Source organism: Vipera berus (genome assembly GCF_964194415.1).
Source record: "Vipera berus genome assembly, chromosome: 5".
Lineage (NCBI taxonomy): Eukaryota > Metazoa > Chordata > Lepidosauria > Squamata > Viperidae > Vipera > Vipera berus.
In genome coordinates this window covers 69,016,777-69,124,705 of record NC_138207.1, presented here as the reverse complement: position 1 = coordinate 69,124,705, position 107,929 = coordinate 69,016,777, and the positions used below count along the sequence as shown (strand labels likewise).

Genomic DNA, 107,929 nt, shown 5'->3' with positions numbered 1-107,929 from the left:
AAAGTTGGAATTAAGATTGCTGGAAGAAATATCAACAACCTAAGATATGCAGATGATACCACTCTAATGGCAGAAAGTGAAGAGGAACTGAAGAGTCTCTTGTTGCGAGTGAAGAAGGAGAGTGCAAAAGTTGGGTTGAAACTAAACATTAAGAAAACCAAGATCATGGCATCCGGCCCTCTCAATTCCTGGCAAATAGATGGGGAAGAAATGGAGGTAGTGACAGATTTTATTTTCCTGGGCTCCAAGATCACTGCAGATGGGGACTGTAGTCAAGAAATTAAAAGACGCTTGCTCCTCGGGAGGAAAGCCATGGCAAATCTAGATAGCACACTAAAAAGCAGAGACATCACCCTGTCAACAAAAGTGCGTATAGTCAAGGCTATGGTCTTCCCAGTTGCAATGTATGGCAGTGAAAGTTGGATCATAAGAAAGGCTGAGCGCCAAAGAATTGAGGCCTTTGAACTCTGGTGCTGGAGAAGACTCCTGCGAGTCCCTTGGACTGCAAGGCGATCAAACCGGTCAGTCCTAGAGGAGATCAACCCTGACTGCTCTTTAGAAGGCCAGATCCTGAAGCTAAAACTCAAATACTTTGGCCACCTAATGAGGAGGAAGGACTCACTGGAGAAGAGCCTAATGCTGGGAAAGATTGAGGGCAATAGAAGAAGGGGACGACAGAGAATGAGGTGGCTGGATGGAGTCACTGAAGCAGTAGGCGTGAGCTTAAATGGACTCCAGAAGATGGTAGAGGACAGGAAAGCCTGGAGGAACATTGTCCATAGGGTCGCGATGGGTCGGACACGACTTCGCAACTAACAACAACAACAACAACAACATTATGGACTCCAAAAGATGGTAGAGGATAGGAAGGCCTGGAGGAACGTTGTCCATAGGGTTGTGATGGGTTGGACACGACTTTGCAGCTAACAACAACAAACATTATTTATCTTTGGTTTGCAAATATATTCTCCACCTTTATGGAAAAAAGGGGCTCTGGTCATTACACATATATGTCAAGAATTCAAAGTAATGAAGTAACCTAAACATATAAACATCACTGTCAAAAATTAAATCCAGTCGATTAGACATGTAGTTTAAGTTTCATTAGGACAGTGTTTTTCAACTTCATCAGTTTTAAGATGTGTAGATTTCAGCTCCCAGACACCTTTAGTCAGCATGCTGGCTGGGAAATTCTGGGCATTGAAATCCACACATCTTAATATTGCGGAGGTTGAGAAACACTAAATTAGGGGAACAAGGATTACTAAACAAATACATCATCTGGAGTAGGATGGACAACTCTGGCCACCTGACATCCCCTTCAGCCTGCTGAAGCCATTGGATGTGTATTTTTTTCAAGATCTGATGGTCAGGCAGAGAGGTGGACCTCCCATTGAAAACGGAGCAGAAAAAACGGGATGATGACAGGGAAGGGTATCTAAGGAAGATGATCGCTACAGTTATGTCAGCTAAGCCCTGCAGTTTTTTACATGGACCATGTCACAATTCATGTAAAAAGTGTGTGTTGCTTTGATGACATGCTTCCGGCTGCCCTATTGTCTTTTTTTTTTACTTTATTCAATGCAGACAAAAAGGTTTCAAGTTGTACTCCAGAAACAACAGAAGGTGACTTAATCCTGAAGGTAAGTGAAGTCTAATACAATGAATTTAGGGTTCCTCTCATTTCTGGGCTGAGTGGAACTCAGATTCAGCACAAATTCAGCCAGTTTAATATTGGGCTCAGCTGTCTTGGTCCTTTTGGAGATATAGAATTGGGCTGCCTCTTAATCAATGTGTCAAAGCAAAGCCCTGTTTGATTATCCCATGTGACTATCAGGATTTATTGCACCCTGTATTTGCCTCTTGGGAGCCCCAATGTGGAGTCACATCACTACTAGCTGAAAAATGTATGAACAGAGCACAGAAGAATGAAATGCAGCAATTTACTATTCAAAGAGCAGCTGGGTGAGAAAAATGTTTACATGAATATTACTAGTCTGCTTAATTGTAATCTGTTTTGTACTTGGCACAATAGCAAATACAAAAAAAAACATTTATGCTTTTTGATATGCCATGACAGAACTGCATCTGACAAAGCAGACCACAGGGCAAAATAAATGTGTTAATTTACCATAGGACTGTTCTTTTTACACCTGTACAGGGACATGCAGTGATAACCACAATGTGAGATGTTTTTAAAGCAGAATCGATTTGTATGTCTTAAGATAAGGGGGGCAAACTGCTGGCCTGTGGGGTGGACGCATCATGTGGAAGCTGTGCCCACCCCATTGCCGGCAATGACAAAACTGTCCCGAAATGTTGCGTCACGTGACGTCGCGAGTTTAACATGTCAGCCTTAAGAGATGCTCTAATTCTCTAAAAAGTGTCCCTAAGCCTGTTGTAAACACTCATTCACAGCACGTAGGAATAATTGGAACAATATGAAAGAATGTAAATCTCAAACGGATTTAGTTAGGAAAAAGAGTATGGAGGAATACTGCAAGGAATAAATAATGATTTTTGATGGCCCTGCAGTTCTGCTGGAATTAAGATGATAGCAGTTGATAGCATTAACAAGGAGTTCTTTATGGAACACAATTGGTTGAAATGGGTGTGAATCCCCCCAGGTTGTCAAGATGAATGAGGACATGATGGGGATGTTTCCACTTAATCAACATTGGGTTGTTGTGGTCAGTTAGAGGAAGTGGCCATTTATAACCCTCAAAGTCAGCTTTTCTTTACAATGGCATTGAAAAAAGTGACTTATGAACATTTTTCACACTTGTGACCGTGGTAGCATCCCTGAGGTCAGGTGATCAAAATCCATACACTTGGCAACCAGTTCATATTTACGACGGTTGCAGTATCCTGGGGTCATGTGGTCACCTTTTGCCATCTTTTGACAAGCAAAAGTCAATGGGGAAGCCAGATTCACTTAACAACTATGCCACTAACTTAACAACTGCAATGATTTACTTAATGACTGGGGCAGGAAGGATTGTAAAATAGGGCAAAATTAACAAAATGGAGGTAGTGACAGATTTTATTTTCATGGGCTCCAAGATCACTGCAGATGGGGACTGTAGCCAAGAAATTAAAAGACGCTTGCTCCTCGGGAGGAAAGCCATGACAAATCTAGACAGCACACTAAAAAGCAGAGACATCACCCTGTCAACAAAAGTGCGTATAGTCAAGGCTATGGTCTTCCCAGTTGCAATGTATGGCAGTGAAAGCTGGACCATAAGAAAGGCTGAGCGCCAAAGAATTGAGGCCTTTGAACTATGGTGCTGGAGAAGACTCCTGCGAGTTCCTTGGACTGCAAGGCGATCAAACCGGTCCGTCCTAGAGGAGATCAACCCTGACTACTCTTTAGAAGGCCAGATCCTGAAGCTAAAACTCAAATACTTTGGCCACCTAATGAGAAGCAAGGACTCACTGGAGAAGAGCCTAATGCTGGGAAAGGTTGAGGGCAAGAGGAGAAGGGGATGACAGAGAATGAGGTGGCTGGATGGAGTCACTGAAGCAGTAGGCGTGAGCTTAAATGGACTCCAGAAGATGGTAGAGGACAGGAAGGCCTGGAGGAACGTTGTCCATAGGGTCGCGATGGGTCGGACACGACTTCGCAGCTAACAACAACAACTTAACAAATATCTCACTTAAAAACAGAAATTTTGGGCTCAATTGTTGTAAGTCGAGGACTACCTGTATTTATGTTCTCATACAATTGCCTCTATAGATGGTTTACAATAGGGCTGAGCAAAGTGTATGAAGGATGCTTGGCAAAATACACTGGGATTAAGGAAAGATGACTCCTTGAAATGTTTAGGCAGATTTGCTGCAGCTGCTACAAAGGTTTCCGTGTCATCTCCCCATCCACAGCCAACCTGGGAAAGCTTTGAAGTGGCTGACCTGAGCTTTTGGAGAAACAGTTAACGCATTGGTTTTGAGGAGGGTTCTTGGTTCACACTAGAGCTGAATGCTTTGTGACAGTTCTAGTTTAATTATTTAAGGAATGTTAATACATTTTAAAATATAATTATAAAATACATTAAAGAAGAGAAAGAAAACACATTAATCCAGCATTCATGGAGAGAAGGGAGATAGTTGCTTTAATGTTATAACAGTAGATACCTCATTATTTTTCAGGAAGGGAGAGGGAGAATATTCTCAATATGTAGGCACCATCACACCTAGGAACAGGTAATTGCACAAGATACTTTGAGTGTTGGGGGATTCATCAGTTATATTTTTTGTTTATTGTATTATCCATCATGGGTGGGGTGGGGTGGGGTGGAGAGGAATCCACAATTTGGCTTTCATCTAATCACACCTGGCAGATAGTATGTGGCAGTATATTCTGGTCAACCTCCTAATTATAGTGAAATTGGAAGATTTCTTGCTTAGCCCTTCCCTTATTGCTGAATGTAGAAGATAGAGCTCAACCTTTGAGCCTTGGAAACCAATGCAGTGAAGGATCGGGGCCCTCTTGGAAGGAAGATGATGACATGCACACTTTGAATTGGGATAGTGTTATTTTCCAGTGTGAATCTGTTGGAACAAGGAACCTCCCACTTAGGCCATTTAATAGTTCTTAATCCATTCATTAGCAAGATGGAGATAACAGCACCCACATAACATAGGACCAGGTTGTTTGAGGACTACCTCTTCCCAATCACATCTACCTATTCCTTCAGGTTAAGCAGGAGAGGTATGCTCCAGGTCCCATCTGTCAAGGAGCTACTTCTGGTGGGACCCAGATACTGTGCCTTTGCCGGGTTCCCTGCCCTCTGGAATACCATTCCAGCTGAGGTGAGGTTGGCCCCATCCCTGCTTACCATCCAGAAAATCCTTAAAATATGGTTTCTCTGTCAGCCTTGGGGATCCAATGGTGAGTCTGCCAGATGGCTGTGTGAAGTCAAGTGATACTGTGTTTCTCCAAAAAATAAGACCCACCCAGAAAATAAGTCCTAGCCTGATTTTTTAGGGTGTGCCTAATATAAGCCCGACCCCCAAAATAAGCCTAGGGAGTAGGCATGGCCAGCACAGGAGGAGGTGACGAGTGCATGGGGGCTGACGTGTCCAGTAGCAGCCACAGCCTGCACAGCACAGGTAAGTCCGAGAGCAGAGGCGGGGGGAAGGCAGGTGATCCGGATGCACTGCGCAGAGCATCTGGATCACCTGCTGGACCATACTATGTGGAAGACCCCCTTGTGTTATGCATACACACGTTTATGGCAGCCAGAATAATGTTTCTGAATCACCCTCACTCACCAGAACTTCCTCAGTCAACAGAGGCAGGTTCTGAAAGAGAAGCAGCCCAGGGAGAAGAGAAATCAGGATGCAACCACTGACTTTCACACACATATTCTCCACTCCACCTCAATCTCTCACCGCTCCGCACTGAGTGTTGAGGAAAGGTGAAAGCAGAGCTCAAAGACTGTGACCCCCGTTGACGAGTTGCTGGTAGAGGCCTCTCTGAGGCAGGGAAAATGGCGGCGCCATAGGCTGTGTGGTCTCACCGCCCTCCCCACCGTATTTAGTAAAAGAGTGTTCAAGTCTTACTGCCTCTCCCTCTTTTCACGGTGTGATTCTATGGGCGTCAATCCCTATTTCCATTTACTTACTTAAGGCTTATTTCTCAGTAGATTCGTACACATACACATACTCACACACACTCAAAAGTCAGCTCTGAATGTAAGGGACTTATTCCTGAGTTAGGGTGTACCAGAGCTTGCAGGAGGCTCACACAGCAGCACTAACAGCACACGGGGGGGAGGGAGGCAAGCAATCCCGACACGCCACCCACCCTGTCCCACTGTCTCTTGGCTTGCACGTCAGGATTGCTTGTTTTAGTGCAGCCACAGGCAAGCCAAGAGACCATGGGATGGAGTGGGTGGTGCATGGGATCACCCTGTGCCTCTGCTTCTGCCTGCTGCCTCCGTGCTTTGGCTTACCTGCGCTGCTCCAAGAATCCTGTGGGATGAGGCTGCTGCAGGACACCGTTGGCCCCCGTGCGCTTGCCTGCTCTTGTGTTCATTCCAGGGGGTGGGGCACCCGGCCAAGGTGATCATCCTGATACCATGTTTCCCTGAAAATAAGCCCTAATGCATCTTTTGGTGCAAAAATAATAATAATAAAATAAGTAAGACCAGGTCTTATTTTGGGGAAACACAGTAGTTGTTCCACTGAAATTTTTGGATTTTCTGATCTTCTCTTTCATTTCTTCTCATGTTTTATGTGCCATCCAGAGCCACCTTTGGTGAGATGGGTGGCTATGTTAATATGCTAAATAAAATAAATGGCCCATGAGCTAATCATGGGTCATACGCCATAATCCAATGTTGTATTAAACACAATATGTGTGAAAATTCTAAGGTTTACAGAAATACTTCTACAAATAAGCTACTGTAGCATTAGCATCCAGAAAGCAAGACTGATGAAGATTCACCAGGCCTCAGAATGTTAAAGTTTAAGTTGGGAAAAAAGAAAAGGGAAAAATGAAAAGAAAAACTGGAATCTTGAGGGAGAACAGAATAAAAAACCATAGAAGAAAGGATGACCCAGTTAGTATTTTGAGCAGCTGCTGCTTCCAGCAATCTTCCTAAATTGTAGAAAATGGAGATGATAATGCAGATATGAACAATGATAGTTCCTCTTCATTTTTGATTGGAGCTCCCCCAAGTGGATGTTAAAATTATGAACAAACCAATGAAATTAAATTCATAATATGTTTGACTAACTTGGAAATAAAACTATTGTCAGTAGAATTTTCTTCCATGTCAATGTATTTAGGATTATAGATTAAATGAAGAATTTAGGCGCCTATTAATATTCAAATTCTCTCAAGAAATTTCTATGGGTTCTGAGGCTGTGAATAATGCAAACCATAGTCTGAATCAACATATTATTTCTTGACCTTTTTCAACCCAATAGAAGTGTAGTGGTATTTTTATACAAACAATACTACATTACTCTGTCCCTACAGTTCTTTAGTTAAGATCTTCTAGAGGGAGTATGTTCTATGAAATCAGCCGAACATTTATAAATAGAGGGAATTAGACTGCATACCATTAAATTTATTTTACGGTAGTAGCAAAGTCTACTGAATTGTGGTGAGTCACAAATATAAATTGTAGGTCTAGGTCTAGGGCTTAAGCTTACCTGATTTTTATTTGAATTTAGTTGAGTTAGAAGTTTGGTTTTTCCATGAATTAGTGTATCTGTACCAATATAAAGTATTTTACATCTTCAAATGATAATCTGATGTTTTCTATGTGTGTCTTTAATATACGTATATTGAATTTGTATATGGATAAATATATAAAATAATAAAAAAGGCCAATAATAAACAGTAACTGTTTAGAATTCAAAGCAAAGCAAAGTGGTTTATCATATTTAAAACTTTTTAATAGAAGAAACAGATCATTAAAAAGTTTTGTTATAATTCGGTGAATAATAAAAACTACCTTCTCACCTTTTGATAATTCCTGAATATCAAGATCACTTTCTGGAAAGCTGATGTTTTCTCCCTGTGCTCCTCCATCTTTCCATCTTAAAATAACAGCTGGGGAAGATATATATATATATATATATATATATATATATATATATATATATATATATATATATATATATATATATATATATATATATATATATATATATATATATATATATATATATATATATATATATATATATATATATATATATATATATATATATATATATATATATATATATATATATAGGTATGTCTCTTATATATCCCTGTATAATCTTTATTTACTGCTTGCACAACAATTTTGTTATGTACGGTAAGTTTCTCTGCTTCTTAATTTACAAGCAACTCTTCTCAAACCATTTAATGCAAGAGATCCATTTCCATCTGCTGCTTGTGCTTTCTTAATATATTTCTCACATTTTTTTCAAGTTTCCATTACAGTTTTAATAGTTTTAAATAATTTTGTTTCCTTTTTCAATTACGGTAGCTTTTGCTTTGGTTCTCCTTTACGCTGATAATACTGACTTCCCTTCATCCAGGAATCGAAGTGCATTAAATTTTAAGTATTGTGCCTTTTATGTTTTCCTGGCCATGCTGTAGACAAGCTTCACCGAAATTTCAGAATGGAGTGAAAGTTTGGGAAATGATCCGAATTTTTTTTGTCTCATGTTCTTCATGGTTAGCGAACAAGTCAATTTAATATATATTATGGAAAGACGCAATCTAACTGCAACTAATTCCTCACTTTCATGAGTGAAACATTATTCCCATTCATTCATTCATAGTTTCACCAATGATTAGCCTGGAACTGTTTCCAATCTTCTTTCAAGACATGTATTTAAGCATTTACAAATAACAGTACAAGGACTGAATTACAAAACAGGATGGGTTCACTTCTTTACAGAAGCAGTTTACTGCCTGCTTAGCAGGGAACTAAAATATTTTCACTTCATCTGAACAGTTTACTGCTTTTCATGTAAAACTGAAGTCGTTTTGGGCAGCACAGATGGAGCTTCCTTCAGAGAAGCCAGCTAATTACTAATATTTCTTTTTATTTTTGGCTTTCTTCTTTGACAATTTTAATACTAGTTCATAAAAAGTTAGAGAGCTATACTTGTCCGAAGATCAAGTTTAACTTCAAAATAAAATTCACGCAAGTTCTTCTTTATAAAAATGGTCAAAAGATTAGAACCTCGGTCTTCAATGACAAAATAAAGTATGCAGTCTGCTTTCTTGTAATGAAATTGTTTTTTTTCCTCCAAACTTTGTTATATACACCGTTACATTGTTCTAAAAGATAAACATTTCTAGTCTTCTCTCTGGGCTGAAAAAAGAAAACATAATACAGAAGAAGAAGAAGCTAAAGTTAGGAGCTTTATTTTTATTTTATTAATCAAATTTCTCTACCACCCATCCTGCTTGCATGCCTCTGGGTAGTTGAGATAAAGGCTCTCTTGTACAGACACAGATACGTAAATTTGACTTCCTTTTCTAATATTCTCTTACCTTTTTAGGTATTACTATTAAAACATAGGAGAGGGAAGCACAGATAGAACTCTTGTTTCTCCTCACTCACTCTTTGTCTTTTTTGATATGCGAGGGCAGTGATGGCAAACCTTTCAGAGACCGAGTGCCCAAACTGCAACCCAAAACCCACTTATGTATTGTCGGGTGCTGGGTGGGCATGGCCCATTGGGTGGGCGTGGCTGTGGTGGTAACGGCAGACTGGGTGGGACTACAAAGTTCAATCAATCATTTCCAACTTTGCGAGGTATTCTTTTTCCCCACAAGAAGTTGAAATTGATTGATTGATTGTACCTTTTTTGTGTGCAAACAGTGGTGGAGGCCTAAAGTGAAAAGGTTTTATAAAACCCACCTGAAGGCCTAGGACTGGGCTGATGGCGTGTCTGCCCACATAGAGGGCTCTGCGTGCCATCTGTGGCACCCGTGCCATAGGTTCGCCACCACCATGCTAGGGTTAGGCCCTCCATTGGTGCTGACGGATGACCTTTCTAAAGAACTTCTAAGTCTGATCTGGAAGGATATGTTTTCAGCCATGGAGGCGTACAGGTTTATGTATGCTCCATGTGAATGTGTTGTATGTGCACCCAAATGTGTGTGCCTGAATAGATGCAGATATTGAGGAGTGTTACAATGGTCCAAAATGGAGTTCCACACATGTCCTGTGGGAACAACATGAGCCAATCATTTCTGGCTCCAAGCTCAGTTGCAGTATCTCTCTGCTATTATGTGGAATGGCTGTATCACAGACATTATAGCGGGCTGGCTTGTGGTGGACACAAGCCCTGAATTTTCTTTGTGTGAAAAATAAAATATTCAGTGGGATGAGAACAAGAACACCTAGGTGATAACTTGTAATTTTGCTCTGTTTGAAAGACTATGACAGCCGGTTTGGTGTAATGGTTAAGGCTAGAAATCAAGAGGCTGTGAGTTCGAGTAGGAAGCTAACTTGGGCTAGTCATTTCCTCTCAGCACTAGGAAGGAGACAACGCCAAATTGCTTCCAAAATCTTGCCAAGAAAACTGAAGGAAGCTGTCCAGGCAGTTCCCAGAAGTCAAGGCTGATTTGAAGGCACACATACACTCACAAAAGACTATTTTTGATAAGAATTAGATCAGACATATTATGCATGCTTACTCAAAAGATCTCATTTTGATAAACAGGACTTATTCCCAAGTCATTATGCATAAGACTCTAGCATTTCCCATTTCTTTTGGTAAGGAAATTTGATTTCAATCCTTAATGAATTCAGATAATATCTATTTGCCTTTTCATAAAACAGCATTAACTTACTTTGGTGCCTTTGTGATACGTTAGTGAAAACTTTGAAGCAGGGATGACTTTAGTGAGTGGTCCCCGCAAAAAAAAAATCAAAAAAAAAATCAAGGGGGTGGCTTATGTTCCTTTTAATGTGCATGTGTGTGCACTAACACACAAACATACATAGTAAAAGGTCGGGTGCACATAAAATTAGGTACGCCAAAAGAACAACAAATTTAGAAACTCTAAAATTCCAGACTTGTGATTTGCAAGAAAGTCTGCATCGGTTTGCCAGCTCAGTTTAAGTGCAGCAATGAGAGTCACTTTGGGCCAGCAGAGCATGGACTGAGTCAGCATTCCTGGGGGAAGATGCTCTTTCCACTGGCAGCAGGCCGGCTTGCTTTTCCCAGCCTGGCGGTTGCAGCCAATCTTCTCTGGATCAGGCCCAGCTAGAGACATGCCAGGCATGGTCCCAGAACTGAAGGAACTTTCCTGTTCTTCTTTTTTAAAAATATAAAATCTTTTAATACCTGTTGAGTTGCAAAGGCCCATAACTTGATTAAAAAAAATCATTTTTAAATTACTAATAATGAAAGTTTAAATAGGTTCAGACTACATCCAGAGAAGTAATGGGGGAGGGGGGGGAAATGAGAGAGGAGGCTATTTAACTCCTTTCTGTGTAATGCTTTCCTTCCAAAAAATTATTTCACTACAATATCAAATGCCCCCTAAAACAAGAAGAAATAATTTTAATGCTTACAAAATATCAGTTGTAATTATAAGTTACTAGTGATTAGCAGGTTTATATTATAATCTGTAAGCACGTATATGTAGAGTCAATTTAGTCTGATTTAGTGGTTAAGGCACCAGTCTAGAAACCAGGATACTATAAGTTCTAGTCCTATGTTAGGAAAAATACAGCCATGGGTATCTTTGGGCTAGTTCCTCTCTCAGGAGAAGGATGTGGCAAGCTGCTTGTGAAAACTACAGGAGACAGATGTAAGGAATTTAAAAAAATGATTTGAAAGCATGATTTTTAAGCATCTTTGTGACATGCTGTTATACTTTATAGTTTCTATACTTTAAGAAATATACTGTACATTTTAACCTATTATCTGCAATTTACATTACTGTGCACAAATTCCTGGTTTGGGAAAAGCTGCAGAAAACATCCCCCACCCCAAATATGTTAGAAATTAGAAGGAAAATTGATAGTGGCCACAACAGCGCGGTCAAAACATTGCCTGTTTTTTATATGTATTGCCTGGGCATCTGTCATCTTGTCTTTTTAAAAAAAAAAAAAATAAAAAATCTGCTTTTCAGCTAAGCATTTACAGTATTGTACCCCAAGCCACCCGGTTCATAAGACATCACTGGGCTCAATGAAAAGAGTGCAGAAAGAATGAATAAGCAAGAAGAACGCTTACCTCTTGTAGCTGGATAGACACATTATGACCAAAGAATGAAAGCTAGAGAAAAAAATAAAAACAAAAATAAAAACTAAAAAAAGAGAGGAAAGGAAAATGGAAAGAAAAAAAGAGAAAGATTTTAAAGCACGCCTAGTAAGAAACCAGCAATGAGTCTAGAGCAGGGGTGTCAAACTCAATTTCACTGAGGGCCGCATCAGCATTGCGGTTGCCCTCAGGGGGCCGCGTGGGTATGGCCAGGATGGGCGTGGCCTACTGGGTGGGCGTGGCTACAGTGCGTATGGCCTACTGGGTGGGCATGGCCAGCTCTACATCGTTCACATCAAGGGTGCCTATGGGGGCCTGGGCAGGAGTGGGACAGATCTGAAGGTCTCTAGCAGAAGGAGGGTCTCTGGGCCAGGGCCAAGGCAGTGGGGGCCGTTCCCTCACTGTTTCCAGGATGGCTTCACGGGCCGCATGAAACCACTTCGCAGGCCGGATCTGGCCCCCGGGCCTTGTGTTTGACATGTCTGGTCTAGAGTAAGGGGCCGTAGTCTGTTGTAAAGTTGTGAAATAGGCTGGGATAGGACATTTTCCAAATTAATCTGCCCTCTAACAGATGTCATGTCTATTGACATGAACACAACATATAAGAAGGACAGAGAATGCCGGATGGCTCTGATTCCCATTTATTTTTGCTCTGTCCCTATCCATTTCCAGCACACAATTCCCCTGGGCCCATTGATAGGATAGAAATTTAACAGAAAAACAGAATAACAGAATTGGAAGGGTATGTGGAGGTCTTCTAGTCCAACCCCTGCTCAAGCAAGAGACCCTATACATATAAATATTGGCAAGGAATTCTGGGAGTTTGATGGTCCTCTAACGTCTTGCAAAAAATAATGGCCTAGTCGTGCATCACACCGCTTTATTTACATAGACAGAACTTGAATTGCTGCCGTTTCATTCACTTCCATGAATCATTCACCAGTAAGAAAAATCATTACGTTATGATTACTGCGATCAGATATTTGCAGTATGCTTCGTCTTAAATGTAGTTATTCATTTTCATGGGACTTATTTTTAGTGAAGAAAAGACACCATTTCAGGCTGTTTCTATGCAATTGGATCTTTCCTAAGTAAAATTTACTAGCTAATGAACCTATTCAAAAGTACAACTGTAACATTTTTTTTCTTTTTGAAATCTTTTCTACGTGATGCTTCATAGTCTATTACGTTTACTTTTGTAATTATTAATTTTATGGCTCTAGGAAGCTGGCAACACTAACTGTAATGCTGAAAACATACAAGAATTCAAGTCTTCACATTGTCTTTAGGAACATAAAAACAGGCTAGAGCAGCAATCTGCTTTTCGTTGTATTCTGGACAGGGAAAAGAAAAGAAAAACTTGGGGAATTATTGCACTTTGCCGCAGAAAGCTAGTTTAGAAAAAAAAAATCTGCAAATATCTTGCAAACCAAATGCAAAATCCCGAAGAAAATAATATTCTTTTTCCTTCACGTTATCAGAAACAGCTTTTGCATTTTGACATTACATGCATTTTTAAAATGTTGTGTCCATACATGTATCTATACATGACTGCATTATTGACACTAGGCCATGAAAAGCATAGATGAAATGGTGTTGTTTTTATAGTTGGGAAGAAGATAGAAAGAGCAGTATTGAGTTACAATGAAGTACCCGTATATACTTGAGTATAAGCCGAATTTTTCAGCCCACTTTTTGGGCTGAAAAATTCCACTTCGGCTTATACTCCAGTCAACAAAAAAACTTACCGAGGACTTGTGCGCGGCTGAGGCTTTGGTGCTTCCGGGATCGCGCGCACCTCTCCCAAGCCACCGCCGTCCGAGACCTGCCGAAGTTTGGGGAGGTTTGGGGAGGTGCGCGCGCACCTCCCCAAACGGCAGGTCTCCGTTCCTCCGCGCCCTGCCTGCCTGCTTCTTTCCGCAGCGGAAAGAAGCAGGCAGGCAGGGCGCGGAGGAACGGAGACCTGCCGACGTTTGGGGAGGTTTGGGCGCCTCCCCAAACCTCCCCAGGTCTCCGTTCCTCTGCGCAGACCTGCCGACGTTTGGGGAGGTTTGGGCGCCTCCCCAAACCTCCCCAGGTCTCCGTTCCTCCGCGCAGACCTGCCGACGTTTGGGGAGGTTTGGGCGCCTCCCCAAACCTCCCCAGGTCTCCGTTCCTCCGCGCAGACCTGCTGACGTTTGGGGAGGCCATTTAGCTGCCATTCAAAACAACCAACACCCCAAAACTACAAATAACCTCTTTCAAATTTATGACAAATGCAGCACTCCAGTGGTCATTCACACTTACCACAGACCCTGGGGATGTTGCGCTGTCCTCCCCTGCCCGTCTTCCCCTGCAGCACTTAGGCCTGCTCCCCAGGAGTCCTGGAAGCAGCTGCGAACAATTCCTTGCTAAAATGGCGGCTACTTTCAGAGCCTTCTCCGCTAATCAGCTGTCTGCCCATCAGCTGTCCATAGGGATGCTGCAAAGCTCTCCTTCTCTAGGCCTTGGACTCCCTCCTGGCTGAAGGGTAGATGAACCAAGCCAGCAAGGAGACAAAATGTTTCTGCAGCTGTTTTTCCTCTGAAGTTTTTTTTTTTTGTTTTTTTTTTAAAGTAATCTCCGAAGGTTATGCCAGAAAATGGAGGACGCTGGGTCTTTGCAAGCTTTAGCTGTCCGCCTGGCTGCCTGAAGGCCGCCCTTTTCAGGCAGTCTGACAGACAGCTAAAACTTGCAAAGACCCAGCGTCCTCCATTTTCTGGCACAACTTTTAGGGATTTATTATTATTATTCCTACTACTACAATTACTACTACTACTACTTCAGGAGTAAAAAGTTGCAGAAAAAAATTCTCTCCTTACTAGCTTAGTTCCTCTACTCTTCCATCTGGAGCCAAGGTAAGATTTTAAAAAGGGATATTGGTTGGAAGGCAGAGGGAGAGTTTAGTTTTAGCATCTAAAAAAAGGGGGGGGGGAAATCAGCGAGTACATCCCAACCAGCTTTTTATGTTTTTGTTATTGAAGAAATATGGGGGAGGGGTTCTGGGGTGGGTTGGGGAGGGGATAATATTGTAACTTCAATAAAAATTTTCAATAAAAAAAAAGAAATATGGCTTTCTGGGGGAAGGTGGGGAGGGCGTTAAGGAAGGAAAGGGTTTTTGGAAGCTCGTCCTGAAGCTGCCTTTTGTGCAAGGGGCCTTTTCTCAAAGCCTAGAGAGGCAGCTTTGTTGCCTCCCCGTAGACAGCTGATGGGCGAACACCAAAAGCTCCAAAAGGCTAGGGAACTAGTCCCAGAACAAAACGGAGACCTGCCGTTTGGTTTGGGAGGCGCCCAAACCTCCCCAAACGTCGGCAGGTCTGCGCGGAGAAACGGGCGTGTTTCCTCGCCTGCTGGGCGCCGCGATTTGCCCGGGGAACGCGCGGGCCCTGAATGGCAGCGTGGAGTGAGGAAGCGGACAGCCAGGGCTTCCCCGAGAGCCGTGGCCACACAGGGTATTCCTGTGTATTCAGGCTTGCAAAATGGCGGATCGAGCCTCTGCTGGCGGCAGAGGCTTGCAGAGCGCGGATCCAGCCTCCGAGGCATGCAGAACGGCGGATCGGCTTATACTCGAGTCAACAACTTTTCCCAGTTTTGGGGGGTGAAATTGGGGGTCTCGGCTTATACTCGAGTCGGCTTATACTCAAGTATATACGGTAAATGATAATATCAGTTAGACTTCATGGATAACTCTTTGATACGATCAGCATTCAAATTTATGCTCCAACTGTTGACGCTGAAGAATATCATAAATCCAATTTTAAATTGACAGAGCATACAGTACAAGCAAGATGTGCCATTTGTGACTGGAGGCTGAAATGCCAAAGTTGGAAACAAAAAAAGAAGAAAATGCAGTTGGATTATAAGGCTTAGGAAATTTAAGCAGGAAACTGACTTTTGTCACTCCAACGATTTCTTCATAGCTAATGCTGTCTTCAAATAGCCAAAATGATGCATCTCTCCCTGATGGGGTATATAGAAATCAAATTAACTATATTATTGTCAAAAGAATGTGGAGGAGCTCAGCTAAATCATCAAAGACATGGCCAAGTGCTGACTGTGGAACAGATCATGAATTGTTTGCGTGAATGGTCAAAGTTAAAGTAAGGAAGAAGAAAGCCACCCAGTTTCCATGATATGATCTTCAATATACACCCACAATTTTCAAGGAGAACCAAAGAAATCACTTTAAAGCGAACTTCATTGATAGAGAACCAGCTGGATTACGGAACGAACTTAAAAGGATGCATGTGAAAAGAGGCTGCTAAAAATGAATACAGAGAAAAAAGCAAACTGCACGTCAGACAAAACCATGAAAATTCCCAAGAAGAGATAAAAAAGGTAAAGGTTCCCCTGCACATGCGTTCTAGTCGTTTCCGACTCTAGGGGCCGGTGCTCATCTCTGTTTCAAAGCCAAAGAGCCAGCGCTTGTCTGAGGACGTCTCTGTGGTCATGTGGCCAGCATGACTGGACGCCAAAGGCGCACGGAACGCCATTACCTTCCCACCGTAGTGGTCCCTATTTTTCTACTTGCATTTTTACGTGCTTTTGAACTGCTAGGTTGGCAGAAGCTGGGACGAGTAACAGGCGCTCACTCTGTTACGCGGCACTCGGGATTCGACCCGCCAAACTGCCGACCTTCTGATCGACAAGCTCAGCGTCCTAACCCACTGAGCCACCACGTCCCTATTCCAAGAAGAGAAGCCAAAGATTAAAAAAAAAAGGCAAAAGTCTCAGAAAGGAATTTAACAAAAAAAAGTTTCAGAGAAGAGCTGTTAGAAGAGACGAGAAGCAGTATTGCAAGAATTACCTAAAAATGCTGAAGGTGGAAAAAGACATGGAAAAACAAGAAAAATCTTTCAAAAGATCTCTAAGCCCAGAAGGAGGTTCCAACCTCAAATTGGTATAGTAAAGGACACCAACGGACGGACAGTAACTGATTCAAAGGAGATCAAAGGACGATGGAAGGAGTATATACCAAGACATCTTAGAAGATGTTCCTGGCTTACAAGAGCTTCCTGTGCTAGAAGATGACGTTGGATCAGCACTCCGGTTATTACCAAATCGGAAGGCTACAGAAACTCATCGGAATACTCACTGAAATACGGCAAGCAATAGAAGAAGAACAAGCCAAATGTATATCCGTGCTATGCTTGCAAATCTAGAGAACAAGTGAACAGTGGCCAAGTGATTGGAAAAGTTTAATCTACAGTGTAATAACAAGGAAACTTGACAGAATGTGCAGGCTATTGTACAATATTTTTAATTTCACATGCTAGCAAAATCATGCTTAAGACCATCCAATGCAGATTAGGGCCCTACGTGGAAAAAGAGATGCCAGATGTTCAGGTTTACTATAGAAACTTCTGAAAATTACAAGACATTATTCCGGATGCATGCTGGCAAAATTGAGAAAGGCAAAGAACACCAAAAGGAAGTCAACTAAGTAAGTACTTCATTGATTATAGAAAAGCCTTTGATTGTGCCAGTCATGTCAAGTTGTGGAAAGTGCCCAGAAAATGAGAATCCCAGAACATCTCATTGTCTTCATGAGAAACCTATACAGGTCAGGAAGTCACAATAAGGACCGAACCTGGGGAAGTGGGCTGGTTGTAGGTTGGCAAAGGAGTGCAATAAGGATGCATATCCTCCCCTTATTTATTTAACTTCTGTGCTGAAATAAGGGATTGGAAGAAGATTGTGAAGAAGATGAGCAAAATTGGAGGAAGAAACATCCATAACCTGTGCTATGCTGATGATACTACCCTGATAGCTGAAAATGCAAAGGATCTGCAAGCCCTAGTATTAAAATTCAAAGAACACGGTGAAAAAATGGGACGAAAATTAAAGAAAAACAAACTAATGACAACAGTTAGAACAACCAGCCTTAGAACTGGCAATAAAAATATTAAAGTGATGGATAGCTTCTCCCTTTTAGGATCAGCCATCCACAGTCAAGGGGAAAGCAGTCAAGAAATACAGCACTGACTAGCACTTGGTAGAGTAGCCATGAAGACCTTGGAAAAGATATTCAATGTGTCTATATCTACAAAGATCAGAATTGTGCAAGCCACTGAATTCCCTGTGATGCGCTATGGAAATGAAAGTTGACCTTAAAGAAGTAAGACTGAGAAAGTATTGAGACCTTTAAACTCAGGAGAAGATCACCAAGAAATAGGATTGAGAAAGTTTTGAGACCTATAAATTCAGGAGAAGACCACCAAAGATACTATGGACAGCCAAGAAAACAAACTGATGGATCATCATACTTCTCACCCTAGGCACAAATGACCAAGCTTAAGTTATTCTATTTCAGACACAGGATGCAAAGACCCAGCTCTTTGTAAAGGGGTCTAATGGTAGGAAAAGGTGGAAGGGAAGTGAAGAAGAGGATGACCAGCAGCAAGGTGGCTGGATTCAGTAACTGTGGCTTGGAGAATTGAAAGAACAAGTTGGGGACAGAAAGTCATGGAGAAGATTCTGATTGCTAGAAGACAAAAGTCGAAAAGGGCACTTGTTGGCACATAATCAATTATTGTCAAAAGAATCTTCTGGATTTTGTTTCAGAACATTTGTATAGTCTGTTGCATTGTACTGTATGATCTTGCTTTAAAGAGTTGCTGGCAGCTGCTATGTTCAAAATATATGGAATGTAATCTAAAAAAATGCAGCAGTGTTGGACATCCAAGGCAAATGTTGTCTAGTCAAGTTCATAGGAAGAATATCCTGCATTCAAGAAAATTTCTCATACCTGGCATCTTGTTATTTACAGGCAGTCATTGACAAAATTTCTGTTGCTAAGTGAGACAGTTGTTAAGTGAATTTTGTCCCATTTTATGACCTTTCTTGCCACAGTTGTTAAGTGAATCACCACAGTTGTTAAGTTAGTAGTAACACAGTTGTCAAGTGAATCTGGCTTCCCCATTGACTTTGCTTGTCAGAAGGTCACAAAAGGTGACCTTCTGCATGGCAACCATCATAAATATGAGTCAACTGTCAAGCATTGGAATTTGATCATGTGACCATGGACATCTGCAACAGTAATAAGTGTGAAAAAAGGTCATAAGTCATCTTTTTCAGGGCTGATGTAACTTTGAACTGCCACTAAATGAACTGCTGTAAATCAAGGACTACCTGTACAACTTTTTTGAATATCGCTTCATGTCATCGTTCAAAGCTTTTCAGTGTTTTAACCATACCTTTTCTTCCAATTCTTTTATTTGTCTTTTTTGAGCTTCAATTCTTTCTTCTAGCTCCTTAATTCTCTGTGAAAATTAGAATTATGTAGGATTACTACATTTTTTTAGGCTTTCATTTAAGTCCACTTTTGACTCTTGGGTATGCTATGTTTTTGTGGAGAGAAGTGAACATATTGTGAGCCATGATATGCTCAAAGTTAATACAGTAACTCATGTAGCAACTTTCCTTTGCACAGATACAATTGTTAACTTCATAAAATGAGCTCCCTGCTTCAAGACTAGCCTCACGGTTTATAGCAGCCTGTTTGCAAACGTTTTCCCACTGTGATCATTACAGGATCTGCAACTATTAAAGCTGTGAAAGTGACTCTGTATAATGGAGTGATGTGGCTGAGGACATCTGGGATCTCTAGGGCTCCTTGTTGCTGCAGCAGCCCCTTCCTTAAATGAGATTTTTAAATCAAATTTAAATCGATTTTAATGTGCGCATTTTTACATTTTTAATTGCTGTTCTGTTTATCTTTTTCTGTTTTCTAAGCTACCCAGAGTTGCCGTATTAGGGAAATGGGCAACATATACATTTAATAACTAAATGAATGAATCTTTATTGTCAAAGTACAACCATGTATATACATTGAGATTAGCTGAGCCTCCCTTCGTGCTCCCACCCCACAACTCACAGTGACAACAAACCTCCATCTTATTACACCATGTGAACTAATTGCACAACACACCAGCCTCGTAAGTCAATTCTGCATAAAGTTTATAAAAGTTATTTCCCGTTCAAAAGCCTTATTTAAGGTAAATTTAAGGTAAAATTATTAATGTGGGTTCCAATCTACCCAGAGGTCACCAGGACCAGGTGTTGCTGTTTTTTTTTAATCCCATTTATATCCCGCCCTTCTCCGAAGACTCAGGGCAGCTTACAATCTAAAGCACAAATCAATGTGCTTAGCAACAGCCTTCATTCTATGTATATGCCTGCTTATTAGGGCTTTTGGGGGCCCCCAAGCGGCATTATTACAAAGTCAGCTTATTGTCCCCAACAATCTGGGTCCTCATTTTACCTACCTCGGAAGGATGGAAGGCTGAGTCAACCTTGAGCCTGGTGGGACTCGAACCTGCACTAATTGCAGGCAGCTGGTGTTACTTAAGGAGGCATTAGCCCACTGCTCCACCAAGGCTCTTTTATACTTCTGAGCTTTCAGACTCATGCTGGAGCGCATTGTCAGGGAACTTCTCTCTACCAGTGTGTTCTTTGGGCTATTCTGTGTGTGGTATTTATATGGTGCGTGTTGTGTGAGGCTTTTTAGTTATTGATTGGCGTGTTGATGGCTGGCTATTAAGTCTTTGGCTGTTGCTTCCTTGTGCTGCCAAGCCCTCACCTCCTAAGTATTTGATAAGCTGGTGGTAAATCAGCACTCCTGTTGACTTACGAGGGACTTCAATCACTTCCCTGGCTGTTTTTGTGCCTGCTCGTCCAACAATCTTAGTAGTTAAATGTATGTCCTTGTTCATTGCAATGTGAGGCTACCAATGAGTTTGGGTCTCCTCAACTGACCAGTCACTTGTGTTCTTGCACTCTGGTGGTTAAGCTTCCTCCTCTGAAAGCTTGGAAGACTAAATGTCCTGGTCATCAACCCAAATTGGATCCTGCAATATTATCCTGGGACATGTATATTCACCTTCATTTGTGAAAATTATTAATCGCATAAGCAAAACAAAAGTGACAGTCATTGTTCTTCTTGCAGAAGGCATTCTTAGTGGCACAATATCCTATTTTGTCATACCTGTTGTGCATGTTGAATATGCTCCATCCTTTCTCGGAGAATCTGAGTGTCCCTTTCCCGGAGTTCACTCATAACCTGCCGTTTCCATTGTTCCACAGCATTTTTCAACTTCTCTCTCTCTTCTTCTGAAAGTATTTCTGACATTTTGGCTCCTGCTTCCTGCTGTATTGCATCATAGAGCATGGCTTCCAATTCCAAAATGTGCTAAATGAATGAAAAATCAAGCTACTTTATTCCTATTAAGTTTGGGTGATGGTGATGGGGGTTTAATATATTTTGTGACTATTTGTTCCATTGCTTCTTGTCCTTCATTGAAAACATGGCAACAGACCTCTTCTCTTGCCTCCCTCTTTAATGCTGTACTAAAGTTATTCTTACAGAGCTCATCTATTTAAAGCTCAATCACAGCCAACAGATCTTTTTTAGATGACTCAGTTGTCACTCCATATTTCAAGATCTTAGAAAAGGAATCACTTTCAAGTCATTACTCAAATCACCCAACTTGCGGTCCATTTTCCAAACTTAAATGTAGAGTACTGTAGAGAGATGTGAAATATATTGCTTATTGATAGCACCACTAGATGGTACTCACAAACTCACTCTCAAGTATACATATCATTATGTAGTCTAAAGATTTACACAACTTCTAAATCTCACAATATTTCTATTCTCTCTCACACAAACTCATTAGCTTTGGCACAATTAATATTTTTAATGGTTCAATGACCACAACACTATGCATAATAATATGATCATGTCTGCTGCTCAAAAGGTTTGTGGAAGAATTCTGGTGTAGAGGTAGATCTCTTATGGCCAGGCAGAACATGGGTTACACCAGAACAGCTGCCAATTGAAGTTAATTTTTACCATACTGTGTAACCATCTCTGCCCAATGCCCTTTGCAAAATGATGAAATATTATTGAACAAGCATTACAGTATAACTGCTGTATTTAAAAATGCAGCTAATCCTGTTGAACTAGCCCATCATTTCCTTTTTAACAATTTCTCTTTTTAAATCATTGTTTTTTTTCTGACAAGGCAATAATTCTGCATGCATGTTCAATATGAATAGAATGTACAAAGAAATCTCTATCCTAGTCAGAATCAATAATAATATTCACATTGTTGTGAACAAATACTACTAATAAAATAATGGTCCTTAGGATAAATAGATGGACAGAAATGCTGAATCCAGTCTAAACTGTGTTACCAACCATAAAAATTAAAAAGTTGTGGAATGAATATTTTGTCTCCAAGTCCAGAAATGGCGCAGAAAACTTTTATTGATGAGCTAAGCAAAAACTGAGATATTTCCATATCTCTGCAATGTTTCAAAGGGAATGCTAATCACAGCATGGGTTTGCCTATGATAACACAACACGCCATTCCATGTGAATTATTTAAAGTCTCTAGGGGACTTCAAACTCAATTTTGTAATCTGTAATATATGATTAGGTGCTGAGTGGAGCATAACAACAAATTCTCAATGGATTAAAAATTAAATTTGAGAGAGTGAGTGAGTGTGCAAAAATTCTCAAGAGAGCACAAAGTGTTAATCAGCTATGGCTACGTACAGTCAGTCATTGAATTGTGGCTTTTTCCAGCTCTAAGTGATAGAAATTGGACTTGCCAATATTTTGACCAAACGAGTCCCAGTTATCTTAATCTGATTCATCTGAACCATTCTCCTTACAGCTTTATGCCCCGTTATGTAATTTTATATAAAGTAAATATACTTTACTATACTTTTCTACTAGTGTATAGGGCTACTTGGGTAAGAGTCCATGGGATAGATGAGCTGTAGTCCTGATCAAACTGTCTTTCCGAATGTACTGTTAGTTTCACAGAGGGAAAAAACATCAACAGATACTCGGAAATTACATCTGGAAATTTTGCCTTGAGGTTGAAAAAGGAGAGACCCCCTTTTTACCTACTCTGATCCAATCACATTACATTAAAAAAAAATCAAAACCAGTTTCTAGGAATTAAGTCTGTGTGCGCCAAATCCCAAATGTAATGCAGGTTCACTTTAATTAATGAATCTTTTACACTACTTCTCTGAGATAGAAAGTCGCTATGTGACCCAAAGATTTCAGGATTGGTTCTCACTTGGGGAAAATGAACCAAAGTAAATTTTGTCCATAGACTTTCATACTTACCTTATGTGCTTGATCTAAAGACTGCTTCCTGTAATCCAACTCATCATCCAGATACCCCTTTTGTTTACTAAATAGGTCCTAAAAACAAGGAGATTTGGGTTATACTGATTTTTCTCAGGAAATACAGTATGCAGTCACTGATTTTAAGTGTTTGATGAATCTGTGCACTACCTTTTCATTTTCTAGGTCTATCATCTTTTGTTGGAGTGCTGATTCTGTAACGTCTATCTGTTGTAGCCACTGCAGAGAAATGAAGAAAGATCAGATTTGATAGGCCTATGTAGGGTTTGTTCACCTTGGCAACTTTAAGCAGTATGGACTTCAATAAAGGAGAATATTTGTAGCTCAGGGTTGAAATGAGGGGTCCTTGGTGATCCCTGAGCTTTGCTATTTTCTTGTAGACATTTCATTACCTAAACTAGGTAACCTAAATCAGTGCTAGTAAGGTGTGAAGTAATGAAACATCTGCAAGAACACAACCAAGCTCAAAGAAGTCATATACAGACTTCAGCTCCCAGAATTCCTCTGCTAGCATGCTGGCTGGGAAATTCTGGGAGCTGAAATCCACAGAGCTTAAGGCAGGAGTGTCAAACTGCCGGCCCGCAGGCCGGACATGTCACACAGAAGCCATGCCCACCCCATTGCCGGCAATGGCAAAACAGTCCCAATACGTTGCGCAACGTCACGTGACATCGCAAGTTTGACATGTCTGGCTTAAGGTTTTCAAGGCTGACGAACACTGAGCATATCAGACAAAAGACTAGGCTTCACTGCATGTGACTGTTGGTTTTATAAAAAAAATATCTCAGTATGCTCAAGATCTTTAAGTTTGACAATTCAGTTATAATAATCCTATTTAAGCATTGTGATTTAGCACAGATAATCTGATCTTTGGACTCAATCTCTCACATAAAGGAGCTGAACATAATGCCCGCATAGGTATATTGTCAGATACTAACTGTAAGCCTAAATTATAGTATGATATTTCTGTACCCAAATCTAAGGCACCTCCATTTTACAAACATGAAAAAAATTATTTAGGTAATGTAACTGAATCAAACCAGGCACTGATCAGCAAACAATATTCTTAAAAATGTTTTGTAAGAGAGAATAGAAAATTAGGGATAGAGGGAACAGCTTGAATTATTTTAAAGATACTAGCTATGAACATACATACCACTTTGCTTCATTTTGTTGCTTATACCACTCATATCAATTTAATAGCTATAGATATTTATAAGGAACTTGCTTGGAAATGGTATTTATAGCTTTAGTTACTCTAAATTTTGGTTACTTCATCCCAGCATCCCAGCAACCATACAGACAGACAGAATTGTTTCTGTATGAAGCAGAATATGACCTGACAGCCCCCCTACCAGTTATACTGGTGAGGTGGAGCTCTGAATGTCATTTTCAGGCAATGATAAAAGTAATTTGTACTCTGTTTCCCTGAAAGTAAGACCTACCCCAAAAATAAGTCCTATCTTGATGGTTTTTTGGGGGGGCGGCCCTAGTATAAGACCTACCCCCCAAATAAGCCCTAGCTTGATGTTTGGGGGGGTTGGCCCTAATATAAGACCTACCTCAAAAATAAGCCCTAGTTTTGGGGTGAGGCACACACCTAAAAATCAAGCTGGGGTGGGGGTGTGGAGCTGCCCCACGTCTCCCGCACCCACTTACCTCGCAGCCAGGCCTCTCTTAGCCGGCACACTTCTTCTGCTGCGTCTTCTGCAGCAAGGCCTGTATTTCTCAGTCACAGGCCTTTCCAGAAGGCCACTGCAGCCGAGAACTGAGCTATGGATTGAATCCGTAGCTTGGTACTTGGCTGCATAGGCCTTCCAGAAAAGCCTGATTGCTAAATGAAGGTCAGAATGCAGCTGCAGAATGAAGCTGCTCCTTCGGCTGCAGAAGAAGTGGACCGTCTGGATGGGATTGTGGGTGCCAAAGGTGAGTATAAAAAACACCCACCCACCCCCGCAAATAAGACCTGGTGCCTCTTTTGGAGGCAAAAAAAAAAGACCCGGTTCTTATTTTCAGGGAAACATGGTAAGATCAAATCTTAGATATGTTTTTGAAGGAAAGGTTAAAGAGGATGTCAAACCTGTTATATTTGCTCTACTTTTATAAATCATGATACAGTCGTGTTGCATCAGAGAATAAGTTATGCTAATGTAACTGGACACTAAATGCCTCTCGGCAAAAGAAACGACATCCCCATTACCTTTTCTGCCAGTGTCAAAACTGTTCTTGCTTGTATGACTACAACTTGCTCCTCATTCGTTAAGTTCTAAATTAAGAGCAGAATAAAAGTATTATCACAGCCTACGTCTCCGCATGGTTTCCCCGTTGTCGAGGCTGCTCTTGTCCTGAATATTTAAACATTTCTTAAAACTGTAAATCAAAAGTAGTACTTTCTTAGGATAGTACAGGTTGTAATTTCAAGATAACATTCCACCATCAGGAGGTGTTGAAATGGGTTGATCTCTACAAGCCACTTCAGATAAATACACAGATGTTGGCTTATTCCATCTCTGAAGTATCAATTATGAATTCTCAATAAATATGAGAAGAAGCATGATGATGTAGATAAATAACATTATTTATTTAGGTCTATTCTCTTCCAGATGTTAGAACCTGGAAATCTGGAGCAGCAACAGTAAATCACATCTCTGACTTTATGAAACAATAAAAGGTAAAGGTAAAGGTTCCCCTGCACATGCGTGCTAGTCGTTTCCAACTCTAGGGGCCAGTGCTCATCTCCGTTTCAAAGCCAAAGAGCCAGCGCTTGTCCGAGGACGTCTCCGTGGTCATGTGGCCGGCATGACTAGACGCCAAAGGCACACGGAACGCTGTTACCTTTCCACCGTAATGGTCCCTATTTTTCTACATGCATTTTTACGTGCTTTCGAACTGCTACGTTGGCAGAAGCTGGGACGAGTAACAGGTGCTCACTCTGCTATGCGGCACTTGGGATTCGACCTGCCAAACTGCCGACCTTCTGATTCACAAGCTCAGCGTCCTAACCCACTGAGCCACCGCGTCCCTTATGAAACAATACAGGGAACAAATCCTGAAGTCATTTGAAGGTATCCTGAAAAAACAGCCTTTTTATTTGTTTATAAGAAGCCCATTTGCACTTTATTTCCCCCCCGCCCTGACTTTAATCCTCTTCTCCAAAAATAATTGCCTATTGGTTGCATTGAACATCTGCCCATAATGCCTCAGTATTTGCAAATTAATCAATGGAAAGAAATGAGAAGCCTAATTTATGACCCACTCCGCTTCCCTCTCATCAGTGTAAATCTGCTAACTGCTGAGGCCTGGATCAATCTTGGCAAAATGGAAAATCTGCCCTTAGGTATGGTCTCTCTCATTCCCAACATTCAGTTGGCCACAGCCCTGCTGGTATTTAGGAAAACATAGAAATATGACTATTCCCACCAGGGTTGGGGCTGGGATGAATAAATTCACGAGAGAGGGTGTGAATGTGGGCCAGTTTGCCTTTTTCTGATTTTTATGGCTGATTGTGTTTTTTTTTAATCTTGATAAGTTTCCTGTAAGCTGCCAGAGCCACCTTGTTCAAGTTGGACAGACCTATAAATTCTTTGTATAATGTTTTTAAAACATCTGGAAAGGGAAGAGTATATGATTAAGGTTCAGACAAACATAACTTCTCTTAAATGAAGGCAAAGGCTACCCTGCTTTTCTTTGCTTCCAAGTAGATGTTGCGGTGACATATTGGGAAAATTAAATGGTGCCATAAGCAGTAAATTTAATAAACAAACATTCGCTGAAGCATGCACAATTAATTAAAGGAACATACACTTACGGCGTTATCCCCTAAAATATCCAGCTTTTTCATCAACTCTGCTACTAGTATATCCTAACGGGAAAGAAATAGTCATGTGAAAAGAACACAATATTAGACCAAATGAGAAACAAAAATTAAAAAGTGCAGCAAGAGCAACTGGGAATTACTTACTGTTACACCTTCTGCCTCGCAATAGACTTGGAGGGGACTTTTCCCTTCCGTAAAAGGAATGTGATGAAAATTAATTGCTGGTGATCTTCTTTCTCTCTCCTACAATCAAATTATTTGTGCAAAAAAAAAAAGGTGTGGTTTAATCATCAGCTTAGACGACAATACAATGTCATTAGTTAATTTTTCCAACGTAAGCTACAAGAAAAAAAATATCAAATATTTAAGTTGATAAATGAGAAAGTTTGTTTAAGGATTGGTTTTGGCCGCTTTGACTGGCGGAAATTCATTAGCTGCACAGCTGCTCCTGAAGAAATGCAAAAGAGAGAGAGAGAGAGAGAGAGAATAAGAGAGAGAGAGAATAAGAGAGAGAGAGAGAGAGAGAGAGAATAAGAGAGAGAGAGAGAATAAGAGAGAGAGAGAGAATAAGAGAGAGAATAAGAGAGAGAATAAGAGAGAGAGAGAATAAGAGAGAGAGAGAGAGAGAATAAGAGAGAGAGAATAAGAGAGAGAGAATAAGAGAGAGAGAGAGAGAGAGAGAGAGAGAGAGAGAGACCGAATTTCTGAGGAGATTTTCCCCTTATGATTCTTGGAGTTTTCCTTTTCCACTGTAGGTGAAGATGGCGCTTTGCCTTCAGCTCTAGATGGCTTTGCTGCATCCCTTCTTAGTGGCTGGTTTCTTGGCGCTGCTTTTCTTTCCTTTCCTTTTCCTCATCACGAAAAGCAAACTTGATGAAGAGTGAAGAAAGAAGAGGGCGGGCCAGGGCAAGCTGCTATTTTAAGCCCCTTCCCACTGGCCAGAGGGAAATTGTCAGAACATTAAAGTGCTATGACGAAGCATCACAAAAATGCTCCTGACGATAGGTGACTGTCTGGAAAGGACTAAGCCCAAAAGCTACAATGTCCCTCCCCCACCCCCAAAATAAGTAATGTCATGTTTATGTTTCTAATATGCTGGGAATACAAAGTCCGAGAAGTTTAGGTTTTCCTCACTTTCACTGTAAAAGCTCATCATACTGGATTGTGCACCTCGGGCTGCAGCAGAACGCTAGGAAAGACATATGAAAAGAAACCGGACAAAATGATGAACTCCTCATGAAACCACCAGAGGGCATCAGTTTTGATTCTGCGGCAGCCTTCAGTCTTACCAAAGAGAAGGTCAGATTTACAGAAGTAGGAACGAGATAGAAATCTGCCATTTATTTAGCAGACCGGTACAAATTGCTCTCAGCTAGTACAAGTAGCCCTCGACTTAGGACCACAATTGAGCCCAAAATTTCTCTCGCTAAGCGAGACATTTGTTAAGTGAGTTTCATCCTGTCTTATGACCTTTCTCGGCACCGTTGCTAAGTGAATCACTGCAGTTGTTCAGTTAGTAACATGGTTGTTAAGGGAATCTGGTTTCCCTTAACTTTGCTTGTCAGAAGGTCGCAGAAGGGGATCATATGACCTTGGGGCACTGCAACCGTCATAAATCTGAGTCGGTTGCCAAGTGTCTGAATTTTGATCACATGACCATGGGGATGCGGCAACAGTCACAGGTGTGAAAAATGGTCATAAGTCATTTTTGGTACGGTGTGTAAATCTGACGCGCAGAGCATCCTGTAGAATGGCGGAATGGTGAGATTGTGACTGGCGGAGAGGGCTTTACAACTCCTGGTACTTTGTTAGCCAGTGTTTTACCCGCCTATCGTCCAATCTCCCTCGATATGGCCGAGAACTTTCGCACCCGGGACATCTACTGACTTTGCCATCCAGCAGGCTTTACATTTTAATGAGTAACTGCCTAATTTCCTCTGACTTCCGTCCCCTGTAAGACTCTGAAGGACCCAGGTGCCGAGCCACTGTGAGAGAGTGGCTCGGAGGTACCATCTGCTATACCCCCTAGAGGTGAGAGCTCTATGGGGGCAGGCCTCATCCTGGATGTATTTTCCATTCCGCTTCCTGGTGCAGGCCTGCGGCCATCGTGAGAGGATGGTGGCCGACCTGCTCAGAGGTTACCAATTCGAGTGGCAGTGGAGTTGGTTAGGCGGTCTGGACATTTATTTACCCTCTGATTTAAGATCCTCCTTTTAATTATGGGTCTGCCTTTGCTGGACCCTCATGGACAATTATGGTTTGTTTACACTATTCCAGCACAGATTTACTCGCTCTCAGGGGTACCCCCCCTTCCTGGGTGCGACCCGCCTGCTTTTCTAGTTCTCCTCTTGATGACGGGCCCAATTATTGGGACCCTGAGAGATGGTTGGGTAGGGACAGGAGCCCCTTGTATAAATCTAAGAAGAGGCTCCTGATTTGTTTTTTATCTAAATATTTTATAGGGTTAGGGAGGGGGGAGGGTTTGCATTCTTGGTCGGACTTTGGGGGGTGTGCACCATTCGCTGGTCAGGCCAGGCCTGGAATAGATCACGGTCGGACGGGGCTTGGGCGGGTTGCCTCTGGGCCCCCGGAGCGGGGTGTGGGAATACCTATTCCCACGACGTTAGGGAATGGCAGCAGATGCTCGAACAGAGGGCCGTATCAGTACCCGGGAGTGCGCTCCCGCTGTCTTCAAGCGGTGATGCGCTCCGACCCTCTGGTTTCGTCTCATGGTCCCGGGAACAGGGATGAGCAGCCACCCGAGCTCAGGCTTGTGTATTTTAATGCCAGGTCCGTAGTTAATAAGGCACCGCTCATCCGTGATCTGGTTGAGGATGAGCGTGCGGACCTGGCTTGCATCACGGAAACCTGGTTGGGCCCAGAGGGAGGTGTCCCTCTGGTTGATATTTGCCCACCGGGCTTCCGGGTGCTGCACCGGCCTCTGGCTCAGAGTAGGGGCGGGGGTGTGGCGGTAGTTGTGAGGGAGACCTTATGTCCGCGGGAGGCCACCGTTGTCCAAATAGCCGGGTGTGAGTCTCTCCTCATGAGATGTGGCCCTAGGGCTCAGTTGGGCTTGCTGCTTGTGTACCTTTCGCCTAGTCGCATAGCAGCAGCCCTGCCTGAGCTTCTCGATATCCTCTCAGGGTTGGTGATTGAGTTCCCCAGATTTATAATCTTGGGTGACTTCAATCTGCCATCCCTGGGGGGATCATCTGAGTTAGCTCGGGAGTTCATGGCTTCCATGACGGCCATGGACCTGACACAAGTAATCCAGGGCCCGACTCATGGGGGGGGGTCACACACTCGATTTGATTTTTCTATCTGGCCGGTGGTTGGATGATCTGGGTGGGGGCTCTCCAACTGTTACGCCCCTGTCATGGACCGATCATCATCTCCTGCGGCTGGTCTTCCATTTTGCCAATCCCCGCCGTGGGGCTGTTGAACTAACTAGATGGTGGCCCTGGGGGCCCTGGGGTCCCCACCTGCCGCCTTAGTTCACAGCTCGGCCGAGGCCCTAGTGGAAGCCTGGGAAAAGGCAGCCACGGAGGCACTCGACCAAGTTGTACCCATGCGGCCCCTGACCCGGTGCAGATCCCAGTGGGCTCCGTGGTTGTCCGCGGAGCTCCGGGAGATGAAGCGTCGGAGACGGGGCCTAGAGAGCTGTTGGAGATCTAGCTGGTCTGAATCCGACCGATTGCGACTAAGGTCCTTCACAAGGTCTTACCTCGCGGCGATGAGGACAGCGAGGTCAAACTACTTTGCTGCCCTCATCGCGTCCGCAGATAATCACCCGGCCGCCCTGTTTAGGGTGACTCGCTCCCTCCTGAATCAGGAGGTGAGGGAGGAGCCCTTGCAGGGTCGTGCCGAGGAGTTTAGCCAGCATCTGTCGGACAAAATCGCTCGGATCTGGACCGGTCTGGCCTCCGACTGGGCAGAGTCTGACGGTGAGAACATGGGTGATCTTGTCGATGTCATCTGGGAGGAGTTCGACCCTGTGACTCCGGAAGAAGTGGACAGGATTATGGGGAGGCTGAGCTCCACCACCTGTTTATTGGATCCGTGCCCCTCCTGGCTGGTTTATTCGGCTCGGGAGGGGACACGAGGCTGGCTCCAGGCAGTGATAACTGCTTCTCTGAATGAGGGTAGTTTTCCTGCCGCCTTGAAGGAGGCGGTGGTGAGACCCCTCCTCAAGAAGCCTGCCCTGGACCCAGCTGTTTTAAACAACTTTCGACCAGTCTCCAACCTTCGCTTTCTAGCGAAGGTTGTTGAGAGTGTGGTGGCACAGCAGCTCCCTCTGTTCCTGGAGGAAGCTGATTATCTAGACCCGTACCAATCGGGCTTCAGGCCCGGGTACAGCATGGAGACGTCATTGGTCGCGCTGGTGAATGATCTCTGGCAGGCTCGGGACAGGGGTTGCTCCTCTGTCCTAGTCCTATTAGACCTCTCAGCGGCTTTTGATACCATCGACCATGGTATCTTACTGCGGCGTCTTCGGGGGTTGGGAGTGGGAGGCACCGTTTTATGGTGGTTCTCCTCCTACCTCCTGGGACGTTCGCAGTCGGTGTTGGCAGGAGGGCAGAGGTCGGCCTCAGGGGTCGGTCCTCTCGCCTCTCCTGTTCAACATTTATATGAAGCCGCTGGGCGAGATCATTCGTGGTTTTGGGGTTGGGTATCATCAATATGCTGATGATATCCAGCTTTTTATCTCCACCCCAAACCACCCCAGTGATGCCCTCTCCGTGATGTCCCGCTGCCTGGAGGCGGTCCGGGTCTGGATGGGGAGGAACAGGCTTCGGCTCAACCCTGACAAGACTGAGTGGCTGTGTGTACCGGCGTCTCGGGAAATTCAGAATATTCCACCGTTAATTATGGGGGGTGAGATATTACCCCCCGTAGATAGGGCTCGTAACTTGGGTGTCCTCCTAGATTCACAGCTCTCCTTGGATGATCATATAGGAGCTGTGACTAGGGGGGCCTTCGCCCAGGTTCGCCTGGTGCGTCAGTTGCGGCCCTATCTAGACCGGGATGCCTTGCGCACAGTCACTCATGCACTCGTGACCTCCCGTTTGGACTACTGCAATGCTCTCTACATGGGGCTGCCCTTGAGGACTACTCGGAGGCTCCAGCTGGTGCAGAATGCAGCCGCGCGAGTGGTGGTGGGAGTTTCCCGATACTCCCATGTAACACCTCTACTCCGTGAGCTGCATTGGCTTCCAGTTGCCCTCCGGGTAAGATTCAAGGTGCTGGTTATGACCTATAAAGCCCTAAATGGCATGGGTCCGGGTTACTTACGAGAACATCTGCTGCCGGCATCAACTTCCCTTCGTCCAGTGCGCTCCCACAGAGAGGGCCTCCTTAGGGTGCCGTCGGTCAAAGAATGCCGATTGGTGGCCCCCAGGGGGAGGGCATTCTCTGTGGGCGCGCCAGACCTGTGGAACCGTTTACCGGTGGAGCTCCGGACGGCTCCCGACCTTCGCTCCTTCCGATGTGACCTAAAAACATACTTATTTGAACAAGCCGGCCTGGTCTGATGGGTTTGGGGTTTTTTAACGTTTTGTAATTTATTAAAATTGGGCTATTGTATTTAATATATTTTTAATTTTTGTATATTGTATTTTATTGTATTGCCCTGTACACCGCCCTGAGTCCTTCGGGAGAAGGGCGGTATAAAAATTAAATTAAATTAAATTAAATTAAATTAAATTTTTTCCAGTGCCGTTGTAACTTTGAACGATCACTAAATGAACTGAGGACTACTTGTGGAGACATTGTGAAATTCCATTGTACATCAAGTGCAGGAAAGGTGTCCAATTTTACTAATACAGATATATGTCCTGGATCAGGAGTTATATTTGCTTTCATTTAAGCTGGGTCTCAATCTTAGTGCACAGGGACTTCTCTGAGACAATGCAAATTGCTATGCCAAGTAGACGTTAATACCTATTGACTTTTTATCAATGATTTTTTTCTCATTCTTCTTTTGCTACCTGTTCAGGAAAAAGACTCAATGCTTCCAATACCGGAAGCATTCACAGAAGATGCAGCTTTAGTAAGCAACACATTTAAGAGAAAACTGCAGGAGTTATTGGGGTGGGGGCAAATGTATGGCAGGCCAAGGTAGCCGAAAAGGCAAGGGATTGTGCATGACATTACTGTGGACCATACCCCAGCCCAGAACACAGTAGTGTGGCAGAGAAGAAAAATGATTTCCTGCTTGCAACGAGGTGCTTGCTTGATACAAAGATGAAGAAGTTGCTGAAATACCCTGGCTAAGGGAAACTACTTGTAAAACTAGCTCCCAATAAAAGCTACAGATGCAAAAATATGAAAACTATAGTACTGAAAGAAGCCCACTCTAGGGTACATAAACATAACCGGTTCTAAAGTGGGTGCATGGTGCCAAAAGAAAAGACAACCAAGTCAAACTGCAGAAATGTTACCAAAATAAAGACAGGCAAGTGATTTTAAAGAAGCTTAATAAAGAAATAGAGGAGAAAGAACTGGGAAGAATTGTATTATCTTGGTAGCCAGACCAGAAGTTATTTCATCAACCCAAAGACAAAAGATACAAGTTTTTTAGGCTTATACAGTACCTGTTATTAAAGGTAAAGGTTCCCCCACACATGCGTGCTAGTCATTTCCGACTCTAGGGGCCAGTGCTCATCTCCATTTCAAAGCCGAAGAGCCAGCGCTTGTCCAAGGACATCTCCGTGGTCATGTGGCCGGCATGACTAGATGCCAAAGGCACACGAAACGCTGTTACCTTCCCACCGTAGTGGTCCCTATTTTTCTACTTGCATTTTTACGTGCTTTCGAACTGCTAGGTTGGCAGAAGCTGGGACGAGTAACAGGCGCTCACTCTGCTACGCGGCACTCAGGATTCGACCCATCAAACTGCCGACCTTCTGATCGACAAGCTCAGCGTCCTAACCCACTGAGCCACCGTGTCCCTTATTACCTGTTATTACCTTCCCTTTATTTTTACCAAGTTCTTAAAAAATCTTGAACTCTAGTTTTTAATGACATAAATCAAATTAGGAACTGTGATTGACTTGGAGGAGGAGACAGCAATTGCTTAATTTCAGCCCTTAAAGTAGTCTTGGGGAAGCAGGGAGAGTGATGGGTTGGGTTGGCATGATGTACACACTCACGCTACTCATTCATAATGTTTCTTCAAAGGCAACACTTCCACAAACAGACAAAGGGGTGGGTCAAAGGACAAGATGGGATATGTACAGATAGTCCTCAACTTACAACACTTTGTTTAGTGACCATTCACAGTGAATGAGGGACACATGACAAAACTTGGAAACATGATAGAACTCAAAACTTCTGGTACTTACTTACCTCAAGTTCTAATATTCTAAATTCCAACAGTTCATTTTGATCTTTAGCATCCTGAACCTCATGCTTTAGCCGGGCCTCTTCTACTTCCATTTGTTTTATCTAGAAAAGCAGAAGGATTTCCCCCTTTTTTTTTGGTCAACAACTTGTTTTTATTACACAGTGACTAGAGAACGGATTATGGAAGCTAAGAGTGTGAGCTCTAATTCTGCTTCAGCCATTAACTCAGGATTATACTTTATCAAACCACCACTGCTCATCCTCACACTTCTATATGTAGATAATAGTATTAACCAATTTTTAAAACAAATTTCAGAGCTAAGGTATATGTGTTCTGTGAAAACTGGGAAGCCTAAATGTTGTTGTTATTCTACAAAAAATGAAAGTCACAATTTTGTAGCTTATGTTATTTTAATCTTCAGAATGAAGATGCCTAAACAACATTGAGAATACAAAAAAACCCCCACCATTTCTGACTGGTGACAATTCTTCTCTAAGTTTGGACTCAATTAAATAATACACCTTTTTAATGACAGAGGACTTCACCAAACAAATACATTTCATTAAGTGGTCTTTTGCCTTAGGATTTTTCTTTACTGATACGTTTACACTTATTTTTATGTTTCTTATGAAAGCGGAAGATACCTTTTCCACAAGCTCTTGGTTTCTTTTGTATAAAGCCTGCTTTTCTTCAATCCACTTCATGTCCTTAAAAATAAAAAAATTAGCATTAGAGAAAAGAGATGGGTAACATCACGAATCTTTAAAAAAGGCAAAACATTTGAAGAGAGCATATATGTGCATAAGAAACTAGGAAAGCACAGCTGAAATTTGTCTTCCTGATTTGGCTTCAGTAGTTTCTATCTAGAGAAAAATACATTTTGACTTTACAACAGTCTTTTGAAGACCACTGAAATGAAACACACTATCTTCTTCTTCTTCTTCTTCTTCTTCTTCTTCTTCTTCTTCTTCTTCTTCTTCTTCTTCTTCTTCTTCTTCTTCTTCTTCTTCTTCTTCTTCTTCTTCTTCTTCTTCTTCGGGTTGAATGTATGGTTTTGTTTCATTTCGTTTTGTTTGTTTTACTGTTTTGTGTTTTATTTTCTATGATAAAATAACTAAGGAAATAAATAAGAAAAATAGAGGGAACAAAGCAAGAACAAAGCATCTGTTCAAGAGAAGAAGCTAACCCAAAGGATTATGTTCTGGATTATGCACCAATAATATATACCAATAAAGGAAAATATCTGTAGCTCAGAGTTGAAATGAGTGGTCTTTGGTGCCCTCTGAGCTTAGTTGCAATGAATCAAAACATCTCAGAAACCACCAACAGACTATACAGGAGTCTTCAAACTTGGCCCTTTTATGATTTGTGGACTTCAACTCCCAGAATTCCTCAGCCAGGCACACTGGCTGAGGAATTCTGGGAGTTGAAGTCCACAAGTCATAAAATGGCCAAGTTTGAAGACTTTTGGACTACTACATCCGCATGGAATCAGTGTAGGACCTGCCTGAGCAGGGGGTTGGACTAGATGACCTCCAAGGTCCCTTCCAACTTATTATTATTATTAAGCCAACTAAAGCCCTTCAAAACATTCTAAGTAAGCCAAATACCCAGCAGCAGCAAAAGAAAAAAAACAACAGGAGTCATCAAACAACATACAGTGTAATGATTGCAACAGCGACTTTGTACGACAACCAGGCAGAAGACTAGCAGAATGCATCCATGAACACCAACCAGCAGTCAGAAGACATGATGAAAACTCTTTGATTTCACAACATATGGACAGACTTAACCATAGTTTCAATTGGGAAACTGTAACCATCCTAGACTAAGCCAAGTCCAAAATGCTAGGGAATTTCTAGACACATTGGCATTCTGACAAATTAGTCATCAATAGACACATAGACATAAACACGTGGACATAAACAATATCTCCATACTATGCAAAAGAAGCAATCAACAAGCAAAAAGGGAATAAAAAGACCAAAACACCTCCCCATCAATCAGCACCCAGATGAACACAAAGATTAACATCAGACCAACAATAAATAAACAACATCAGACCCCAATACCCCAAACACAGAATGACCAAACAAGCCAACAGTAAACAGCCCAAACAAAGATCTATAAGACAACACGCCTCCACCCCCCACCCCCCAACACTGACAGGGAAAGCCACACGAATATAAACTGATGATGTTACCTAGTTTGGATAATGAAACATCTGCAAGAAAACAACCAAACTCAGACAGCACCCAGGAACCCTCAATAATATATACATCCAAGCTACCTTCCAAAAACTCAGTTTTATAGCCAAAACTGAGCTTAAAACTAAATGAGGTCAAGAACTAAGCGATGGATTTAGTAAGTGCATTTCTGGGAGGAAAAAAATATATCTTTTTTTCTCTAGAACTCTAATGTAAATTTCTCCTACAAAAGAAAATAAATAGAAGTCAAATAAGAATCAAATCAACCTCCCCCTGGAAATGAGATTGGCAGCAGCTTTAGGTAGAGGCAGTGCTTGAAAAGGGGAAAAAGAATGTCAAAGGACTTTTAAGTGTGCAGCAAGGAAGGATGAGCATGAACACAGACAACAGGTGTTTGGACGTTCCTAGATTGTCCAACAAAGGCTGCCGAATCTCAACAATTCTAGGGTGATGGTAAGGATAGGAGAGAAAATGAGAGGTTCACCCTGAACAATGAAAAGAAATCACGAAGAATCTAAGTAGCCTGACTCCTACGACGATGTGACGAAAGACTGGCTGTTAAAGACAAAATCACACCAGAGGTGGCTACTGGATTGATAGCAAACCCCACCTCTCCCCTGGTTGCTTGCTTCCCTACCCATCCATCTTTTATTCTTACATCGTTGTAGTCTTGTTGTTTTCTTTCTTACTGTTTATTCTATCGTTCCATTACTTTGTTACTATTATATTTACACCTCTTAACATTTCTCCATTGTTACTGTTGTAAGCCACTTAGTGTAGCCCCACGGCGAGGTAGGTGGCAAATAAATTTAACAAATAAATGAATAAAATAAAAGGGGTGAGGCTTTCTGGTGCTATTTGACCAATTAGGAGGGTGAGAAATGTTAATGGAATATTTTTCCTGCCACTGCTCCATATTAATCACTTAAAGTTTCTTCGGTTAGGTAAGTGGGTTTTACAAGTCTTATAAGAATCAGCTAAGCTCTGGTATTTTTTTAAAGAATTTCTCTTCAGGTTAATTAGCGCACACCGCTCCACACTTCAGTTGTAATACCTATATATTTGAACATTCGAAAATCACTTTTCTGACATTTCTTCTAAATTTCGGCTCACCTTTTCCAGAAAAAAAATGGAAACAATTGAATTGGGAAAAACACAATATGTAAACATACATGAAACAGAGAGCCAGCCTCTCTCAACCTTTATATAATACCTATCATTATGGCACTTTCCATTCTGGCTAGGGATATTAAAAGGTTAGTAGTAAAGGTCCAACTCATCTGGCGAGTACTAGATTTAAGTAACAAAATGGTTAAAGCAAAAAAATGAATAAATTGTGAGTATACTTGATTTAGAGGAAAACAACTGGATATTGAGCAGCCTATGCAATATAAACTCCCCAAAGAGATCATGATATGAATGGAAATCACAAAGTTCTGTTTTTTAAGGACAATAAATCAAATGAAAAGCATATATAACTGATAAAATATTGATTTATATTGATATAAAAATGTTGATGTCAGAACTGCATAAAATGCATTAAATATAGAAGCTTATGTCTTTTTATACAGTGTTTATTCTGGTAGATTGAAACACAGAATTCAGTGAATTTTAAAGACAGAACCCATTCAGTACATTCTACACTAATTTCTTGTTGATTTTCAAGTATAATTCAATTTGCTGGATTTTGATTTTGAGCCATGCTATTTGATGGACAGTTCTCGTTTTCTGGTATTTGTCTTTTTTCTGAGACCATCTTTCTCTCTCTGCCTGCTCTGCTTTGAATTTTAATAGTCATTGCTCCATTCACACAAAATAAAGCATTGTTTAATGGATAGAAAAGGAGCATAAATAAAAATGGACTGCAGGATTGCAGCACATTGCAAATATTAATAGCAATAGCACTTAGACTTACATACCACTTCATAGTGTTTTACAGCCCTCTTTAAGCAATTTACAGAATCAGCATAGTGCCCCCAACAATCTGGTTCTCATTTTCCTGATCTCGGAAGAATGGAAGACCTTGGTCAGGATCAAACTCCTGGCAGTGGGCAGAGTTAGCCTGCAATATTGCATTCTAACCACTGTACCACCATGGCTCATTATGTGTTATAATATGGAAGGTTCTGGACTTGAATCAACCTTCAGCTCACTAGAGGATTTTGATCCACTAGCTTTCTCACCAAACTTATCTCACAGATTTGTTTCTATGGGGAAAATTCAAGGATACAATGCTATGCATGCTACCTTGAGCTCTTGGAATAAAGGCAGGATATAAATCTAATAAATAAACTTACTTGTTTATTGTTTATTTAAATAAACAATAAATAAAACCAGGAAATATGGTTTATAGTAAACTAAGATCTACATCTGTCCAGAATTTGGAACTGGTGTATTTAAATATAATTTAAATTATAACTTGCAGGTTAGTGGAATGAAGGAATCAGAAAATGTGGAACTGAACCCCAAAACAAGCCTGCTTCATCCCAAACACAATGTTCAGAACCATTTTCAATTCAGCAGATTATATTTGGAAAACCTGGACAATCTCCAGAAGAGCTTGGAATTCACAAGAGATTGGGTTTTGCTCATACTTCCACGTGAACTGTCCCATTGTTAGTTATCGTATAATGATAACTTTCGATAAATTTGTTACAATAATGTGAACTAGCACAAAGCACTTTTTTCTCCAATGTATATTACCTGTCCTTGTTCAGCAAGTGCCTTTTCTAGATCCTCTATTTGAGCTTGGGATCTCTGGATTTCTGCCTGAAGCTGCTCACGAGTCTGTAGGATGGGATTGAAGAAATGTCAAACTTACTCTGATTGCTGCTATGCTAAATTACAATGCAATCCTACCAAGCTGAATGGTCTAAGCCAGGGGTAGGCAACCTTGGCTCTTTTATGACTCGTGGACTTCAACTCCCAGAATTCCTGAGCCAGCTTGGCTGGCTCAGGAATTCTGGGAGTTGAAGTCCACGAGTCCTAAAGGAGCCAAGGTTGCCTACCCCTGGTCTAAGCCAATACTGCAGACACTTAAATATTTAGTCACACATTCAAATAAATCAATTGTACATTCATTTTATCCCTAGGACATGTTTTCATGGAAGGATATGAAATTGGAACTGATACATGCTAAAGACAGCCATAGCTCTCTTGCACGAATTCCAATACTTCAGGAGCACATTTTCATGTTCATCATCCTGTATCACCTATTTCTTTTAGATTATTAAAAACTGATTTCATGTAATAACCATCAGTAACCATAGGAAATTGGTTACAAAATGGTGAAAAATTATGTGCCTGTACAACTTTACTAATAACCCTTCATTTACTTTTTTATTTTCTAGCATTTCTGTCTACAATGCCATTGAATTCCAATTTGATCCAAGAAATTTGTTAAAAGTAAAACATGTCTTCGTTAGGGATGTTTACTTCTTAGCTGGGGATAAGTTGATTAGTATTTTCCACTTTACGGCAATTTCATTTAATGTTTAATTGTATACTTAATTATATATTCAAGTATGCATGTATAAACACATTGATCTTCAAGACATATCTCAGAAAAAAAATTCATATGTTTTTCAACTGGGAATTGTACTGGAACGCTGGAAAATATGGAAGCAGATCGATAATTATGTGATTAGATTTCCATTTCTGCAGTACTGAAATCCACAAAGATCATCTTCCGAAAGTTTTGTTCCTCTTGTTTAAAAGCTCAGGATTTCATATTCATTCATTCATTCATTAAATTTATATGCTGTCCAATAGTTGTCTTATCAGTGAGAGAGACAACATATAAAGTTATAAACAAATAAATAAGGTTATATATGCAAATTGCTTACTTTCAGAGACCTCAGATTTATTGCATCTGATATTCCATGAGATATTATTCCATAGAGAAATCCTATATCGTGGAGGCAGAGGAAAAGTACTAGTTGGTCTCGTCACATGTCCAGAAAAGAGAGGAAACAGGTCTTGCTCTGCCACCATACAACATGGCTAGAATGCATATTTGTCAAATTTAAATATCTAGTTTACTCCCTGAATTTTTATGTTTAAACAAAAGAGATGTGTATAAGGTACTTTTCTGAAAAAGGTGATCCACAAGGAAGAGAAAACAGAAATCCACATGCTCAAATTATTCAGTTTAGAATATATTTTTATGAAATGTGTATGGGTATTTAATTAATATTCAAGAACATGGATTAGAATTTCCATAGACTTTAATGTCAAGGGTTTTCCTTTAAGCACTGTTTCCAAGCTAAGGAGGGCTATTCTTGGTGTGTGCTTATATGTAAATTTTTAATAATTTCCTTCATCATTAGACAGACAATTGTAATTTTATTCCAAATTTAAATCAACAAAAAATGTTGTAGTATGCCAGGAAAAGAAAAAAAGAGACTGAAAGCCATGATTTAGATGCTCTGGTTTTGCTGGTGGGATGCTGGAAATATGTGGCCTGCAATGCAATAATCAAAGGATTTCTTAATAAGTGTAGTTTTTAATTTTTTTTTTTATTATTTTTTTATTATTTTTTTTTATTATTAGTTTTTATTGGTGGGAGAAGCAAAGCAAGTCTGCTAAATGTCGAGCATTCCTATAATTTCACACAACTCCCTCTCACAATTTATTTATTTGTTTTTTATTTAAAATGTTTACATAGCTTCCCAGCTTATAACACACATGGAGTGGTTCCCAGTAAAGCATAAATCTATACTGTGTATCTTTAATGCCCCATTCTCAGCATACCTTTTTAAATAGGTCCCTCTAAAGAAGGGGAGGGGGGTCCAACCTTGGCAATTTTAAGACTTGGCTGGCTGGGGAATTCTGGGAATTGAAGTCCACAAGTCTTAAAGTTGCCAAGGATTAACACACCTGTTCTAAAGGTGAGAGGGAGGGGAACTGAAAAATGTGTAGAAAGTTTAAGAACAACATGACATGGTTACAAGCCTTTACTTTCATGTAATATAAGCCATTTAGACCTTAACTTCTCGTTCAGCATCCAACGTCCCTCCAACTTGTTCTTGCAACAGTGCATATGCCCTCTGTAAAGCTTGATATTCCATTGTCAGTTGCCTGAATCTTAATTCTGTTTCTTCTTTTGCCATACCCTAGTATGAGAAGGAATGCAAAACTGAATTGGAGATGCAATGACCCCGATAAAGCAGATCAATACCATTCATCAGTGTGTTTATGAACAGTATAAACTCTTCTATGAAATCACACTGTGAGAGAATTATAAAAAAAGGTTATGCCTTTATTAATGGATTAACAGAAAATATTTTTAATGCAAAATCTGTGCTAGTCTCCCAATTACATGACCAAACTAGGAACCGCAGCTTAAAGTCTACCGATGATTTTTCTTGGACCAGTGCGACTTAACAGATACTTTGGAGCTAATCTATCTATGTGGTCCCCAAGAGTCAACAATGATCGCATATAATCCATTTAAATTAACATTTTCTCTAAACATAATTTATTATTATTATTAGCATATGGCATTGTTATAATAGCCAGGAGACCACAATGCTATTGCAGAATAGTAGCTTGGCTTACCAAGGTACTAGCCCTATTACAGGAAACACTTGTGTGCTTCCCAAGGTGCACCACAGGAGGGTCAGCTGGCTTCACACCAGAGAGATGAGTGGCTCTTCTTCCAGAATCACCCAAGGCCCTTTCCCTTCCCGGGGTTGCCTTGCAAACAGGAGCTTCAACTGGGAAGGTTCAGAGCTGTCAGGAATCTGCCTACTGCATACTGTACCAGCTCATCTCCTCACCGAAATGGTACCTATCTATCTTGCATCAAAAATGCTTTTGAACTGTCAGGTGGAAAGAAGCCGAGGCGAGTGACAGAAGCTCACCCTGCTAAGCAGTGCTAGAGCTTGAACGGCCGGAGCTGAGACTATCTCAGTGTCATTAAGCCACTGAGTCACCACACCTCACTCTAAATATAAGATAGAAATATTCTCCATTTTGAAGTCAGCTCTAGAAGAGACCTTGTGGCTCATGGTCAATGGTATACTGCAATGATCTCCCTGCTAAGTTTATATTATTACTACTAGAACAAGAATACATTTAATTACATTCCATATAGTATCTCTTTAAGCATAAGTTCCTTTTTGAACATTATACATATCATAAATTACCTCTTCCAAGTTATCTTCTGGTGTGCAGGGAGTTTGATCTGTTCGATCCGTTTGATATGAGATTGAAGAGCCGTCAGATTCAAGGGAGGCTTCTTCATCGTACCCAAAAAATGTTTCCACCACTGGCTTCTGACCAAATGACAATGTGTAAGTACAAACGAGCCATAGTTGCAAAGATGTTAAGCATAACAGACATAAGGAATGATTAGATTTCCTTCTTCTGGACTGCAGGGCTATTTATGAATTTCAGCACTTTTCTCATTATATAGTAGTTTATCAGATCTGTCATACAAAGGGGCAGCAGAGTAAGTAATAATTATCCATCAAGTGCACTTCATGGTTTCCTAATCATAATGAATACTGAGGCAGCTTTTGAACCAGCATAAATCTTCTATAATTTCACTAGAGAATCATCACAAATGAGAGTAAACTTGATATTTAATCTATCGTGGGATAAAAAAAATTGGCACTATCATCTATGAGTATTCTCTCAGTGCATAAAAATGGGATTGTGAACTGGAAGAAAAATCTTTAAATGGACTTTTGTGGAGATAAAGATGTTTAGGAAGAACAGCTTAAAAAGAGGGATAAGAGGAGGGGGTATAAATTGAGAAGGAATGGATGGGGAAGGAGAGCGTCAGAATGGAAGTTTTTGCAAAATAATTGATTTAGGGATTGGTAGAGATGAAAAAGCTCTATGGTAGGACTTATATTGTCTTTAAAAAGATAATAAGAGAACAGATTGGCACCCTTTCATATATACTGATTGAAAATATAGGTTATAGTTTACCAAGAATATCCCACTTTTCCGGTATTCTAAAGAGTTTGGGCTATTTTACTCATGGAGGAGGGAAATATCTTTCCATTAAATAGCTCCAAATAAGCAAAGAACAAGTGTTTATTTTAGTCAAGAATCAAGATAAGAAAGCAAGTAGAAATTTCTTGGAATTCACTTTGCTGCAATTCACTACGGGGAGATGTTTAAGCTTCTGAAATTTAGGGAGAAATGTTGAGGAAATAGCCGAGATTTGCTTAGCTCTTCCGGCTTCTAAGAAGCTGTTGCCAGATGTTCAGGAATAAAGACTGACAGACTCATATGCAGACATCAGTTTGGTTTTTTTAATAGATATTTTATTGGTTTTTAACTATAACAATCTCCAGTGCCTGGTGTACAGCGTGTTGTCTTGGTTTATATTTTAGCAAGAAAAAAAAGGACAGTAATAATTAATTAACAGTGAAGAATGATTAAATTTGATAATTCCATAATTAATCTACTACTTGATAATACATTTCTTTGACCTTCCCTTCTCCCATTTGTATTTTACTTCTTCAACCTTAGCCAAAATATAATTCTTAATATTTTCAATATATAAATGATTAGGTATAGGCATTTTTTATATTTATACAAATAATAATAATCTCTCTAAATAACATTTTTTTCAGCTTATATTATTCTCATAACCATTATCTCATTAGTTCAGCATGCATCCTATTTTTTTAATTTTTGTTTGCTTAGATTCTCTTATATTCAGTCCAATTCTTATCAGTCATAATTTCTTCATATTAGTCATCTCACTGTCTAAATTTTCCCATTTAGGTATATCATCCCAATATTTTATGTCATACATTATAAAAATACTATACTTTTTATCTGTCTTATAGTATCTAGATATAACATCCTTTTAAATCAGTTTATATTTTTCTTATATATTAATAAAAGTTACATCAACCTACTATTTTAACACTTAATATATTATAAAATATACTATATTACTTAAATCTCATTATCCTTCTTGTTATAAGGCCCCCTTATGTTCAAAATTCTCTGTTCTTTTAGCCATATTCAAACAAATGTTTATTCACGTAATAGTCCATCTGGTAGGGCGAGTCAAATCTCTTATATCTGTCTCTGATCATCTTCTTTTGCCAAGTAATTTTCCAAGTTGATGTAATCCACTTACCCAACAGTTCCTGTATTTTTACAAATGTTGGGAATACAAAAGATGAAGTAAGTAAGATAAATTCTTTCTGTCCCCCAAACTTTAATAGTTCTCCTAATAATTACATTTTTCTTGTATCCGAACCTTGTAGATTTTTTTCCTGGTGTCAAATTGTAATTATTTTCCTTTGTTATTTCATCAATTTGATCATACTCTCCTAGTTTGTAATCTGCTGTTTGATTTGTTTGTTCCTTTGTTGTTATTTCCTGGGTATTTTTTAATTCTAGATTTAGATTGGAAATATGCTTATTTAAATCCTCAAAGTTGTTTCAAATTTTGTCATGGTTTGAATCTATTGTCATTTGTATTTGTCCTAACATTACAAATATTTCTTCTTCAAGTATTTATCTTGTCTTGAAGTATTGCTTCTGGAGGCCCTTGATTTTCTGGGCTAAGTCCTTCAGGAGAAAATATTGAATGTGGCATCCTGTCATGTTTTGATACGTATTTGATATCCATGTTTTCTCCCCCCTTCAAATAATCTTTCATCAATGTTTTAATTCAAAAGTCAATTTATCAGTCAGTCAAAATTACAGATTCAGTATATTAAGCCACTTTAAATACTTCCTGCAAATTCTCCTCTAAAAGATTATTCAAAAAGCCAAGGGTTTTTTTGCCCATAAACAGTTCTTAGCTTTAAGCAACAGTCCAGGTGTTTCCTTCTTCTTCTTCTTCTTTTTCTTTCAAACACTTTTTAATTTTATAGCTGGCTCTTCCTTTGTTCCCAGCTGTCTTCAAGGTTATTTGCAATTCAAAGGAACAACTTTGTTTCTGGGCATTCTGCCAATTTCTGAGTCCTTATTGTTAGTGTTCTATTCCTTGATTCTCCACTAGATGTCAGCAGTTGTTTCTTTTTTCAGTTTTTCTTTCAATCAAAAAGTTATTTTTTGTTATATATTTTTATAGTTCCATCAGAATTATTTTAGGGTATAAACTTGACAGTTTTTTAGTTCCTAGATTTGTCCAGACTGAAGTATTTTAAATCAAATTTTAGTATATCTATTTCCACCTTTTATTAATTTGCTGCTTCCATCTGTAAGGGAATGGGGATATAGTCCCCTACCTTCACTTCTGGAGGTTTTCTTTCTTTGGGGATCTTTTCAAGGATTTACATAGTAGATAGAAGAAAGAAGATCAGTACTCTCACCAATTCCAAGCATGCTGTTCACCAATGTTTAGGTTTGTGCTCTGGGACTTCGGCTGCAAGCAGCTTGAGCTAGTCGCTGATCGCAAGCTAGCCTTTCTCCTGTCAGGTTCAGAGGACTTTCCCCAGATCAAATGAAGCAATTGCCATCACTTTGTGATTGATGGGGTGCCGCTTCTTCACAGTCACCTCTCCAGGTCAACTTCAGATCCATCTAGTGAACAGGAACACTAAACAGGAAGAAACTAGCTGTGGAGAGCGGAGGTCTGCTCTTGCACGGCCATGTGCTGCAGATGCCCAGAGATCAGTTTAGATCAGTGGCATTTTAATTCAAAAAGTATTTTTTTATAGGTCGTGGACAGATTTTGAACATCTGAAAACCAATTTGAGTTCACCGTTCAACTGAGCTTTTAACATTTCAGTTAAAGTATCTGCCTCTCTGTAAAATTTATCCAGAAGATTATAGAAAAAGCACAATTTGAATTAATTTAAATATTGGAATAAGTTATCAGTAAATTTTTGACATTCTTAATGGTATTTGTCTGTATAATTTTATATTAGAGCTGCAGCTGACTGGAGTGACTTTGATTATGCTATTTTAATAAAAGTCTTCATGCTTAGATTGAGTTATGTAGTTTTGAAGGGCAAGTGAAGCTGTGAATTAATAGGGGGAAAGATCTACATTCCCACTGTTTATAAATTTCTCAAAAGCGTCTGGTTAAATCTGTGTGAATCCAGATGCTCGGCCAGATGGAATCTTTCACTATTCCATCAAATCTCTCATAATACATGCCTGAAAATAAGCTTTTTTACATTATTCACTTACCTTGGGAAATTTTGCAAATTTCTTCCTTTGTTTCTTGTATCTTAAAAGCTTGTCACGCTCCTGTCCAAGAGAAATGAACAAACAATAGTTTGAGCTCTGTACATGAAACAATCAAATTGTACAGATAACCTATGGTGAAAATCAGAATACAGCAAAACAAAAAACAAAACGCCTTGAAGTTAAAAATGTGATACTTAGGCTTTAGGAGCACAATTTGTCCTTGGTTTTTACTTTTAATTTTCTACCATCTTAGAGAGAATTCTGCAGTTCATATCTGTGTTAGTAATTTGAAAAAATTGTTTTGTTATTAATACATAATATCACTAAATATCTACAGCTAGTCCTTGACTTATGACCACAATTGAATCCAAAATTTCTGTTGCTAAGTGAGACACTGGGAAGCATATATGAAAATCAAAGACAAATGGGAATTTTACTTACTCTTACACTCTTCACGTAGCCAGCAGTTTCTAGAGTCTTGTTTAAAAGAATTAAAAGAAAATGTCAAGGTGTTACAACTGCAATAAAGATTTTGCATATGCTCATTTTGTTTCCTTCCACATGCATTTTGTGGCACGTAGTTATTGTACAAATGGCTCTGTTTGGATGATCAGCGAGAATGCTAGGTGGGAATCCTAGTTTCCAAATGCCTAAAATATCTAAGATTTAATAATAGGGATTTTTTTTTCCTGCCCAGTGGTAACTCTGGGCTTAAAGAACTGTAATCCTAAAGTTCCATGGCTTTTACCAGGCCATGATTTTCTTTGAAGAAATTTGTGGAAGTTTCGTTCTGACAACAGATAAATTCTTGATGTGTTGGATCACAGTTCCCATGATCTCTTGAACCCAGCATTTAAGAATTGTGATCAAATATATCTGGACAACATCAGATTGGGTAGGGCATGGCAATGTACTGATACACTGTAAATTTCATCTTAATGGGACTGAAACAGACAAGAGATTGGTAAGGCAATTGACTACATACCCTCCAAATTTTGGAAAAATCTCTTCTTCTAACTCTAGTAGGATAAAGTTGTCTACTATGATGTCACAAGGGAGGAAAATAATTTTTATCTCACTGTGCAAATCCCCAAATGTAGAAACATGAGTTAAGTGTTTAGTTTTTATCATGCCCTTTATTTTTACAGCGTGAAGTGAGATACAACAGAACTTTCTTATTACTGAACCTGAAAGGTAGATTTTTGCCAAAAGAAAACAATGATCACATTTGGCTTCAATAAATTACATAGTTAATAGCTCAGAAATTTAGTCTTGTTCATCTGTCTAGATATTATAGCAATTATCAGATGATTTTCAATATTTCTGCTTAGTGCTGCTTAATAACTTTCATCTTATACTGTGTACATTAAGTTAAGGTCTTATTTCCCCCCCTCCAAACCCAACCCTACACAAGAAGGAGAGAGTCTAACCAATGTCATGCCAACAAGAGAAAAATCTGGGTTACCTTTGAAAGTTCATCTATGATATTCTGCTGCTCCATGATCTGTAGCCGCAAAATGTCAACTTCCCTTTCATCTTGATTCTGATCGAGATCATTTAAAGAACTTGGTCTTCTTATTGTCCTCACTCTTTGTCTCTAAAAGAACAGAACAAACACGGAGAAATTGCTAGAATGCTTATTTATTTATTGGAGAAATTTATTTATCTATTGCCATGCTTGGTGAAGACTGTATATGAGTTCCACTACCTTAAAATTGGCCCTTATATGCTACAGCAACAGTTCCTGCGTCCTTAACTAAACGTGTCAGTGCAATGAGTTACGTATCACATACTTTTAGAAAACAGTCCTAGAAACACTGGAGAATTTCATTGGTTCTGGCTCTTTCTCTTTTGGTTCCATCCACCTTCTCTCCGGAAAGCATTATTCATTTTAATCAAACTGAATAGTCTGGAATGTGCTCAGAATCGTTTTGGAAGAGTGCTCACCTCATTTTTTCACATTTAAAAACTGAAGTTGTTCTGTTTCAGTTCAGAGTTGAAAACTGAATTGGTTTGAGGAATTCAGATTGCCAACAAAATTTTAGATGACAATAACATTTTGCTCAAAGTTTTTTAAAAATTTAAAACTCACAACTTATTACTAATGAACCGTGTAGTGATCTCATATTCTTTTGCACAAGAACTTACCATTTCTAAGTTCTCTTGTGTTACAAATTTGAGTTTGTTTTCCATACGACGTAAGGCATGGGATAAGTCCTCATTTTTCCTACTTAGACGTTTATTTTTGTCAAGCAGTGGTTTGTACTGGCTCTCAGCTTCTCTCAAACGTTTCAGCTGAAAAGTAGAGGAACAAAAAAAAATATTTACATGGTTGTGTATGTGTGGCTGCCGTACACAAAGGCTGATGTGAGGTTGCATCATTACTGTAATCTGACTGCTAATGATTCAGTGGTCACCTTTGTTGTGATTTTTAGAATATTTCTGTTAAAAAAAGCTTCAGAAGAGTATAGAAGCTTTTCCTCATGAACCAATATGTTCAGGTACACACAATGGAAGTGCCAGGATCAGCGCCAGGCTCCAGCTGGAGCTCAGCGCTGATCCTGGAGCTTCTGCTGAGCCCTGAAGAAGCACCAATCAGCTGGAATGTTGCAGCATCTCCAGGGTCTTGTGATTTACATTCAGATGCTTGGCAACTGATTCATATTTATGACAGTCACAGTGTCCCAGGGTCATGTGCAGTGACCAAAACCTGCTGCAACCACCCACCCGACCCCCGCTGCCAATCCTCAACAGAAATGCTCACAACAATGAAAACCTCGGACAGGAGGAAGAGCGCCACCGGGCAGGCAGGCAAGTGTCTTGCTCAGCTGTGGCTTGGGGGGCACTTTTTTCAGTGCCACTGTAACTTCGAACAGTCACTAAGCGAACTATTGTAAGTTGAGGACTACCTGTACTTATCACTTTTTTCCTTTTTTTTGGTCAAGTTTTTGACACCTTGCTAGGCGACTGGTGGTACTCGGATGTTGCCATATCCTAAAAGTGGTTCAATGGGTGAAAAGGTTGAAAAGCCCTGCTCTACTGCACAAATCCCATACATAGTCCCAGATCCAAATACAGATCTGCTGCTTTAATGATCTCTATAAATTTATTCTGTCTCCCACCTCCATATGCCATTATGGTTTATTGCATTAGCTTTGTGAAAGATAAGCTTTACCCCCACAGATGCCATTAACTAGCTTTTAAATGGAATTTTATTCAGACATGGGAAGAAAACGTCAACAGTGTAACTTGTCAGCTTGAAGAGAGTTGCATTAAGGAATGGTTGGCTGGATGAAAATGTATTTAACTAGCTCTAAGTTGTGGCTGCACATTGAAAAAGTCAATGAAACAAACCACAGCAATTGAGATTATATCTCAACAACATCATTATTCCTCTCCTCTGCTGGATGATTAAAAAGTAAAAATCTTTCCTGTGACCACTCACTCCCAACTTTGAAGTTGCTTTATAAAATAAGTATGAATTTGCTATCCCCAAATATGGGTTTTTGAAGAGTTATTTAATTGTGTCTCAGTGAGTAATTGGTTAATGTAATTCAAGTGTCAATTTATTGCAAACGTTAGTTTTTAACCTCTTTTTACAGGCAGCTGGCAACTCATGATTAAATCATATATAGTAATACTAAATGAATGATACAGATACAATATATTACATTAAAAAAGCGATGAACCATAAATTAGAAGATTATTTCTTTTTTTAAAAAAATTACCAATTTAAATAACAAAGGATGAATGATGGCATCCAAATCAGATCCAGCATAGAGTCCGGTAGCCTTGCCTTGCCTAATGGAATATTTAAATATTTTAAATAAAATATTTATTTGACTAAATATCTGATTGCCTTTATTTAAATAAATGTAAATAATTCATTTATTAGCAAAGCTAATTCATATGGACAAATATTGACAACTACAAATGCACAAGCTGATACATTCTGGGCTAAATATAATTCCTGGGTTGTCTCCAACAGAAGCTCCAGGCAGAGCACATTGCAAATCAGACAGGAAGTGAACAACGTGTGAGTCACAGGAAAATCTGCAACTGGTGCACAACATGAATCAGTACAAGGACCTCCTAGCTATCACTGCTACTTGTTCTTTAAGCAAGAGCTGAGAGTCCAACTGTGATTCCCAAACTCCATGCAATTGACTCAACTGTGTATTAATGTCCCTCATTAGTGGCCTCTCTCAATGGCTTCATGATTGATGATATAAAAGTCCACTGAGAGATCAAACAAGATCAGAAGGGTCATATTTTCCCATCCCATCCTTCTATAGGTCAACATGAAATGCACAGAGATGGCAGAAGTATAGTCCATAATATGCAGAACCTTGCTTTTTCAGGCAATTTTTCTCTTCATCTCTTTTTCTTGGAGGACAAAGTATATACAACACCTTAAATGGGATACAGTTCCCCCCCCAACTGATTGAGTAGAGTTATTTTAATCCTAGGAATGTTTGTTTAAATTTACCCTTCCTAGGCTTAGGACACTTGGTCAATTGTCACCTTGTTGTGCTTCCACAGTGTATTAACCCCTTCATTAACTTAGTCAAAAGGAAACCAGAAGCCTGGAAGCTCCTTTTCAGACTAACAAATTTTATTGAAAGACATAAGCACAAAAAGCGTATACTTTTTCATCAAATTCATTAATCCAAAAAGATGCTACCCAAATCCTCCTAATTTTTGACTTCCAGAGCCAAGAGACTAACTTGGCTCCTCTCCTACAGATCTACTATTAGCCAATCAAGATTTTCTTTTTTTTAAAAAAATAGAAACACATGATTTCTTACAAGTTCATTTCGTTCTTCTGACAACAGTGCATTCCGATCTTCAAGTTTTCTGATGATGGAGCTTAATTCGGCTATTTTAAGTTGGAAACGCCGAGCATCCCTTTCGTCCAACTGCTGTTCCTAAAACAAAAAACAACTGCAAATAACTGTTCAGCAAGAAGCCGCCCTTTAGAACTTTCTACCAACTCCCATCGTCTTGTCAGATTCCATCCATTACTAATTCTAAAAAATCTGTACCTTAACACTGAAAAGATGAAGCTAACAGAAATTAAGAAAGAACTATTGTGCAAGAGAAGAGGCAAATGAAAACAAAATATGTAAACAAATACAGATTCACAAGTGTTGCTTTGGAAATGTGAAATAAATGATTGAGAATTGCTACAATGTTTCATATTTGTGCCACTGTTGAATTGAGAACTTTAAATGAGCCATGTATTATTTCCCTATGGTAATATATTTATTGATACTGACATATAACTTGTATTAAGTGTGTGCAAAAAACCACCATATCCATTTGGCTCCCATGGAACTGTGAATTTAACAGAGCACTGACATGGGTCATTTTAATATAGATATAAGAATAGTCAATTTTGAACTTAATTACGGCAGCAAGACTTTTAGTAGGTCAATATTGGAAGAAGGAGGAACTGCCGACTATAGAAGAATGGACTTTAAAAGTTTCGGACCTGGCGGAAATGGCAAAGATCTCGGCTTATTTGAAAGACCATTCGCAACAACGTTATATTATGGAGTGGAAAAAGTGGATTGATTATATCCAGAACAAATATGGGACTAAAAAGTTTCATTTAGCATTTGTATAAGTTTTTAATGTGATATTAGTACTGCTTGTAGTCATTTTATATGAGCTAGAGTGCGATAGAGTTAATAGTTTATTGTTGTTAACATATGGTTATTTATGATTGTTTTTACCTTTATACCTTGTATTTAGCTCTGGGAAGTCGGGGAGGGGGGAAGGGGTGGGGGGAGGGTTAGGGAGGGTTAGGAAGGGTTGGGTGGAGGGAGGGGGGGAGGGATTGTTAAAGATAAAATGTATTGTAAAACTTTTCAATAAAAAAAAAGAATAGTCAGTTTCATTTGTTTTGAGCAAAAAAGGCAATTTAGTTATAATAACATTTCCATTTCCCCTGTTTTTCTATTTAGTAGAAACTTTAATTTACTTGGAAAGTTTTATGTAATGACCCTTTACTTCAAGCAAACATGAGCATCTAGGGACCAAAGTAACTCAACAGGGCTAGGATTCTTCATTCAACAGGTGCAGGAGAGGCTTGGAACAAAGGGGAGACAATGTTTACGTTTATGTTTTTGAAAAAAAAAATTCTATAGGTCATATTAAGCAGCAGTACAAAGGAAACCTTGATGAGATTCAACAAAGAAAAGTATAACAAATGTCACGAAAAAAATCTGCAGTTAGCAAATTAAGACAGAAGCTGGAAGAGGTGGCATAGTTACGCAAAAAGCTAAGATAAAAAGGTGAATTTAGACTGAATGGTGTAAGAAATTGTAAAGTATGGAAGAAAAAGCGTATTAGTTGGCATCTCATTTATTCTCTAGAGTCTAGAGCACTGACTAACATCAAAAGCACAATCAGTCCATCAGGATTAGTCATGAGACTTAGGATATCATTCTTTTTCACAGAAATTTGTTGGCTTCCTTGAAAACTAGCAGACAGCTATTAATAGGTTAACTTATATGTTTGCGTTGTGAGTCTCACAATGTCAAACTAGACACACATTCAAGGTAAGGTACAGTTGCTTAAAAAAAAAAGCTAAGCAGTTGTTTTTTTAACAGCTGGCAAAATAAAAGCAAACCAGAAACTCAGGGTGTCATCTAAGTACATCTGAGCTGAAATCATCAGGGTTTCCTCAACCCGACTTGCTTTTTAAAAACAAGCAAGCAAGCAAACCAATCAAAACCAACCTTGCTGGTCGGGGCATTCACTTATCAAGATTTTGGCACAATTTGTGGTTTTAGGGAAAACTACTAGAAAGTGCTTACAGGACTTCCTGAGTGATCTGAAGTGTCTCCTGCACCACTTGGATGAGGAACTTCCCGCTTGGGACTACTCAGATGTCGGTCAGCCTCTTTGAGCTGGGACAGCTGTTCATCTAAAGCCTCCTTTTGGAGTTGAAGTCTCTGAGTATGCCCAGCTTGAACCCCTAACTCTTTTTCCAGCACGTAGACTGCTCTGTCTTTAAATTTGATCTCCTCCATCTACAAGGAGAACAAAATACAATCACATACAGTACAGTTCTTCAGTTGCCATGGAAACTGGCAGCATCCTAGCTTGGGGAACATGTTAGATTACAGACAGCGGTGAACAAACACTGGATCCAATTCTATAGATTTCAAACCCACTATTACTGGTCAGCAAATCAGGTCTGAGAATGCTGCAATAAAAGTCTTTTGACATAGATATAATTCTTTATCATCATCATCATCATCACCATCATCAATATAACACAGTGATAAGTGATTCACTGGAACATCTGTAAAAATGAACATATGCCAGTAATGAAACACAGAACGGTAATGAAACGTGGTAATACAGAGTTGAAAAAGTAGTCAAGAAAGAGCAGATTGTGGGATTTCTGAATAGAAACTGGGAAAGCTTTGGGTCATAGCACACCAAATTTAACTGTGGTTGAAAAGAAAGTGTATCTGATTGATGTGGCAATTCCAGGAGAAAGTAGAAAGAAGACATAGAGATCATAAAGTATCAAGATCTTAAAAACCAAAATTGAAAGATTATGGCATAAGCCTGCCATGGTGGCCACTATTGTTATTGTCACACCAGGTGACATACCCAAAACATTTTGGTTATGCACTTTGTGCATTGACAAAATTTTCATGTGTCAATTAGAAAAGACCACATGGCTTGAATCTGCACATATACTACACCAATATATTATGATATCCTAGCTTCTTGGGAAAAATTGATGCATATGAAGGCCAACATTAGTTACAGAACTGGAAACTATGATTTCACATTGTTGTGTAAATAATAATAACAATAATATCTGGCTGTGTGACCTACAGTAATACATGCATACAATGCCTTCCATTTGGAATTTAAGTAAGGAAAATAATTTACCGTATGTTTTAAACATTTCCACTTCTGTGGAGGAATTCTAATTTGCTTTGCTGCCTAAGAAAAATCTGAAGCATGAGTTAAAATTCATCCTGAATTCGCAAGAAATTTTTAGCCATGCCTTATTTTTTTCCCTGTATAAATAGTGTTACCCAATCTGGTATCTTCCTGTTGTATTGGACCAATTCTTAAAATCTTCACTAATATGAGTGTGGCTGGACACTAATGTGGACTGTAGTTCAACCTATCTGTTGTATACCAGATTTAGGAAGGCTGATACCAAATGTTAGAATGATAGTTAGAAGAAGACTTAAACCCCAATTACTTTGAGGACAGCAACAATTTAGAGGTCAAAGGATGAACGTGGTCTTTGACTGGCATGTTATAGGGAATTCTTAAAAAAGGAGGCAGGACCATAGCAAAAACATCATTTTGCTTAAACCTATGTGAAATTAAGTTACTAAAATTTAATGCAGATACAGTAATATTTTTAGTCATACATTTAATGGTTTATTTCTTATCACATTAAACATAAAAACAGAAAGTTCTGAATGAATTCTGTCTAAGCTTTGGAGGCACATTTTCAGTTTGTGTTCCTTGATCTAATTCAATCCCACACTTGATGCAAAACTTCATCAGCTACAACATATGCAACAGATTCCAGTCCCTTTTGGAAGTTCTTCAAGGTTCTCATAAATTCTAATATAAAACTATTTTCACTTGTCAGTATCTTAAATTCAGCAGATTCGAACCTTATTCTCTGAACAGCAAAACAGAACTTTTTTCAAAGAGGGACTGTGGTGTACATAGTTTGGTATATATAGCAGATACTGGAAAGGCATTTGTTTATGGAAATTGAACTTAGGCAAGCAACTGTGGGCTTCAATATAGTGAGACAACATACATGATATTTTTTCCTAGGACTAATTAGTTAACAACAGCCTTCAAATCTAGTTTTTCTAGGGTTGGATAAAAGGGATTACAAACTAAAGAGGCAGTAGGAAAAAAAAGCTAAATTTAAAACAAATTTAGTTGGTTTGAACAGTGTAATGACAGTTTGATACTTTTATGAATGCTGGTGAAGCCCATGCAAACTGTCTGTTGATGGAAAAGTACAGATTAATGGGTCAAGATGTAAGGCCAATTCATCCTTTGTAGAATCTGAAAGTTGGGAAGCCATTCAACATGGAAATTTTCACTTAGACAAATTTCAGTTTTCTGCTTATGCTGTCCCAAGCAGATGGGGTTGCTGGTTCCACGTGAGACAGCCAGAATAAAACTCAAATGGATGGGATAAGCAAATTACTTTATTCACAGGTATCCTCAGTCAATAACTCACGGTTAGAGCAGAAGTCTTTTCGGAATGTAGATTGTAATCTGGACCCATCTCATTAGGTAAAAGAATAATGGACTTTTCCATCTTGTGCAAATATTACATGTTGATGCAGAGCTTGTTGTCCCCCTGCCGCATGGCTAGGGTTCATACAGAGAGATGATACAAAGGCACAAAGCCAGGAAGTCCTGCAATGAACTTTGAAGCTCCTTCCACTTAACTAATTCACTAAACAACTAGACTGTATTTCCCAGAAGCCATCTCTTAAGGAAATGGCTTTAACCCTTTAAATGCTAAGTGTTCTAACATACAGTTCTCTCAATGAAACAACTTTAACCCCATAAATGCTAAATACACTAACACAGTTCTTATTTCCTAACTAGATATAAAATGGAGCAGCTGAATATATACTGGTCCAGCACACTGCTAGTTCCTTTTCCCGTCATGTGTAACATGCTGTACAGGTGAAATGCAAACAAAACATGATATTTTTTAAAGTAGGGGTCTTATTTTGGGGGCGGGGGGGGGTAGTAGTAATAGTGGTGGAAATTGCATGCATGCACTATGAAAAGCTTCTAGGGTATGCTGTCTTTGTTTTCCCTTTGTTGTTTTGTTTGAACATACCTGTTGGCCTTCCCAGGTAGAACAAACAGGAAACACAATAAAATGAGCTAATTCCACTTTATTGTAATGTTACACAAACAGAACCTTGCAAGTCTGAATGTACAAATATCCCATTATCTCTTTTACAGCCTGAGAACATGGGGATGGAGTCCGTTCTGAGTCTCTTTCTCCATCCATTATGTAGCTGTGGATTATGGTCTCTCATATCAGACTGTTCCCTAACCAATATCTCTTCCCCACCTCTCTGGTTCATTCCCACATACCATTATATCACCCTAGAGAAAACATTAGCCACAAAACATCATTTAGTCACTACATTCCAAGGAAATACACACAAGAATAGAGGAGGATAATTTATTTGCACATCTGTAATGAAACTAAACTCTAATTGCACTAGTCCTCCAAGCACACATTTCTTAGATCACATTATAATTCTCTCTCTATAAATATACATTTAGGTTGTCATACTACATACTCTGCCTTTTGTCATTTTCCTTTATGTGTATTAGAAAGCTCTATCATAGCTATACTTATAAAGGAGGGATTTTTTTCTTTAAAAAAAGAAGACTGCTAAATTTCCATTCCTCTCACAATGCCTTCCCTTTTAATAGAAATGCATACCCAAAATTTAAAAGGACAAAAAGAATCAGTCAATAACATTGCTTCCTATCAATATTTTCATTTCTGCAAAGAAAGAAGGAATGTGTATTTTTGTGCATTTAAAAAGACCACACACAGCAAATCAACACAAAGCACATTTTCTGTGGTTACTATAGGATGACTATTAAGAGGATTATTTAAAACAATGATAGCACAAATTTAAAAAGTTAGATTATATAGAGAGCACATTAGAAAAATGACATAAAGATATGTATACGAATACAAAAACACATTCAAGCAAGCACTTTCTTGCAACATATTTTGCTCCATACAAGCAGCAAGACAAAGAAGACGTAGGATGAAAAACAACTCACTGGGAGGGCTGCATCAGTGTTCAGGTGTGTCTCCAACCCAAAACTATCCCACGCCTTTCATTCATCGCTCTAGAAAGCAATGCTCTCCATGTCTCGCCATGCTTGGAATTTTTACCACCTATTTTCAATAACCAGCCTACTTGTGAAATAGACTCAATGAATATACATGAGAGTAATAACCAATCATCTTTAAGGAAATGCCTTGCTTAACAGCATGGCTACTTCCAGTTTGCATTTAGCAGGTTGCCTCTACCAAGACTGTATTTTAATTAATAAACAGCTTGCCAGCCCTACTGCTGTCAATTATGGAAACATTGTGCTATGAAATATGGGGTATTTTTCTGCTCTCTCTCTTTTTCTCTCTCCAGTCTCTGCAATCTTTACGACTATTTTTTTTTAAAAATTCAACTGGCTTTCAGAGTTATGGCTATTATTTATCAGGCTGCATTAAAACCAACATGTAATTTGTAATACTGTGTCGATTGCTTATAGCATGGTGGTCTTCATTAGCATTGTTAATAGCATACACCAGCAGAAGCTGCAGAAAAGAAAAGGCTATATTTTTAATGTGAAACATCTCTGTACAAAACAAAAGATCACCCAGACTTTTCCTGGGCACAGTTATTGGTTGCCAGTAAGAAAATGAATCCCTGGTTGTTGACTAATATATAGCTTCCTTCTTTTCTGCAGGAAAACTTTTAATGGAGCATTTCAGGAATGTAGCATCAGAAGTCTGTCTTTCAAAGACCTTGTCATATATTTTAGTTGGTTATTAATAAAGGAGTGACTAAGATTCTGAGAAGAGTAGAAAATAAATAACTATGTTAGTCAGTGTGTCTCTGGTTTGAAATGATAGAAGCTATAGTCCATCCCATCTAGAAGTGATCAGGTCGGGAAAACCGGCAATATGTCATTTAGAAGGCAGCTTATCACGTGAGACGAGGCCAAAATAATAACTGATTCATCTAGCTGTCTATTTATTGAAAGAGCCCTCAAATAATTCTTATTTTGTAGCAATGGCTTGAAATCGTTTACAAATCCTGAAGATGGAACCAGTGGCGTAGTGTGGGGGGTGCAGGGGGGGCCGGCCGCACCGGGCGCAACATCTGGGGGGGCGCGCTCGCACTGAGCTGCTCAGGGAGCCCCAAGGGCTGCACAGAGTCGGCTTGGCTCCGCTCTCGAGCTGCTCTTTCTTGCAAAGCGAAACGAGTCCGGCAGGTGAGATGGGCGGCCACATAAACTGAATAAAATAAATAGAAGCGCCCAACTCTCCGCCCAGGCTCAGGCCAACCGCAAGCGCCCCGCAGGCGCCCCGGCAGGCTTGGCCGAGCGAAGACGGACCCGCCGGCCAGCCGGCCTAGCTTCGTGCGCATGCGTGGCTTTATTTATCAGGGCTCACGTGCGAGCTTGAATGCAGCGGCTCTTGCAGGTCGGAGCCCCGCCCAGCCGCCCTCGAGAGGGACCCGGAAGCATCCCGCATGCGCGCGACTCTTCTTGGAAAGTCTACACCGCTGCGGGGCGCGTCTTTTCGGCGGTGCCGTGATGTCACTTGCCTTGCCCCGGGTGCTGACAACCCACGCTACGCCACTGGATGGAACTGGGGTCCTTCGACACATTAAAACTGTGCCCTACAGGTTTTTCCGTTTTCTAAGCATACCTATGGAAAAATCATGTAACCCTTTTTTTTATTATTATGTTCTCTCTGTGGGTTTTTGCCTTTAGATTATTTTTCCATGTTATATATTATAAGTAATAAATCTCAGTCTACCAGTATAGATCCCTCTTGGTAAATTGGGCGATACTATAATTTAAAGGCAGAGCTGCACATCTGGAAAAGTGCCTTAGTTGCTTGGTTCATTGTGACCCAGGTTCCCATGCAAGTTTGTATGTCTGTGTGAAAGAGGATGGGTGATAATATTCCAGGTTGTGGCAGCACTGAGAGATTAGCATTGTATGGACACTAAGCTGTGGTAGTGCAGTGGTTAGAATGCAGTACTACAGGCTAATTCACTGCTCACTCCAGGAATTTGCTTCTGAGCAGCTCAAGACTGACTCAGCCTTCCATCCTTCCAAGGACGGTAAAATGAGGGCCCAGATTGTTGGGGGCAATATGCTGACTCTATAAACCGCTTAGAGAGGGCTGTAAAATACTATGAAGCAGTATATATAGGTCAAGTGCTATTGCTCTTATAATAACCATTCATTGGTATGAAAATCTGATGTAACAGCCCCATTCCTTATTAAGATGTTTGAAATAAGTTACTGTCTCGTGTTAAACATTTTGGGCTACCTGACATATCAAATTTTTCTCCTGATGTTGAAGCACCAAATGATATTATACAATCTTCCCATGCTCCCAATAAAGTTTAATCATATGGGACTGAAATTGCACAGTTCAATCAAACCTGTCATTTCACACATTCCCTCTGGTGATTTTCTTGCATGGCAGATTCCTTAGTGGACATAGGTGAATTTTGCTCTTTAAATTTTTGACCTAGTGCCCTAGAATAATGGCAGATTAATCTAATGCTGCTTTTGATCAGGAAAAAGAAAATTAAGGAGACAATAGGGTGGCTTCAGCAGTGGCCTGTGAAATAATAAATAAAAAGTATTGTGTGAAAAATCAGAAATACAAGCCATTTACCTAATGCTTCACTTAATATTTGCAGTAAATAACTGAAAATAAATGGATCTCTTGTGAAGGACAAGTGTTTTGTTTTGTGATTTTTATTTTTTTATTTTTTGCTTTAATCAATTCCTCATTTGTGTCTAGGTGTTGTGTAGATGAAAGAAGCAATAGAAATAGGATGAAGCATGTGATATGACTGTTTGTGGTACTAAATGAAGAGGAAATATCTTCATAGTCATAATTTCTTTTGTTTCCCCCCCCCTAAATATATTATGCATGGTATGAACTTTTATCCAGAATATGCAAACTAGAATGCGCTCAACAGTTTTGATAAATTACCACATATTTGACAACTGCATTAAAGTGTGATCAAAAATATGTATTCATTGCAAATGCACATATTAGGTACTAAACAGAATGTAAAGAAATTGTTTTAAATTATGCTAAATCCAGCAGAAAAAAATGTTTTGATCAATTATAGTTAGATAGAAAATTTCCGGTGTTCCCCTAGCTCAGGGGTAGGCAACCTCGGCTCTTTTATGACTCATGGACTTCAACTATGCTGACTCAGCAATTCTGGGAGTTGAAGTCCATCAGTCATAAAAGAGCCGAGGTTGCCTACCCCTGCCCTAGCTCTTTAATATATTGTTCAATCATATGTTTTATGATTTAATGAATTAAATCTATAATTCAGTAGCAAGCTGATTAATATGTGGTCTCTGGATGACATGAGAAAGAGAAAACATTATAAATGATTACTGCATTATATGATTTGCTTATCTGATTTTTTTCTGTGGTATTATCTAAAATGCCAAAATATATCAGCATACAATCAAACTATTTTCTCTGTACAATTTTCATAGACGCAAGCAATTCAAGATTTATGAGTGAATGGGGTCATTAATATAAACACTGAAATGTCATCCACTTGCCTGATTAGTAAACTGATATTTTATCTAACATTTTAGATAAAATAGCTGCATTTTTCCAGGAGAATATTAGCTGTTACACTTTTTGTTGGCCCTTACCATTTTCCCTAAATTTGCCTGAAGGGAATATCTATAGCCACAAAAAACTGATGGGACCGAATAATTTTCCTTATCAGTTCTCATTTAATTTGATTAAAGAGAATTGTCTTTTAAATTCTTTTTTCAGAAAAAAGTATTGGTGAAATTCCTCTGAGTGCAGAGGTTTGCGCTTGCCTAGTTACAAGATGGCCAAGAATAAAAGAACTGAACAGCATTTATGCTTTCCTGGGCTTCAAGTCAAGGGGTTCTTCCCATTGTACTATTTTCAGATAGGAAGTATTGTGTAGTGGGTTGTGGACCGCATGGCAATGAAGGAACAGATGAGTACCGCATGTCAGCTCTTTATTAGTGGTAGGCGCGTACTGAACAAAGGGTGTTACCTGGACCCCTTATATACCTAGCCAGGTATCACTCTGGCCAATCCATCCACCTGTATCTCCTGCCGAAAACCCTTCAGCCAATCCGGCCACAGCACAGCGCCACCTGGTGGTACCTGCAGAGCTGCCGCTTATACCCCATACATAACACCCCTTCCCCCTTAAAAGAAAAAAACATATAGAATACAATTGGCATGCATAATACATTACAACACAATATCCATAATATTCTGTGAACAGCTCTGGGCCTGTTCAAGATTGCACATAATCTGCAAGATATGACGGTGGTCTGTGAGTCTTGATAGACCGTCTCAGTCCTTGCTGGTCTTCCAAATCATCCTCGGTGATGGTTGAGCCCTGGTCCCAATTTTCTGTTTGACCCAGTCCCTGGTCTTCCCTATTTGGTTCAAATGTTTTTCGTTGTGATTGGTCACCCTGAGACCCTTCAGGAACCCGCTTCCTGATTTGATCTACATGACGCCTGATCTGGCGATTCCCCTCCACCCCTACAATGTAGGACAATGGCCCAGTTCTGTCAATCACCACCCCCGGAATCCAAAATTGACCTGACTCGTAGTTCCTTGCCCAAACCAAGTCGTTATTGAGAAATTCTCTGGAGATTCTGGGATGCTCAGTCTCAGCAGCCACTCTATCACGGTGCGGCCTGTCCAATTTAATGATGAGTCTCCGGCCCCAACAAAGTTCCGCTGGACTCTTGCCTGTGGCAGTGCAGGGTGTGGTGTGTTGAGCTAACAGGAACTGTGCCAACCGTTGATGCCAGTCGCCATTGATGATGCGCTGCAATGCATCCTTGGTTGTTCTTACCATGCATTCTGCTAATCCATTAGTTGACGGGTGGAAGGGCGCCGTTGTAACATGCCTAATCAAGTTGGCCCTGGTGAATGCCTGGAATTCAGCAGAGGTGAATTGAGGCCCATTGTCTGAGACTAATACGTCTGGAAGGCCATGTGTGGCAAAGAGCCCCCTGAGCACTTGGATGGTTTTGGCTGAGGTCATGCTAGTGACTAGTATCACTTCCAGCCACTTAGAGTGGCTGTCTACCACCACCAAGAACAACTGCCCCTGGAAAGGGCCTGCGTAATCAATGTGTACTCTGGACCATGGAGTGTGTGTCTCTTCCCATTTGAATACCGGTGCATGGGGCATCTCAGGTCTGGACCTTTGGCAATCATAACAACTATTAACCTGTTCCTCAATAACCTTATCGAGACCAGGCCACCACAGCTAACTTCTTGCTAATGCTTTCATTCTGACTATTCCTGGATGTCCTTCATGTAATGATTTAATGACCGTGTTTCTCAGTGTTTCGGGAATGATTACCCTACTTCCCCATAACAGGCAGCCCTTGTGTGCTGACAACTCGTGCCTCCTATTGAAGTAAGCCTGAAATTCGGTTCCTGGAGACTTTTCTTGCCACCCCGTGACTACCCAAGATTGAACTCTGCTTAGGACTCTGTCTGCTGCTGTTTCCACAGCTATGTCTTTTGCCTGCAGGGGGCACTCTGGGAGATCCTGAATGTACAGTATCTGGGCTGCTGGTGCTGGATCAGGTTCAGCCCTGTCTAAGGGCAACCTGCTTAATCCGTCTGCATGACCCATCTCTTTTCCCGGTTTGTGCAAGAGTATGCAGATAGGAATATGGACCACCTAAGCATTCTGGGTGATAATATTTGAGGTGTCTGTTTATCTGTTGTTAACAAACCCAATAGAGGCTTATGATCTGTGAATATGGTGAATTCCCTGCCGTAGAGGTAATCATGGAATTTCTTGACCCCAGCTACTATGGCCAGGGTTTCCTTGTCTATTTAAGCATAGTTACTTTCCTCCCTAGACAATGTGCGTGAGTAGTAGGCAATGGGCACTTGGTCCCCATTGTCTTCGAGATGGCTCAGTACAGCACCCACTCCATATGGGGATGCATCACATGCGATGCATATGGGTTTTGACTCTATAAAGTGGGTGACAGTGGAGTTACTAGACAGTAATTCTTTCAATTTCCTAAAACTTTTTTCATGACTCTTTGTCCACTTCCAAACAGCTTGCTTGTCTAGGAGCCTGTGCAGAGGCTCAGCTATGGCAGCTTTGTGTGGAAGAAATGAATGATAAAAATTTAAGAGCCCCAGGAATGCCTGTAATTCCCCCTTGTTTTTTGGAGTGGGGGCCTTTTTTATTGCCCTCACCTTGGATTCAGCAGGATGAACCCCCTTGGCATCTATCCTGAAGCCTAGGAACTCAGTAGATGTCACCCCTATGCTGCACTTGTCTTTTTAAAGTTTGAACAGAGCGAAATCTGTTTAAGACAGCCTGCAGTCTTTCAGCCAATACCTCCTCAGAGCTTCCAGCGATGAGGACATCATCAAAGTAAGGGCATACTCCTGGAATGCCCTTCAGTGTTTTCTCCATCACTTCTTGAAAGATCTCTGGAGCTACAGAGATACCAAACTGTAAACGGTTAACTCTGAAAGCTCCTCTGTGCGTTACTATGGTCTGCGCGTCAGCAGTCTCTGGGGAAACTAGGAGCTGCTGATACACTTGCACCAAATCTAGCTTTGCAAAAATGGCGCCGCCCTGAAGAGAGGCGAGGATGTGGCTGACCGTCGGAACCGGGTAAGCATGCGAATTTAGGGTTCACAGTGCATTTGTAGTCAGCGCAGATCCTCACCTCCCCGTTAGCTTTTAGTGGGGTAACTATAGGGGTCTCCCATTCACCCCCTTCTACAGGTTCTAAAAACCCCTGGTCCACTAGCCTGTCCAACTCCCTCCCTCTCTATTTTATCTTTAAGGGCAAAGGGAACCCTTCGGGGTTTGATTCTAATGGGCACGATGTTGTGGTTTAGCTTAAACCTGATGAGTGGCCCTGTGTATGTGCCTAGCTTGTCCTCGAATACGTCTGCAAACGCTTCGCAGACGGATTCGAGGCTCGTGGCCTGGACCCTATGGATCTCTGAGATCCCTATGCCCAGAGCCTTGAACCAGTCCAGCTCCACTAGGCTAGTCCTTCGACCATCAACTACCAACACATCCAAGTTCCCACGGAACCCTCTGAACCCCACCGACACTGTGGCCTCCCCCTTGATTTTCACGGGAGCATGCTGGAAGTCAGTTAGTTTTAGGTTAGTCGGTCTTAAAGTAGCCCACCGGTTGCTCCGGCTGCATACTTGTTTAAAAGTTTCCTCAGATATTATCGAGACAGTGGCTCCAGAGTCTAGCTCCATCTTACAGGGTATTCCCTGCAAGTGGACTTCTAGCATAATTTTGGGGGTGAGTAACTGATGGACCCCCAAATGGGAAACAGCCTTAAGGTTCACTACGGCATTGGAGGTCACGTTTTGGGGTGTTCCAGTACCTTTTGACGATGCGTCCTCGTTCCTCTGATGGCTCTGGCAGACCACAGCGATGTGGCCTGTTTTTCCGCAGATTCGGCACTTAGCCAAGCGAAATCTGCAGGTCACTCTTGCGTGGTTCCCCCTGCAGCGGGCACACTTGGGACTGGTCGCTCCGGCTCCCGGAATAGCGTCAGTACCGTCCCCCCAGCAGCTCTCTGCGATGCCATTGGTCTCCACTGAGCCCCCTGGTCTACCCGCGGTCGTGTTGGTTGTTGTTGCGCCGACTTCTGGTCTACCGTGTCGACCTCTGCCACCTCGTTGTCTGTTCCACCATACGCAGCGCTCTCCTGGTGCACTGATCCCCCGGAGCTGCTGCTGGGTCAGTGGGTTGTTTGACCATCGCCGCTGGCCGCCTCATACAGTTGGACTTCATCCAAGACCTCTTGGAGGCTCATTTTCGGCTTCGCAAGCAGTTTCTGCCGCAGCCGCTTGTCGCTCAGCCCGAAGGTGATACGATCTCGCAGGCTGTCCTCTAAGTCAGGAAACTTGCAAAGACGAGTGGCTTGTCGCACGTCCACAATGAAATCAGTTGTTGACTCGCCCGGCCTCTGGATCCGCTGGACAAACTGGAATCTCCAAGACATCTCAGACCTCTTAGGCATAAAATGCCTGTTGAGCTTGCTTATGAGGTCGCGGTAGGGAACAGTTGTGATAGGCGTGGGTGCAAACAACCCCACAGCCACTTCGTAGATGGCAGACCTGCTGATGTACAGTAGCGCTGCCGCCTTCATGCGATCCTCCGTGTTCCGGTTGATGAGGAGGTAGCCTTCGACCTGGCCCAAGTGCGATTCCCATCGCTCAGGCCGGTGAATGTCAAACTCACGGATCTGAGTTATTTTTGCCATTGTCTGACCGGTCCTAGGATGCTGCTTCAGCAAGGATCGGGGAAAAAAGAATTCTTTTCCTCTGATCCAGTGATTTCAGCTAGTGACTTCAGCTAGTGATTCAGCTCTGCACGAAACAGCAATCCCACCTTCGTCGCCACTATTGTGTAGTGGGTTGTGGACCACATGGCAATGAAGGAACAGATGAGTACCGCATGTCAGATCTTTATTAGTGGTAGGTGCATACTGAACAAAGGGTGTTACCTGGACCCCTTATATACCTAGCCAGGTATCACTCTGGCCAATCCATCCATCTGTATCTCCCGCCGAAAACCCTTCAGCCAATCCGGCCACAGCACAGCGCCACCTGGTGGTACCTGCAGAGCTGCTGCTTATACCCGATACATAACAGGAAGGATGGACTCTCAGAGAAGTTTCTGAATTATGGAAGTCTCTATAAAGAAAAGAGCAAAGTTGTCAGGAGCCCCCAGGATAAGATGTTACCAAGATGTATTGTGGAAATTTCTTGGACATCCTCCCTACTTCATCCTGATAATAATGATTATGAAGAGAAGGGGTGAAAAAACAGTAATAGGATAGAGCATAGCTTTTTCTTTGTTTTTGTACATTGCTTTTTCTACATTTCAGGCTGCCTAGATTCATGCTAAAGAATACACTATGAAAGACAGAGACAGTATACTATACCAGTAATAGATTCCCTTTTACTTTTGCATTTCACAAATTGGACTTGATTTGATTGTCAATGGTCAGTGTTATTCCTTTATAAACTCCCTTTATAGAAACTGTACTATTTTATCCTAGCTAGTGCATTAAAAGTCAAATTGTTTCCTAAAATATAAATCTTATGGTTAAATGTTTTTTAAATCTTATGGTTAAATGTTTTTTAAATCTTATGGTTAAAAGTTTTTTAAATCTTATGGTTAAATGTTTTTTAACAACTTCAATATACTATAATTGTGATAACAATTACAATCCCAAAATCTGATAATCAAACACCTGTTGGGGAGGGGGGGGAAAGAAACACAAAACATGCACATATTATCTAAAGATATTATTTTAAACCTTTCAAAAGTATTTTGAATGATTTATGTAAATTTGTATAATGCAAATATGTTAGTCTGGAAACTGAAAGAAAGTAAAAATAGTTATAAGTTACTTATTTTTCTATGTCAAAAGCATTGTGCAATTTAAAATGCAGATGTGGATTCAGCTGCATAAAAATATAACTACATGTTCTATGAAAGTGTTTTATAGTTTTAGAAAATACCACATATGAAACCACTCAGCTTGAATTCAGTGACCATCGAATGACGCTTTAACAAGTAAGTTTCACTGAATTCCATGAGAATTACATCTTTTACATTAGCTTGCAGAATGATTTTGAAACTCTTTAACCAAATATACTTAAACATTGGATCTAGAGACAACTCTGTGATTTTGCCAACTTAATCAACCCGCTGGGTGATAGAACACAAAATTCCAAAGATAGTAATAGATATAGCTTTGTAGCCTTTCAGCAGTGGTTAAAAAGTCTTTAGTGCCTTTTAAAATAATAATTTATTTCCAGATCTACTCTCCACAATGCTCCTTTTAGAAGTCTCTGACAATAAAGCAAATATGCCCAAGGCAGAGTTGAAACACTTCCCCCATCATATATATTCAGATACTTCACTCCACTTCTATTACTCCATGATAAGAACAGTAAAGCAACCAATAATTTACCCAGGTAAATTTAAAATCTGCACACCCAAGAGACTGAAAAGGAAATGTCCTCATTTACATAATCAATACACAATACAAGAGCTGCAAAAAAAAAAAAATAACCTTACGATAATATCACATGCCTGTTTTTCAAGTTTGGAAAGTTAGAAAGAAAGTCCAACTCCTGCAAGAATACTAGCCCATTTTTGTGTGAAGGTCATAATCCAGATGAAATAAATTATATTTGGAACAGATGACATGGCAACAAAACAATCGACAACCAGAATTAAATCTTTCAGCCAGCTACAGCTTGTGACAAAAGGTCACAAGAGCATCTATTGCAGAGATAACCTCATTTAATAAGCTTTTCATTAGTATTGGATAAAGATCTGAAGAATCTGTCTATATTAACTGTCCAAAAGGAGGATGCTTGGCCATCTGTATTAAATTATTTTTAGGGTAAACAACATGGAAAGAACATTCACTTCCCCCCTTATTAAAATCATCAAAATGATGGAAAACTGCATACCAGCTTGCGAATTTCCCGATCACAGTCTTTCTTTATTCGGGCGATTTCTTCTTGATGTAGGTGATAAATGCTCCGTATCTCTGCCGCTTTTATTTTGTCAGCTTGAATGACTACAGATAAAGCTTCCTCCACTTGTTTCTTAGCCCCCTTCAGTTCTGAAATTTCCTGCTGCATTTTAATTTTCTCCGCTTCAAATCCTTTCTTGGCTTCTTCTTTTGCTTCGGAGTAGAGCACTGTCTTAACCTTGTCAGGGGTCCCGTCTCGTACAGCGTTAAGCAACATTTGGAGTCTTTGAATTTCATTATCTTTAATTTTGATAACTCTAAGAAGCTCAGCCTCGTGCTGTCTTAAAAGTCCTTCGCGAACACCCTGGAGCTCTTTCATTTTTTCTTCATGAAGTTTAGCCTTGAGTTCTGTTACAATGACGGTGTTTTTATGCTGTTCGTGTTCTTTAATCTGCCGAGCTTCTTGATTTTTCTCCCTCTCCAATTTGCTGGCCTAAAAGAAAAGAACCTTCAGCATGTTATAACAGCATCTTACCACATAATTTGTATATGTATTATTCCCTGTATTATAGAAAATTCTTATGAATAAATTGGCTGAGTGATAATCCCTCGGTTCAAAAAAGATCAAAAGAAACTTGCGTTGGTGGGCCACCCTAAGTCTTTTTTCAGAGCTTTGACATCAAAGCCTCCTATTTCTTTTCTATAGGGAATTCCTCCAAAGGCAAGCTGTCAGAGAAAAAAAAGTGTGTGTGAATTCTGTATACGATAAACTTCCAAATCAATGTAGCAGTGTATAACTGGACTGGTGTATCTTGTGGACTCTTGCCCTTCCTGGAAGATCTCATAACCAGCCGATTGTGGATTCCTCCAATATCAGAAATTCAAGCACTTTTCTATTTTCCAATATCAGAAATGGATTTCATTTTCATGTGGAACAATCCTGAGCTTTCTCACCAGTTAGCAAACAGTGCCAGAGGTGAAAATATGACTTGCTTGGACCACACTTTTAAATAACATACAAATGATCTTTCAGTAGTGTCCTGTTAGAAATGAAACTGTTGCAAGCAGGAGTTTAATATTACAATACTGCTGAGTTATTCAAAATCTAATTTGCACAAGAATTTGGAGTAACATTAAATCTCCTAGTTAGAAGTTAGAAAGAGATGCTTAATTGCAAGACACTGGTCTATAAGTGCTTGTCTGCAGCTGGTATTAACAACATGCAAGATACTCCTAACCCTAACAGATGGCTTATTTTTCATTAGTGACAACTTGGTTTGCTATGCAAGCTGATTATGTTGCCAGCTATAGCAATGTCCAATACAATCAATACTGTAGACTGAAATAGCTTTTATTTAATCCACATCACTGTTACAGCTGGACAGGATAATGCTTTAAATTTTAAGATGAACTTGCACAGGAATGGTTGGAAATAGTGGGATAATATATGTGAATTGCAAAGCACCTAGACACTTTTAACTCTACAGGGTTCTTCCCTCAAGAAGTAGTATCTAATTCTTAAATATGAATTGGGTTGTTTAGGTGGTAGCTCAAGTATGTTCTTCACTAAAATATTTAGGATTTCTTTCAGGTATAGTTAAAGATGGTGACTAATAGTGGCTTTTCTTGATCGCACATTCTCTGGATGGATTGGATTACAATTTCAAAAAAATTCTGGGAAATGTCCTCCTACCTTTGTGAAAGTTTGATTTAGATCATGGGTGTCAAACTTGCGACATCACGTGACGTGTCACAACGTATTGTGACTTTTTCCCCATTGCCGGCAATGAGGTGGGCGCAGTTTTTGCGTGACGCATCCAGCCCGCGGGCTGGCAGTTTGACGCCCCTGATTTAGATTATCTGGGATCCAAAACATTATTTTAAGCATTTTAGGGTTCTTGGCCATGTCTTCCCCTTATAGGAAGGTTTGTGTCTCAATTTTTGAGCAGCAGATAGCACTTTTATTACAAACCTCATCCAAAGAAAGGTTACTATAGGACAGATGACAACTTGCTGTGTTAAAAAGTTTTCTCCAGTAGAAATATATAATCCAGATTTTCTGGAACCTTGCCATCAGCTTTATTATCACAGGCACAATTATCCCAACAGGTTGAAGGATTTAAAATTTAAAAAAGGATTTCTCATAAAATAAATCAGGTTTATTTAATTTATTTACTGCCCATCTTACCACAAGGTGACTCTGTGCGGTACATCTATATGTAGCTCACAGCTGAAGTGTGGAGTTCTTGGTGCTCTCTATTTGCTTGCAGATATTTCATTATAGGATTTGCTCCCTGTTCATATACTGTAGAGTAGCTTGCCTAGCAAGTGTTGGTGGGGATGTAGTTTTCTCCTTGGAAATCCTGTGGATATTGTTTTCTGCTTGGTTGTTTACCTAGTGTTAATCCCTGCTTATTTGGATGTTGGTTGCTGGACAGGATGTATTCTGGTCTTTTCATTTCGTTCATACCTTTTTTATTCTCTTTGGAAAGGTATGTAAATGTGGTTTATCTCTATATGTCTATTGATGGCTGATTCGTCTGATTGTCAAGCTTCCGGGAATTCTCTAGCATTTTTGGATTTAGTTTAGTCTAGGATGGTCTAAATCAGGCTTAGCTTTCTTCTGTGTAACAAGGGGCCATTCCTACAGTCCAAACCCTACCAAGCAGTCTAAGTATAATGGTCAAGTTCAGAAAAGTCAGCTGTGGTTGTCAAGTTCATCCCAAAGACCAGGAATTTGTATTGCATGCATGACCCCAAGTTTCAAAGTAGACTGTTGAAGAAGTTACCGGTATTCCAGCAGAGAATCCATTATTTCCCACTCAGAGTTAATTGAAGCTCAACTGCCCTGATTTACTAGTATTAGACCCCCACAGAACTACAGCTCAGTTTCTTTGGATTCAATGTACCATACTTCCATGGTTTATGGAAACTGGAAACCAACTCCTAGTCATTGGTATTCCTGACAGGATCTTCTGTCAACCGTCCTATTTGGCACATCCCCCCAAAAAGGAAACTCTTGGCACATAGGAACTACATGTATCTCCCAATCAATGTAGTACTATATGTATGCATGAACTCTTCAGATTTGGTTGACTAGTCTAAAAGCAAATTTTTTTTATTTATTTTATTTTTATTCCATTTATATCCCGCCCTTCTCCGAAGACTCAGGGCGGCTTACAAGCTTAGCAGTAGCCTTCATTCTATGTATATGCCTGCTTATTAGGGCTTTCACACACACACACCCAAGCGGCATTATTACAAAGTCAGCTTAATTGCCCCCAACAATCTGGGTCCTCATTTTACCTACCTCGGAAGGATGGAAGGCTGAGTCAACCTTGAGCCTGGTGGGATGCGAACCTGCACTAATTGCAGGCAGCTGGTGTTACTTAAGGAGGCATTAGCCCACTGCTCCACCAAGGCTCTGTAAATGCATACTTCATGCTTCACCTTGCCCCATAACCATAGCTTGATTTTTTTTCCTATAGAAATTGCCAAATTAGCAAATCAGATGTCTTCTGTGAATGGATTTATCTCATTGCCCCCCCTTTCCAAGATCATCCTGGCAGTTCTACTCCTTGATGTACAGTACATGCTGACAATGCAGCTACTTTTGCCTCCAAAGGGGACCAATTAGAGAATGCTCTGAATAATTGATCAAAATGCATATTCTATAAAGAATGGCTCCAAATCAATCTTCAGACTTCATTCCTCCAGAATAATATTGAAGAATAAGACTTCGTTTAAAGTTCACCACATCTTTCTGCAATTGGACTCTTATGCTATATCCTATTACAAAACAATGTCTATTTGGTGGGCCTTATTCGGGTTGCTAATAAGAGTGATCGCTGGGAGGAGGCAGAGGGTTTGATGAACTGGTATAATAAAAACAGCCTGGTTTTAAATGTAGGAAGAACAAAAGAAATCATTGTCAACTTCAAAAAAGGCAACCACAGCCATACACCTCTGTGCAGTGGTGGGATTCAAATATGTGAATAACTGGTTCTCTGTGTGGATGCCGCTTCTGGAAGTCCATTCTGGGCCTGGGCAACAAAAAATTAGCTACCGGTTCTGCCAAAGTGGTGTGAACTGGCTGCATCCCACCACTGCCTCTGTGTATTCATCTGTGGAGATGGTTAGTAGTATCAAGTATCTGGATGTGGAGCTGATGAGCAGGTTAGCTTGGTCACTCAGCAGTGAGACACTGGTGAAGTGGGCACAGCAGTGTCTCATTTTCTGCATCATATGGGAAGAGAACGTCTTCCTTCTCCTATTCTTGCCACTTTAAATAGAGGGACAATTGAAAGCATCCTGTCATATTGTATTACGATTTGTTTGGGAAGTATTACTGCTTTGGACAGGAAGCCTATGCAGAGAGTGGTGAGGACAGCAGAAAAGATTATTGGAAGTTCATTTCCTTCTATCCAGGACATAGCATTTAAGCGGTGCTTGACTAGAGTGTGCAGTATTGTCAAGATGCTACACATCCTCTCCATGATCAGTTTTTTTTTGTTGCCTTTTCTCTCTCTGTCTGTGTATGTATACATATAGCATATGTATATGTATAGCATGTGTGTGTGTGTGTATTCTTTTGAGAATGGGCGTCAGAATTTCATTTTTTAATGTGTGCCAGTGTGTTCACAGAAAAAGTGACAATAAAGTTATCTGTCTGTCTGTCTGTCTGTCTATCATCTATCTATCTATCTATCTATCTATCTATCTATCTATCTATCTATCTATCTATCATCTATCTATCTATCTATCTATCGCTTATCTTATTTTTCACATGCAGAGTTTACTTATGAGAGCAAGAAGTAAGTAGCTGGAGAACTTTCATTTTTCTGGCAATGGGAAAGATGCACACCTTACTCTTTTCTTGCTGAAGTTCAATTTGAATATCTGTGAGCTTTGCCCTGAGCTCTTCATTAGCAGCTTGCAAGGCGGCTAAAGCATCGGGTTTTTCTCCTTTAGCTCGAAAGCTGGCGCCCTTCTTTGACATCGTGAGACGGTCTGGCGAGAGGGGTATAAGCCCAGGCAGAAAGAACTTTCCGTTCTCATTTAGTCCTTGATTCTCTTCCACGACATGGTTTGACTTCCCTGCATGAAGAGAAATAACCATTGTGGTGAATCCAAGAAAGATTATCACTAGCATACATTGAGCTTAAAGGGTAGAAAAGTGTTGAGGGGAAGGGATCAAACATCTTACATTCACCATTTATTAAAAAGGCCAGGTGGCCTCTCAACAAAGTTTTGCAAATTTTAAAAGGTTATGGCTAAAAGCTATAATTGAAGAACATTTTGCTTGTCTCATGGCCAGTCTTTTTTTTTAGTAAACTTTATTTCTGTATGATTTATATTAGGGCTGTTCAGGGCATCAGATCCAAGGGGAGAATATAAGGGTTCAGAGCATGCAGGAGTGTTTATGAAGCACCCACCAAAAACTCTTTCCCACAATTTTATTTTCCTGGAAGAGTTCAACTGCCCTCCATAGCTGCCCTGCGATACTAAGAAACAATGTGTTGGATTTCAGGAACTGTTGGTCAGTGCTATAGGCACATTATCCCTTCAGATCCAATCTGCCCATCTTAATTTATAATGAATTAGGCTCCAATAAACAAACCAATATAACTTTGAAACCTGTTATCACATGTTTTTTTTAATATCTACTAAGCCATTTTATTCTGAGTCTCATAGTGATTTGAGCTCAGGATGCAACAGAAGCATTCTCGTATACACAGTTAGAAATTGGGAAGAGGAAGAGGAGGGGGAGGGGGGAAGAGGAAGAGGAAGGAGAAAAGGAAGGAGAAGAAAAGGGACAGGGAGGAGGAGAGGGAGAGGGGAGAGGGAGAAAGAAAAGGAGAAGGAGAGTGTCAGGTCCCACCCCAATCCACGTCTTAGGAAAGAAGAACTCTTGGAGACAGAATTATCCAAAAAGGAACTTTTACTAAAACATAATTGTCAGTGGGAAATCTAGACAGGATCTGAAAACTGTGTTACAGGTTGGTACTTTTAAAGTGTCCCCGAGTGAAACCCCCTCCCCTCAGTCCATTTGGTCAGTCCCGGATTAATTAAGGTTCAGGTGTCAAAACCTTCCAAGGGAAGAGGGATCTCCCATGCCTTTAGGACATTTCCTTCCTCCCTTTCAGATTCTAATCGGAGATACAAACCAGATCTCCCCCCCCCCCATTTCTTTGTTCTTCTCAGTTCAAAGGTTCTTCCCCTGGTCTAATGACGGCCTCCAGGCAGGCTGAAATAAACACCCTTGCAACAAATGGATAAGGATAGCCAATTAACATCTCTTCTCCTCCTTGGGAATGGCAGAATCCAGTGCGGGATGTAACATTTTAAAACACACAGATAGGGATTAATGCATGGGATATAAATGGATTCTGACAGAGAGGGAGAGGGAGAGGGGAGAGGGGAGAGGGAAAGGGAGAAGGAGAGAGAGAAGGAGAAGGAGTATTCATAAAGATTAAGTGTACAACAGTATTCATAAAGATTAAGCATAGGTTTTTTTTTAGCCCCACAAGGTTTGATAGTAATGTCTGATTTAGGCATTTCTGAAGCTGAATGTCCCATTGCCCCAAACTGCGATCTCAGTAAATGTTGTAATTATAAACATGGCCAGTAGAGGGAAAAAGACAAATAATATTTATCCTTTAACGAAGGAAAAGATTAAAAACTGCTATCATTCAACAATTGACCGAATATGAAAATCACAGCATCCATCCAAATCTTCTAGAAACAAGTTTTAAAGATAAGTTTCAAGGTTTGGATGATCCTTTAACGTCAATGCGTGAAGAAGCAAGCACGAAGAAAGAATCAAAATACAAACAGAAATAGCAGACCACAATATTAATATCAATTTAACAGATATAATTGAAATTTGCTTCCTCCTTGTCTTCCATGATCTTCAGTGAAGTTGCCTTCATGTTGCAGGGGATGGATTTGGGTTGGGTCTGGATGTGTATTCTTTTCCTTCCTTCTTGGTTGTTCTGCTTGTTTAGGGAATATTTTTGAGCTGAAAATATTTTAACTGTATATTGACATTTTCCAGTAAGTAAATTGGCTTTTTCTGAACAATCATGAAATAATATGCCTTACTAAAGGGCAGAAAAGAAACCTGCAGGAAAATTAACACAGAACTTTTGAATTAAGGTGTTTTTTTTTAAAAAAAGAAGAAAATACTGCCATTAACAAAACAAAACCGGAAGATTAGGCTGATTCATAAAAACGTTAAGAATTTGATTAAAATCCACATTTATTTTCTTTCTACTATTTTTTCCTGTTTTAACTAATTAACACCAAGCAAATCTGTAATGCTGCAATATCCTAAGCTAGGATTAAGATAGGGGGTTTTTTTGACAGACATTTTTATGTTTACTGCCATTTGTCCTAAGGAATATTGATAGGTTAAAATTAAATGTTAATAATTTAAGGCTGAATATGATGGAGGAAGAAGCACAGGGACAGCGAGGAATGGTATCATGGACAGGATTTTAAAGAATGTAGTTTTTCTCTGGATATATTTGCTTCCCCTTTCCCACAACCACTAGGAGTCACCAACATATTCCCAAAATTTGACCTGCTGTTATCAACCCCCAACATGTTGCACATCTCTGATGAATTGGTTATAGCAATATGACTTCTTCATAATGGCTTAAGGAGAAGCATCCATGATGGACAGCTGCAAGTAGGTGAGAGAATCTTAGAGATCTGACAAGAACTATCAAAGCTATTTTGACATAGTGACAGGCTTAGTTCCAGCAGGTTATCCAGAAGTGAGAGGTCCAGGAGAATTAAAATGGTTATATTTCCCCTGCCTAGTTTCCAGCACAGATCATCCATCAAGTTGACAAAACAGTTTCAAAGCCATTTTCAGGTTGAAACTCCAGAGGAAATCAGAAAATCAGTATCATTCTATGTGCCTGGAGCTATCAGGCTACTGCCTGCTCAATCACCCTTCCCAAAGATGAAAGATCTGAGATTCTAGAGGTCACTCAGGTCAAGGGAAGTCTTCTTTGATAAAGATCCTATTATCACCTCCTTTAGGATTTCCCTTGAGAAAAACTTCCTTTCTAAAAAGAGGCATTATTTATCCTCCTTAGTCATGGGGTCAAAAAAGGTGTTTGCTTTAATCAGCATCAAGAGGTAAGGGTCAAGTACACAGGTTGTGATATTCATTTCCTCAGATACCCAACCCATGAGCCTTGGTGGAGCAGTGGGCTAATGCCTCCTTAAGTAACACCAGCTGCCTGCAATTAGTGCAGGTTCCCATCCCACCAGACTCAAGGTTGACTCAGCCTTCCATCCTTCCGAGGTAGGTAAAATGAGGACCCAGATTGTTGGGGGCAATTAAGCTGACTTTGTAATAATGCCGCTTGGGGTGTGTGTGAAAGCCCTAATAAGCAGGCATATACATAGAATGAAGGCTACTGCTAAGCTTGTAAGCCGCTCTGAGTCTTCGGAGAAGGGCGGGATATAAATGAAATTAAAATAAAATAAAATAAATAAAATGGCATCAAGATCTATTAGTTGAAAGAAATCCGCCTTTCCCCCCCCCCAAAAAAAGCATGTTAATCGATTGGTGAGGTTAGGCTCCTTTGACATACCAAAGCTCTAAAGCCCACCCTGAGTCTGGTCTGATTAACTGTTTGCAAATTGTTCCCGTTACGGATAGTCCTTGACTTACGGCCACAATTGAGCCCAAAATTTGCGATGCTAAGTAAGACACCAGTTCATTAAATTTTGCCCCGTTTTACGACCATTCTTGCCACATTCGCTAAGTGAATCGTGGCCGTTGCTAATTTAGGAAAATGGTTGTTAAGTCAATCTGGCTTCCCCACTGACTTTGCTTGTCAGAAGGTCACAAAAGGGGATTTTACCTGACCCCAGGACACCGCAACGGTCATAAATAGGAACCGGTTGCCAAGCATCTGAACTTTGTTCATGTGACCATGGGGATGTTGCAATGATCTTAAGTGTAAAAAAACTATCAATAAGTCTCTTTTTCCAGTGCCGTTGCAATTTTGAACAGTCACTAAATGCACTCTTTTAAAGTCAAGGACTATCTGTATATCCTAATCTAGAGTCAGTTTCCTGGTTCTAAAACAGGGGTGTAAAACTCAATTTCATTGAGGGCCGCATCAGCATGGCGTTTGCCCTCAGGGGGCCGGGTGGGTGTGGCCAGGGTGGGTGTGGCCTACTGGGTGGGTGTGGCTAGAGTGCGTATGGCCTACTGGGTGGGCGTGGCCAGCTCTACATCGTTCGCATCAAGGGTGCCTATGGGGGCCTGGGCAGGAGTGGGACAGATCTGAGGGTCTCTGGCAGAAGGAGGGTCTCTGGGCCAGGGCCAAGGCAGTGGGGACGTTCCCTCACTGTTTCCAGGATGGCTTCGCGGGCCACATGAAACCACTTCGCGGGCCGGATCTGGTCCCCGGGCCTTGTGTTTGACATGTCTGTTCTAAAACCTTGGGGAAGGAAATAGCTCATAGTATGGTCTCTTCCCTGCAGATGTGATGGAGGCAGGCAAGTCAGTAATGCCTCTTAGGCACGGGTGTCAAACTCGATCGTGTCACATGACGTATCGTGATGTTTTTTTGCCTTGGCGAAGCTGGGGTAGGCATGGCCTGCGCGTGACACATCCAACTTAGGGAACACCTGCTGCCGGCATCAACTTCCCTTCGCCCTGTGCGCTCCCACAGAGAGGGCCTCCTCAGGGTGCCACCGATCAGAGAATGTCAATTGGTGGCCCCCAGGGGGAGATCCTTCTCTGTGGGCGCCCCGGAGCAATAGAATCAGCTGCCGGTTGAGCTCCGGATGGCGCCCGATCTTCGCTCCTTTCGCCGCGACCTAAAAACATTCCTATTCGAACAAGCCGGCCTGGCCTGATGGGGGATTGGTGGGGTTTTTTATTGTGGTTTTATTGGGGTTTTAATATTGTACTGATTGTTTTAGTGGTCATATATTTAATTCTTTTTTAATTTTTGTAACTTTGTTTTTTTATTCTTGCCCTGTTCACCGCCCTGAGTCCTTCGGGAGAAGGGCGGTATATAAATATTATTAAATAAATAAATAAATAAATAAACTCTCAACCCACTAGTTTGACACCCGTGCTCCTAGGTCTACTAATGCTGAATAGAATTACAAATGAGTCCCTTTTCTGTATGCAATCTGATCAGGATTCCTTTTAAGTTTTCCCAATGTCAGAATTTTTCAGTGCCCGAAAAACCCATTTTTGGAGGCTAGCAAGAAAAGGAAAAGGAAAAGGAAAAAAAGAAAAGAAAAGAAAAGAAAAGAAAAAAAGAAGAGTAGAAGAAAAATAATAATCCCATTATGGATTTCTGCTCTGATATGTAGGATCTTTTCTCCAAAGAAAGTGCAGTGAATACGATTACATGGCCTCCAGAGATACCATTTCAAAGATTGTAAGGTTGTAACGTTGATTAACAAGAAGATGAAAAAAAAAGGTGGAAGAGATACTATTTTCACATTCTTATTATTGGGATATTATGATAATGTTATCTTTTATTGTGCCTATATAAGGAGATTAAAAAAAATAGAAATATCAACATTAATTGAAAAATTATCTTGTTTGGCTGTGTGTTGGAATTAATATTCCTATAATATTAATCCACATTCAACATTCAAACTAAGCTCTAGAGAGAGCAGGAAGGATTAAATACCAGTGCTCGTTAAAATTACCCAGCTGTCAAACTCAAGATATAATTCAGAATCAGACGAGAAGAAAAGCCTCAGATTAAATAATTTGAGATTGATGATAAAACGAACACGGTACCAAAACATGCGATCAAATTTTACGGAGAGATGTTAACTGTTTCTTTGGAATATGTAAAAAAAAAAAGGAACAAAATGGAAATTATCCTGAAAGCAGCTTTCTCATGGGGGACATGTAGTCTTTCTATCTCTCTACAGGGTGAAGCATTGTTGAAAACAATGAAAGAATTGGTGCTTGATTGTATACTGTTTCAGAATTTATCTCTTCTTTAAGCCTTCTTTGTTATGTGTGAAGAAAGAGAATCATTTGTGCATGTCTGTATGCCTGGATGATTAATCAAGGCCATCTGGCCACTGGTGGACTTTGCCAGTGTGAAATGAGTATCGCTCCCTCCTATCACAGGAACAAGATTGGCCATGTGGACGAACTGCAGAAATTGATAGAACATCTGGCTACAAATGTCACAGGGTTTGACTGAGGCTCCTCTGTTGTGCCAGTGAAATGTCAACACTCATTGAAAGTCACATGAAAAAGATCTGATTCTGAAAATTTAGTCTTCTCCAATTTGAAATCCTCCAATAGGTTGAGGGTGCTGTTCACCATGTAAGGGGGAAATTTTGGGATATACAATCCTAATGTATCTGCAAAGCTAGGATTGGACACTAAGATAAAATAATGCCACATTAAAGGGGAAAAAAGTGAATAACATGTGAGAAAAATCCCTGCTTTTCAAACCTATTTTTTATTTTTTTTGCAAGTAATTATTTATGTTTTAGTTCTAGCCCACAACAGACTTGCAGCAAGTTTACTGAACTCTGCAGAATTTGCTTTTATAGACATGTATTGCTGACTTGTTTCTGTTTTTGCACACCTTTTAAGAGTGCCCTTGTGTTACATGTATAATAGGTAAAATAATTAATCTTTGTAATCTGGATTAGGGCTACCATGCCTAGCTGCAAAAGCTGGACAACCAATGCAATTAACTGCATTTTAAAATTAGAGTTCTCAATTCATCTTCGTTAACATCTGTTTGCACTCCTAAATGTTACATGCTTGTATGGCTGCCCTGCTATCATTTTAAGGAAAGAGCAGATCTGCTTCCATTTTATGCAAGATTTCTAATTAGGTAAGATTTAAATGTAGTTTGTTGGAACTGTGACTCTAAGTACACTCACCTACCTGAAACATCTTAGTCTCATAATTGGAAAATTCAAAGCAATGGTCTGAAACCCATTTTCCTGTCAAGGAAATACATTTATGTAAGAGGGTTGTGATCTGATGAAAATCAAAATAGGATAGAAAAATGTATCAAATGCATTAACATTGGGCATCAAAGAAGTAGGCAGTTGAAGCCCATTTCTTTTGAATAAGAAGTCTCAACAACATCACACCCACATAAAAGGTAGGGCTTGAAATTGACACAATTGTATCCACCATTTTGACAGTGTTAATCTCCCTCTCTTGTGGATTTTCATATATGTTTATTTTCCCTCTCAAATATACTTTAAAAAAAGAAAAACAACTTTAGATTTTCTCTATGATTTTAAACTGAACTTAGAATATCAATTCAAGAACGTAACTTTTTCCTGCATATGAAATAAGCTTCCTGCCATGAATGAAATCCCTTTGTGTGGTTATTGTAGTGCAAATATCTCTTAAAAATTACTTAGTGACTTTGTTGGCATTTGAATTGGAAATTAGATTTCTCTGGCTCCAGCTGAGTAGAAAATCTATACACATTTGATTAATGGGCTTGGACATCAGGAAGTTGTGGTGCATCAGCAAGGCTGTTACATGGGAATTGTGAGGCTATGTGATGCTACTAATGGCCTGGGGAGGACAGCAGAGTACAAATGAAAGAAATAAGATACTTGATTATGACATCTGAAATAGGTGAAGTCTTGGTTTTCATAATAAAAATGTAAGTTATTTATAGATAATACTATAGGCTATGCATGCTTTGAAAATGATTCAAAGAAAATACTTTGGAACTTTCATAAACACAACACCTCTCTGTTGTTGTCAACCAACATTTTTTCAGGCAACTTCAACAGTCTGTAAAAAGAGACCTAGTGCTCTAAGAGTTGTATTGATTGCAATGAGTTCATGTGAAAACTGAAAAATATTGGCCTGCTTTAATGAAAAGCAGAGAGCTGTTGCATCTGTGAAGTCCAAAATACTTGTTCCTAATAATTTTTGAAGTGTTCACTGAGCTGATAGAGCAGACAGACAAAGGGATAAATGTATGTGTAGTACGTGAACAGATCTCATTATACCATCTGTCTTAATATGTGGATCAATAATGGAACAATGAACTGTTAATAATGAACTTTCCATAAAATTATAGTAGTATAGTAACCAATAAATCATTGTCATTTACATACATACTTAAGAATAAGCACCACTGCACTTTTTTCTGGAATGGGTGGCTATAGTAAATCATCATCATCATCGTAGTGATATATGATTTTCTTGTGATCAGTGATAGTAAAAAAGGGATTTGAAAAGCAACATAATAGTAGTTTCTATTCAAGGTCTCTTTCCCATTATTTTGCCAAACTATCCTCTGTCTGTCGCTGGAATTCAGCAATAACCTAGTCTTGTTCTGAGGAATGCTATTTGAAATTGCTATGGTTGTTTTTAATTATTACAGTTAATAATATACAGTTATCACATTGTTTTGTAATAACTGTTTTTTATTCTCAAATGTTTCCTGGCCCACCCCCTTTTCTTCCAAGTTCTTTACCTGTCTCCCCTTAAAAATAAAAAGTTAGCATCTTTACACTATGAAAAACAATGTGAAGGCTTTATTTAATGAAAACTTAAAAAATACTAATAGTCATATTCATCTTTTAGAATCGACAGTGGAGCTATTGCAGTCAAGAAATATGCCACAGACTAGTACTTGGTAGAGAAGCCACGAAAGTCTTGGAAAAGATATTCAGCTGCTGTCAAGTATCTATACCTACAAAGATCAGTATTATGCAGGCTGTGGTATTCCCTTTGGCACTCTTTGGAACTGAAAGTTGAACTTTGAAGAAGCAGAATATGAAGACTATTGTGGCTTTTGAGCTTTGGTCTTTGAGAAGACTCTCAAGAATACTATGAAAAACAAACAAGTGGATCATCAAACAAATACTGTTTTGGACACATTATCCAAAGAATCAGCTATCTGAAGAAGGCTGTAATTCTGGGATAGGTAGAAGGTAAGAAAAGTACATAGTGGAAGAGTACATTGCTGGATTATGGACAGATTGGCATAAAGAAGAAGAGTCAACACTTACTTTATGGCACATGATCCAATCAATACTCACAGGGCTGGCTTTAGGCTGAAGCTGAGTAGGTAAGGGAAGATAAAGACTCCCCATGGATTTTACTCCGCTAATCATTGCCATCTATAGGGGATGGTGCTCATTTCCATTTCAAGGCCATTGAACCAGTGCTGTCTGAAGACATTTCCGCAGTCATGTGGCCAGCATGACATCACAGAGTGCTATTACTTTACCACCAAAGTGATACCTGTTTATCTACTTGCATTTGCATGCTTTCAAACTGCTAGGTTAGCAGGAGCTGGGGCAAGGACATGGTTGTAGCTAGCTGGTTTTCTGAAAACGCTTTTTCTAAATTCAGTTTGATGTTCTACTCCATGCGGCACTGGAGAAAGGACTGGGGCCTCGTGGATCTTTTTCAAAATTTGCATCATTTGTCCTTTTTCCAACAATTAGGATTTCATCTGTAGTTATCTTCACATAGGCAAAGAGTCTATTTTTATCTAAGAGTCTGTTGAATTTCCCCTGAAATAGTTCAAGTCCACGCCCATCATTAGGCATAGCAATTTATATCTAATAAGAGGGATAAACGATTCAAACAAATTCATATGGCAGAAACCAGTACTGATATTGCAGGTGGAATACTTGAGTTCTGCGAAGATCAGATCAGATGTCATCACAGATAGACACTGGATAATGGCCATAAAAGAAGATTGGTAACTTTTGTTGTTTGGGGATTTGTAAGCGTAAGGCTACATTTCCCTGCTGAAGTGTTTCTCAGCCTTGGCAACTTTAAGACATGTGAACTTCAACTCCCAGAATTCCTGAGTGAGCATGCTGGCTGAGGAATTCTTGGAGCCTAACTCCATGCATCTTAAAGTTGTCAAGGTTGAGAAACACTGTCCCTACTATTTTCAGTGACAAACTGGATTGAATGTGGCAAGGGTTCAGAGTGATAATCTTATCTTCTATATCAGGGGTCTTCAAACTTGGCCCTTTTATGACTTGTGGACTTCAACTCCCAGAATTCCTCAGCCAGCGTGCTGAGGTCCACAAGTCATAAAAGGGCCAAGATCCCTGTTCTATATTCTCATCAGAGTCTGTAGTGTCCCCACACTGCTTTCACTTATCTGTTCTTCTATTCACTTAATGCAGTCCATTTGGACTTGCAGCTTTCCTGCAGACTACCTTAATCTATGGAAATGTCCGATTTCTTTGCCCTATTTTGATTTTTCTGACCTGCTATTTAAATCTGGATTTAGCCCTCTTTTGAAAAACTGAAAGCCCTGTATGTGAAAAATGGTCTAATGACAGGCCACAGGTTTGTTCCACTTTATACTTCTTGGGTTTGTATCCTATCAATCAGGCAGGAGCAGAGGATAAATTTGCACTGATGGGAATGGGTAGATGGGAGTGAATGACTAATTGAACCTAGATTTATTCTGTGGTTTGCTGAAAATGGATGGTAATTCCTCCAGCAAGTGACAGTTCTGACCTTGTAGAGGATAGCACTCAGAAGTAACCTGTGGAATAAGCAAAATGTCATAGGAGTAGGAAACAGTGTCTCTCCTCAAAGGAGTAAAAGGTATGGATGTATTGATTGACAAAGCAGCAAGGAAGCTGCAATGCGCTCATGTGGGACCAAACATCAACATGTAGCTAGCAGAAGCCAGTTCTCTTTTCTGATTTAAATCAATGTTCTGTTCAATACAGGACTAATGCCTTCTCATTTAAAAGTGCAGGTGTATCTTTCTTTCAAAAGTGTGCTAGATGCAATGTATATAAGGCTCCATGCAATGTCTAATGCTTTTTTGGCATTACGTAGACTGATCCCTCTGCAGAAGTTACATATCTGATCTCTCCTGCAGCCCAAGCCACAACATTGCTCGGTGCTGGAAGGGAGAGGGTATACCTGAAGCAGTCTTCAACAGCATGAAGTAGCCAATAGGAACTGGCCAGGTATCAACACTGACTAGAATCACAACACCACATTTCCCACTCTAAATCCCCTGGACCAGTCCATAAGGACACCCTGTCTGACGGCATCAAAAACCAGCGAGACACCAAGGCAGGCCAGGATGGCCACAATCCCTGTCCTGATCTAGTTATAGATCGCCAAGCACAATCAATGCCTTTTCAGTAGTGGGTCCAGGCCTGAAACCTGATTTAAAGAAATGTAAATAATGCACTTCTTCCCAAGACCTCTGAAGCTTCAGCCTAACCATCTTTTCAACAAACTTCCCTGGAGAGTAAAGGTTGGAAATGGTTTTTGTTGTGTACTGGGTTCGTTGCACAGGAATGAAGACGAGGTGAATGAGTTCAGCAAAGATCATGGTTTATTGCTTGCAGGATCTGAACTAGAGAACAGGGCTGCAGATGCAGCAATTTATACCCCTGGCCCTTAGTCGGCGGCCAATAGGTTTGAAACAACCTATTGCCGCCTAGGGGCAACCAATAGCAGCGCTGGAGACGGGTTGTCTGAGATGCTGGGAGCCATTAGCTAGCTCCCTGCTCTAGCAACCTACCAGCTGTTACCACATGGTGTTACAAGCAAGCTCAATACATTACAGTTTTCAAGTTATCCAGCATGCTAAAGCATCTAGGAGATGATGTGTGTGGCTGGGTCCAACTTTGATAGGGAAGGCCTATCAAGTTCTTAAAGATACGTCGAATGTGCCCCTCCCTCCCCAAAAAGATGATTTTATTGTTACTTGACCCCAAGTAAAGTTAAGAAAAAGTGCAAAGAGTAATACAGATAAGAAAAGGAAAATTCAAGAAGGAACTTCCAATTTTCTTTATAGCAGTTATAAGCAAAGTTATAATTCTTCCTTTCTCGTTAAAATTACACTACCTAACTGGGAAGAACATAGATCTAAATTACATCTAACTATGCTTAGATACAAGGGACGCGGTGGCTCAGTGGGTTAGGACGCTGAGCTTGTCGATCAGAAGGTCGGCAGTTTGGCGGGTCGAATCCCGAGTGCCGCGTAACAGAGTGAGCGCCTGTTACTCGTCCCAGCTTCTGCCAACCTAGCAGTTCGAAAGCACGTAAAAATGCAAGTAGAAAAATAGGGACCACTCCGGTGGGAAGGTAACAGCGTTCCGTGCGCCTTTGGCGTCTAGTCATGCCAGCCACATGACCATGGAGACGTCCTTGGACAAGCGCTGGCTCTTCGGCTTTGAAACAGAGATGAGCACCGGCCCCTAGAGTCGGAAACGACTAGCACGCAAGTGCGGGGGAACCTTTACCTTTACCTTTTATGCTTAGATACTTCCTTATGACGAGCAGGCTCAAACTCCTCCCAGTTATCCAAAGCCTAATTATAAGCAAAGTAATGGCAGAGCCTGCTTATAATGCAGTACAAAAGTTAAAAAAAAATAATTTTCACAAAGGAGAGTCATTCTAACATAGAAAACTAAGAGAACAAATATTTAAAAAGGAATTTATACTTACTTCCATCTACATAAAAATGCGATGGAAAGCTGTGCAATGATCATTTTAGTCAGCAACAGTAAGAATAATGGAATCACAGAATAAGAGAGCTGGGAGGGATCTTGGAGGTCTTCTAGTCCAACCCCTTGCAGAAGCACGAAACCCTATATCATTTCAGACAAATGGTTGTCCAATCTCTTCTTAAAAACCACCACTGTCAGTGTACCCAGAACTTCTGGAGACAAATTGTTCCACTGATTAATTGTTCTAAGGGTGAACGGATTACACTGTTCTAAGAAGGAACTTGAACTATGGTGCTGGAGAAGACTCCTGCGAGTCCCTTGGATGGCAAGGTGATCAAACCAGTCAGTCCTAGAGGAGATCAACCCTGACTGCTCTTTAGAAGGCCAGATCCTGAAGCTGAAACTCAAATACTTTGGCCACCTAATGAGAAGGAAGGACTCACTGGAGAAGAGCCTAATGCTGGGAAAGATTGAGGGCAAGAGAAGAAGGGGACGACAGAGAATGAGGTGGCTGGATGGAGTCACTGAAGCAGTAGGCGTGAGCTTAAATGGACTCCAAAAGATGGTAGAGGACAGGAAGGCCTGGAGGAACGTTGTCCATGGGGTCGCGATGGGTCGGGCACGACTTCGCAGCTAATAACAACAAAGAAGGAACTGAGTTAAGAAGAAGAGACATTCTATCAGACCCACTAAAAAAACTAATAAGAATTACAGTGGGTAACTTGGGATTTGAATAAGGGAAGTCCAGTTGCAAGTCCTGGCTTGATACCAGATTTCTCTGGATGAATGTGGGCCAAATTTGGGCCAGTTGTCCTCCCATTGGAACCTATCTCGTAGAATTGCTGTTTTGGGGTAAAGTAAGAGAAACAGTTATGTAGGCCACTTTGAGCTCTAAGCAGTTTTGTTCACCAATTGAGTCCTTCCCAAGGACCTGTTGTTGTTCAATAATATTAAAGGTATGATCACAGGATATAAGCTGATCCAGGTAAAGCTGCCTTTTACAATAGACTGATGGTGATTTTATCAATGCCGATGGGATTCAAGTGGTATTCCAGTTGGATTGGAACAGCACCCAAGACACCTATTACTATTGGTATTATCTTTGCATCATCATCATCATCATCATCATCATCATCATCATCCATCTACTGCTACTGCTACTACTACTACTATTAATGCACTATGCTCATCCTCTCTCAGAGTTGTCATGAAAAACATGTACCATTTTAAACCTGGTACATGAACTCTGGTTTCTCTTCCCTTCTTTCTTATATTTCATCCTTTCTAGATTTTTAAGCTTTTGAACAAAGGCCTTCTTTTTGTTCACTGTTTTTTTTTCATACAGAGCATACTACTCCTTCCCCCCCCCAAACAGCCTAGTGTTCTTCCTGCGTCAACTCAGAAAGCTCAGATTGCCCAAGGACAATCTGATACAGATCTATAGTACCTCAATAACTGGGCATAGCAACCAAATAGGACAGTACAGACTTCAATGGATAGTTTATTTATTTATTTTATTTTATTGGATTTGTATACCGCCCTATTCCCGTAGGTCTCAGGGTGGTTTACAGGGCAGTTAAAACCATGAATACAAAAAATTAAAAACAATTAAAACAATTAAATTAAATTCAAGCCCCAAGAGTAAATCTAAAACCCAGTTAAATTAACAACCCCACAGTCTGGAACAAACAGATCGAAGAGCCAAGTTTTCAGGTCCCGGCGAAATGAGCGAAGGTCGGGGGCAGTCCTAAGTTCTGTGGGTAGTTGGTTCCATAGGGCAGGCGCACCCACAGAGAACGCCCTTCCCCTGGGAATAACCCGCCGGCATTCATTAACCGGCGGTACCCTGAGAAGGCCCTCCCTGTGGGGGCACACAGGACAATGGGAAGATGATGCCGGCAGCAGGTGTTCCCTTAGATAGTCTGGACCCAAGACATTTAGGGCTTTATAGGTCATTACCAACACCTTGAATCTCACCCGGAGGGCAACCGGAAGCCAATGTAGCTCACGGAGAAGAGGTGTTACACAGGAGTATCGGGAAGCTCCCATCAAAACTCGTGCGGCTGAATTCTGCAGAATTCAGGACTGCAGAAAAAACAATTGCAACCAGTTTGCCTTCCATTGAGGATCTATATATTGCACAAGTCAGGAAGAGGGCTGAGAAAATATCTACAGACCCCTCACATCCTGGACACAATCTGTTTCATCTTCTCCCTTCAGAACGCTGCTATAGGCAGTGGTGGGATTCAGCCAGTTTGCACCACTTTGGTGGAACCGGTACCTAATTTTTTGTTGCCCAGGCCCAGTATGGTCTTCTGGAAGCGGCATCCACACAGAGAATCATTTGTTCACATATTTGAATCCACCACTGGCTATAGGACTTTGCATGCCAAAACAACTAGACACAAAGGTAGTTTTTTTCTCCCGTGCCATCACTCTGCTAAACATACAATATCCACAGCACTGTCTTATGCCTAAAGATATTTACCCATGTAGTTGGCTGTATTGCTATTATCCTTCTCCTCTCCTCTTTCTCATCCTTCTCATCTTCTCATTTTTCTAACTACCTTCTCCTATTGATATATTATGATTTATCAATTGTTTGTACCTTGTGCTTAGTGATTGTATCTATGTATCTACCTGCCTCCAGAAGTGGTGAATGCTCCAACACTGGAAGTTTTTAAGAAGAGACTGGACAGCCATTTGTCTGAAATGGTATAGGGTTTCCTGCCTTAGCAGGGAGTTGGACTAGATGACCTCCAAGGTCCCCTCCAACTTCTTCTTCTTCTTCTTCTTCTTCTTCTTCTTCTTCTTCTTCTTCTTCTTCTTCTTCTTCTTCTTCTTCTTCTTCTTCTTCTTCTTCTTCTTCTTCTTCATTCTTCTTCTTCTTCTTCTTCTTCTTCTTCTTCTTCTTCTTCTTCTTCTTCTTCTTATTATTATTATTATTATTATTATTATTATTATTATTATTATTATTATTATTATTATTATTATTGATCTATGATGCAGGGCTTTTTTTTGTCATAGAACACACTGGAACAGAGTTCCAGTACCTTTTTTTGACGGATTTTCCAGATTTGTGATCTTTTCCTATTGTTTCCCTTCCTATCCTTGTTTGTTTTTGAAAGTGCCCTGTTGGTGGTACGGTGCAAGCAGGGTCCCCTGCGGTGCTGTCTGCCTCCTCTAGGAGGAGCCATGAGGCACCGGAGTGCCACAGTCAGAGCGTAGCTTGATTGGCTGGGTTGGACATGTGGTATTGAAGCTGATGGTGGCGGTGGGAGACACATAAACATGGAGGCCATCTTTCACTAGAGGGTGAGCGAGCCTTTTGCCTTCCATTACAGAAGGTGGGGTGTGAGATTAAAAAGAGGCAAAGCGAGAGGAAAGAAAGGCGGATGGCATGGAAGCTTGCCCAACAGCGAAACTTTGCTGTTTCAGTTCCTTGGGTAGTTCAAAAGCTGGGATGTCTATGAAAATCTCCTTTTAGTCTTTTATACTTTATATTCAAACTGCAGAGGGGAAGAATAAGAATAAATCTTGTGATTTGGAGGTATTACTACTACTAATAATATATATTAATTATGTATTGGTCAGATGTAAAGGTAGACCTACAGTACGAGGTTTAATCAGATCTATTTATTAAATTGGGTTTAACTTAAAGGCAAATTAAAAATAATCTGTTCACTTGACAAAGTTTCAACTTTAATTTGTTCCAAGTCATTATCCATATTAAACTCCAAATGTAAATTTTTTCCACCTTGTTTGACAACTTCTTAAAAATAATTCAATCTTTTAGAAGGAACCAAATTTTGCTTTACTGGGGCAATTTCATTCCACACAGAAAACTGACAGTTCCACCCATTAAACTAAATGGGTATGCCAGTGGTAAATGTCCCAAAAGATTAATAAAATGCCTTCTAGTAATTTAAAGCCACACAGTGCATGGTAACATTAATACTAGTATTAACTTACCTTGAACAAAATCCTAGTCTTTTAGATACACTAAAAATTGAAGGGTTTGTTTTTTTTCAACTACAAAGGTAAACCTTGTAGGGTAGGCAAGGCGGGTTGTATGACATGTGTGAATTCTGGCACTTTTTTTTTTTTTACAAAAAAACACTGCTACGATGTATCACTCTGTGGTTTGTATGCACACCAAGAGCTTATGCCTGGAGACAAATTCCTTGTGTGTCCAATCACACTTGGCCAATAAAGAATTCTATCCTGTTCTGTTCTGTTTTATTATGAGTTGGGTTGAGAGAGGGTGGTTGGCCAAAAATCACTCAGCTGGCTTTCGTGCCTAAGTCAGGACTAGAATTTCTAGGCCAACAACTTAATCACCACACCAAACTGGCTTGTACTTATTTTGCTTGCAAGTGATGTGCTCTGAGACCCTTTCTATCTGAACAGCAGGATAAACATGCTTAAGATCAAAAGGCAAATAATAATTATCTGTGAAAATAGCCATTGAATTTAGCTCAATTTTGCCTTTTTTAACAGCCTCTGACAAGATCCAATTATCTTAAGCACAGTTCCATTGGAAAGCTTTCCCAGTATAATTAACTCTAATCAGTATAAACAAAGACAACATCAGTAGACGCTACAGACATTTATGAATTTGTTTTTTTTTACCAAATCAAGAGTAAGCCTAAATTACTCTTAGCTTCCTAGTTCCATAAATTATTTCTGTTGAAATATAAAACACAGCTGGATTTTAGAAAACACATGTCAGTATCGAGCTAAGGCACCGCGCGCAAGATTTCTATAAATTAACTGTATTTACATTAGGAAACCAACTTTCTAGCCGAGACTTTGGCCAAAGGCCATGTTAAATCTGGGAAGAGAAAGCAATGGGCAGCTCAGATGTCAGACTCTAAGCCAGAATGTTTCCCATTAAAAATACTATTTATATATTAATGTACAAAGTGTTTTTACAGATTAAAACCCCCTTAAACCTGCCAATAATAGGGAGATATTAGAAGGAGGGGAAGATCATGAGATAGGAACAGATAAGGAAGAATATGTTTCCTTTTAAGGCTGGCTTGTAGCAAGGGGTTGAAGACCATGTGCTAAATGCTAAGTTTTGAAGAGGGAATTGAGGCAAAGGAGAGTGGTAGCATCACACAAGTTGTGTGTCCGCCCCCCCCCCACAGAGACTAAGCCAAGAAACAAGGGTGAAGGATGAAACCATGACAATCATTTTGAACTCAATGGTTGGGCAGAACTTATAAATCTTATAAATAAATTAATAAATTGCTGGCAGTAAAGGAATATGAGAGACAGACTTGTTCTTACAGAAAATATATGAAAGAATCTTTTGTTATAAATATGAATAGGTACCGTGATAGAAAAGGTTTGGGATGCTAGTCTTATTTTGAATCCATTGGATAATGGGGTATTATTGTAGATTGTGATGTTAAAGAAACTAATTTGAATATAAAAAGGATAGTTTGTTTATTATAGAAGAATGGGTGTCTAAAGTTTAGAATCTTGCAGAGATGTCTAAGATTTTTTGTGTATTTGAAGGATCATTCACAGGAAAGATATATTTCAGTTTGGAGGAGATGGATAGATTATATTTAGAACAAATATGGGACTAAAAAGTTCCATTTAGCTTATGAGTAGATTTTAGTGGGATATTGTTATTGGTACTTTGATTGTAGTTGTGTTAAAGGGGAGTTAAAGCACATTATGAATTTGGTTAATTGTATACTTGCATAATTTTTATTTAGAATATGATTATTATAACCATAATCCTGTATTTAGCTCTGGGAAGTGGGGGGGGGGAAGTGGGTGGTTTTGGGGTGGGGGGGATTTGGGGGTAAAACTTTGTTTTTGTAAAACTTTTCAATAAAAAAAATTAATAAATTGCAACTTGGTTTGCTGAAAGTGATACAGTGAGTACGAGGCACACAAGAGAGAAACTCTAACCAGATTGGCTTCATTGCCTTGAGTTACCTGTAAAATAATAGAGGTGGGGAAAATATTTAATGAATAAATATGGCTATGACCCATTTCATGAAAAGTGACTCTGGATGGCATACTGTACTATGTAACAATCCAAACAGACAGTTGAAACATAAAGCAGCCATTATCTAAAGCCATTATTATAATAATTATTTTAAAAGCATTAAGAACAATGATTCAATAACTCACAACTTTGCCAGGACAGGATAGTATATATGTTCTCAATATGTTTAATCAGGCTTCCCAAAAGAATAAAGGGAAAAAAAGATGACAGATATGTATCTTAAAAAAAAAAGAAATTGTCTCCATTAAATGGGAAACAGTACAACTTACCCATTTCCCTTATAAGGTAAGGAGACTAAGATAAGAGAGTTTCACATTCAAGTAACAGTTTTACATTTTACAACTTGTAGACTTATGCATCTTGGTAATTCTTCCTTTAATTTCATTTACAAGAGATAAAAGAAACAATTTATGAACCAAAAAGAAGAACCTCCAGTCGCACAAACCTGATAATATGAGATCCATAAATTAATATTAAATATCATAGTTCTAACCATAGTCCAGTGAATGCTTTGTTGATATACTGTATATCCTTTGCTATGCATAATGGTACTCTATATATGACAAAAATAAAAAGTGAAATTAGGACATCCTGTGGAATGGATGCATGGAGAAAGTCCTCATAAAGGTAAAGGTAAAGGTTCCCCCGCACATGCGTGCTAGTCGTTTCCGACTCTAGGGGCCGGTGCTCATCTCCGTTTCAAAGCCGAAGAGCCAGCGCTTGTCCGAGGACGTCTCCGTGGTCATGTGGCCGGCATGACTAGACGCCAAAGGCGCACGGAACGCTGTTACCTTCCCACCGTAGTGGTCCCTATTTTTCTACTTGCATTTTGACGTGCTTTCGAACTGCTAGGTTGGCAGAAGCTGGGGCGAGTAACAGGCGCTCACTCTGTTACGCGGTACTCGGGATTCGACCCGCCAAACTGCCGACCTTCCGATCGACAAGCTCAGCGTCCTAACACACTGAGCCACCATAGTCAGCACTGTAGATCACAGAAGTAATGTATATGGATATTAAGATCAATTATCTTTCAGTCACTCCTTAATTCTCCCGCATTTTTAAACTGAATGCATGTTACCAGATCACTTAATAAAAATATAAATTGGTTCCATATTCTCTTTAAGGACATTAACAGATTCTGAGAATGACCCATAGTCATTCAACTAGTGTCATGGCTAAAGAGAAATTCCCATGCTGGTTATTGCATTCATTGATTAAGAGAGATTACCATGCTGATTATTTGATTTATAGTCTAACAATTTGGTTTACACTTCTGTAATTTGAAGTCATCTATGTTCTGAACTACAGTTCTCATCATTTTCAATCAGCTAGGATAAGCTAGCTTCTATTTTCCCAGCTTATCTCTTATAAACATTTTATTATTCTGATCTGTATTAATAACTGTGGACTTTCTAGATGTAAGGTTACCTATCTATCTATATACATAAATACATAGGCATGTTATATATAAAAATAGCCATACACAAAAAATACTTTTGTTGCAAAAAAGGAGACTTCATGCTTGTTTAAAAACTGCCCTTCTCACTCAAAATTTCTTAATACATGTTTATAGTGAAAATAGAAAATAGAGAATTAGACTAAAATTATTGTGTTATAAAACAAATATAATAAAATATATGAATTATTTTGCTATGAATTACTTTGCTATTTCAAAAGGTGGGACAAAGAATGACTGCTTTATAAAGGTGAATCTGAGGTTGCTGAAAGTAGACATAAACTGTCAATACATATCCCTAAAAAGAACGCTTGAAGCAATTGATGTATGCACGTAGATCTGAAAGCAGAATAAGCAATGTTCTGTGTTGCCTTGATATACAGACTTTCTCTGTCTACTGGAAGACATTAAGTATTTTTGGAAAATACTGGAAAAATGTGGTGGTTGCACTATTGTCGATATATGCCACATTCTGATGGAGTGATAGTTCAGGATGTCTATTGTTTTTGCTAATTTTGGTTTATGTTTATCCCACCTTTATTATTTTTATAAATAACTCAAGGTGGAAAAGCTACCTATAATACTCCTTCCTCCTTGAAAGATCATTCACAGGAAAGATATATTTCAGTTTGGAGGAGATGGATAGATTATATTTAGAACAAATATGGGACTAAAAAGTTCCATTTAGCTTATGAGTAGATTTTAGTGGGATATTGTTATTGGTACTTTGATTGTAGTTGTGTTAAAGGGGAGTTAAAGCACATTATGAATTTGGTTAATTGTATATTATGCATAATTTTTATTTAGAATATGATTATTATAACTATAATCCTGTATTTAGCTCTGGGAAGTGGGGGGGGGAAGTGGGCGGGTTTGGGGTGGGGGGGATTTGGGGATATATTGTAAAATTTTGTTTTTGTAAAACTCTTTAATAAAAAAAAAATACTCCTTCCTCCTCCAAAAAGTCACCCAGTCTCCCAGTCAGCTTTCATGACTAGAACTCACAGTCTCCTGATTTCTAGTCTGGTATCTTAGCCACTGGAGCAAACTGGCTATATTTTTATTTTATTATAATTTTATTTTTATTTTGGCTGGTCACACAGGCAGCCCCGATGTTTAACTGAATTTGTCATTTAATCCACCTATCAAGTCCTTCCTGAGGACCTTGGATAGGGGGATGTTGATCGATTGTGGTATTGTTGTAGTAGGATGTAAGCCTGTTCAAAGTCAAGCTGCGTTTTGCAATTGACAGAGAGTGATTTTGTTAATGTTGGTAATATTCAAGTGGTCTTTATTTTCAGGCTGTGTATAATTGGGAGCAAATTATCCTTGCAAAGGTCTAACTTCATGGTCCCTAACAAAGCACATAACCAGCCATTCAGTCCATACAGATGCAGCATCAATTATATGACACTGTTGTGAAAAAAAAGAAGTACATCCAACAAGCTCAAAATAGAAGAGGGGAAAAAATGTAATGTCTGATCTCTGTATTTCCAGGCTAGTTTCATTGATCAGGATGTGCTGTTGCCCCAAATCAGCATTGCTTCCATTTTATTTTTTATTAACTATTAGTGAGATGACGGATTATATCCGGTCTTTAACCAAACAGGAAATATTGCATTTGGAAACCAGGAAGCAACATACTTCAGATCAAATGAAAAACTGGTGTGGTTTTCACAAACCATCTCACTGCTACTGAAGCCAAACTTCCTAATGCACACAGACCCATAAAAGTTATTAGTAATTAACCACAGTGGAACACCCATCGTGAGCAATAGCAAATTACCTATTACTAGGTTGTCTAACAAGTAAATGCCACAGCTTTCATGTTATATTTTGAGTCTCTATTAGAGAGAATACAAATGCCATTCAAGATGACAAAGAATCACGAGAAGCATCAATGAATGGTTTGTTAAGAAGTTAGCAGTTATCAACCATAGAGTCTGTACTGGAGCCCCTTCAGTTCAGAGATATGGCTGTGCTAATGTGTGTATGTGTGTGTTGTATGTTTAATAGAGCATATGGACATTTAGCAAACTACTGTCTAGTGCTGCAATTGTGAGAGAAAATAAGCATCTGGAGCACACGATAATGCTACTGTTGCAAAAGAAATATAATCTTACCATTTCAGATTAGGGATTTTTTTTCCTGAAATCTGAAGTCTGAAAACTGCATGGTCATGTGCAAAGCTATGAAAGAATGCAATTTTTTAAAATGAAAGTTTTATAACTATTCATAGCTCTGAAGATATTAAGTGCAGAATGAAAAAAAGCCTTTTTTTAAAAAAAAAAGTCAGGCTTCCCTGTTCTGAAATCTCTATCTACTGTCTCCTGAGGGGGGAAGCAAAATTTGCAATTTTTCCAGATGTAACAGAGTCGCCAGTTTTGAATGCACTTTCATTGGCCAAGCATTCTAATACCTCTCGATTGGAACATACAATGGATTTATTTAACCCTAGAAATATTATTCACTGTTGAAAATAGACTGGGAAAAAATTTAAAGATTGAGTGACAAATAGTGATAGAAGAAGGAGTGAATTCTGTGCCATTTGAAAGAAGCAGATAAAATAGTTACTAGTGTAGTTTAGCCTAGTTCATCTTACATATACAGTATAATGGTAAATCTTTAACAGAATAGAGTTGTAAAGTACCTTGGAGGTCTTCTAATTTAATTTAATTTAATTTAATTTAATTTAATTTAATTTAATTTAATTTAATTTAATTTAATTTAATTTAATTTAATTTAATTTAATTTAATTTAATTATGGGACTTATATGCCACCCTATCTCCCAAAGGACTCAGGGCGGCTAACAACAATAAAACAACAATAATACAAATATTAAAAGAGATTAAATTTACAAAGCCCCACTAAAAACCAATAATTAAAACAAAATTAAAACCCCCGTCTTCAGTCCAGGTCGGCCAGTTGGAAAAGGTGTGTCTTTAGGTCGCGATGAAAGGACCGGAGATCTGGGGCCATCCGAAGTTCTTGGGGGAGCTGATTCCAAAGGGCAGGCGCCCCAACAGAGAAGGCCCTCCCCCTGGGGGTCGCCAGCCAACATTGTCTGGCCAACAGCACCCTGAGGAGACCCTCTCTGTGTGAGCGCACAGGGCGATGGGAAGTCGTTCCTGGCAGCAGACGGTCCTGTAAATATCCCGGGCCTAGTCCAACCCCCTGCTGAGGCAGGAAACCCTATACCATTTCAGACAAAGGATTCTCAAATCTTTTCTTTAAAAGCTCCAGTGTTGGAGCATCCACATCTTTTGGATGCAAGTTGGTCCAATGGTTAATTGTTCTCACTGCCAAGAAATTTCTCCTTAGTTCTTGATTGCTTCTCTCCTTGATTAGTTTTCATCCATTGCTTCTTATCCTGCCTTCAGGTGCTTTGGAAAATGGCTAAAACCAAACTGTGGCTAAAACCAAACTACATTTAATTAAAAAAAAAGATCAAGAAACATTTCAGTATTTTATCTATGTATCATGGATTCAATAGTTATGAAAAAAGAACTCTTGTGCAGGTGTCTCCTTTCCTTTCCCTTCATTTCATTTCATAAGTGAGTGAGATATCGTTCTAAGTAAAATAATTGTTTACTGAGCAAATTTGCACAGAGTAAATTCAAGTCCTATTAGAGACAAAGAGAAGTAGGAATATTTAAGCCTTTGCTGCCATCTAATCTATTCTGGATATGTGTAACCCAGATATGATAGCTCTATATTTATGCCAAATTAGTCCTATGACTTAGTATGATTTATTACAGGTAATGTGTAAATTACAACCATTTGTTCCGTGATTGTTCAAAGTTACAATGACACTAAAAAAAGTGACTTATGGCCATTTTTCACACATGATGTTGAATCACAGGATCCATGTCTACTACACATAATATCTTGAACCTAATTCCATCAACCAAAATGTGACAGTTAACCCTAGAACACATGACTTGGTTAACCCCAAATCTAGTCCTACTCCTATGTGGATTCAAACCAAAATTAAGTGCATAATTAACACAACCCTAAGCTGCACTTTATTGGGAAGCAAATCCTACTTTGTGCATTATGAAATAAATAATAGCGTAATCATGCTTTTAATTTTTGTGGAGTTATAAAATCAGTGCCTTGAATGTAGGAAAAGGAATTCCCTAAAATGCAGCCACAATCTGTATTTGCCCCCTTTTTCTGAAAGGTTTTATTTCTATGTAATTTTAAAATCATTTTCTCAAATGAAGGGGGGAAAAACAACTTAAATCCTACCAGCCCCAGAGTGATTAATTTAATCCTAATCCCAACTCTAATCCTATTTGGATTCAAATAAGGCCTAAGTGAAGTGAAAATCATAGCTTTACTTTTTGTAAAAGTTAAAGAAACATCATTTGCAAATCTGCTTCAAAATACACCCACTGCCATATACCCATCCCATTACACCCACACCCATATGTTTGCAAATTTAGCTGATTACACAAATACACAAATGCATTGTAAACATTTTGAAGCATGACCTTTTTAAAGCTTCATTCCACCTTCCTCCAGCATACACACAGCAACCAAACAAGCTGTGAGTATCCAACAATGATATTTATTATCGATATGTCCAGACATGTCATAACCATAATTCTAGCCATGTACACAAGTCAGTCATGGAATATAAAAAGGGGAGGATGGGGTGGAGTGTCCAGGCATGTCTAGGTAGAACTTGCACATGTCCACACGTCAAAGTTGCGACATGTCTGGGCATGTGCATACACTTGTGTACATAGAAACTAATTCTGTATGTGCATACATAATACTTCATCAACTTCACCAAATGTGAGGAATGATTGTGTTGAATGCCAAACACAATGTCAAAATCAACAGACAGCATTTGTACATGAGTATTCCTCTCCTCTAGGTGTGCCAAACTAAGTTGCACACAGTTGGGTTAGGCAGCATGGCAGTTTAATAAATAAACAAGAAGTAATTCCACTGAACTCCATGAGTCTTACTTCCAGTTTATTGGAACTAGGAGTGGAGTTGCATTTTCACATCCAGTTTTAATCAATACCTTGCTGTCAAGGTATGAGCAATGGAGGATAACCAACTTCTCAATTCTCTGTATGGGCCTGGTTTTAATATGGATTCTTTTAAAAGCCTGAGAACAATTTAAGTTAAATGAAAAGTTGACTCAAGCCATGTTAGAGATATTTAAACTATAGATGCAGAACATGAATACTTTTTGTCTATTAATATAAAAATTTCCAGGAAATATTTAGTTTTTTTCCACCTTTCAGTTATTTATCCCTCTAGTGACTATTCTCTACACAAGAATTGGTGGCAGTGGAGTGTGCATTCACTCCTAGCAGTGGTGTGCTTCCTTCTCAAGGAGCTATCACTAGATTCCTCCATTGTAGGAATCTGTCCCTTGTGTGGAAAGTTGTTTGAGAAGGTGGCTGGATACCAGTTTTAGAAGGACTTGGAGGAAGTTGCTTATCTGGATCTGTTTCAGCCACGTTTGAGGTCAAGATATAGTAGAAAGACAGTATTGGTAGTGCTTGTGGATAATTTGTGGTGGGCCTGGGATCCTTATGCTTCTTGATCTCTTAGCAGCTTTCTATACCATTGACCATGGAGGAGTGGACTGGCTTCAGGGCTTGGGAATGGGGGAGGCTGTGCTGCAATGGCTGATTCCAGTACAGGAGGGAAGAGATTACATCCATACCTGTAGAGTATTTCAATGTTCAATGCTGTTACCCCCCCCCCTCTTTTTAATATCTACAACATAGGAAACCACTGGGTGAGGTCGTCATTCAATTTGGGATTTGGTATCAGTACATTGATGATACCTGATTGTACATCACAACCAGGATTGTGCAGGTATAGCTATCAATTGACTAAACTGGCCCAGCATCTGGAAACTAGTTGGGTCTAGATGGGGAGGAACAGATTGGCTCAATCTTGATAAGGCTGGCGATGGCCCTTTGTGCATGTTTGCCTTTGGTCTTAAATGGGGCTGCATCTCCCCAGTTAAGGTTCGTGTGCAACTTGGGGGTCCTTTTGGACTCACAGATATTCTTCAAAAGACAGGAGCCAGCTTTGGCCATGAGGGACTTTTCTCATTCAGGAGGCCCTACAGATGGTCACATATACTCTAGTAATCTCACAATTGGATTATTGAGGTGTACTCTACATGTGGTTGCCTTTGAAGATGAATTGGAAGCTATAAGTCCAAAATGCAACAGTGCAGGCAGTAGTGGGCATTCCTTACTATGTTCACGTGTTATTGTTGCGATGTGAGCTACACTGGTAGCCATTTAGCTTCTGGGTGCTGGTCATCATCTGCAAAGTCTTTCTGAGCATAAAGTCTGATCATCTCAGGAAATGCCTATCTCCGGTTGTTCCTGCCCATCTGGTACCTTCCAGGACCCTTCAATTAAAATGTTGCCATCTTGTAGGATTGAGGCAGCATTTTCTGTCACAACCCCTGCCCTCCAGAACAGCATCCCATGGGAGAAAATACAACTTCCATTCTCCAAATGTTCTGGAAATCGCTGAAAACCTGGCACTGTTCCCAAAATTTGGGTTAGTATATTTGTGGGTCAAATCATCCCTGAAAGTTATTGATGTTATTTCGTTCAGGCAGTCATGTTTTTCAACTATGTATTTGAAATATTGCAAGCTGCCCAGAGCCTTTTTTTAGAATTGAGTGGATACAAAAATATCAATAGGACAATAAAATAAAATAATCAAGAATTTCATTCCTAATACTCCCTACTCCAATTTCCCCCAGGAAGGAAATAGATTGGACTCAGAGACAGTAATTGGTCCCAGATCATCCAGTGAACTTCCAGGACTGAAAGTAGATTTAAACTAAAGTCTCCCCAGTCCTCATTCAACTCTTAAAGCTAAGCTAGTTGGGCTGCATAAGTTAAGTAGAGAAAATAGAAGAGTAACCAAGAGGTTTTGAGTACCAGTATGGGGCGAGCACTTAATTCATTTCTGACTTGGACAATTGTTCTTCTCAATGTTGGTTTACCAGCTACATTCCTTCAAGGTGAAACCGTTTTCTTTTTTTCCCTTTTTTTAAAAATTCATATTATGCATAGTACCACATCTCCTTTGGCCCTGAAACTTGAATGAAGCCATTCTCAGAAAGGATGGCAAAGCCAAAATGAAGCCATTCTCAGAAAGGATGGCAAACAGGTTGACAACACAACTTTTAAAAGGGTATAAACCTTCTCCCTCCCCTTTTAGAGAGTTTATAATTTCAGTCCTTCAAGAAGTTTTTTTTTAAAAAAATGAACAAATACGTATAGCAATGATTAATTCCGCAAAAGCAATTAATGTTTATTTTTGAGACTGTAGGCTTTTGCCCCATTTTCCAAGTCTTTTGAAAGCAGATTAACAGAATGTATTCTATATACTACCCATTTCTCCTAATTACTTATCATCTGCCCTTCCCTGCTAAGCAGATTTTATCTGTTCACAGGCATCCCAACTACTTTGTACACACAACTCATCTGGATGGTAAATGCACCAAGGGTACATGCCAAAACTCTGTGTCTACTCAAGCATAAGCCTTTACTGCTCTGGGTGGAACTTATTCTTTAGTCATGCATTGTACGAACCAGGCCACTTCACTGTGAGATGAGAAGAGCATCTGATGGGCATTAAATATGGCTGAAATCCTATGCACAGTGGAGCCTGCATCCAAGTCAATGTGCAAGCATCTCATGCCTAAAATGTCATGTTGCAGAGGTATCATTTGCATTTTCCCCCACGGAGGTAGGAGTGGGTGGGGTTAGACTTAGAAAGCAGTATTTCTTAAAGACTGTACCTCAAAAACAGCATGCATTGCAATTACTACAAAGCTCTAATAGAAAGGAGAGGGCCGACTGAATTAATATTTAAAGCAGGGATTGCAATTTTAAAGCCTGCACAACTCCGTGAACACAACAACCACCACAATATATTCAGAAGACGCTCTCCTCACCTCACAGTAACCATTTCTTGGCTTTCTAAACTGCAGCTCGGAAGCATCTATGACTCAGCAAAGGGATCTGATTTTATTTTTTCAGATGGAACTTACCAACATGATAAGACATTAAGGGGTGGTTCGGCTGTCACCATCCAGAGCTGAACGGTATCTCTGAAGCAATGCTGGCTGCTTCTCCCCCATCTCTTCCTATGCTATGAAAACAGGGAACGTTGGTTTTCATCCAGCAAAGAGCAGGGAAAAACAATTCACACAGAATGTCATTTAGAAATTACTATATATATATATATATATATTTTCACATAACATGCTGTGGATCTGGAAAAGGGAAGAACCAAAGAGGAAATTGGATGGGCAGGGGAAAGTAAGGCTCCAAAAACTAGAGATGGGGAGTTTGTAAACTAGCTGAAAGTAGCCGTCTATTCCCATTTGAGGGTATTCCAAAAATAGGAAACTGGTTAAAACATAGTATCAAACCTAAGGGGGGGTGTTTTAATATTTACTGAAGTTTAACTTCAATTTGCTTTAATTCTTTAAACATGAGAGTTTGCTCAGGTTGTCCAACTAACTTTGTGTCTAAAGCGGAACTAGAACTCACGATCTCCCGGTTTGTAGCGTGATGCCTTAACTGCTACACCAAACTAGTTCTCTAAAGTAGACTTAATATAGGGAAAATAACCATTTTTTTTTAAAAAAAACAACCTTTCCAAATTCTTTTTCCCCAAAGGAAAACATCTTGACTTTTTCCACACAAATGTCATGGGCATCCTTACTGTGGCCCTCACTTCTCAAACAGCTTTTGGATGAATTCAGCAAATGCCTTTATTCTAAAACACAGCTAATTAAAAGGAGCCAAATCAACTGTAGTTTAAAGGCTGCTTTGTTTCAACAAACTCAGCAGAGTTGAGGATCATACTAAATTGTGATTAAAGGAGAAGCTGAAATTGTGAATGCTGGGGATTTTTTCATGGGTATGATTGAGGTGATAAAACCTCTCGTTTAGACTACTGCAATGCTCTTTACATGGGGCTGCCCTTGAAGACCACTCGGAGGCTCCAACTGGTACAGAATGCAGCCGCGAGAGTTGTGTTGGGAGTCTCCCGATACTCCCATGTTACACCTCTACTCCATGAGCTGCATTGGCTCCCAGTTGTCCTCCGGGTAAGATTCAAGGTGCTGGTAATGGTTTTCAAAGCCCTACATGGCATGGGTCCGGAGTACCTTAGGAATCACCTGCTGCCAGCGTCAACGTCCCTCTGTCCAGTGCGCTCCCACAGAGAGGGCCTCCTCAGGGTGCCGCCGTTCGGAGAATGCCGTCTGGTGGCTCCCAGGGGGAGGGCGTTCTCTATGGGCGCGCCTGACCTATGGAACCGTTTACCGGTTGAGCTCCGGATGGCTCCCGACCTTCGCTCCTTCCGACGCGACCTAAAAACACATCTGTTTAAGCAATCCGGTCTGGTCTGATGGGTTCTGTTGTAATTATTATTTTAAGGTAACTATCTTCTACATTTGGGCTAAATTAGGGTTTAATTTGTTTTCAATATCTGTATTTGTGCATTCTATTATTTATGTCACTGTTCACCGCCCTGAGTCCTTAGGGAGAAGGGCGGTATACAAATCAAATAAATAAATAAATAAATAAATAAATAAGAGCCTTTGAGAGTCAAAGGCTTATCTTGTCCTGATCTCACAGCATTATATCATAGTTTGATATTATAAATAAACTGAATCAAACCTTGTCCAGATTTTTTATCTTGATATAAGCAATGGAGTTATATAACTCCCAGAATTTGCCACCCAACATGACCTGCATTGAAAATTGTGGAAGTCTAGATATTTGGAGGAGACAATGGTTGGAAAAGCTTAGATGACATATAGCTGTGTTTGCACATTACATCTAGTCATAGGCTGGCTTATTTTGGTTTTGTATCAATGTGTAATGTGAACATATCATTGCAATAGTGGTGAACATATCATTCTCATGTATCTGATGAGAAAAATCACTAAAAAAATTTGTAACAACCACTTATGTCCCAAAGGTGCTGACTGAATAACTGAAGCAGCTTCTAGGATGAGAGGGGAAACTTCTTCAAGGAAAAACAAAGAAAGCCCAGTTGCCTCTTGAAAAAGCACCTTTGGGACAGCCATGACCTGGAAGACGGGGAATCTCTATAGACAACAACCACATATGTTTATTTGTTAATTGTGAAATTATAAAAATAAATGCAAGGATCAATTATTTGGCCAGCCAGTTAGATGTGTGGCCTATTTGAATATCACATATCTTGGATAATGAATGAAGCCTACTGTATTTAATGTTAAGCAAAACTATTTGGGTGGCTGTTCAGTAATAAGAAGGAGAAAAACTGGAATGGTGTTGAACTTCCCTGAATCTCCTTGTTCTCTTTTTAAATATAATATATTTGACCTACCTGTCTAACAAACACGTTTTATATTCTATACAAGTGATGATGGAAATGGTATGGACTCATGTATATGAGTCAGGGAAATTGTTGCCTGAGGATAATGTTTTCTTGTCAGCCAAGAAAATGGAAAGGAACCAGGTTGGGATATTCTAGTATAATCAGTCTGGGATATTGATGGGACATTTCTCAAAGGCCAGCCATGGAACAATGTTTTCTGATTGCCAGACAAGGTTCATACCTTTTTATAACTGCTGTGTCACTCACACAATCCTTTCCCTGAGAATATTCGGAAATGAAAAGAGAAATGACAGAATTGTTCTCCCTGTGGGTTCATACAGACGTAGGTCTAGTATGTCCTTCAACCCTTATCTACTTTGAAATGATTACAATTACTTTGCTGCATCTTGACAAGGGCAGAAAGAACTTTTGTCTCAGGAGCAAAACTAACTTTTGCGTTTTGCTTGGCCTAACTTATGTTCCAAAGTAAGTTTGAGTGTAAAGTGTACCTTTTTTTGACGCTGAGTAAAAAGCAATTTCTGACAAGCCAAAAATACACCCACCTATTGTGTCATTGCTTTGGAAGGGACATTTAGACTGCTGAGTCCCTGCTTGCTGTAGGAATCCAAAGTAAAGTCACTTTTTGTGTGATAGGCAGCCATATAAATTTGATAAATTTATTTATTACATTTATATGGCCACCCGTCTCACAAAAAGTGACTCTGGACAGTGTTCAGCAATGAATTAAAACAACAAGTGTATAAAACAATTGTTATTAAAAATATTAAATAGTCATTACTAAAACGAATAAAACCACAGGTGAGACTGAACGTCATTCACAGCGATGGAACCATCATCAGATTTCATCATTTCCCTGGGATGACAAAGCCACATCTTGAAGGACTTTCTGAACATTAGCAGTGATAGAGGCAACCTAAATTTGGGGTGGGGGAAGAAAGTTCCATGAAATAGGTGCCATGGCAGAGAAGGTCTACCACTTGGGAACCACCCAAGAGGGGCGGAGATCCCTAATGAACAGGACCCAGGCCCACAGCATGTTTCCTCTTCCTGACCTGATGGGATAGGTTGACGTAACTGAGGAGAGATGATCCCTCAGATGATTTCAATCCCATGCTATGAAGGGCTTTAAAGATTGAAACCAGCATCTTGAATTGGACCAGAAGCAAACTGGCAGCTTTTGCAGTTCTCAGAGCAGAGATGTAACACATGAACAGTTCCAGCACATAATTGCACCAGCTGAAGCTTCCAAGATATTCTTCGATAGCAGCCCCATGAAGAATTAATTATAGTAATCTAATTAGGAAATGACTAGGACATGATGACTGTGAGGGAGCCCCTGATCTAGGAACTGGGGTGGGGGTGGGGAGGCAATTGTACACAATTGGTGCAGGCAAGGAAGGTATCAACAAATCAATATAATGTTGTGGCAGCACAGTGCAAACTCTGCCACTTTTGAATGTGTGTTGATGTTGTACACACATACAAAGAGGCAGGTCTTGCACTGTGCAAATAGCATCTTGCCTTTTCTGACACCCTCTCTTTTGAGGTTGGTATTATGTCTGGACAAGTGACTCCATTTCTGGATGCTTAGCAACTGTCTTACTGACTTAACAACTGCAGTGGTGCACTTAAGAACTACAGCAAGAAAGGTCGTAAAACAGGACAAAACTCACTTAACAGCAGTCTCGCTTAGCAACAGAAGTTTTGGGCTCAATTGTGGTTGTAAGCCGAGGACTACCTGTAGCAAGCAAATGGACTTTTAGAAATCCTTGCCTTTTTCGGGCTGTTCAGTAACAGAGCAACAGCAAGAATATAAATTTCAAGTCTTCATGAATTAAAAGAAGAAAAAGTTGGAGGAGAAGGAGGAGGAGGAGACAAACTGTGTCTCTTCTGGACATGAAGGAGAAGAGAAATCAAGCGTTGAAGTGTTGCTTCTTCAAGTCCCCGCTTGTCCTGAGGCTGTCTGTCTCTCCCATTGCAAAGCATTAGCATTTTTCAAAGTCAGCCCTTTTTGTTGATGACCTACATCAGGAATGAGTGGCAGAGATGAGAACCAAGAGCTGCAAGACTTTGAAAACAGGCCCAGGGCACTGAAAAAGCCTTTTGATTGTATGTGTGGGAGGGATATTGAGCCACATAGATAGAGAAGCAATTATCCAGAAGCCTCTTTGAAAGATAGAAATCAGAAGCCCGGCCATCGCATTGCTAATGTATACTCCTTTTGAGGCCAGATCCTTTGCTCTTGAAAATAAACTACCTCCTTTTCACACAGTACGTTTGGGATCCTTCTTGCAAATCCCTGGTTCAGATCAAGACCCCCCAATTCTCCTGACAGCGTGTTTCACAATAATCAGTTATGAAGGAAGGAAGGAAGGAAGGAAGGAAGGAAGGAAGGAAGGAAAGGTAGTCCTCGACTTACAACCACAATCGAGCCTAAAATTTATGTTGCTAAGGGAGAAATGTGTTAAGTGAATTTTGCCCCATTTTTACGAATTTCCTTGCCACGCTTGTTAAGTGGATCACTGCAGTTGTGAGCTTAGCGACACCGTTGTTAAGTAAATCCGGATTCCCCTTTGACTTTGTTGATAAGACGGTCACAAAATATGATCATGTGACCCTGGGGACACTGCAGCCATCATAAATATGAAGCAGTTGTGAAGCATCTGAATGTAGATCACGTGACCATGGGGATGCTACAACGGTCGTAAGTGTGAAAAATGATCAGAAGTCATCTTTTTCAGGGCCATTGTAACTTTGAATGTTCACTAAATGAACTGTTGTAAGTCAAGGACCACCTGTAAATAAATCAGTACTAAAACACTAACAGAAAAGATGCTTCTTACTGTAAAAAAAATATTCCCTTGTAGAAGTTCAACATTTTCTCTGAAATTACTTCTACTAGTAGCAATAACACCACCATCACTCCCAAATTATTTTCATTACTTCCTTTTATGGTCACTGCCTTGTCATAAGTTAGACTTTACCTGAGCTAGGAAACCTGAATTCCTATCAGCCATGTTCAGATTATGATTAGGCCTCAAGCAATCCAAATGATCCTGGATTAGTTTGGAATTACTTAGCTTTACTGGGCCAGTTTGTGTCCAGCAAAACCAGAAGTAAGTTGAACACAGAGTTAGGTCTCTTTCTATTCCAACCTCCAGGAAAACGAGGGCAATCTAGAGCAGGGGTTCCCAACCCCTGGTCCGTGGACTAGTCCTGGGTCACGGCATGCCAGCAACTGGTCCACACCAACAAGGAAAGCCCCATCCACAGGATGCAGGCAGCACACAAAACCCCGCCCCCTCCGGTCCATGGAAAAACCTCTCTCCACGTAACCACTCCCTGGTGCCCAAAAGGCTGGGGGCCTCTAGTCAAGAGCACTCTTGAATATTGGGTTTCTAAGGCCTTCAAACCTACTTTTATTTTACACCCCTTGTAAATAAGGGTTTATTGGATGTTGAAAAGTACAGGGGAGGCTAACCCTAGCTCTGCCACATTGGTGGGGCTTCAATCCCAATCAAGACATTACATACAGTATTTGTTTAAATTACATCCGGAGGGTGGGATATGAGTAGACCAATTTAGATCCTATTGATTGATTGCTGCTGCATCATTGGATACATACCTCATTTATTTGAACGGGGGTGAAAAATTTATTTGAAAGGGGGCGGGGTGAGTGAGGGGCAGACTGCACTTGCTTGTTATATATAACGCAGCAAACTCTACTTATTTTATTTTTAATGACATGGAGTATTAGATGTGCTAATATTCAGTTTCCATTCTATCCTATGCAGAATTGAAAAGAATTTGGAATTGGGGGTAACTATGTTTACCCAGATTGGAATTCTTCACACTTCCAAAACAGAAAGTTAAGATCAGCTACATGCTACATAATAAATGTAGTAGAAACCACTAGAGTAATTAGAGGCTAGAGAAATATGTAGAGATCAAAGCAGAAATCGCTAAAGTTAAATCTAAGTTCATTTGTAACATTATGAATTCATGGATGAACAAGGTTAAAAAGTTAAAAGATAAGAGAATAAGCAAATGCATAGATAGGGAGACAGACCAACAATCACTAAGACTTTACAATAGGAAGAAGAAATAAGATAATTAGGTTTCGATTAAGTCAGAATCATACTGACTTGGAGGGAAAAAATGAAGGAACAATCAACAGAAATGTTAGGAATAAATAATAAGGATCGATAAAATAAGCAAAATAAATTTCTAACCACTATCATAACTCTTGAAATATTCTGTTCAGATGACTATCATAAAACAATCAGGCCACAGACAAGTTGAAATATTGTTTCAATATTGTTTCCTCAAAGCACAAGAACATTTATGGCTATTCTCTTAAAATGCAATGCAATTTTTTTAGCTTAACTGTGACAGCTTTGAAGTATAAAATGCATTTTTGAAACTGATATGTGCCTCACTTTGGATTAAATATATTAACAGCATGTTTGATGATTCAGCAAACTGTTTCTGCAAAACTGTAGTTTAAATGTTTAAATGTCATAGTGCAATAAATAAATGTGATGCGTGTTGATTTAAAATAGAATCCCAATTATTTCAGTGCTGGTCAGCCTCAACTAAGTGTTCATACAATTACAGCCTTAATTATTTTGAAAATTAATGAGTTTATTTTATGATAGAGCTTCTATGTTCAAGTATATTTATAGATGCAGTACTATAAGTTTGTACTACTTTTTTATAAAAAAAAAGTATAGGGCAATTCCAGTGATACTATTTGCAGGGGTTCTTTAACATATTTAAAATATTTG

The 107,929-nt window shown here is 40.0% G+C and overlaps 1 protein-coding gene across 16 annotated transcripts; it reads right to left on the bottom strand.

Annotated features, from left to right (window-relative positions):
• Positions 1 to 11,191: 11,191 nt before the first annotated feature.
• On the bottom strand, positions 11,192 to 72,780 carry JAKMIP3 (Janus kinase and microtubule interacting protein 3; the record flags this gene model as incomplete). 16 transcript variants are annotated; one of them, XM_081328430.1, is made up of 21 exons in its annotated part: positions 11,192 to 11,785; positions 18,954 to 19,019; positions 20,744 to 20,947; positions 22,904 to 22,981; positions 23,075 to 23,143; positions 25,125 to 25,190; positions 26,727 to 26,786; positions 26,886 to 26,984; positions 34,089 to 34,187; positions 34,731 to 34,793; positions 38,997 to 39,080; positions 41,279 to 41,407; positions 42,443 to 42,571; positions 46,413 to 46,472; positions 46,854 to 46,889; positions 47,878 to 48,009; positions 48,561 to 48,707; positions 51,221 to 51,340; positions 53,237 to 53,452; positions 67,777 to 68,274; positions 72,646 to 72,780. In XM_081328430.1, the coding sequence occupies 21 exons, from the start codon at positions 72,778 to 72,780 to the stop codon at positions 11,735 to 11,737; spliced, it is 2,541 nt and encodes an 846-aa protein (XP_081184556.1). In that variant the 3' UTR covers positions 11,192 to 11,734. The 16 variants fall into 16 exon arrangements, with proteins under 16 accessions (XP_081184556.1, XP_081184548.1, XP_081184557.1 ...); XM_081328422.1 differs by having other exon boundaries at positions 11,192 to 11,754; XM_081328431.1 differs by having other exon boundaries at positions 26,733 to 26,786.
• Positions 72,781 to 107,929: the final 35,149 nt, after the last annotated feature.